The 144,179-nt window shown below is 45.9% G+C and overlaps 1 protein-coding gene across 1 annotated transcript; it reads right to left on the reverse strand.

The window, feature by feature from the left end:
* Nucleotides 1-46,623: 46,623 nt before the first annotated feature.
* Nucleotides 46,624-118,585, reverse strand: LOC146830448 (nmrA-like family domain-containing protein 1). Its single transcript, XM_085604686.1, has 5 exons — nt 118,420-118,585; nt 95,113-95,351; nt 88,056-88,305; nt 85,180-85,370; nt 46,624-46,867 (listed from the first exon to the last, which is right to left on the reverse strand). The coding sequence occupies exons 1-5, from the start codon at nt 118,460-118,462 to the stop codon at nt 46,691-46,693; spliced, it is 900 nt and encodes a 299-aa protein (XP_085460812.1). The 5' UTR covers nt 118,463-118,585; the 3' UTR covers nt 46,624-46,690.
* Nucleotides 118,586-144,179: the final 25,594 nt, after the last annotated feature.

The following is a 144,179-nucleotide window of genomic DNA, read 5'->3' on the forward strand; positions in this document are numbered from 1 at the left end:
TTAATTAAATTTCATTGTTCATTTCATGGTTGAAATGGTCAGAAAAGGGAGGTTGGACGTTTTTATATGTTTTATTTGAGTCAGTTCTTTAAAAAAATGAAAATGTTCTGGAATCCATTTTTTTAAATTTTTTTAATTTCTGTGAGAAAAACGATGATGAACTTATATTATATAGTTTTTTTCCTGTACATAACTGTCTCTTTGTAAGTTCGTCTGTATTTTAAAAAAAATGATTATATGATTGTAAATTTAAAGTTTCTTTACTATAAATAGTTTTCAAAAGAAGTGTTGTTTAATTTAAATAAATGTTTTTTTTTAGTTTCAATCTTGCGTTGTTTTGAACGTAGTGGTAGATTCGGGTTATATGGGAATTCATTAATTTTCATGGTTTAGTAAGTCGTTGTACAATATGTAGTGGTTTAATTTTGGTCATTGTTCAGCCTTCGTGGTTTAGGCACTCATTTTTTAAATGGTAGTTGTTTAATCATACATCCCTTTTATATAGCTGGAACGCGACCCAAAGGTATTGGAGACCTACACGTGAGCATCAGATACATTACACAAGATTAAATTAAAAAGAATTTAGGCACAAGGAAGATACAGGGGCATATTTAACAAAAAGTAACACAGCGCAGCATGCCACCTTGCTGCGCTGCGTGACAGGGAAAGAGCAGGAATGCAACGTATTTAACATAATACAGCACATTCCTTTCTTTTCCCAGCGCTGGCGCACAATTTGTTGCCTAGTGCAAACTCAAGCACCAGGGTGCAAGGGCTCCTGTGTTGTAGGCAGGCTTATTTTTGTGCAGGAAGGGACATCTTCCCACACAAAAACAATCCCCTGAGGCATTTTCCTCTTTCTAATATGTGCTGCAGAAGCACACAAAGAAAGAGGAAGTAACAAGGAGAAATAAAGATATTTCAGCTCAAGGGGGCCCCCTCAGCACAGTACCCTGGCCTGATAGCTCCTGAGTGAGACTGGATGGGGCCCCTCCGTGTACAAGTTTCATTATGCCACTGCACCTCCCTGGGAAAGCGTAGCATTCGAACACATTCCCAGGTCTACCTGTATTGGTAAATCTGGGAATGCTTCAGAATCCATGGGTTGATGCGTGGGAACACCCGTGCTCCACCCATAGCACGCCTCCCTGCCGCTGAGTAATGCAACACATCGATTTGCACTGCTTTGCTTTACTCTGCATTTATCAAACCACTTAGGGTGCAAGGTGGCCTTGCGTGGCTTGATAAATCAAGCTTACGGGGGGTTGCATCGCTTTTGCACCCCATTGCGTGGTACAACTGCAACGCAACCCTTTGATAAATATGCCCCTAAGTGATATGCTCAGAATCACAGGGTGTTGATCTGATACCAAGTCTTGAAACTGTTTCCCCAGTTCCAAAGTCAACATCTCTAGCCATAATGCCACATCCTCTCCCTGAGATAAAATACAACAAAATGCAACTTGAGTAACAGGTAGCTCTCCTAACTGGATTTATGGTCAGAAGAATACATTTAGCTCTCCTGACTGCACACTGATAATCCAAATGTATTGTGCCAAAGTGCTTTGAAGTGGCGAAAAGGCTTGTTGGATACTAAACAAAAAATGTATTAAATATGGCTCAAAGCAGAGAGGCAACAGAGGTAGAGAGAGGCCCCTCAAAAAATGTGTCTGAGCCTTACCTGGGGCTGGGAGCATTGCATCAGATGTATCTTCTCCTCTCTAGGGCCTTTTTTTTTATCACAGACTGGGGCAATCAGAGAAGGCAGCACCTCATGTTGCTCACAAGTCTGCTACAAATGGAGTTGGGCATCATAAAGTAGAGCAGTCAAGAAAGGAGGGGCAGAGTTTCATGCCACTATGGTGTGTGTTGGAATACAGTAAGTTTGTTTGGGCCCATCTGCTTGTTTCTTTCAAAGGTTGCTGAAAAAGAGTAGGGCTAGCCCGGGGCATGTGTAGATAGAAAACCCATGAGCCTTGCTGGGGCTGCTGAACTGCACTGGGAGGCCCAGGGAAGGTGTAGGGTACAAAGTGTCTGGTTTTCTCTGGTTCTACCAAAATAGGTGAGGGGGCAAGCCCTTTGTAGTCACATCTCTGATCCTACCTCCACATTGTACTCAGATCACTGTTCCCATTGTTTTTCTATGCATAAAATTGCACCACTGTCCAATTAGGGGTGGCCTTCGTGACAGCAGCCTCATTGTGTGACCCTCAAGGTAGTCATAAGTACTGGAAGCTGGGTCAGACTGGAACAGAAAACAGGCACCTGCACCAAAATAAAAGTGGCCCCAGTAGCGAATCAAGTAACTAAAAAAGTGGCCAACATTTGCAAATCGGGCAGGAATGCACATATGAAGAAACACTGCATAGGTGTTTTGCATGGTATGGCCAGGGCCACTAGACTTATGTGGCAGGAAAGGACCAAATTATGTGTCAAGAAAAAGAAAATTATACAGCGTAAAATAGCATACATGTTTTTCCGGGGTATAATAAAGTGCAAGTGCTGAGGGGGTGTGGACGGTGGAGTTTAAAATAGATGAACGAGGCGATTCTATATAGTGAAGTTCAGTTCATCAGTCGTTCTTGTCTAATTCTTTTGCTGCTAAGTTCCAAAATGTTATTGCCTTGCAAGACAATTGGACATACGAGCCTCCAAGACATGTTATAACAGCCGCTCTGGCGGTCCTTATTTGTTCTCTCCTCAGTGCTTCCCGAAGGAGAGTTTTCCGAGTGTTTAGTAGTTCTAGACAGATGCATAATAGGTGGAGTGATGACTCAACTCCGTGACCACAAAGGCAGCATTCCTTTGTCAACCAAGTCCGTTTCCATGCGAGGGGAAGGATTCCAGTCTCAATAGCGTCAAGTTCTGCTTATATTGTTTTGAGAAGTGTCCTGACAAATACGGTTGAGGTTTCAGCGATTTATAGGATGACATCACCCCCCATGTGTGTGTTTTGTGGGCCAATGCGGCTTTGTCTGTTAACAGCGATTGTTGCTTGATGGCTATATGTTTAAACGCAGAGTAGGTCGTTATTGTGAGCCAGGCCACATCTAGCTTTAGTGTGGAAAGGGATTCTTTTAAAACTGGGAATACTGACTTATTTAGCCTGGATTATTTTTCGACCTCCTGCCAACAGTAGTGGGCTAGAATATTTTCCTCTGCTACCCTCATTCTCCAATAATATTTGACCAGTGCTCCTTGTCTTGCTGGTATCTGTTTTTTTAATCCGTATTCCAGTCTTATCTGTGCTCGTGGAATTGAGAACAATTTCTTGAAGAGACTAGATTGTGCTGTATTTAAAACTGTCGAGTCCTTTGTGTTTATCATTTCCAATCTATACAAAATGGATGGAAGGAATTTTGCTGCTATGGCCTTTAGTAGATGGTTTGTTGAACATCTGCTGAGTTTTTTCTGCAGGATTTTAAATGCGAATAGCAGTTATTTGGCTTTTACTTGCCCTAGGTCCAGATGTAGCTTGTAGTTGAGCTGGCGATCTAGATGTATCCCTAAATATTTGTATGCATCCACCTGGGACAAAGGGTTGTTGCTTAACATCCAGGTGAATTTAGGGCGTTTTTTTGTGGGTGCTGGAAAAGCACACGACCTTTGATTTTTGTAGGTAGATTACTAATTGAGCTGAGGTGGTATATTCTGCTAATTGGATAATCAACCGCTGCAAGCCTCGAGGCATTTGAGAAAGTAGGACAATGTCGTCCGCGTATTGAAGACTTACTATTGAGACATTACCCAATTTTGGAGGGTCGCCTTGTGATGAACGAAGGTTGTTCTCTAAGTCAGCAGTATAGATGTTAAATAAACAGGGAACCAGCGCACACCCCTGTTTTAAGCCATTGATGGTTGAGATTTTATTAGTTAGACTTCGCCCGTCGCCTTTTTAGGTCTCGCCTGGCATTGGAGCGCGCATGCGGTCCTCACCTGCAAGAGCTATAGTAAAGAAGTCAGTTTCGAGAAGGGGCCTCTAGCCCGCCCCTCATTTCCATTGGGTAGCGTCAGCGTTTATGGTAAACGCTGGCTTCCCATTGGAAAGGAGGGTTTTTAGTTGCTCCCTTTGGCTTTTTGCCGGACTGGCTCGCCTGATTCGCATCTGTCGTGAAGACTTTTCTGATCTGCTTGTTTATTTAACAAGCAGATAAGAAAAGTCTTCACAACGGCTCTCTGTCACGCTGCCTGCACGCGCCAGTCTGGCTCTGTGATTGGGCATGTATTACAAATCACGTATTCTTTGTTTCGTTTTTCCTTACTGTTTTACTGTGTTGGACTCAGTAGAATTCACTGTTTATCCTCATTTAATTTCTCTAGTGGATAGCTGCATGTGTATTGTTTAAAAACTTTCCGTTTGACCGGCATGCCAGAGAGTGTGCTTCCATACCGAATACTTTTATTTCGGTGCCTTTAAGAGACCTTAAGCGCCACTGCCCATATTTTCCTAGGGACATTATATTTTGCGATATTCCTATTTGTTTTAGAGAGCGATTGTTCATTGTCCCATCTCTGCACAAACCCAGTCCATCTAGCTCTTTATTTACTCCTAGTCTGCTAATTTTGTCTTAGTGTGTACGATAGAGGCTCTGTTTAAGATGGCGGAAACGCAAGAAAGGACAGCCCCGCCCAGCAACGTATCTAGCCGGATGTGGTGAGCCTCACGTCCGGTCGGTCTTTTGAATCACAGCGCCGAAACTTAGACCGTGGACGTTCTATCCCAGACGCAGCTTCGACCTCAGGAGACATTCTGTATGGGTAAGCCTAACTTCGAGAGACTATTTTGGTTTGACAGGGTCTCATCACTTAAATTCCTCAGTTGTCGATGTAGCGCTGCCGCAAACAAGACATTTTTTGAGATCATGGATGCCCTGGGCAAGACCCGTTCGTCCTATATTGTTTGTAGGGGATTAAGTTCTTGTTTTGGCCTGCCTAGGAACCTTGTTAGCTCGATGCACTAAATATTTATTGTTTTTAATGGGTCAATGTGCAGCACAGATGGTCTACTTGCGGACGAGCGCCCTTGCTCTTTACTCTACTCCCTGGGTTTCTCCAAGGGATGCTTCTTACAATAATGATTTTTGTTGTGGGAGTACAATCTCTCTGATGAACTTCTCCCGTAGGTTTTGGACCTAGCACTCTGGTGAGTCCAGCCTGTAGTGTCCCAAATGGATTATTTCATGAATTTCCGTCTCTGCGGCATTGGAATCCCCAGGCAGCAGGCAAACAGGCAAGTGGCGGCAATCTGGGCGTTGTTCAAATCTGCCCAGAGACACTACTGGTTTTTTCACTGACACCGAGCACTTCCCACATAGCTTGGCACTCGAGTCACCGTTGCGTGACAGCTGCTTTGTTTTGGGCCTCAGTTTTACGGTTGTTTAGTTTATTAATTGTGCATAGCATCTGCTTTCTGCCTATTGAGTTTAATTTGATGCTGTACATCCGTTGGGTGCACCCTACTCCCATCCCCCGTCCCCACTGCATACCTCACATTCCCGCCCCTCATTCCCCGAGCTGCTACCGGTGCCCACCGGTTGTGCAACGGGGGGCGCTATGTAAAGGATCCCGGTGCACCATGTGCTGAGGACAAGTCGAGACTTGCAGCCCAGCTCGTGTTTTGGGCTGGGCTCCAGGGATCGCAGGCGGGACAGAGGGGTCATCACACCTCCTCATACCCTGTAGGGCTGTGCACGGGCCCAGACACTGACATCTCTCATAGCCCCCTGCTCCTGAACCACAACCCCTCCCCCTCACCACCGTGCCAGCCCTGTGCCGAGTAACACCACTCTCAGTGAGGGCAGAGGGTTCTTCCAGATGCCCTCACCGCACACAATGAGACTGCAAGGACCGGCCGACAGGTAGAGTGATGCTTTCATTTTTAAATTACAGTATTGCAGGGAAATATTACAAATCTTGATGCATATTTCTTTTAGATTCCGTAAAGTAAAAGCTGGCCATTTTTTTCCTTTCTACAGTTGATTTTTTTTAAATTACCGTGTCTCAATTGCATGCGAATGTTTTCGCCCCTTTTGGTGCCCTGCGTTTCATGGAGACACGTTTCCGTTTCTAAACTATCCGTTTCTGGAGGGGATTTTTCCGGCGAGAGCGACTCGCGTGTCATTTAAAGAGGGTGTGAGAAGGGTTTAAAATTTCAGACCACTTGCAGTAACTTTTCTGAGGACTGCAGAGAGGCCTGGTCTTTACCCAATGACACACACAATGTCCAGGCTGATCCGGGAGACACTCTAGGGTTCACCAACTAGCTCCTGATGTCGTTGAATGTACTGGCACAGAACAAAATACATTTTCCCCTTGTGAATTGGCACTTTGAACCAATATTTGCCCCTTCCGAGCAGTACCTATATAAAACATGTTTCGATCGGTAGGTTGAAATGCTGGATTTCCAGCGATAATCGCACAGTTGGCAGCTTGCACGTTGAATTTTATCGCTTTGGAGATAAGCATTGCTGATAGCACGCTATCTCCGCGAAAAATTCAGCGTTGGCCAGCGATAATTATCCTCGCGCTGAGCGATAATTATCGCCTGCCTTGATGTTATGCTCCGAAGGTAGGAATCCCATCACGTACCAAAGCAAGATGTGGTGGACTATGTTCTAGGCCTTCGTTCCAGGATGGCAGAGTACATGCAGAAAGCACCCAAACACCTTGAGGCCAGAAGCTCTAGTGTGACCAAACAGCTGCATTGGTAGAATTTCAACCAGGGCAACAGGTGTGGGTTTTGGAGCCAGTGGCACCAAGGGCCGTCCAGGACAAATAGAGTGGCCCTTACCCTATCCTGGAGAAAAAGAGTAAGGTTACCTACGTGGTGCTGAGTTAATACCAGACACCGATGCGGTCACAGAATATTAAAACAGACAAGTACTGGTGCAGGGTGGAGTGATTGACCCACGCCCTGAAGAAACTGCCGTGAGTTCTTCCCTTGGCAATGAAACATGTCGACTTTTAATGAGCAGACACACAGCACTGAATAAAATTGATAGCAAGTGTGATCTAGCTCGATTTTACATTGGGACTGGTGGAGCTATAGTTTAGACTCCCCTGTTTCAATTGTGGGGTAGATTTTGCCGCACCATCCGGTGTACAGGCAATATTTGACAACACACCCTAGCACCTTGTCTACACATTTTTCTTTCTATTCTGTCACAGTTCTTGTTTTGGATTGGTGGTAGCTGATGATGAGAACCTGAGGCAGCAGGCGAGTACCTTCCTGCTTACTCCCTTGGTGTTACTACCGTGAGGCACCACCAATCTTTTCTCACATTTTTTTCACATTTTTGTTTTGGCTTAACTAGCCATAGCTCATCATATGTAGGATGGGTTTTATGTCGGCAGACATGGGTTAGAATTAACACAACAGCCAGATTTTAACTTCTTAAAAATTTGGTGATCCGAATCCCACCAGTATAGATGGTATATGTTTAACCTCTGGTCTAATAGATTGTTTAATGTATGACAACGAATTAGTAGAGATTTGAGTATTATTATCACTGTGTGAACAGGTCCTTTGTTGTGTATTACTATTTGAGTGGGGGATGACCTGTTTTCTGCCCCTATAGCTCCTTATTGTATATGGTACCTACGTGGTAGACCTGGGAATTAGCAGATCCCCCAAAAGGGTGATACATGTGAACCACCTCAATCTATTGTGACAGGGCTGATGTAACCATGCTCATGGTTACTGACGAGAATCAGGAAACAGAGAGTCAACCTCTCCCTGACCTCCTCGCCTACAGCCCCCAACATGGGTCAGTAGATGGAGCTGTCTACTCAAACACCCTCTCTGCCCAAAAGCTGGCTGATTGCAGACAAGCTCTGCAACAGTATGCTCAGCTCTTTTCCTTGACCCCTGGTCAGACACCCTAGTGAACCCATGATGTAGACACTGGAGACAACTTGCCTGTCAAAACAAAAATCTATTGCCAGTCTGACCAACTCAAGGAAAGCATCAAAGCTGAAGCTAGCAAGATGCTGGAGTTGGGGGTCATTGAGCCTTCTGGGAGTCCCTGGGCGAGCCCAGTTGTCCTAGTCCCCAAACCCCATCCACAAGGTGATTAGAGAGAAATGTGGTTTTGTGTGGACTACAGAGGCCTCAATGCTGTCACCAAGACAGAAGCACACCCCATCCCCAGGGCTGATGATTTGATAGATAAGTTGGGGACTGCCAAATACTTACGTACATTCAACTTAACTGCGGGGTACTGGCAGATTGGCATGGCCCCTGGAGCAAAAGAAAAAACAGCATTCTCCACACCTGATGGGCACTTCCAGTTTACTGTGATGCTCTATGGTCTAAAGAATGTCCCTGCCACCTTCCCACGGTTGGTGACTCAAGTCCTTGCTTAGTTGGCAGGCTTTAGTGCAGCTTATCTTGATGATATTGCTTTGTTTAGCTCTTTCAGGCAAGATCATCTGCTCCACCTGGGGAAGGTTTTACAGGCGCTGCAAGCTGCAGGCCTAGCTATCAAGGCATCCAACTGCCAGATAGGGCAGGAAAGGGTTGTGTACTTGGGCCACCTTGTAGGTGGAAGCCAAGTCAACCCCTTCAACCAAAAATCCAGACAATTCTGGATTGGGAAGCTCCAACAACCCAGACCCAAGTCAGGGCATTCCTTGGCTTGAGTGGGTACTATAAGAGGTTTGTGAAGGGATACAGGTCCATTGTGACTTCCCTCACAGAATTCACCTCCAACAAGATTCCCAAGTAAGTGAACTGAACAGTTGGCTGCCAAAATACTTTTGACACCCTAAAAGAAGCAATGTGCTCAGCACCTATTATCAAGGCTCCAGATAACTCCAAGCAGTTCATAGTGCAGACTGATGCATCTGAGCTGGGGGTAGGAGTGGTCCTATCCCAGACCAATGATGATGGACAAGACCAACCTGTTGCTTTCATAAGCAGAAGGCTACTCCAGAGGGAGCAGTGTTGGAGTGCTGTTGAGAGGGAAGCCTTTGCTGTGGTTTGGTCCCTGAAGAAGCTAAGACCATACCCGTTTGGTACTCACTTCCTAGTTCAAACTGACCACAGTCCTCTCAGATGGCTAATGCAGATGAAGGAGAAAACCCAAAACTTTTGAGGTGGTCCATATCCCTACAGGGAATGGACTCTACAGTGGATCATAGACCTGGGACTGCCCATGACAATGCAGATGTCCTTTCCAGGGTTTTCAACGTAGACAATGAAGACTCTCTTGCAAAAGGTTAGCCTCATCCTCTTTTGTGGGGGGGGGGGTGGAGTGCCCCTTTTGCATGGTGTCCCCCAGCCTTGTGACTGACATCTGATGCAGCCTGACTTGATCTGCCCTGGGTCCCTGCCAATCAGGTTCCCAGGGCCAGTGTTTCCCAAAACTGTACCTTTGTACCCACAATTGGGACATTCCTGGCCACAGGTAAGCCCCTCTGTAAAAGGTACCATGGGTACTAAGGGCACCATGACCAGGGAAGGCCTCTAAGGGCTGCAGCACCTATTGTGCCACCCTCACAGGCCCTGTACCTTAACACACACACACTGCCATTGCAGGCTGCATGTTTTGGTGCAGAGAAAAGTGAAGAATCGACGTGGCACACATCCCTGTGTGCCATGCCTGCAACCCATTGCCTGAGGCCTAGCTAAGTCACCCCTCTAGCAGGGTGCACTAGCCCTAAGGTGAGGGTACAGTGGCATGAGCCCTGTACCCCTACAGTGTCTAATCCCATTCTTAGACATTGTAAGTGTAGTAAAGCCATAAGAGTATATGGTCTGGGAGTTGGTCATTACAAACTCCACAGCTCTATAATGGCTTTACTTAAAAATGGGAAGTTTGGTAGCAAGCTTCTCAGCACATTAAACCCACACTGATGCCAGTGTGGGATTTAACATAAAATGCACTCAAAGGGCATCTTAGAGATGCCCCCTGAAAATCAACTAGCCCTGGTGTGGTTCCTGAATGGCTGTCCGCCGTTTGCCACCACCAGGAAGGCTTTCGGACCCATGGTTAGAGAGCCTACGCTCTCTGGGTCCAAAAACAAGGCCCATCCTGGGCAGAGGTGTCATACCTCCTCCACCAGGGTGGGCTGGGTCCACGACAGGGGAAGCTTCAAAGGCCTGCCACCTTTGGAAGCTGTCCCAGCCTTTTGTTGCTCCCAGCAACTGCTGCCCACTGGTTCTGGCCCCCACTTTGGGAGGGGGAATCGACGGGAAAACCAAGCGAGGAAGAGAGGTGTGCCCACCTTTGCCAAACCCACCCCTCAGGTGGGTGAGGCGAGGTAAAGCACACACCTTAGTCTCCTCCATCTGGAAGATGGGATGACTCAGTCAATTAGGGAGATGCTCATGCCCTCTCCCACTGGAGGGTGGCATAATAGGGGGTTTACCTGTGGTAAATAAAATAAATATTACCGGACTGAATTTCATGCGGAATCTTAAAATAAAGTAAAATAGCTCAAAATAACAAGAGGCAGAATCCGTGGTATAAGAGGTTTTCTAATGGGCTTTATTCCATTCAAAATGGCCGACTCGAGTCGCGGCCCTCAGGTTCCGTCACCACGAAGGTTCAGGAAGTGAAGTACAATAATTTATTAACAGACATGTATTTTTATAATAAGTACATTACAATGAAACGAATGTAGAAGGCGTAACATTTGATAAGAAAAATGACGTGACAGTGACATAATCGAAACTAGGCGTAATAAGGAATAAAAGAAACATGATTGGTTAGAATTATCAGACATAGGTGGATCTATAAGATAATACTTGGCATAGATGCGCGCGCGGCAGCATGACGTGTAATTGACGTGCAACTAGGGGGTGAAGGGGACTTGACATTTAGCTCTACATGTGGAGACGAGAAGTCTGGGGTCAAGTCATCCTAATCCCAAATCATATCTAACATCCTATGTTTAAAGAACTATGTTATCCACAAGGAAGAGACTCTCGGACAGAATCTATTCTATACTGACTGTGTGCGTGTACAAGCGTCTAAGTGTCTATATGAGATGCGAGGGGCAGAAAACTTTCCATGGCAACAGGGCTATGAATCACTTGCAGGAGGACGGAAAGGCTGAGTCCTTTGCTTGTGAGCTAAAGGAAATGTTTACCTAAATCACTGGACAGGAATGCATCGGCTGGAGAGCAAAATAGATAATTCGAAGGTGAAATACAACTTCTTGGCAGACAGGCGAAAACTGGCCGAGGCAGGCACCGTTAGCTGCACAGGGAGTAGGACAAAGTTCATGGATACAGATGCGAGCTCAAGCTGAAGCTGTCAGAGACAGAGAGCAGGGAAAGGCTTTGAGGACAGAATCGGGCCTACTTGCCTGAACTGTAAAAATGAAGTAACTTAGCCATATAAAGTCGGTGGCCTTTCATACTTAGGAATCGAATATCCAGCCCATTGATGGCGGATCTGACAGAGAACATGTTGACGGTAGACACACATATGTTTGCGTCTTAGAAACTGGAACTGGAGGGAACATACATGTACTTGTAACATGCATATAGAACCGTTGGGGTCCAAGATAGGGGACATAACTGATCAGGAAAATCCACATTTCCACATTCCCTCCTTGTCCCCTTCTTGCCCTTCACGAGACATCAATCTTCATCATTCCATTGATTTGCTCATGGAGCATCATTTCTTCTTCCTTCCGGCATTTTGAACGAGAACTGTGATATGGAATGCATGATGTGGCACACAGACCACAAATCGCTGGTCCACATTGTAGGCATAAACAACAACTGAAGAGCATAAGAAGGCCAATACCTAGGAAGGATAGAACTCTCCATCCCCAGGCTGATATCACACTCCAAAACCACCCGGACCACGTCCAAGTGCCTGGATTCTCGTGTATCTGGCTTACAATCTTATGAAGGCGTGTTATAGCTTTATATACAGATGGCGAATTTTCTGGTATGAATATACAGCAGCTGGATCCGATGACCCTGCAAGCTCCGCCCCTATCGGCCAGGATGACGTCAAGGACAAGACGATTCTGGAGAACAACAATTCTCATCACTGATTGTTCCTCTGTCAGATTGCCTAGGGCGGCTATAGTCTCGTTTACTACAGCTTCAAGAGTCTTGGTGAGTCTGCGTATCAGCTTACTATTTGATATTGTACCTATATAGGGAAAGATACCTTTATTGAAATCTACATACTTGTCCCATGCTGTCTCAGTATAATCGACAACTGGGAGATCTCTTTGCTCTCTATTGTGTACTAAATGAACATTTCGATAATAATCAGGGGGAGCTAGGAAAACAGGTGGCAAAAGGAATGCTATGTAACAGGTACCATCCCAATCTAGAGGCAGACGCATATATGCCGTCTGACCACATATGAAGTAAGAATGGCGAGAAGCTCTAAATGAAGATTTACCTTGATCACTATATTCTACTATAGTAACGCATTTACTATGGCCCATATGTATGGAACCAACTTTTCTTACACATAATTCACCCTTAACTGGAAATACAGACATAGTGGGCAAAATTAGTTCAACTTCGGATTTGACATTCAGAATCATAAGATTAGGCGTAAAATTACCTAATTTATACACTTCATTTTCTAAATCAGTTCCTGTTCTACTGGTGTGACCCTCCTTATCAGGGTGACAGACTTTGAATAAAACTATATTCAGATTTCCCCATATCCAATGTTGTTGATAAACTGCTGTGTCTGGGTCTATGGAATTTAATAAACTAAACCATGCTCCACAGGAGCCATTGTGTGTGAATGGATGTGGAAAGAAAGGCAGAACTCCTTTGGTATTCTGATAGGGAGGAAGTCGGCCACACACCCAACAATTGGTCGCATTACTAGTCTGATGGGAATGATGTAACATACTAATGAAGGTGTTATTGCGCAGCGCAAGTCTATAAGATAATTCATGTGGCGGTAGGTCACTAAAAGAATGTTCATCAGTTATATTGAAAACACGTTTAGAAACAGGATAATACATATGCAACAATATACTTGCAGTAACTATTAAAAAACTCAAGAAAAACAAAATTAATAAAGTCACAATACAGTGGCTACGCAGTGATTTACAATACGCCTGTCGTTTCAACATTTCTCGGGTATTTTCTCTACTCAGGTCCAAGGGATACATGTCGGAGACAATTCAACCGCTTCACCTTGGAGAGGACTTAAACAATCAAATTGCTCGACTGTTTGGGCCTAAGCTTTAATTTATAGCACTGAGAGTCATTCTTTTCAACAAAAGGAAGTTTTAAATCAGTCTGTGAGGGAGTGCAGGGCACAGTGTCTATATCTGAAGGTAGTCCATAAAATTTTTTGACGTGACTTGAATGAATCCACCCTTTACGTCCCTCGATCTTCACGGCTGTTCTTGTGGTCAACAGGACCAACTTCGGTGCTTTCCACCTGGGCTCCAATTGACTTTTCCTGTCGAAGTTTCTCACAAAGACAAGATTACCCGGAACAACGTCATGGGGTTTCGCCTCAGTGTTGTCGGGAAAGGCTGCAGCTACCTGTGAACGAGAAGATTGTAGTGCAGACATCAAGGAAGCCAGGTAATCTGTCAGCATATTACAGTCAACATCAGTTATTTTACGTGGTATAGGCGTCCCCCACATATTCGGTGGTCTACCAAAGATCACCTCATACGGGGATAGCCCTGTTCTAGAGTGTGCTACCATTCTCATGTAAAAGAGTGCAACTGGTAATGCTACTATCCAGTCGACACCTTTCTCTCTACATATTTTGGACAGTCTGACTTTCAGTGTCTGGTTATGTCTTTCTACGAGACCTGCTGCCTCGGGGTGTCGGACACAGTGGAATTTCCACTGATATCCCAACAGGAGTGAGACATGTTTCATTAATTCGGATGAGAAAGGCTGACCGTTATCTGAATATACAACACGTGGTAAACCGTACCGTGGGAAGAATTCTCGAACTAGCTGCTTGGCAGTAGTCGGGGCAGTGTAATCTGATACGGGATACGCCTCTGTCCAACGGGAGAGAGCGCAGACAACTACAAGAACATATTTGAATCCTCGACAACGTTCCATCTGAATATAATCCATCTGGAGGACTTCAAAAGGATGGTCAGGAGGCTGAAATCCACCCTGCTCTACGGAAACACTTTTTCCTGGATTAAACTGACAACATATCATACAGGTACGAACTTTTTGTTTAGCTGCTGCTCGTAAATGTTTGTTGAACCAAATGTGCTGAATGCTGTCTAGCATAGCCTTCTCTCCTAAATGTGCTGGACTGTGAACTGTAGCTATAATGGCTTGAACCATGGAATCAGGGAGAAACCATACAGATTTCTCCTTCGTCATCCATCCTTGATCTGTCTGGATCCCTCCTAGTTCAGTCCACTTCTTTATTTCTTCTGCTGTGGCATGTGTCTGTATGTCAATTACGTCAAGTGCGGGATCCTTAATTGCCATACACTGTGTTGGGGTCTGAACTATTGGCTTTGTCATGTCTAATGTGCGATTCTGAGCAGTCTGTTTAGCTGTTCTGTCAGCTAAATCATTGCCTTGAGAAATGGTATCAGTAACCTTCGTGTGTGCTTTACATTTCATAATCGATATAGCAGTGGGTAGATGTATTGCGTCTAACAAAGCATGAATGAGGGGCCCGTGCTGAATGTGGGCACCATGGGACGTTAGATAACCTCTCTCTCGCCATAGCACGCCGAAGTCGTGTACAACTCCGAATGCATAACGTGAGTCAGTGTATACATTAACTTTCTTATTTGTGGCTTGAATACAGGCTTGCGTTAGAGCAATAAGTTCTGCTGCTTGGGCTGACAGAGTATCTATACAATGTGTTTCAATAACTTCAGTGTCTGTTGTGACTGCATACGCGGCCACTAAATCTCCTGTACTTGCTCTCATGCATGATCCGTCTACATACAACGTCAGGTCTGGATCTAACAATGGAACGTCTGTCAAGTCTTGTCTAGGTTTCGTCTTTATTTCAATGATTTCAACACAATCCTGAGCTAGTGGGTCTGTTCCAATTACAGGTAATAGTGTAGCAGGATTCAATGTATTACACCGTCGGATCTCTATGTGTGGTTGAAACAATGTCAGTTCATAACCGGTAAGTCTTGCTATGGTCAAGTGTTGTGTTTGTGTTCGGTTCACAAGAACCTCTACTGCATGTGGTACTTGTACTGTCAATGGGTGTCCTAATACTATGGCATCGCTTTGTCTGATTGCTAAAGCTGTCGCTGCCACTGATTTCAGACATGCAGGCAAAGCCTGAGCTACGGGATCTAATGTACTGGAAAAATAAGCACATGGCTTGCGTGATCCTGCTTGATCCTGAGTGAGTACTGACAAGGCAGTACCTTCGCGTTCTGTAACAAAGAGTGTAAAAGGTTTGCTATAACATGGTGTTGCTAAAACAGGTGCTTGACATAAAGCTTCCTTTAAGCTTTCAAAAGCTTGTGTATGTTCCTGAGTCCAAGGGAGAACAGTCGATGTGGCTGCCTCCTGTGTGGTTAACTGAATGAGTGGTTTTGCTAGAAATGCGTACTGAGGGATCCACTGCCTACAATATGAAGTGAGGCCTATGAAAGCCCGCACTTCCTTTTGTGTCTGGGGTATTGACATGTTAGCAATTAACTGGATGCGATCGGGTGTAAGCTGCCTTCCCTCCTTGGACAGCGAGTGACCAAGATAAATAACTCGCTGAACACAGAATTGCAGCTTAGAAGGGGACACCTTGTGCCCCTTGTCGGCTAGAAAATGTAAAACTGTCAGAGAAGCTTTTTCACATTCTGGCTCGCTTCTTGCGGTGATCAACAGATCATCGACATATTGAAGCAGTGCAGTATTGACTGGCATGTGGATACTGTCAAGTTCTCGTTTCAATGCTTGGCTGTAGATGCTGGGGCTTTCTGTAAATCCTTGGGGAGCGCGTGAGAATTTAAAACTGCGCCCATTTAAACTGAATCCGAACAAGTATTGGCTTTCCGGATCTATTGGGACGCTGAAAAAGGCATTCTTGAGATCAATTACAGTAAAAAATGTTGCTTCGGAATCAATTGCTGTCAACAATGATGATATATCAGGGACCACAGGGAATTGTGGTACAATACACTTGTTTAGTTCACGCAAATCAATAACCAATCGGTACACTGGTGGAGCAGTAGGATCAGTTCGTTTAAGAATCGGAATTATCGGTGAATTACATACATTGGAGTCTGTTTCTACAACTACTCCCTGGGCAATTAGCTCATCAATGATTTTCAACAAAGCCACTACAGCATCATGCGGTAACTTGTATTGTCGCATTCGTGGTAAGACCACTCCTGCTTTCAATGTAACTCGATAGGGTGTAATGTTCATGCAGCCAACATCCGTAGGGCCTTGTGCCCATAGATGTACTGGTAAAATCTGTAGTCGGGGATCCATGTCTCTAGACACATAGTGACCTTTAAAATCACGCAAAAACAACCTTACTCCTTCCGGAGAACAACATATTATGGCTCCTAGTGCTTTCAGAGTCTTAATTCCTAACAAATTTTCTGGGCATGATTTAGTAAGCAATAAATCTGTAGTTCGTGTCAAAGGTCCTAACGTAAGTGGTAGAGGCTGTGATACTTCATTAACAATAGGTTTTCCTGAAAAACCAAGGGAAACATTTTGAGAGCCTGAGAGGGGTGCCCCTGGAACTTCACTACGTTTTATGGTTGTTCGACTTGCCCCTGTATCGAGTAAGAATTTTCTATCTTGACCTAATAATTCACTATGTACATAAGGTCCTTCTTGATCTACCGGAATCTCGATAAGCGGTAAGTCAACTTCCCTCTCTAGGCTGGTTCATGCGTAACGCTGATACTCAGGGTATTCATACTGTGCTGTCTGATACATTTGTTGTGTTGTGGTTTGTGTGGCAGTAGCAGGCAACGGTGGTGCAGCTGGCACAAACTGTATGGGTTGCTGTGAGGCTGGCATAGACTGTTGCTGAACTGGCATGGACTGTCCATGCTGCATAGCTCCTTGTTCATTCTGATCTTGTCTAACTAATCGTGGTCTCTCTTTTGCAATACCTGTAGCTATATTACGTTTCAGGACTTGACAATCATGTACATAATGGCCTAGTTGTTTACAGTAATTGCAGGTTCCTTTTACAGGAACTGCAGAATCACCAGAATGTGTCACACCCTTTTTGTGACCATCTGCTGGTACTGTCTGAGAAACTAGCATTTTCATTTTTGTATCCTTCATGCGTTTATGCTCGTGTTCTTGTTCATCCATGGAATCGAGGAGGTGGTAACCTCTTCGTTCTCGTAGTATTTTATCTGCGGCTTGAAACGAATGTTCAGGAGACTTCAGATTTATTACAGGCGTCGGATACGTTCTGCTATTATTTGGACATACAGAGTGTATTGGATCAGAAAAACATCTAGTATTTTCACAAGATCTTCCTCTGCCTACATAGGCTATGGTCTCTGACTGTCTTGCAGAGTTCCCTGATTCGGACACTTCATCTTGCTCAAACTCGTCTGTTCCCAATCTCTCTTCATGAATACGCTCTATTTCTTTACGTATTTTTCGGCACATGGCTATTATACAATTTTGCTTATCGTGTCTCCCTTCTGATATATTCTGACTCCATCTTGTAAGAATAAGCATTGCATTCGGGTCTACCCCCGGACGATCTTGACTTCTGATCACACAGTTTATGAGGAAACGTAACAGTTCCCCTTGTATCTCTACTTTCTGGAATTCCATAGCTCTGTTAATACATCCTGAATCTCGTCCTGTTTGAACAAAATGATATATGTTATCTAGATGCGTAGTCATCCCTGGTAACCTTGCTAAATACTCTGCGGCTCGCCTGATACGTAATGATGCCAGGACCATTTCGTCCTCTTTACCAACCACTGGGTCATATCTACAATTTACAAGGAGTTCCTTAAGCGTACGTTCATTTACGAATTTAGGTGTACGTGCATGCGCTGACTCTTGAAAAACAAGTTTATTTATTCTAGGTGGTGTGAAAGTACTGCTAGCACCTCCCGTGGCCCCATCTGGGGCGTCGGGTGTGAATGGATTCGTTGAACGTGACACAGCAACTATGGGTGTCGATACCTCTGTAGAGTTGACTGCGGAGACAGATGCGGAAACAGATGTGCTTGCCGATGCTTGTGTCGGAACTTGCTGTTGCACGGGGACAGATACCTGATCCTGACGTTGAACCCCTCCGCCAGACGGTCTATGTGGTGTGGCGTTAGCATACTCGGGAGCTGCATCGTCTAGATATGAGGAAAGAAAAACATCTTCTGCGGTTCTGGGATGCCCCTTTGGATGTACCTTAATTGGAAATAATGGGGGTGGCAAGTCTTTTGGTATCTCTGGAGCAGCCTTAGGTAGTCCTTCGGCTAGAAGGGGATACATACCATTCATAAGAGCATTTCTTTGTCTATTCACTTGTTCTGATTTCACTCGGATACCTTCCTCAATTAATAGATTTTCTTGAACTTTATTTGAACTTTCTTTACTCCTCTCTTCTTGTCTACGTGCTTTTTCTGTTCGTCTATGAGATTCTTTACGCCATAACTCAACAGCGTCTTTCTGTGACTGTCTGACCTTTCTTTTCCATAACTCTTCCTCCACTTTCATGATGCACTCTGCATCCCAGGTTCCCGCTATGGGCCACCTTTGACTTTCCGGTAATCCTTTGGTATAATCTACCCATAGATCAAGAAACAATATGGCATCTAAGCCATGTTTATGGTACATGAAATGTCCTGGAGTGTCTCTAGGAGGAATAGGAACTGCTTCTTCAAGCACCCCTTTTCTGGTGGTAATCTGTCTTAACTTCGAGAAGAGCGGCATATTGACAACTGATCTGATACTTACTCTTGAACTTGCTTAATACGAGAAACACAATAATGAACAGTGAACAATGAACAGTCATTCATACCACAATATGCAAGACATTTTCTGAATACTTTAAACATTAAACATTAAACATTATAACAATGATCGACAATGATGACAGTCTGCTTAACTAATCACCACGCTGAATTCTTGACAATAACTGAATACTTCGGAATACTTGATATACTGCTAAACAGTACATATACACTGCTAAACAGTGCAGACCGGATTTGTGTACCCAAATCCGTCTTGACCGGCACAACCTATGTGCGCGTCAACACGCCTCCCCGGCGATGGTACTCACCGAGTAGCTCCTTGAAACGGAAGGCCTCAGAGAATGGACAGGACTCGATAACTGCGGACATCGGACCCTCTGCACGTCGGGATTTCGGAAAACCTGGTGGGCCTCTGTATACCTCGGATCTTGCTCTCTCAGCTAGGCTCTGGTCGGGATACTTCGCACTTCTCACCGCCTCGTCTGGGTTGATCGCAGCCTCAGTCGCCCCCGCTTGACCGGAGGGAGCTTACAGGAAATCCTGCTGGTACGCGTTTATGGTCCGTCCAGCTGTGGCAGGAGACCGGGCCTGCAACGCACCGCCGGCGCGTGAGATGAGAAAGTGTCCCTGTTCGGGCGCCATTATGTGGTAAATAAAATAAATATTACCGGACTGAATTTCATGCGGAATCTTAAAATAAAGTAAAATAGCTCAAAATAACAAGAGGCAGAATCCGTGGTATAAGAGGTTTTCTAATGGGCTTTATTCCATTCAAAATGGCCGACTCGAGTCGCGGCCCTCAGGTTCCGTCACCACGAAGGTTCAGGAAGTGAAGTACAATAATTTATTAACAGACATGTATTTTTATAATAAGTACATTACAATGAAACGAATGTAGAAGGCGTAACATTTGATAAGAAAAATGACGTGACAGTGACATAATCGAAACTAGGCGTAATAAGGAATAAAAGAAACATGATTGGTTAGAATTATCAGACATAGGTGGATCTATAAGATAATACTTGGCATAGATGCGCGCGCGGCAGCATGACGTGTAATTGACGTGCAACTAGGGGGTGAAGGGGACTTGACATTTAGCTCTACATGTGGAGACGAGAAGTCTGGGGTCAAGTCATCCTAATCCCAAATCATATCTAACATCCTATGTTTAAAGAACTATGTTATCCACAAGGAAGAGACTCTCGGACAGAATCTATTCTATACTGACTGTGTGCGTGTACAAGCGTCTAAGTGTCTATATGAGATGCGAGGGGCAGAAAACTTTCCATGGCAACAGGGCTATGAATCACTTGCAGGAGGACGGAAAGGCTGAGTCCTTTGCTTGTGAGCTAAAGGAAATGTTTACCTAAATCACTGGACAGGAATGCATCGGCTGGAGAGCAAAATAGATAATTCGAAGGTGAAATACAACTTCTTGGCAGACAGGCGAAAACTGGCCGAGGCAGGCACCGTTAGCTGCACAGGGAGTAGGACAAAGTTCATGGATACAGATGCGAGCTCAAGCTGAAGCTGTCAGAGACAGAGAGCAGGGAAAGGCTTTGAGGACAGAATCGGGCCTACTTGCCTGAACTGTAAAAATGAAGTAACTTAGCCATATAAAGTCGGTGGCCTTTCATACTTAGGAATCGAATATCCAGCCCATTGATGGCGGATCTGACAGAGAACATGTTGACGGTAGACACACATATGTTTGCGTCTTAGAAACTGGAACTGGAGGGAACATACATGTACTTGTAACATGCATATAGAACCGTTGGGGTCCAAGATAGGGGACATAACTGATCAGGAAAATCCACATTTCCACATACCCACCCCAAGGAAGGGACCCATTGGTCCCCACCTGCCCACCCCTTTAACGCCCCTAAATGTAATATTTAGGGGCAACCCTGAACCTTGCTTCCTCAGATTCAAGTTAGAAAAAAGAAGGATTGACGAGCCGTGCTGACACAGGAAGAAGAGGAAACCTAATGGTTTGGCCCCAGCCCTACAGGCTGTCCCGCCTCTGTCCTGCCAACAGCAAAGAAATCAGCAAGTCCAACAGCCAGCAGACCCCCAGTGCCCGGAAGAACTGCCCTGCACTCACTTTACAGCCTCAGTCTCCCGTGAGCACCGGATTTGCTCAAGAAAGACTCCAAGACTAGAATTCGGATTTAGGTGATTCCGCAGTTCTGCACCACTTTGCACCCGATGCCCATGGCCCAAGTTCGAGTGCCTCAACACCACGAGGTCTCCCCAGTGATCCTGACCTGGGATCTGGTGATCCCTGACCTCCCTCGAGCTTCAAGACGATGCCTGCCACTTCAACCGAAGGGTCCCCCAGACCGCAACAGGAGCTGGTATGAAAACCCGACGTCAGAAGACACCCCTGCACCCGACGCCCCACGGCCTTGGGTGGCCCAACCGATGGTGTCCAGGCATCCCCCAAGATCCCAACTTACATCTCCAGCCAGTGATCGCCTTCAGGAGGTGTCCCTACCCGAACCTCCAGCAACTTCACCAAACCGAATGTCTCCATTTAAAAGCGCAGGGTCCCGATTACTTCCTGGCACCCTGCACCCGAGTGGCCTGCTCTTCAGCAGTCCCTAACTGAAGGCCCCCATAGCCCCATTGGCTAACATTTGTACCCTGCACTCTGCACCCGGCCACCCAGTGCCGCTGGTGGTGCAACTCAAGTGCCCACCTAGACCTTGGGGACCCTTGGTCCTAACCCCCAAAATTCCCACTCGGAAGTCGTGTAGCAGGTTGGCACATGCAAAAAGCCACGATTTCCCTGTTCTCAAATTACACGATCTCAGTGCAACACAGGTGCGCAACTTTTCTGGAAGTTAAGACCAGTAGCGCATGGCAGTTTCGACATATTTGCTGCTCTTCCCAGCTAAATTAAAGGTACTCCCTGACCCGTGCCCCCTCTTTTTCGATACACCGTAAGAGGCATGGACCTGGCTGGAACAGCTATTCCCGGATTCCCAATGACTGCAACCACCAGGGCGTGATCCACCGAAAGCACGGGTTCCGAAATCTCACCGTCGAATTGCCAAATGAAGAGTTGACTCACAATCGTCCCAGTCACAGCAGCAGGCCTTGGAGGGCCAACACGCTGTGCTCCATTCGGCGCACTCCTGCGACACTCCACAGAATTTATCAACTCCAGCTCCTCTCATGGCAGTGCCTCCGATTCATACTCTGCCAGCAGCATGGTATGTTCCCTATGATAACGCCTCAGATGACGTATGATTTGGTCAGATAAGGGTTCTAAGTACAATTTAGGGTGACAATGTCTGCAGGCATACCCCATACTCCATTAACTCAGCCCTTTCTCCCATTGCTCTGTGTTGCCTAATCGATATCCATACATTCCACTTTATATTGGGCAGGACTGTGGGTGAAAGAGATACTGTTTCCATATTCTCCAGTGCATAGAAGCGTGGGGTCCTGGGTCCGGTTGCTTGGTCTAACAAGGTCTCCCTTCCATCCAAGCCGAATAAGCATTGATGGCCAATTGCCACGCATCCCCAGCAGGCGAAGGCAACTGTTGTATGATGTGTGTATTGTATTTAATGTTTATGAATGTTTGGTCCATTGCTTGTTTCCGGTTGGACCCTGAAGTTACACAGGGAGTTCCTTGATTTCTAATGTCACCCACTGTTTTGCTTGAAGGGGGAAGATGAGAGGTGGGAGTTGGATGAGGGAGCCACTCAATGGGCATTCAGAGCAGGATGACAGTCACTCTGGACACGTATAATATTTTTACATGGAATGTATGGAGACTGGGGTTAGTACATAAAAGGTACGGATGCCAGAACAGTTGACAAGGCGTCGAGCGGACATGGCATTCCAGCAGGAAATGCACCTTACTACTCACAAGGCCTTGAAAATGCGTAAAAGGTGGAGTTTCATACCTCATACTCATTTACACGAAGTACCACCATCTGGCTTCGTGCCGGTGTCCCATTCAAATTACTAGAATCCAGGATTGATACAAAGGGTCGTTATGTGTTCCTACAGGGGACCCTGGATGAGGCACCAATTGTGCTGTGTTGTATCTATGCACCTAATGCTGATCAAGATGCTTCTCTAGTATGATTAATACCAAAATGATGAGAGGCAATACAAGGCAATGTGCCACCCACAGAAGCAGCTGGGAAAGTGTATCTCAGGCCTGCCATTGCAGAGCCTGTGTGCAGTCTGTGACTGCCATGTCAACTTGGCAAGAGCACCCACTTGCCAGTCCCTAAACATTCCTTTTTCTACATATTAGTCACCCCTAAGGTAAGCCTAGGGGCAGGGTGCATTGTATGTAAAAGGTAGGACATGCCCTGATGTGTGTGACATGTCCTGATAGTGAATTACAGCCAATTTCGTTTTTCACTATAGAAAGGCTACCTGTTCCCATAGGCCAGAATGGGCAGTTTGATTATAACATCTTATAATCCTAACTGACTCAGGGAACTAGGTAGAAATTTGAGTTTAGTATGCCTGAACTCAAACTGATAAAATACATATTTTAGTGAAGTTGGTTTTAACATTCTGTGTTTGAAAATACCACTTTTAGAAATAGGTATGTTGTGTATTCCATGTCTGGTTTGTGAGTGACAGGGGCTGGGGTGGCTCCAGGAGACAGGGTGAGTCAGCACAAGGCTGAATAGACCTATCTTTATGAGGAGTGGTGGGAGGAGTAGCACCTGGGCTTGAATAGGGCTGTGCCTGCCTTCCACAATGCTGGCTCCACCTCCTGTGGTGCGTCTGATGACCCTGGCCCACACTGTCAAAGGAAAGAAGGAGTCCTGTAAACAAAGTGCTCCAGGACTGCACAGAACTGGTTTGGATTAGGTACCGACACTCTCTGCCTTCAGAGACAAAGGATTTTGGTGTATAAAAGGGGGGACCCTGACCCCAGAACTTTAGATCACTTCTGTAAATCAAGACGACCCTTTGCCAAGGAGAAGAACCAAGGATTGGCCTGCAGTGGTTACTTTATTTCCAAGGAAAGGAGAAAAGGAACTTTGTGTGTACTTTTGCAATCTTGAAGAAGAATCTCCAAGGGCTTGAACTGAGCTTGCCTCCTGCCTGAAGTCTCAGGGATACAAGACTTCACCGCCAGCCCCCCTGAATTCCCTTGCTGTGGAATTCTGCCTGCAGAGAGGTGCCTACTGGTGTTTGGGCCCTCTGAGAAGACTGCCAGTCTCTGGGAGCTGAAAGCGTGACGCATCGTCGAAGTAGCGTGCTGCCGTTGCAGCTGTTCAACATCGCATCATCGACGAAGCGTGTCCCATCACCGGAGAAGTGTGTCGCCGCCGCAGAGGTCGCCATCGCATCACATGAGAAGCGTGTCGCAGGGCCTGTCGCGGCACAGAAGTTACCGAGTTTGCCACACGGCCGTCGGGCGTGCACGCATCGCATCCAACATTGTCGCATCGCATCAAGACGCCATTTTCTCGCATCGCACCAGATCATCGCATCACATCAAGGTGCCATCTTGTCGCATCGCACTGGATCACAGTAAGAAACCGACACATCACCTCCTCTCCGGTAAGGAACTGACGATGCACCTCCCCTGTGCTGCAGTAAGGAACCGACGCATCACCTCCCCCGAAGCAAGGAACCGACGCATCACCTTCCCTGCGACCCTTTTGTTTGTATTGCGTGACGCATCCAAGGTACTTTGAGAGTAAAGTGTCGCATTTACCATCTACATTGTACTAAGTTATTTTCTACCATTTTAGAGACTATCTTTGATTACAGTATTGTGGATTTTTGTTGTTTGGTTTTGTGTAAAGTCTAGTAAAGATTACGTATTTTTCTATACTGATGTGGTGTCCATTTGTAGTGTTTTCACTGTATTACTATGTGTTCACAAATGCTTTACACACTGCACCTGAGATAAGCCTGTCTGCTCGTGCCAAGCTACGAAGGGGGTGAGCAGGGGTTATTTTAGGAGTGTACCCCCTTACCCTAACTAGAAGCAAGGGTCCCTATTTGGTCAAAGGTACCTACCTCTGACAACTAGAGACCCCCAGTTCTAACAGGGATCAAGCTGCTGTAGGATCAGTCTTGCCAGATTGCAGCTTCCTTCGATTGCTGGAGGCTTGGGTGCCCCAGTTTTCAAGACTTTATTTCTGGTAGGGCAACTGCAATGGCTGGCCTATTGGTCAGCCGGGCACAATTTGACAGAAATAGGGTTTACGGCAGTACACAATACTCAGGGCCAACTGCACAAATGAATATTCCCTGGAGCGGCAATGCTACCAACAACTTCACTTTTACTACCTGACCCTCGCTTATTGGAAACTTGCAGTGCGATATACAGCTCCTGTTCTACGATATGCACCGAACATCCCACTCTTTGGTATTACAATGCCCTCCGGTACCCTGACAACACGATAGTTGAACACTTGGGAACAGAATGGGGAGAGGATGGTGGGCTTGCTGTTCCAAGATCGAAGGATTATGTCACATGGCATTCCTGCAACTTTGTTTCCTACCTATGCCAGTTTACCTCGCTATATCCATAGCATTGGTCCCCTGATAGAGAGGAACAGACCACACATGAAATGTTACAAGCATTATATACCATGGGACATAAGAGACATCTTGCACGCTGGCTCTATCGTGGCACAGGGGTGCAACTCAAAATCTCCGTTACACCCCTTAAGCCTAAATGTGAAACTAACCTGAATTGTGAATTCTCAGACAAGGAATGGACCCACATATTAGAATACCCAAAATAGGTCTCCCGCAATGCAAAGTTTGAGCTCATACAACTCTCAGTCTTACAAAGGTCATATTTAACACCCCATAGAATCATATTACTTTTCCAACCACGTCTTCCAAATGTCCTAGATGTAAAGCTTTGGTTGCTGATCTTCTCCACCTACTGCGGTCATGTCCTGTAATTTATACATATTGGGTGGGTGTAGTCTCTGACCTGACAGCTGGCTCCGGTCTTGATCATTGGAACACACCTGCACAATGTCTACTACGTTTACATCCTGGGCTCAAAGGTTCTCCGACCACACTCAGGTTTGCCAATTTGGCCTTATTGTTGGCTAAACAGGTTATGACACAAAAATGGAAGTCCTCAAGAGCCCCTAACGTGAAAGTGAGGCTATCTGTAGGGAAGAACTCCGCGGAGTACACAAAAAACCCATCTTGCTTGAATGGGATATCATGTGGATGGATTTAAATCACTAGAAATAGCCTCACCTGATGAGCAATAATACACCGACCCTAGTTACATGTGTCCGCTGGACGTCTCTGTTGCTCCATCCACTCACTACACATTGTATACACACTAACATAATCGCCACGTCCACTGCCGCCTCCATTGCACACCTAGCAACATGTGACATACTTGTTTTGTAGGGGGGAGGGTTGGGGAGAATGGGGTTATTAATACGTAATACATTAAAAGGTACATTGTATATTAGGTTTCCCTCCATCTACTTTGTTTATGCCAATGCTCAGATGCATGCTTAATACTGTATGAATGCAGCATTAATTTACATATACACTGTGCCGTTGTCCTGAAAATGCATTAAAGTTTGTGTAGGAGAAAGAAAATAAGATGATGTAGGCATTCACACCAGCCACCTGGAGTGGCATCAGTGGAATTTCTGCTGGAGATAAAAGGGCCCAAATTGATGGAATGCTTTGTGAACCATGCAAAGAGATTTAAACAGAGTCCTTTTAGGCCCAAGTAGCCACTGTAGTAGCTCCAAGGTCCCACAAAGGAGCAGTGATGTGGAAGAAAAGACAGCGCAAGTGTAGCTGCAGCAGTTTGGATGCCATATAGGCATTTATGTAGAACATCTGGAACACACAAAAATAAAACGTTGCCATAATCCCGGCTGCTCCTAATTGAAGCCTGTATCTCTGTGGGGCGAGTGTGACTGGGAAGAAATGATAGAATTTCATGTAAGATCTTCTTCAGCAAAAGAATAAAGGTTGAAGAAAGTTTAGTGACCCGACTAGACAGCGAGAGATCCTCACAGTGGAATATTCTCCTGGCTTCACTGTATCCTCAGCATACGGATACAGTGAAGCCAGGAGAAGGATACGTAGCAGGGTATCCAACGATGGCCACGATGATGCCCTGTGGAAATCCCTAATCTGCCAGAGTACTGAGCTGGAATAAGGATATTGAACTTTCTTTGGACACTCTACTTATTGACATAGATGATGAAGCCCTGATAAAGTACGTACTGTTTATGGAAGGAAACGCGTTGGCTGGACAGTATATGTATATAAGGAATAAAAAGCGATGAAAAAAGTGAAAATAAAGGTTTTGATAAAATAAACATGACTGGACTTCCCTACCTGGCGCACCTCTATTTGCTTTATTGACTAAGGATCTGGAACACAGAAGCACTGAACAACAGCAGGTGCTGGAGTAATTGTGCGCAGGACTCTCAAATTTACGAAACAAAGCGTGAGGTGCAGATTGGAAGGTCCGCCATTGGGTTCTTTGAATTTGACAATTGAGAGTGTTGAACTGTTTAGGAGGCACAGGTGGAATTCACTAAATATGTTAGTTGAGTCTTTTAGCCAATTATTTAGTATTGGAATAGATGAAAAGTTTATTGTAAGATTTCAAAGCTACCCTAAGTTTAGACTTATGATCCAGAGTGTAATTTGCCCACCAGAGCTTTTCACAACTCTTGCATTCATGCTTTGTGGAGGGTATGTTATGTTGCATATAGGTACCCCAATATAGGCTCAGGTAGTAACCCAACCTTTCACCTATATTTCTCCTGCCATTCCTCTACATAACGGTTCTTGGTACTGACCTTTTACCTTGTTACGGTAGTGCTTAAAGGACGTGGGGTTTTCCCTGAAAACTAGCCTCATTCATTATGAATGAGGATTCTTGGAATCTCAGCAGGACTACCATCTCCTGCATAACTATGTAAAAGGGTCATTCCTTACATCATCCTAAGTCTGACATGACACAGCAAGGTAGATCCCCTGAGGGTACCACTTTGGGTATATAAACACTGAGGCAGGGAGAGGAGAAAAAGGACTTCCATGCTGCCACACTGCCGCGAGACGCTGAGGTTTCTGCATGCAGACCCTCCAGCTCGCAGTGGTCTGACATCCATCGCGGGGTGTCCATCTCGAGACCAAGACGGGGTCCCACAGTTTCTCACTTCAGGTAATGGGGTTGACTTTATCCTAGAGGGAATCTTGGCTCTACACCTACATACATGCTAGGTACACTTAGGTACATCTAGTTAGGGTTGCATCGTAGGAGTATGCATTATTACTGTCATGTATTTTTTGTAGCTGCCTGTATTCATTGTTTTAGCACTATATTAGAAACCTACCATCCTTTTACTCTGTTGGTGCTTATAATCATTTATATCTGTTTCTGTCTTATGTTTGTTTCAGCACACCTATTTTACACTAGAATGACGCTGGTTCAATAAATGCTTATTGAAAACGTCCCCACCGTGTCCCCACCGTTTATTCTGTGTATCTCTCTGAGACAAAAGTGAGCACGAGAGACTAAGCATAAAGTACTGTACTGTTTCCACGATCCCTGATGGGACAGAGTTGTCATGTTCGATAGTTGCCAAGAGCTATTCTCTCCTTGGTAAGAGGGAATTCTAGTAGCACTGTGAGCTAGCTGGTATACAGGCAAACATACCCGGTGTGGGTGTCTAGAATCAGTCTGGACAGCATTCCTATAGTCTATGTTTTCTAAACGTGCAGGTACTATATAGGTTTATAGGAGCTACACGACATGGCGCCACCAACGTTGGTTTAGTACTTATTTAATGGTCAAATCTGAGTAGTTCAGTCATTCTCAGAGACCCCTATTCACATCTTTCCTGGAGACATCTGGAGTGGTAAAGGAACAATCCGCCACAGCTGAGTAGGCATATCCTATCTATTGGCTGTTGGTTTATCAAGCTTGAAGGACAAGTAGTTCATATTGTGCATATCTCAGTTTCCTTGAAACTTCTTCTTTTTTCACAATAATGGCTGAAGAAGACGCCGCTGCGCCAGCACAATGTGCTGCAGCTAGGGAGGAAGAACAGGAAGTTGAAATAAACATTTCAGAAAATGTTAGAACTGCCCTTACTCTAAAACTAGCAGACTAAGAGTCAGAGCTAGGGGTGGGACAGTCACATTCGTGATTAAGGCATGAGGAACAGAGGTATCCTATTCATGGGTTAAATTCACATACATTTCATTCTTATACTGAGGATGAAACACCAGAGGAATACTGTCCGTATGACAACATTTAAGTTCCACTCACCTACCAGGATCACAGGTGCCCTTCCACACTCAAAAGATAAAGGGAGACTCGGTCCGCTCAGAAGAGATGGAGCAACTTTGCCAGTTCTAGCGGCCTACACACCACATCCAGATATTGACACAATGCCAGTAGCAGACTTACATCCACTTCATAAAGAAATAATAAAATTTTACAGAAACCTGACAGTTCATGATGAGAACACTCACACTTCAGCCAGCAAGGGCTACACAAGCAGGACAAATTCAGGGACCTACAACTAAAATAACACTACAAACGCTACACGCAGTTATGGGTAAAATGCCCACTAAATGTGAGCAAATGCCATTCTGGATAGCTCAAAAAATAACAAAGCTAGAGGCAATATTTCCACACACAAGCCCTCAAGAAAAACACAGTATGCTAACAATCTGTTTGCCAATGGGGATTGCTCCCCAGATAGAGGATTGTACCTCTCGGCGTACAGTTTTCGCTGCCAAATATACCAGAACTCATGTATCCCTTCATTAGCAGTAATACTAGATTTATTAAGGCAAATACAGAATGAGTATGGAGCAGAACCTGCTCTGAACTTAGGGATGAAATTATTAGGTAATTTTTCCCAGGTATCAGCTATTATATTAGCAAACATAAAAGGGGAGGTAGCAGCAGTGGTAATATGCCAACGTCTGAGGGATTTCACTCCTTTATAACAGGAACGTTAATTACCTAAAATTATCGAGAACACCTATGCTGAATTAGGTAGAGATAATTTGGGAGTTAGACCAACAAAACCTCAAATCATCGGTGGTCCTGAAAAGGATAACACCAAGCAAGCACCTGATTCTTCCAAGAATACATGGGACAATAAAAAACAAAAGAATAGAGAGAATAGATTACAATCCAGGGGTGGGTCTCCTCAACAGGAACTCTCCGAAAGGAGGTACAACCTTACGAATTGTGATAACATTAAAAAACCTGACAGGTATCAGAATACTGATACACGTTCCTCTCGTTCCTTTCAGGTTTCATCAAAAACTTCGAGAGGGAAGGACGGTCAGAACACATACAAGAAGAGCGTACAAGGTCCAGAGACACGCAATGCGCTTCAGATTATGCTTACAAAAAAGAAGAGAAACCAAAATCAAAACCTCAATTTAAAAAGAAGGAAGTAGAAGGTCTTAAAGTTAGACATGCCCAGAATTCTGAGGACTCAACTCCTGAACGGGGAATGGGCTCTGATGATGCTAGACAGTGCAGCAGAAATAACAATAGCTCACTAGAACCGGAAGGAATTTCTGGTGATAGCGGAGTTGAATGAACATATCTCGGTGGAGACACCTGATGCAAGGGTAAGTGTCCCACATAAGTTACATGAAATAACACTCCAGATGGAGGGGGACTAACCCAGAAAAATTAAAGGTGTTCTTTGGGAGAACCTGACTCATGGATATGATATCCTTTTGGCTGGAAATGATTGGCCACCTGCAATTTTTATGGATTGCCCAAATGGAGAAACTGTAATCTTACCAGCTTTTTCCGACCTCGTTCCAATATACTGAAAACATACATACATACGCGCAGGAGTGGGCGATAGCACTTGCTCCAGCACTATATCACAACCATGTTGGGTGGGATGCTGAGTCACATCACCATGTAATCCCAGTGAAAACGACTCCAACTCCACAGAGACAGTACCCAATAAACCAAGAAGCGAAAAAACAGGTCCGGGAGATCTTAGATCAACATGAATACCAGGGTGTAATTGAAACTTGCACCTCTTCAATTAATAATTCCTGTAATGAAACCCGATAATTCATACCATCTAGTTTTAGACTACAGACATCTGAACACATGCACTAAAACATTTGCAGTACAGAATGCACACAGTGCCGCATTAATGAATATCATTGTGAGAAAAAAATACAAAACAACATTAGATATCTCTAATGGATTTTTCTGCCAAAATATAGCACCTGAAAGCAAATATTTGACCGCATTCTCATCGCTCGGTTCACAGGGTCAATTTTGTCAACTCCCCCAAGGGTATAGAATAGCCCTGGGTTGTTCTCAGGTAGGGTGACCGAGTTACTTCAGAGTTTGGATGAAGAGGCATTGTCCTATGTAGATGATATTTATCTGACGGATGATGATTTAAAGGATCACTTGACCAGGGTGAGCAACATCATTTTGGGGTTCGCCTCTGAGGGCTACAAATTCAAATTAAAAAAAATCAAAAATAGCCCACTTCAATGTCTTATTATGGGATATGAGCTTTCAAGTGAAGGGAAAAGCCTGGTAGCTAACTTTTTAGAAATGTGTGCGCTGCTCCAACCTCCTAAATCATTGAGCAAATTACAATCCATATTAGGATTCCTAAATTTTGGCAGAATGTATATTTTAGATTAGGCAGAAAAAGTAAAACCTTTCTACGACCTAATAAGTCCTGATTTTTCAGTTAGGCATTGGACACAGGACACACAGATATCCTTTGTTCCTTACAAGCTGACATGATAGCTTCAAAACACCTACACACACATGTAAACACCACAAATCTGGTGATCCGTGTTATAGCAGGTCAATCTGGGTATACTTACATTACCTTCAATGAAGGTAAAACATTACCCATAGCATACAAATCACACTTGTACACAAATGCTGAAATACGTTTTGCTTTTACAGAACAAATTCTGACAGCAGTACAGACCGCTGTAGTGAGAGAAAGTGAACTGACTCAGGGAAAAGAATAATTGTCGTAACTCCAGTACCAGCCTTAGAGGCTGTTACAAAGGCAAGTGTTCCAAATGCTATAGCCTTACATCCAAGATGGATACAATTTGCTAAATCTTCCACTGCAACAGATGTAGATTACAAATTTGACTCTACATTTAAGACACAAATGTTTCAACAATATGAACTAGAATATCCTCCCCTGAATGAAATAATGCCTCTAGATCAGTATGAATACATTATTTACACTGACGGTTCTGCTCAGCCTGCCATAGATAGTAAACATCAATACAGCGCTGCATGTGCAATTGTGAAGAGTCGTATGCAGGAAGACAAGTTCCATCCTAGCAGTATGAAGACACAGTCTCTAGGAGACTGCACGGCACAGCTGGCAGAACTAAAACCTTGTTACTGGCACTAAAAAATACGGTTTGAGAATTCCCCACACTGTTTGTGAGATATTCATTTTACTGTATCCAGTCATACAATGAATATCTACACTACTGGTGTCAGAATGGGTTTAAAGACTCAAAAGGTTGCACAATTAAGCATAAATTGCTATGGGAACAGATAGCGGAGTTGAAAAAACGAATTACTGAGAGCTCACGTGATACACATGCTGAGTCATCAACGTGATGGCGTTCACGTTTAAGGGAATTCATTGGCTGATGAAGCCGCAAAAGGGGCAGTACGAACTGCTGCCGTAGCTGCAATCACTCGTTTAAAAACGAGAATAGATGGAAGTATAATGATAGCTGTCAATGCTTCACGCAAAAACAGAACAGCCTTGCCGAAAGGTTTTCCACTCAAGTACTCCTACAAGTTAGATGCAAATAACATTCCGTATGCTCAATTTTCCAGGAGTGGGGGATAGAGTAATACCAAACATAGATCGCAGATCAGGCTTAATACTAGCTGCACACAAGGGTCTAGGTTATGCACACGCAGGGATTACCGCGACGGTTTCTTTATTGAAATAACACTATTGGTGGGCAGGACTAACTAAACAGATGAAGAATTTTGTCCTAAAGTGCAACATCTGTCAGCAGATGAAGGGTTCCACTGTGGCGCGTCCAGCGCAGACACCATTACTAATATCAGACAGACCACTCGCTTGTGTCTATTTGGACCATTGCTGCCCACGACAATCAGATGGGGATTACAAGTATATCTTGGTGGCAGTGTATTCATACTCTATATTCCTGTGAGTTTGCTTCAGCACTCGACTGACGCTCGAGCTGTTATAAAAGATTTGCGAGTCTTCATAGAGACATACGCAGTTGGCACATTACATTCTGACCGCGGCCATAGGAAGTCTGGGTGTTGCATTGCGGTACTCCTCTACGTACCGTCCAGAGGGAAATTCGGTCATGGAGAGAAAAAACCGAGACTTAAAGCAATCTTTAACAGCAAGGGTTTTAGATTCGGAGGTAGTTGGGTCAATCACCTATATGGGGTCCAGAGAGCCCTTAACAATATGCCAAGAAGTTCCCCAGGAGATGTCACTCCTTACGAAGTCCAATTAGGGATGAGAATGAGGATACCTGATCTCTACTATGAAAGCACAGTGGTGGATGTAAAAGAATTTGACATCAATAAAGTTTGGCTGTTTTACAGGATCTCAATGAATTACGGGCACTACAAAGCAATGTGCAAGTAAAACGCACCGCCACTGGGGAAGTCAAATCAATCACAGCAAGACCTGCCTGGATCCCAAAAGTCAGGGATCTGGTCAGAGAAAAGATCGCGGACAAGAAATAATTTGGCCATTGTACAGAAAGCCTGTACCTGTCCTAGCTATCAAAGGAACAAGAACAGTACTTCTTCCGCCTCTTGCCAGCAAAAAAGAAAAGAGAATTGTCTCCATTGAGCTGATCAAACCACACTATGTGGCCGATACTGAATAGTAGCCTTGTCGGCTCCTGGGTAGCCGACGCTCTTCTCCCGCTATCATACAGGAAGTTCAGACAAAAGACTCATAACATTTGAGGAGTCACCAATACAAAATAATGGGCTTTCCAATAATTAAATGGAACTCGTTCCTGTTGAAACAGAACATCAAAGCACAAATGAAAGACAAATATCGATTCGGCCTAACACCGACATCTACATCAATATGACTCTACAAAAGATGTCTGCCAGGTGAAAAAAACTGCTGAGCTACCAAAAATAGATCGCACTGCATCCAGCTACTTCATCGATTTTGATACCTTCTCTCTAGGTTCCAGTGAACCTGAAACAACGCCAGCTCCAGTTTACCATAAACAACAAATTCATGTCTTCTAAATTTTTCTGAAAAAGACTTACCTAGTATCACCATGGCTACAGCTCTGGATAATAACTGGAATATTGTTTTTTCTATTCTGGATTCGCCTAGTGTTAGAAGGTGGTTCTGACCATCTGAGCCACCTGGATGTTTTGCTTTTTGAACACCTATTTGTTGAGCTTTTACTGTGGGAGAGCCTCATAACTTGGGACTCACCCACAGTGAACTCATGAGGAAAGGGACTGCATGTGTATTTTACCGGTGTCCCCCTGGCGCAAGTAGGCCACTATACTGCAGCCAGAGTAAGGGGCACTGGGCTGGTTACATGCAGCCACATGTGTAAATGCGTGTGCACAAGTGTAAGGGCTGTGCAGGGGAGATTCCTGGCGTGCGCAGCCCAGGAGCAGCTTCAAAGTGAATGGTGTGGCAGGACTTACGCAGAGCAGGGTGGTGACATGGAATAGGCTTTCTACAATGGGAAGAAACATTTGAGGGAAAGTCAGTGTGCTTTACTGTTTTCACTCCATTACTCTCCTATGAGGATGGGGAGCACATGGGCTAGTTTCACTTTCCTAGGGCCTAGAAATTCCAGACACACACTAAAGTCCACTGTAACTTATGTGAGAAGAAGTATTCTGCAGAGTCCAAAGTCATATTTGTACTACTTGTGGGTCATCCAGAAATGTAATATTTCTCTGAGTCAGCTCATAACCAGGGCCTGGCTGGGGCTGACCCTGCCAGGCTTAATTAATGACCTTCCTCCCCAAGCTGTAGCATCAGAGGCCTAGCCCTGCACGACAATCATTCCAAGGGCAAAGGCCTCCTCTACAAGAAGAAAGGATGGGTGGAGCTACAGATTAATCTATCAGCAGCTGTAACCTGGTGCCAGGCACCACGTTCCCCTGGAGGGAAGGCAGCGAGGGGGGAAGGGGCTCTCAGAGACCATGTGGCATGAGACTCCTGGACGACGCCATTTTGAACAAACCCAGAGGCCTGGGCAGGAAGGAGGGAGCAGGGGCGGAGAAGTGATGTGTCGCTGTTTGATAGGGCAATCAGAAACTTCCTGCCAGCCCCCTCCCCATTCTTTAAAAAGAGTTTGCACAGGAAGAGGAGCTCTCTCTGGGGTGTGGTCTGCTGAGGACAACTGGTGCTGGAGCCTGGCACCATGGGCAGCTGGAAGGAAGAACCTCCAGACTGGCCAAGGACCCTGACTTGTGCCACAAAGGGAGACCAGGACAAGTGACCAGGAGCCTGGGCCTCTGCACAATGAGAAGAAACCCAGAAAAGGCTGGCACAGGGAGCCAGTGAAGACTACTCCCTGCTACATTCACCCTCCTGGAGATCAAGAGGATGAATGAAAGGGCTCCCAGTGGCTGGGAGCGCCACCAGGACCAAGAAGAGGCCAAAATCAGGAAGATCGGTCCCCTGGGGGCTGAAATATGCCCCCCAGAAGGTAGGCAACCTTTGACCTTTGGCTGACAGACGACGAAGCGCGTGGGGCACTACCGCCGGTCCAGAAAATGCCCCTGGGGTGGGTCAGGTCCCGGGGGCTGCCCCCACGAAAAGTTAAGTTGGGGAGCGCCATCTAGCTCCCTGTGAAAAATGCCCCAGTGGGGTGCCAGAAGCCCACCCTGGCCCCCGACAAAGAGAAAAGCTGAAGATCTGAGGGGCCTGGGATCCCAACTCCGGGCCCGATGGTGCCAGTGCAGTGGCGGGGGGCGTGTCGTGGCGCGTCCCTCGCCATATTAAGAACAGCCGGGGAGCGCCGTTGCACTCCCCGTGAAGTTCTAAGGTGCCTGGGACCCCATCTCGGGGCCCCGATGGTGCCAGTTCAGTGGCATGGGGCGTGTCCTGGTGCATCCCCCACCGTACGAAGAGAAGTCGGGGAGCGTCGTCGCGCTCCCCGTGAAGATATCCAGGCTTCTTGGACCCCATCTCAGGGCCCCGAAGTGACGACGCAGGTGGGGGGAGTGCCGCTGCACTCCCCCGCGGCAGCGGGAAGGCGGGGGGTGTGACGTTACACTCCCCCTAAGACCCGCCAGGCTGGAGAAAGCCTCGTGTCCACCCGCCGGCAAACCAGAAGAGCAGCGCTGGCTCCCGCAGCCGCACACGAGGGTGAGGGCCGGACTGGGAGCCTTCCGGAGCAGCCGGGGGTGGGCTCCCCGGGCTGCCCTCACCTCCCCCTTTCAAAGGAACCAAAGTACAGGGTGCTCGGGTGGGACTACCCGAGCTGCTAGCAACTCACCTGGTTATACGGGGTCCGGGTGGGACCGGGCCCCTAACACAAGGTCGGAATGCGGCGCAGGGCCGCCATCACGGGCAGCACAGCTCTCCCCAGAGCAACGGGAGAGCCGCTCTTCTAAAATGCAGCGATGGGGAAGAGCACCCCATAATGCTTTGCAGGCCCCAGCCAGCCTGCAGGAAAATGCCTGTGTTGTTTTCCACGTATGGTGGCCCCAGGAGAATGGGGTCACCAGCAAGTGAGTTCCAAGGTGCAGGGGGAGCTGCAGGAGCAATGCAGTCTCCCCCAGCACGACGGAAGAAAGTCCCTCCCTAAGTCTCTGAGGACTTGCAAAGAATAACCCCTCAAGGGCTCAGCACAGGCATCAACAGCATTCTGTGGCTGGAACTTTTGTTCTTCAGCTGGGGGTGTATGAAGAATTGCGCCTAGGAGTGAAATGTGAAGGGCTGAGTTTGGGGATGTCTGGAAGAGGGCATCCCCTGGAGGTGAAGAGGTGTACTTGCACCAGTAGTGCATTTACTAATGTTATTCCTTTTAGAGGGATTGAAAGTTGCATGTGTTATGTGAAGTACCTGTGTAAGGTGGAGTAATAAGCCAAGTGGGGTTATGTTGCCAGACATTCCTGCTAGGGTGTCTTGCTGTAAATGCGTAATCCGGTGATTTTACCTGTGATGCCTTTTAGAGGCTGTGATTGCAATGCATTACAACTGTTATCAGCTATGACAAGTACCTCATTTAAAGTGATGCCCAAACATGTATTTTTGCTACTGCGTTAAGGGAGGAACAACCCAGACTGTTAGCCATAAGATGTAGAGGTACATACTGTATTGTGTTGAAGGCATTGCTTCTAGGTTTGGGGGTTGGTTTGTAACTTTCACATCAGCAACAAGTAATATTTACGTATTGTGATTTTTCAGAGAATGATCTTCAATGCAATTATGTATATATCATTTCTTGTAAGAGATTATTTTGCTAAATGTGTAAATATCTGCTCAGTCAGGGTTATTAGTCCCCATGGCAGGTGTACCTATTTTTAATGCTTGTTGAGATGATGGGGTGGGTCGCCACTGGGATGGTGCCAGTGGGCAAGGCCCTCGCTCCAGGTTGTGTCAACCCACTGCATTAGGAGGCAAGATGATGTGCATACATGAGAGTGGTGGTACTAGACCCCACCCCCCCCTACGGGAGGGGTGGAGATGTTAAGCATTGTCACAAAATAATTCCAACAGCTTATGTATATTTGTAAATTTGTGCATAGTATTAAGTTGTGTGTGTGTTTAATAAATGTACTCTTACCTTTATAAAGCAAAGTACAGGCTGAACAATCAATTATTGAGTGTTATGTCTGCGCACCTGTAATGGCGATTACTAGCCCACACCAGCCTTAGACTACTCTGCAACGCTTACCTCTGAGAGTCAAGTGCTGCACTAGGGTGTTTGGTTCCCAGTGAACGACAAATGTGACATGTTATTTGTGCAGGCCTCACAGATACTCCCTCGTTTTCCAACACCTAGTGACTGTCCTTTGCTTACTCATGAATGGAAACTATCTCCCACAATGCTCTGCAGTATCAAATGTGAACTTGGTCCTGAAACCTCATACATCATCTCATCGTGACCAGAGAGACCGGTCCTTCTTGAACATTACAGCTGTTACAATTCCTGGTGGTATAGTTTGGGACAGGGTTTCATATGATGTTTTTGGTCCCACTGAACTTTTGAAAACTCTTCATGTATTTAAAATTTCTTTAAATGATATCATTACCTCCAGTACATTTTATAGACATAAAATCAGTCTCGGGTTAAAAGGAATGGCAGGTTCAGGGAAGAGAAGCACTAATTTGAGCGTGCCTCATTCCACAGCAGATGATATTTCTGAATGACACTGTGCAACAGACTTCCAGTCTTGGAATAGCCAAGAACAAGGATTTGAACATGCCTTGGATTCCCTCACCATCACAGTTTAAGGGGTGGCAAAACTTTACATCACGTGGAGGGGATACAGTAGATGACATCGTACATTACAATTCATCAGACCCCAAGTGGAAGGGATGGTTAGTTTGGCCCACAGACATAACAGATGTCGAACAAGATTCAGGGGTACCACCGAAGGGTTTAGTATCCATAGGCCGGACCAACGTTATGTACAAAGAGAACATCCGGGGGTGTTGACATCATACAGTGTTGGGAAGTTATGTCTCGATTGGCTAAAAACCTCAACACTGTCCCAGGTGAAACAACACTTATCCTTACTATCAGAAAAGATGGATCTAAGAGATTTTTTATCAGGTCTCCGAAAGCCACATCAGAAATGTTTCTTATACGCTGTCTATAATGAAATCTGGCAAATCTCTCAACAGGAAGCTGCGGAGAGACTTTGTGAAATAGATAGAATTAATCTAGAGACGGCGTTAGCTGTAGTTGACAATGGTATGACTACATTAACATCCAGGATTTATTCACTGGGCAACATTGTATCTTCTGCTGTAGATGTACTGGAACAGGATTTGTCCATACTACAGCATGGACAATCTCAGCTATGTTCTATTATGTTGTTAAGCTGGACGCTACAATCATTGCGTTCAGGTTATGTGCCTTGGCGATTTATCAACAGTATGTCCTTGTTCTCTGCACAAAATCTAACTAAAAAACAGATAACAATGGCACAAAGGGGAGCAAAATATACAATGCTGCGTATTGAAAAACTGGACCAATTACCTTTCACATATGCCAGGATATCATGCCTCATGGGGCCTGTAATGGTTCAGTTGCAAACTTATCCTGTCATTAGAAAGGGTCACCGGCTGCCGTGATTAATCCAGGATTCGAGTTGCTCTTGAATGGGAGTTACTTGATGCTGAATGATCAAGGTTGTTGTGGGATGCTTCCGGGCATCACATATCTTGTCACTGTAAGCTCCATGGTTACTTGTTGTATGCAAGTATTGTTTTTACTGACCCACAGAGTCAGGGAGGCGCCGTTATGGCCTTTATTGAATGTTTCCTTTATATGGTTTGATTCTCTGACCCGTATGAAAGCCATGCTTATACAGAAAATCGCGCCCTTAACCTCCGCCCGAGAGACTTATAATCTTCAGGTCGCAAGGTCTTCAGCTGAGATACAGGCACTAGTATGAATGAACTGCCCTTTCCATTTCACAGAAATGGTACAACATATCTTTAACATATATGATACTACGGGTATAGTATACCTATTTACGATTATAGGTTCTGGACTGTTAAGCACCTATCAGACAGTCTTCAGAGTAATTCCAAACCTCATGCACTTCGGGCCGGCAGCCATCTTGGGGGTTAGCGCTCCAGTCTTCCTCTCACTCTCAGCCAATAAATGACTGGGAGGGACAGGACACGCAGCGGACGCGCCGCTGGTGCGCCAAAGACAAGCCTGTCTGTGCCCGTCGGTGCCTGGACGGCGCCAGGACCCCTGCTCCGATGGCTAGATAAACGTATCTTTAACATGTATGATACTACGGGTATAGTATACCTATTTAAGATTATAGGTTCTGGACTGTTAAGCACCTATCAGACAGTCTTCAGAGTAATTCCAAACCTCATACACTCCAGGCCGGCCGCCATCTGGGGGGTTAGCGCTCCAGTCTTCCTCTCACTGTCAGCCAATAAATGACTGGGAGGGACAGGACACGCAGCGGACACGCCGCTGGTGCACCAAAGACAAGCCTGTCTGTGCCCGTCGGTGCCTGGACGGTGCCAGGACCCCTGCTCCGATGGCTAGATAAACGTATCTTTAACATGTATGATACTACGGGTATAGTATACCTATTTAAGACTATAGGTTCTGGACTGTTAAGCACCTATCAGACAGTTTTCGGAGTAGTTCCAAACCTCATACACTCCAGGCCGGCCGCCATCTGGGGGGTTAGTGATCCAGTCTTCCTCTCACTCTCAGCCAATAAATGACTGGGAAGGACCGGGCGCGCAGCGGACGTGCCGCTGGTGCGCCAAAGGCAAGCTCGTCTGTGACCGTTGGAGCCAGGACCCCTGCTCCGTTGGCTTGATAAATGAGGAGAGAACTCTTGACCTTACGCCAGAATGGTATAAGTAGCCATTGTCTCCCTTATGATTGGTGCGTCAGCACAGACAAATACAGGTGTCAAGTGTGTAATTTCACCCACATTTTAGTCGCTTAGTCGCCTCTCTAATCTCCACCATAGAGGCAACTAATAGGCTAACGGCCACGAAGGTGCACTCCTGTATGCTGCTCAACTCGCTATCGCTTATCAAAAACAAATATGAATTTGCAGACCTTATGTTCCAATATAACCCTGACATTACTTTCCTTACTGAGACCTGGGCAGATAGCACATCTGATCCCGACATTAAAATCGCTATCCCGAACAGCTTTAACATTGAAAGGCTTGATAGAACAGGCAACTCGCTTGAGGCCAGTTTTACACCATTATTTCATCTAGATTGTGAAGCACTTAGCTTCAGTATAAGAATGAACAAATCATACACATTTCAAGGAATACTAATCTATCGTCCTCCAGGCCCAAGAGCCAGTTTTGTTCACAAAATTCAGTCCTTTATGGAATCCTGCATAACGTATGCGAGATTCACGATTGTAGGGGATATCAATTTTCATCTTGAGCTGTCTTCCAATGTGGATACAGGTAGCCTGGGGGATACACTGAAGTGTTTTAACTTACACCAACTAATTGAATTACCCACTCATGTGGCCAATCATACGTTGGATGGAGTGTCACACAAAGAATGCAGAGTTAGAAATAGATAAAATCCTGCCCCTTCCATGGTCAGATCACAAAGCAGTCTTTTGTCAGTCACGACTCCCTGTAATAGTGCAGCACTAAATAGTACAATCAGAACTATCAAATACAGGCCATGGAAAAACCTTGAGATCGACGCTCTGCAGGATACTCTCTCTAAATCAGCTACCGCACCCGACAATAATAACTATAATGCAGCAAATAACTACACTTGCTGGTTAGACGCGGCATGTCAAAGTGGTACCGGAGAAAACATTGAAAATCCATTAGCCCCATGGTTCTCGCAGTTTCTACAAGCTGCACAGCTTAAGTGCAGACATCAGGAGCGCAAATGGAGGAAAGATAATTTTCCAGATGAAAAAAATCAAATATACAAAATTACTTTTTGAGTATAAAGAGCTAATCAAAGCAGAAAAGACAAAATATTTCTCAGCGAAAATCAGACTAGCTGCAAACACCACTAGGGAACTTTTTAAAACAGTCAAAGATCTGTCTACATGGAACAACAACAAAATCTTTATTCCCGATTAATCTTTCTGCAATAAGCTGGCTGATTATTTCCAATTCAAGTACAACTCTATTTTTCAAGTTTTCTCTTTGAATACACCAAGTATTGACCTTTTTTAGGTCTCGCCTGAGACAGCGCTTTAGCGCTGCTCTGGCGAGAATTATAGTAAGCGAGTTTTGGCAGTGCAAACAGTGGCTTTTCAGGCCTCCAAATACAGTGCATGTGCGTTGGCCGGGCGCGCGCACCATTTGGAGGCCTGAAAGCACTCGTTTGCTTTCACTTTCGCGGCCGCACGGCCGCTTTGATGTGTGATCGCGATCGTGATCACTTTCAAACAGGCGCGCGCAGCATTTGGCAGCCTGCGTGACTGGCCCATTGTGCCCCTACCTCCCTGAAACACCGCCCCTCCATTTGCACTGCCCCCCATCGTGCGCTCTTCACACCCACTCCTCGTCACTCCCTGCGCAGCACAACTCTCAGTCTCACTCTGCCACAGCTGCACAATGAGTGTACCCTCCCTCTGCACCCCACCCTGCCCCCTGATCCTGGCGTCTTTTTTCCATACACACTCCACCCACCCTTCCGCTGCACATTGTGTGTCCTCCTTTTACATGCAAGTTCACCACCTCAGTCTTCATACACTGTACGTGCCTTTTAAAATGGTACCCATACATTTCTCTACACCCCAACATTTCCTCGATCCTTCACTGCACCCCGTTACCTACTCTCCTTCACTGCACCCAGTAACCTACTCTTCCCTCTGCATAATCAATCCATATTTCCTTGTTATCCACTACACCTGGTTGTTTCCTTTCTCGGTACACTGCTTCCAACTTTTCTTCTGATTCAGCATTTCCGTTCTACCGCCTGATGATGTTTCCGCCTCCTTTCTTTTCTTGTTTTTGCACATGATCATCAGTTATGTTACACAAGGACACATTCATTCTTTGGTAGAAAGGGGGAGATTAAGTAATTTGCTTGGAATCACAGGATGTTGAGCAGAGGACGCCCAGACTCGAATCTGGTTCCCCAGCGCCACAGTCGGCAGTCCTGGCCGTTACGTCACCTTCCTTTTCGGGCCTCTTGTACCTCTTGCTGTGACCGCTGCCTCTACTATGCCCTGTATGCCTCTCTGAGCATCTGCTTCCCCCGCCGACGCCTCCCCTTCCTTACTAGTGCCTTTATATCCGCCTCTTCCCCCTGCCAGCATGTTCTCTCCCCACCCTCTCTCTCTCTCCAGGCCTCTCTTGTCTCCAGACCTCACCTAAATCCTTAATGACTTTCGTCCGTCCCCTATGGATACTGTCATCTCTCTCCCACTCCCAGTCTGCTCGCCCTCTCTGCCAGGCTCCTTCCCTCTGCCCCTCCACCCTCCCGTGTCCTCAGTGCTTTTCCCGCTTGGCTGAGCCCTCTGACTCCCGCAGCGAGCGTTAGTTTTTGACACAGCTGTACATATTGAGTGCATCAGTGGCTGCCTTTAAACACTGCAAATCCCCAGGTTTCACCACCACTTTCCTTTTCACCATTTATTTATTTTATTTTTATTTTAAAAGTTTTATATAGCGCTAGCTTGACCCGAAAGTATCAGAGCGCTTTATATACACACTGTAAACAAGCATTTGCAATGCAATAGGTCTCGTATTTACTCGAGTTTAAGCTATTGGCATTATAAATGACAATGTGTTTTATTTATGTTCCAAAACCAAAACATAAATAAAAGGCATTGTCATTTACAATGCCAACAGCTCAAACTCACATAAATGCGAGACCTGTTGCATTGCAAATGCTTGTTCATATCAGGAAGAGGCTCTGAACCCCAGATCAGCCCTGGGACCCTGTGAATCTCCAATTTTCAAGACGTTCTCACCTCTCACGTGGGAAGAAAACATTTAGTCTCATAAGGTCCATCATATCCGGAGCCCCCTCGGACCCCTGTCCTCCACTGGTCATCAATTTGGCAGCCAGCCAGGTGGGCGGTCCACTCAAGGATCTATTAAATGAGGCACTTAGTTCTGGGCATTACCCAAATATTTGGGAAAAAACATTTCCATTCTGCCCTTGGTGAAAAAACCTTCCCTGAATCCTAAGCAAGTGGGAAGCTACAGAAACATCTTTCGTCTTCCATCACCTGCCAAGATTTCAGAGAAGGCAATGAATGAGGAAATACTAACTTTTCTGAACACCAATCAGTTGCTGGACTCCTCTCAATACGGTTTTAGAGCAAACCATTATACAGAGTCAGCACTGATGGCTGCATCTGAGGAAATAAAAGATATTGTGGACAAAGGTGGCAGAGCTGCATTAATCCTATTGGATCTCTCTGCCGCCTTTGACATGGTTCACCACGCACATTTCTTATTAAACGTCTTCACTCTCTTGGCTTTAGGAACACTGCATTAACATTGTTGAGCTCGTTTCTTGATGGTAGACAACAGTGGGTAGAGGTGGGAGATGCTAAGTCCAGACCATTCTCTCAATGAGTATCTCACCCCCTTGGTAAAACTTATTCATAGTTTTGGCCTGGCCGTATTATCCTACACAGATGGCACACAGATAGTGGTATCTATTTCATCACAGATGGAAAATGATGCAAACAATTTCTGCAGATGCATGGCCACAGTCGCAGGTTGGATGCAGAGAAACTCTCTCAAGCTAAACTCGGACAAAATGGAGGTTCTGCTTTTTGGGAAAGAGACCTCCTTTTGGGATGCATCCTAGTGGCCCTCGGAGCTGGGCGAGTTACCTAAGCTTGTGCAGAAGGCAAGAAACTTGGGAGTCATCTTTGACACCAAACTATGTTTCTCTGCTCAAATTAATGTGGTGACCTCAGCTGTTTTTTTTTATGAAGAGGGTTCTAAAAACAATTCTCCTGTTCATTCTGTTTGAATAACAGAAAACGGTGATGATGGCTCTCATCGCCTTGAAAATGGACTATTGTAATGCCCTCTATTTAGGCACCTCCAAATACTGGATAAAAAACCTGCAGTCCTTACAGAAGGCTTGTTAGATTTGAGGTCTCTAGTTGGCAGTGGTAGGTACCTTTGACCAAATAGGGACCCTTGCGTCTAGTCAGGGTAAGAGGGTACACTCCTAAAATAACCCCTGCTCATCCCCTTGGTAGCTTGGCACGAGCAGGCAGGCTTATCTCGGAGGCAGTGTGTAAAGCATTTGTGAACACATACAGTAATCCAGTGACAGCACTACAGATGGACACCACATAGGTTGTATATACAAAAATAAGTATTTTTCTAAAGACTTAACACAAGACCACAAATGACAAAAATCCACAATACTGCACTTTAAAAATGGTAGAAATAGCTTAGTTCTCTTTAGATGGTAGATGCGACACTTTAAGTTCAATGTACCTTTGGATGCGTAACGCTATACAATTAAAGAGTTGCAGGGAAGGTGATGCACCGGTTCCTTACACGCAAGAAAGGTGATGCGTCGGTTCCCTACTGCTGTGTAGGGGACGATGATGTGTCGGTTCTTCTCGGCGTGGGGAGGTGATGCGTTGGTTTCTTACTGCGCTTCCGTGACTATGCGACCAGCCCTGTGAGTGACCTGCAGTGTTTTTGGAGCAGTTATTTAATCACGTGATTCACCATCATGATGACATGAGGCACTCGTCGAGAGTTCGGAAACTTTTGGTGAAGTGGAGCAGGAGATATATATATATATATATATGTAGAGAGAGGGAGAGAGAGAGATTTTCTTTTTTATGTACCTTTATCTTAAATTATGTCACCTTAATATGTAAATATTACTGAATCTGCAATACCTACACTGTAGTTATGGTTATTACAGAGGTCTAACTAATTAATGCCCTTTTGCTGCTGTCAGTTGTGGGAGGATTATTTGCCAGCAGTTTTCTTTGGATCTAAACATGTAACATTCTTGGAAATTGTTGAGGGTTGCTGATAGAAATGGCAGTCAGCTAGAAAGGGTGAAGTACGGAGACAAGTTTTTTTTCAAAAGGATAGCTCTGAATGTTTATCTTTGTTCTCAATAGGTCTCACCATATGCATGTATCTCATTTAAAAAGGCCCTAGTATATTGGGTAGACATGGGCAAGTGTAGATGCTCACTGTTGAAAATGGCATTGCTGATGAAATTAAGATGACTATAGAGTTGCCTTATTCAGGCAGTAGAAATAAAAATCAGCCTTTTACTAGGAGTAAAGTAAAAATGAGATAAACCAACCAATTTGAGACTGTGATCATTAGTTTAAGAACACGAGGTAATGGAATGGGCGTAAGAAAACATACCACGCCACATCACATTCCAGGACCAGGAATTAAGAGAATATCATACTCCGTATCACCATAGGTAAAAGTATAGAATAAGCATCGAATGCCAAACACCATTCACTTTGACATTAGAGGAATGGAAAGAGCACAGAATGCCATTTATGAAGCAAGAGAGTCCATTAAAGACTCTGGAAGACAGAGGAATGGAATGATCTAAGAACATCACATACCATGAATTAGGAAGTCAGAGGAATGTAAGAGCATCACACAGCATGCACCAGGAAGGGAAAGGAAAGGAATGAGCTACGGTCTTCGCACATCATGCCCTAGTAGATAAAGGAACTGAAAATGTTTAGGACATCTCACACCATGCCCTGTGAAGACTGAAGGATAGAATATCCTAAGTACATTGCATACCATGCCCTAGAAAGGCAAAATAATTATGGTACATGGAATGAGCTAAAGTCAGTACACTCCATGTCCCATCTGAACAAGTGTAGTTCTTCACTCAACATACCCCAGAAAAGCAGAATTTTACGAAAATTAAATATCACAGTCCACAACCCTGCAATTGATTTGGAATAATGGGGAATACAATATGCGTAGGACAACTAGGACATCTAGGAAGATGAAAGAATGGGGTGAGAACCAGGATGGCAGAGGATGGACTGAACAAAAGACAAGATGGAAAATAAAATAATGAGATGACAAAATATACTTTCTTGCAAAACAAGTAATCAGCTACAAAAATCTTTATTACTACCTGACCTCAATCCAAAATTACAAAAACAACATTCCCTCCAATTAACATTTCAAGGCCTCTTTGTTGTCGGAGAGGAACTGGTCAAAGCTCTTGACATTTGGGTTGAGCTGGTGTGTTAGTTCGATGTTGCGGTCTATCTTTGTTTGGTAGAAACGGAACATGTCAGCAAATTCCTTGGCCCCAGGGAATCCCAGCTTCTCATAACTTTCAGGAGAAATCTAGTAAAAGATAGCAGATGGCAAAAACATACAATTAGTCAAATATTTAGTTGCAATAGCCAGTTACATCTTTCAGGGCAGTTTCTTAAAAGGCATTTATATCATCAAAATAATACCATAGCAAAAGACTGCAAGAGGTCATCTGGTGTAATTCTCTGCAATGGCTCATGACGTGTATGTGTGTAAGGAGACTAACTGCACGGTCTCTCAAAGTGGCAATTTAGAAGGTAAGGCAACTGGACTATATTTGTATTACAAGATAGGAGCCTCTATTATGCAGTCTATCTTCTTGCTGTATTTTGTACAGCACTAGAACACTACAACTCCCACAATCCTGCTCCCCTGGGCAGGAAGTTGTTATTGGTACTAATGTTCTGAACTTGAGATAAGTCTCATATTTTTATTTTGGACGACAGAGGTACGCCCAAGTGAGGTGGGCTCCGCTGTTTAATGATGAATACATTAGGATAAAACGTTTGATAGACAGGAGTGTTGGATCTAAAATGAGGGCAGAGCGCCGAAGACCAATAATATCTGAGAAAGCGCCCATAACTCTGGGATTGGAAGCTAAAAGAGTAACATTATGAAGCAAAGGTGGAAAGGACCCTACAAAAGGTGCGGATAGGTCATGGTCCTCGTACCCAGATAAATTATGTGTGCCCTAGGTTCCTGTTTCACAAATTTGTGTGTTGCTGAAGAGGGAAAGAAATTAGAGGTCAATTGGACCCGGAAACAATTTCTCGTTGTGCCCAAAGGGCACGGATGGATGTTTCCCAGGACTGGTGGATATGAGGGATGTTTCACCATCCAGGGAACTTTCTACATACACTTCTACCACCCACATTATGGAAACTCACGCTCAACATTCTTCCCACAAAGAAAAGGGGAGGAGACGGAGTCGTCAGAAGAGGTCAAGCAAAGGGAGGGGAAACTCAAGGTAAGTGTAGTGTCCTGTCCTCTTGTGACAGTGGGAGGCAGGATGGCCATTTGTGTTTAACAGTGGGTTCAATATCAAAAGATCCGTGGGTATTACAGACAGTGAAATTATTTCAAACCGAATTCTATGCAACCCCAATACAGACCAGGTGGCCTTTGCCAATACATTTTTCTCAGGAAGTTTGGGATCTGGTCAATGTAGAGGTTCAAGAGTTGTTGCAGAAGAGGGTTTTATCACCATGTCGCTTACACCCCCAGGGTTTTCTCAGCAGCATGTTTCTACTGCAGAAGAACAAAAAAATATTGTCCCATAATAAATTTGAGGGGGCCCAACCAATTCGTTCTGCACCGTCATTTCAAAAGGGAGAAAATCATATGCCAGAGAAGCATCCTCCTGTGTCTGGATTTAAAAGATACCTATCTGACAGTACCAATCTAAGAGCATAGACAGTACCCGCAGTTTCTGTGGCAAAGACATGCTCAGATTGAAGCCCCTTCCAATTGGTCTATCCTTCTGCTCCTTGGTGCTTCACTAAAGCGATGAGGCCTCTGGGGGAAACCCCCCTCAAAGCATAGGAACTGAGGATGTGGACTACCTGGGACATGAGAGGGAGGTCGGTGAATTAAGACCAGGGGGCCTCAGTTGATTCAGATATAGGGTTTCATTATCAGTGTGGAAAAAATTCAGCTGGTGCCCGCAAGAAGGGTGGAATTCTTTGAGATTTTAGAGGATTCCAAAAAGATTCTTCAGTTGTCACAAGCAAAGTTAAAAGTGATAAAGAAGGAGTTGAGGGTGATGTACCAACATCAGACCTCCCTCTGTCAATTGGCAAGGCTGGTGGACCAGCTCTAGTCCTCAATTCAGGCGATTTTTCCAGGACCCCTTTATTCCAGGGCTCACCATGGAATGAAGATAAGACACCTTCAGATAGGTCTAGAACATTCAAGTCAAGTCAAGTCAGATAATTTATATAGCGCTCTACATACCCAGAGGGTCTCAAGGCGCTTGGAAAAGGGTGGGGAAATTACTTGTCGAATATCCAGGTTTTAAGTTGCTTTCTGAATGCTAGGTGGTTCTGAGTGAGGCGAAGGTGAGTGGGAAGTGTGTTCCAGGTTTTAGCCGCTAGGTAGGAGAAGGATCTTCCCCCCATGGTGGTTTTGTTGATGCGAGGTACAGCAGCAAGGGCTTGGTTGGAAGAGCGAAGTTGGCGGGAGGGGGTGTAGAAGGAGAGTCGTGTGTTGAGGCATTCTGGTCCAAGTTCGTAAAGTGCTTTGTGTGCGTGGGTAAGGAGGCGGAATGTTATCCTCTTATTGACGGGGAGCCAGTGGAGGTCTTTCAGGTGACCAGAAATGTGGTCTTTACGCGGGATGTCTAGTATGAGTCTGGCTGATGCGTTCTGGATGCGTTGGAGTTTTTTCTGAAGTTTTGCGGTGGTACCGGCGTATAGGGTGTTTCCATAGTCCAGGCGGCTTGTAACCAGTGCGTGGGTGACCGTTTTTCTAGTTTCAGTGGGGATCCAGCTAAATGTTTTTTTGAGCATGTGAAGAATGTTGAAGCAAGATGATGAAACGGCGTTGACTTGTCTGGTCATCGAGAGTGAGGAGTCCAGGATGACGCCCAAGTTCCGTGCGTGGTCCGTCGGGATGGGTGCTTTTCCAAGGGACTCTGGCCACCAAGAGTCGTCCCAGGCAGAGGGGGAGGTACCTAAGATAAGGACTTCTGTTTTGTCTGAATTCAGTTTCAGACGGCTGTGCTTCATCCACTCGGCTATTTCTTTCATTCCTTCATGTAGATTGGTTTTGGCGGTGTTAGGGTCTTTGGTGAGTGAGAGGATCAGTTGGGTGTCATCAGCGTAGGAGATGATGTTGAGGTTGTGTTGGCGAGCGATGGCCGCAAGGGGGCTCATGTATACGTTGAAGAGGGTGGGGCTGAGTGAAGATCCTTGTGGCACACCACAAATGACTTCAGTGGCATCTGACTTGAATGGTGGGAGGCGGACTCTCTGAGTTCTTCCTGTAAGGAACGAGGTGATCCATTCCAGAGCTTTTCCTTGGATACCGATGTTTCTGAGGCGTTGTAATAGGGTGCTATGACAGACTGTGTCGAAGGCTGCCGAGAGGTCGAGGAGGATGAGGGCGACTGTGTCTCCATTGTCCAGTAGAGTTCGAATGTCGTCTGTTGCAGCGATGAGTGCGGTCTCAGTGCTGTGTTTGGCTCGGAAGCCGGACTGTGAGGAGTCGAGGGATCTGTTGGTTTCGAGGCAGGCGGCGAGCTGGTTGTTGACAGCTTTCTCGATGACTTTGGCCGGGAATGGTAGGAGCGAGATGGAGCGGTAGTTTTTGAGTTCGGTGGGGTCTGCTGTGGGTTTTTTCAGAAGGGCGCCGAGTTCGGCGTGTTTCCAGCTTTCCGGGAAGGTGGCGGAGTTGAGGGAGCAGTTGATGACGTCTCGGAGGTGTGGTGCTATGATGGAATCTGCTTTGTTGAAGATGTGGTGAGGGCATGGGTCTGTGGGGGATCCTGAATGGATGGAATTCATCAGGCGGATGGTGTCCTCAGTGGAGATTGGGTTCCAGTCGTTAAGGATGTTCAGGGGGGGTGGAGGTATGGCAGAAGGTTGGGTGGGTTGGTCTCCGGATTGGTTGTCAAAGCTGTTGTGGATGTCAGCGATTTTGTCGTGGAAGAACGAAGCTAGGGAGTCGCAAAGTGTTTGAGAGGGAGTGATGTCGTTGGAGTTGGCAGTGGGGTTGGTAAACTCTTTGATGATGTTGAATAATTCCTTGCTGTTGTGGGCGTTGTTGTCTAGTCGGTCTTTAAATGAGGCTTTCTTGGCGGTCCGGATCAGTTGGTGGTGTATGCGGGTGGCGTTTTTGAAGGCGTCCCTGGTGCTGGTGTTTGGGTCTTTTTTCCAGGCCTTCTCAAGGGATCGACAGAGTTTCTTGGATTTCTTAAGATCATCGTTGAACCAGGGGGCGTTTTTGCTGCCTAGTTTGATTTGACGTTTTTTCAAAGGTGCTAGGTTGTCGGCGCTGTTGGTTAGCCATTGAGTGAGGTTGATGGCTGCTTGGTTGGCGTTCGAAGAGTGGGCAGGGGGGTTTTGAAGAAGCGATGAGGAGATCTGGTCGATGGTGATTTTGTTCCAGTTTCTTCGCAAAGTGGGTTGAGGATGGTTGTGAGTTGGGGTCTTTTTGTAGGTAAAGTGAACGCAGCTGTGGTCCGTCCAATGGAGAACTGTGGTGTGACTGAAGGAGATGTGTTTGCTGGAGGTGAGGATAGGGTCGAGTGTGTGACCTGCGTAGTGGGTGGGGGTATTAACAAGTTGCTTGAGTCCGAGGTTGGCGAGATTCTCCAGGAGGGTGGTGGCGTTGCTGTCGTTGCTATTATCTAGGTGAAAATTGAGGTCTCCCAGTAGAATGTAGTCCTCGGAGGGGAGGGCGTGTGGGGTGATGAAGTCAGTGATGTCTTCAATGAATTGTGCACGGGGTCCTGGTGGTCTGTAGAGTAGGGTGCCTCTTAGTGTGGTCTTGGGGTCGGTGTGAATCTGGAAGTGAAGGTGCTCGGCGCTAGCGAGGTTGACGTCTGAGCTGGTTGAGATGCGGATGGAATTTTTATGGGCGATGGCGATGCCTCCTCCAGTTTGCTTGGTGCGGTCCTTACGGATGATCTTGTAGCCTTCCGGGATGGCAATGGTGATGTCTGGGGCTGAGGAGGCGTTCATCCATGTTTCTGTTAGGAAGGCGACATCCGGAGAGATGGTGTCTAGTAGATTCCAAAGGTCGATGGCGTGTCTGTGGACCGAGCGGGTGTTGAGCAAGATGCATTTAAGGTGGTTGGTGTCGGATCTCTGTTTGGTGTTAGTGGATGAGGAGTTGGTCTTGGTGCCATCATACTTGCAGGAGTTGCATGTGAACGGTCCATGGGTGTGTCCAGGAGCGGCTTGGGCGCAGTTGGGGAGTCGGCCGGGGTTTAAGGCTAAGAGGGTGGAGGCGTCGTATGTAGTGTGGTAAATATTCTTTTTACCGAAACTGAATTTCATACGGAATCTTTAAAAATAAAGTAAAATAGCTCAGAATAACAAGAGGCAGAATCCGTGGTATAAGAGGTTTCTAAATGGGCTTTATTCCATCCAAAATGGCCGACTCGAGTCGCGGCCTTCAGGTTCCGTCACCACGAGGGTTCAGGAAGTGAAGTACAATACTTTATTGACAAGAAGTAACTTTTATAGGTCATACATTTACAATGAAACAAGTGCAAAAAGGCGTAACAATTGATAAGATAAATTAACATAGTGATACGTAATTGAAACTAGGCGTAATAAGGAGCAAAAAGAAACATGATTGGCTCTCATTATCTTACATAGGTGGATCTATACGATAATACTTAACATGGATGCGTGCGCAGCAGCATGACGTGTGATTGACGTGCAACTAGGGGGTGAAGGGGACTTGACATTTAGCTCTACATGTGGAGACGAGAAGTCTAGGGGGTCATGTCAACCTAATCCCAAATCATATCTAACATCCTATGTTTAGAGAACTATGTTATCCACAAGGAAGGACTCTCGGACAGAATCTATTCTATACTAACTGTATGTGCGTGTACAAGCGTCTAAGTGTCTATATGAGAAGCGAGGGGCAGAAAACTTTCCATGGCAACAGGGCTATGAATCACTTGCAGGAGGACGGAAAGGCTGAGTCCTTTGCTTGTGAGCTAAAGGAAATGTTTACCTAAATCACTAGACAGGAATGCATCGGCTGAAGAGCAAAATAGATAATTCGAAGGTGAAATACAGCTTCTTGGCAGGCAGGCGAAAACTGGCCGAGGCAGGCACCGTTAGCTGCACAGGGAGTAGGACAAAGTTCATGGATACAGATGCGAGCTCAAGCCGAAACTGTCAGAGACAGAGAGCAGGGAAAGGCTTTGAGGAAAGAATCGGGCCTACTTGCCTGAACTGTAAAAATGGAGTACCTTAGCCATATAAAGTCGGTGGCTTTTCATACTTAGGAATTGAATATCCAGCCCATTGATGGCGGATCTGACAGAGAACATGTCGACGGTAGACACACATATGTTTGCGTCTTGGAAACTGGAACTGGAGGGAACACACATGTACTTGTGACATGCACATAGAATCGTTGGGGTCCAAGATAGGGGACATAACTGATCAGGAAAATCCACATTTCCACATTCCCTCCTTGTCCCCTACTTGCCCTTCAAGAGATATCAATCTTCATTATTCCATCGATTTGCTCATGGAGCATCATTTCTTCTTCCTTCTTTTTCCGGCATTTTGAACGAGAACTTTGATATGGAATGCATGATGTGGCACACAGACCACAAATCGCTGGTCCACATTGCAGGCATAAACAACAACTGAAGAGCATAAGAAGGCCAATACCTAGGAAGGATAGAACTCTCCATCCCCAGGCTGATATCACACTCCAAAACCACCCGGACCACGTCCAAGTGCCTGGATTCTCGTGTATCTGGCTTACAATCTTATGAAGGCGTGTTATAGCTTTATATACAGATGGCGAATTTTCTGGTATGAATATGCAACAGCTGGATCCGATGACCCTGCAAGCTCCGCCCCTATCGGCCAGGATGACGTCAAGGACAAGACGATTCTGGAGAACAACAATTCTCATCACTGATTGTTCCTCTGTCAGATTGCCTAGGGCGGCTATAGTCTCGTTTACTACAGCTTCAAGAGTCTTGGTGAGTCTGCGTATCAGCTTACTATTTGATATTGTACCTATATAGGGAAAGATACCTTTATTGAAATCTACATACTTCTCCCATGCCGTCTCAGTATAATCGACAACTGGGAGATCTCTACGCTCTCTTTTGTGTACTAAATGAACATTTCGATAATAATCAGGGGGAGCTAGGAAAACAGGTGGCAAAAGGAATGCTATGTAACAGGTACCATCCCAATCTAGAGGCAGACGCATATATGCCGTCTGACCACATATAAAGTAAGAATGGCGAGAAGCTCTAAATGAAGATTTCCCTTGATCACTATATTCTACTGTAGTAACGCATTTGCTATGGCCCATGTGTATGGAACCAACTTTTCTCACACATAATTCACCCTTAACTGGAAATACTGACATAGTGGGCAGAATTAATTCAGCTTCGGATTTGACGTTCAAAATCATGAGGTTAGGCGTAAAATTACCTAATTTATACACTTCATTTTCTAAATCAGTTCCTGTTCTACTGGGGTGACCCTCCTTATTAGGGTGACAGACTTTGAATAAAACTAGATTCAGATTTCCCCATATCCAATGTTGTTGATAAACTGCTGTGTCTGGGTCTATGGAATTTAGTAAACTAAACCATGCTCCACAGGAGCCATTGTGTGTGAACGGATGTGGAAAGAAAGGCAGAACTCCTTTGTTATTCTGATAGGGAGGGAGTCGGCCACACACCCAACAATTGGTGGCATTACTAGTCTGATGGGAATGATGTAACATACTAATGAAGGTGTTATTGCGCAGCGCAAGTCTATAAGATAATTCATGTGGCGGTAGGTCACTAAAAGAATGTTCAGCAGTAATATTATAAACATGTCTAGAAATAGGATGATATATGTGCAAAATCACACTCGTAATGATTATTAAAACACTCAATAAAAACAGAATTAATAACGTCCTCACACAGTAGCTACGCAGTGATTTACAATACGCCTGTCGTTTCAACATTTCTCTGGTATTTTCTCTACTCAGGTCCAAGGGATACATGTCAGAGACAATTCAACCGCTTCACCTTGGAGAGGACTTAAACAATCAAATTGCTCGACTGTTTGGGCCTAAGTTTTAATTTATAGTTCTGAGAGTCATTCCTTTCAACAAAGGGAAGTTTTGAATCAGTCTGTGAGGGAGTGCAGGGCACAGTGTCTATATCCGAGGATAGTCCATGAAATTTCTTAACGTGACTGGAATGTATCCATCCTTTGCGGCCCTCCACTTTCACGGCTGTTCTTGTGGTCAGCAGGACTAGCTTCGGTGTTTTCCACCTGGGCTCCAATTGGGTTTTCCGATCGAAATTCCTCACAAACACCAGATCCCCCGGAGCAACGTCATGGGGTTTCACCTCAGTGTTGTCAGGAAAAGCTGCAGCTACCTGTGAACGACAAGATTGTAGTGCAGACATCAAGGAAGCCAGGTAATCTGTCAGCATATTACAATTAACATCAGTTATTTTACGTGGTACAGGCGTCCCCCACATATTTGGTGGCCTTCCGAAGATCACCTCATACGGGGATAGCCCTGTTCGAGAGTGTGCTACCATTCTTATGTAAAATAGTGCAACTGGTAAGGCTACTATCCAGTCAACACCTTTCTCCTTACATATTTTAGACAATCTGATTTTCAAAATTTGATTATGTCGTTCCACGAGACCTGCTGCCTCGGGGTGTCGGACACAGTGGAACTTCCACTGATATCCCAACAAAAGTGAGACATGTTTCATTAATTCGGATGAGAAAGGCTGGCCGTTATCTGAATATACAACACGTGGTAGCCCGTACCGTGGGAAGAATTCTCGAACTAACTGTTTGGCAGTAGTCGGGGCCGTGTAATCTGATACTGGGTACGCCTCAGTCCATCGGGAGAGAGCGCAGACAACTACAAGAACATATTTGAATCCTCGACATCGTTCCATCTGGATATAATCCATTTGGAGCACTTCAAAAGGATGATCAGGAGTCTGGAATCCACCCTGTTCTACGGGAACACTTTTTCCCGGGTTGAACTGACAACATATCATACAGGTACGGACCTTTTGTTTAGCTGCTGCTCGTAAATGTTTATTGAACCAAATGTGTTGAATGCTATCTAGCATAGCTTTTTCTCCTAAATGCGCCGGGCTGTGAATTGTAGCTATAATGGCTTGGACCATAGAGTCAGGAAGAAACCATACAGATTTCTCCTTCGTCATCCATCCCTGATCTGTCTGGATCCCTCCTAGTTCAGTCCATTTCTTTAATTCTTCTGCAGTAGCATGTGTCTGTATGTCAATTACGTCAAGTGCGGGATCCTTAATTGTCATACACTGTGTTGGTGTCTGAACTATTGGCTTTGTCATGTCTAATGTGCGATTCTGAGCAGTCTGTTTAGCTGTTCTGTCAGCTAAATCATTGCCTTGAGAAATGATATCAGTAACCTTCGTGTGTGCTTTACATTTCATAATCGATATAGCAGTAGGTAGATGTATTGCGTCTAACAAGGCATGAATGAGGGGTCCGTGCTGAATGTGGGCACCATGGGAGGTTAAATAACCTCTCTCTCGCCACAGTACGCCGAAGTCGTGTACAACTCCGAATGCATAACGTGAGTCAGTGTATACATTAACTTTCTTATTTGTGGCTTGAATACAGGCTTGTGTTAGAGCAATAAGTTCTGCTGCTTGGGCTGACAAAGTATCTATACAATTTGTCTCAATAACTTCAGTGTCTGTTGTGACTGCATACGCGGCCACTAAATCTCCTGTACTTGTTCTCATGCACGATCCGTCTACATACAACGTCAGGTCTGGATCTAACAATGGAACGTCTGTCAAGTCCTGTCTAGGTTTCGTCTTTATTTCAATGATTTCAACACAATCATGAGCTAGTGGGTCTGTTCCAATTACAGGTAATAGTGTAGCAGGATTCAATGTATTACACCGTCGGATCTCTATGTGTGGTTGAAACAATGTCAGTTCATAACCGGTAAGTCTTGCTATGGTCAAGTGTTGTGTTTGTGTTCGGTTCACAAGAACCTCTACTGCATGTGGTACTTGTACTGTCAATGGATGTCCTAATACTATGGCATCGCTTTGTCTGATTGCTAAAGCTGTCGCCGCCACTGATTTCAGGCATGCAGGCAAAGCCTGAGCTACGGGATCTAATGTACTGGAAAAATAAGCACATGGCTTGCGTGATCCTGCTTGATCCTGAGTGAGTACTGACAAGGCAGTACCTTCACGTTCTGTAACAAAGAGTGTAAAATGTTTGCTATAACATGGTGTTGCTAAAACAGGTGCTTGACATAAAGCTTCCTTTAGGCTTTCAAAAGCTTGTGTATGTTCCTGAGTCCAAGGGAGAACAGTCGATGTGGCTGCCTCCTGTGTGGTTAACTGAATGAGTGGTTTTGCTAGAAATGCGTACTGAGGGATCCACTGCCTACAATATGAAGTGAGGCCTATAAAAGCCCGCACTTCCTTTTGTGTCTGGGGTATTGACATGTTAGCAATTAACTGGATGCGATCTGGTGTAAGCTGCCTTCCCTCCTTGGACAGCGAGTGACCAAGATAAATAACTCGCTGGACACAGAATTGCAGCTTAGAAGGAGACACCTTGTGCCTCTTGTCGGCTAGAAAATGTAAAACTGTCAGAGAAGCCTTTTCACATTCAGGTTCGCTTCTCGCGGTGATCAGCAGATCATCGACATATTGAAGCAGTGCAGTATTGACTGGCATGTGGATACTGTCAAGTTCTCGTTTCAGTGCTTGGCTGTAGATGCTGGGGCTTTCTGTGAATCCTTGGGGAGCGCGTGAGAATTTAAAGCTGCGCCCATTTAAACTGAATCCGAACAAATATTGGCTTTCCGGATCTATTGGGACGCTGAAAAAGGCATTCTTGAGATCAATTACAGTAAAGAATGTTGCTTCGGAATCAATTGCTGTCAATAATGATGATATATCAGGGACCACAGGAAATTGTGGTACAATGCACTTGTTTAGTTCACGCAAATCAATAACCAATCGGTATACTGGTGGGGCAGTAGGATCAGTTCGTTTAAGAATCGGAATTATCGGTGAATTACATACATTGGAGTCTGTTTCTACAACTACTCCCTGGGCAATTAGCTCATCAATGATTTTCAGCAAAGCCACTACAGCATCATGTGGTAACTTGTATTGTCGCATTCGTGGTAGTACCACTCCTGCTTTCAATGTGACTCGGTATGGTGTAATGTTCATGCAGCCAACATCCGTAGGGCCTTGTGCCCATAGATGTACTGGTAAAGTCTGTAGTCGGGGATCCATGTCCCTAGACACATAGTGACCTTTAAAATCACGTAGAAACAACCTTACTCCTTCCGGAGAACAACATATTATGGCTCCTAGTGCTTTCAGAGTTTTAATTCCTAACAGATTTTCTGGGCATGATTTAGTAAGCAATAAATCTGTAGTTCGTGTCAAAGGTCCTATCGTAAGTGGGAGAGGCTGTGATACTTCATTAACAATAGGTTTTCCTGAAAAACCAAGGGAAACATTTTGAGAGCCTGAGAGGGGTGCCCCTGGAACTTCACTACGTTTTATAGTTGTTCGACTTGCCCCTGTATCGAGTAAGAATTTTCTATCTTGACCTAACAATTCACTATGTACATACGGTCCTTCTTGATCTACAGGAATCTCGATGAGCGGTAAGTCAACTTCCCTCTCTAGGCTTGTTCATGCGTAATGCTGATACTCAGGATATTCATATTGTGCAGTCTGATACATTTGTCGTGTTGTGGTTTGTGTGGCAGTAGCAGGCAACGGTGGTGCAGCTGGCACAAACTGTATGGGCTGCTGTGAGGCTGGCATGGACTGTTGCTGAACTGGCATGGACTGTTGCTGAACTGGCATGGACTGTCCATGCTGCATAGCTCCTTGTTCATTCTGATCTTGTCTAACTAATCGTGGTCTCTCTTTTGCAATACCTGTAGCTATATTACGTTTCAGGACTGGACAATCGTGTACATAATGGCCTAGTTGTTTACAGTAATTGCAGGTTCCTCTTACAGGAGCTGTAGAATCACCAGAATGTGTCACACCCTTTTTGTGACCCTCTGCTGGTACTGTCTGAGAAACTAGCATTTTCATTTTTGTATCCTTCATGCGTCTATGCTCGTGTTCTTGTTCATCCCTAATTCTATTGTGATGATACTGTAACATTTGTAGCATTTGTGACGGAGTGTTACTTTGCCAGGTACTCTCGAATTTCAATATTCTATTCTTCACTGGAGGCAATGCATTTTCCACTAATTTTGTCACAAATAAATGTGGATATGAGTCACTACTTGCTTTTATACCACTGTTTATACCAAAACATTTTTCAAATCGAGCATAATAATCGCTTGTGTCTTCATCTTGCTTTTGTTTGCAGGCTGTGATTGCACCCCAATCTTCCTTTTTTGTAGTTAATAGACGTGGCAGTACCTGTACTAGTAAACCTGGTAACAGTTTAACTTTATCCCCGAGCCCTGAACCTGCAGTTCGGGCCCTTTCTTCCTCTGCTAATGCTGTCCAGTCTATCTTTTGGTCTCCCACTTCCCACTCTTTTTCTTTCAGTTTTTCATAGATGCCAGCAGGCAAAAGCACCTTTAATATCGTCATAATATCAGGAAAGGTGTACTCTCCCATTAGTAACATGTCTTTAATTTCTCGGTGGAAACCCGCTGGGTCTTTGTCATGACTAGGTACTACTTTCTTCATTTCTAATAATTCCATTTTTGATATGGGTGTGTAAACAAATACACGGTGAAACTCATTGTCTTCGCCTTTTATTGGGTGCACTTCTCGTAAAGGATTTTGTCTATCCATATAGTACGGCGTTCTTTCTCTGTGGGGCAGCGAGAGAGAATCCGGATTTACAAAAAGGACATACTGTTTACGTGACACTAATATCTCTTTAATTAGCTTGTTACTAGAACCTCTCCATCTGTTCGTGAGTAGTTCCGTTAATATATCAGGTAAAGGACCAGGGTCAGCATGTTGGCTCTTATATAATATAAGGAGTTGCTGAATCATATAGATTCCAGCTAAACGTTGTTCATCTGCACTGAGATTAAAAAACGTGTGTGCTACGGTCTCATCACCGTATATTTCAGGACTGTCAATCCAGTGAACAGCTGATCTGGCTAATTCTTGCTCATCCATGGAATCGAGGAGGTGGTAACCCCTTCGTTCTCGTAGTATTTTATCTGCGGCTTGAAACAAATGTTCAGGAGACTTCAGATTTATTACAGGCGTCGGATACGTTCTGCTATTATTTGGGCATACAGAGTGTATGGGATCAGAAAAACATCTAGCATTATCACAGGATCTTCCTCTGCCTACATAGGCTATGGTCTCTGACTGTCTTGCGGAATTCCCTGATTCGGACACTTCATCTTGCTCGAACTCGTCTGTTCCCAATCTTTCTTCATGAATACGCTCTATTTCTCTACGGATTTTTCGGCACATGGCTATTATACAATTTTGCTTATCGTGTCTCCCTTCTGATATATTCTGGCTCCATCTTGTAAGAATAAGCATTGCATTCGGGTCTACCCCCGGACGGTCTTGATTTCTGATCACACAGTTTATGAGGAAACGTAACAGTTCCCCCTGTATCTCTACTTTCTGGAATTCCATAGCTCTGTTAATACATCCTGGATCTCGTCCTGTTTGAACAAAATGGTATATGTTATCTAGATGCGTAGTCATTCCTGGTAACCTTGCTAAATACTCTGCGGCTCGCCTGATGCGTAATGATGCCAGGACCATTTCGTCCTCTTTACCAACCACCGGGTCATATCTACAATTTACAAGGAGTTCCTTAAGCGTACGTTCACTTACGAATTTAGGTGTACGTGAATGCGCTGATTCTTGAAAGACAAGTTTATTTATTCTGGGTGGTGTAAAGGTATTGCTAGCACCTCCCGTGGCCCCATCTGGGGCATCGGGTGTGAATGGGTTCGTTGAACGTGACACAGCAACTATGGGTGTCGATACCACTGTAGAATCGACTGCGGGGACAGATGTGCTTGCCGAAGCTTGTATCGGGACTTGCTGTTGCACGGGGTCGGATACCTGATCCTGACGTTGAACCCCTCCGCCAGACGGTCTATGTAGTGTGGCGTTAGTATACTCGGGAGCTGTGTCGTCTAGATATGAGGAAAGAAAAACATCTTCTGCGGTTCTGGGATGCCCTTTTTGATGTACCTTAATTGGAAATAACGGGGGTGGCAAGTCTTTTGGCATCCCTGGAACAGCCTTTGGTAGTCCTTCGGTTAGAAGGGGATACATACCATTCATAAGAGCATTTCTTTGTCTATTTACTTGTTCTGACTTCACTCGGATACCTTCCTCAATTAATACATTTTCTTGAACTTTATTTGAACTTTCTTTACTCCTCTCTTCTTGTCTACGTGCTTTTTCTGTACGTCTATGAGATTCTTTACGCCATAACTCAACAGCGTCTTTCTGTGACTGTCTGACCTTTCTTTTCCATAACTCTTCCTCCACTTTCATGATGCACTCTGCATCCCAGGTTCCCGCTGCGGGCCACCTTTGACTTTCCGGCAATCCCTTGGTATAATCTACCCATAGATCAAGAAACAATATGGCATCTAAGCCATGCTTGTGGTACATAAAATGCCCTGGAGTGTCCCTAGGAGGAATAGGAACTGCTTCTTCAAGCACCCCTTTTCTGGTAGTAATCTGTCTTAACTTCGAGAAGAGCGGCATATTGACAACTGATCTGATACTTACTCTTGAATTCATTTAATACGAAAAACACAATAATGAACAGTGAACAAAGAACAATCATTCATACCACAATATGCAAGACATTTGAACACTTTAAACATTGAACATTAAACATTTTAACAATAACCGACAATGATGACAGTCTGCCTAACTAATCACCACGCTGAATTCTTGACAATAACTAAATACTTCGGAATACTTGATATACTGCTAAACAGTACATATACACTGCTAAACAGTGCAGACCGGATTTGTGTACCCAAATCCGTCTTGACCGGCACAACCTATGTGCGCGTCAACACGCCTCCTCGGCGATGGTACTCACCGAGTAGCTCCTTGAAACGGAAGGCCTCAGAGAATGGACAGGACTCGATGACTGCGGATAGCGGACCCTCTGGACATCGGGATTTCGAAAAACCTGGTGGGCTTCTGTATACCTCGGATCTTGCTCTCTCAGCTAGGCTCTGGTCGGGATACTTCGCACTTCTCACCGCCTCGTCTGGGTTGATCGCAGCCTCAGTCGCCCCCGCTTGACCGGAGGGAGCTTACAGGAAATCCTGCTGGTACGCGTTTATGGTCCGTCCAGCTGTGGCAGGAGACCGGGCCTGCAACGCACCGCCGGCGCGTGAGATGAGAAAGTGTCCCTATTCGGGCGCCATTATGTGGTAAATATTCTTTTTACCGAAACTGAATTTCATACGGAATCTTTAAAAATAAAGTAAAATAGCTCAGAATAACAAGAGGCAGAATCCGTGGTATAAGAGGTTTCTAAATGGGCTTTATTCCATCCAAAATGGCCGACTCGAGTCGCGGCCTTCAGGTTCCGTCACCACGAGGGTTCAGGAAGTGAAGTACAATACTTTATTGACAAGAAGTAACTTTTATAGGTCATACATTTACAATGAAACAAGTGCAAAAAGGCGTAACAATTGATAAGATAAATTAACATAGTGATACGTAATTGAAACTAGGCGTAATAAGGAGCAAAAAGAAACATGATTGGCTCTCATTATCTTACATAGGTGGATCTATACGATAATACTTAACATGGATGCGTGCGCAGCAGCATGACGTGTGATTGACGTGCAACTAGGGGGTGAAGGGGACTTGACATTTAGCTCTACATGTGGAGACGAGAAGTCTAGGGGGTCATGTCAACCTAATCCCAAATCATATCTAACATCCTATGTTTAGAGAACTATGTTATCCACAAGGAAGGACTCTCGGACAGAATCTATTCTATACTAACTGTATGTGCGTGTACAAGCGTCTAAGTGTCTATATGAGAAGCGAGGGGCAGAAAACTTTCCATGGCAACAGGGCTATGAATCACTTGCAGGAGGACGGAAAGGCTGAGTCCTTTGCTTGTGAGCTAAAGGAAATGTTTACCTAAATCACTAGACAGGAATGCATCGGCTGAAGAGCAAAATAGATAATTCGAAGGTGAAATACAGCTTCTTGGCAGGCAGGCGAAAACTGGCCGAGGCAGGCACCGTTAGCTGCACAGGGAGTAGGACAAAGTTCATGGATACAGATGCGAGCTCAAGCCGAAACTGTCAGAGACAGAGAGCAGGGAAAGGCTTTGAGGAAAGAATCGGGCCTACTTGCCTGAACTGTAAAAATGGAGTACCTTAGCCATATAAAGTCGGTGGCTTTTCATACTTAGGAATTGAATATCCAGCCCATTGATGGCGGATCTGACAGAGAACATGTCGACGGTAGACACACATATGTTTGCGTCTTGGAAACTGGAACTGGAGGGAACACACATGTACTTGTGACATGCACATAGAATCGTTGGGGTCCAAGATAGGGGACATAACTGATCAGGAAAATCCACATTTCCACAGTAGTGCGGGTGGGGTGGGTGGTATGGGGGCCAGGGGGTCTGGCGCTGGGCGCGGGCTTGGCGCGGACGGGCGTAGATGGGCTTACCTTTGGCGCACCTTCGGCGCAACTGGGGCACGACCGCTGCGCGTGAACACTGCGCGCGAATGCATCTGTCATAAGTGGATGGGGAGGGGCGCGGGAGGGTCAGCAGGGAGGCGGAGCGGGGAGGAGCCACGGGCTGGGAGTGGAAGCAACAACAACAACAAAAATGGCCTCTTAATGAGAAAACGAAACGGGGCACAGCCGAGGGTCGGCAAGCACAATTAAATAGTTATCAATAGCAGTCTCATGCACAGAGCAGCGCAAACGGCACCAAAAGCGAGCACCTTCTTCACTAATGAATCAATATCCAGCTGTCGAGCAAAGAGAAGTGAAAGTTAATTTAGCGCAGGTAGGGCACTGAAAAGCGCTTAGCGGAAACGATACCAGGCGGGGTCCAGCAGGGTATCAGGCAGCAATGAGGTAGGCAAGCTGGCAGCAGGCGTGGGAGCGTGGGTGAGCGACCGCTTCGGGACAAGCCCAGGTGGTCACAGCGCTAGGAGGGGAGGAGGGACGCTCTTACTCTGTCTGTGGGTGGGAGGGTCAGCAGGGAGGCGGGAGCGGGGAGGAGCCACGGGCTGGGAGTGGAAGCAACAACAACAACAAAAATGGCCTCTTAATGAGAAAAAGAAACGGGGCACAGCCGAGGGTCGGCAAGCACAATTAAATAGTTATCAATAGCAGTCTCATGCACAGAGCAGCGCAAACGGCACCAAAAGCGAGCACCTTCTTCACTAATGAATCAATATCCAGCTGTCGAGCAAAGAGAAGTGAAAGTTAATTTAGCGCAGGTAGGGCACTGAAAAGCGCTTAGCGGAAACGATACCAGGCGGGGTCCAGCAGGGTATCAGGCAGCAATGAGGTAGGCAAGCTGGCAGCAGGCGTGGGAGCGTGGGTGAGCGACCGCTTAAAAGAGGAGATAAGTTGGTGGCTAAGCCATTTAGATGTATGGTATGGACAAGCCATCGTCTCTATGTCCGCAGATGATGTCTTAAAATCAGATGCAAGTTTTGGGGACTGAGGTGCAAAATGTGGCTGTTACTCGACTGTAGGAGGATGGTCCAGGAAGCATGCCTTAATGCACAAAAACATGTAAGAACTTCTTATAGCTTCTTTGCAGTCCAGAGCTTGGCAAAAATCATAATCAAATGTGTGATCCTCCTTTGCATGGACAACATTACAGCTGTCAGATGCATAGACTAGGAAGAACAAGGTTAAAGCTTCTGGCAGGTATAGGTAGGGTCCTTTGGTAATTTTGTCTACAGAGGAAAATATTCCTGGTGGCAGCATACATTCCGGGACCGACAACGCTGTAGCGGATAAGTATTCAAGGACCACATATGAAAGCAGCGAGTGGTGTTGTGATCTTCAAGGATTGCAGGCTCTCAACAAGACACGGGATCCGTTCAGAGTAGACCTCTGTGTCCTGCTTGACAGCTCTACTAGGAAGATTTTACAACCGGAGACTGGATCCCAAAGCTCTAGCAACAGATACGTTTCTTCATGATTGGTCCAGTGGAAATCTTTATGCTTTTCCAAGATGTGTTCCCAAGATCTGCAGACAGTTTCCGAAGGTCACTTTGGCAACTCCTTTGTTGAGGGTGCAGCATCGGTTCTCCTCAGAAGTGGCAGTATATTGTCAATTTCTTACTCCAACCTGTCCGCAGTCGTTATGGGACCCTCCTAGGTACTTTCACAACATGCTTTTAGAGGGCAGCCTCCCACTGGTGGCATGGAGCCTTTCAGAGTGCTCACAGGCATGCCACGCCATTTGGAATCAGCTACTACTTATATCAGAGCATCCTGGGTTAAAGGTACAAAAATGGTCTTAAAGTCAGAATAGAACACAAGGAGTTGCTGGTGTGTGGAAAAAGGTATTGATCCCATTTTCTCTCAAGTCACAAGTGTTCTAACTTTCCTGGCACACTTAGAAGTGGGACAGAAGGCTAATAGATCTATGAATGCGTATAGACCAGCTATATCAGCAGGACATCAGAAAGTTGAAGGTAAACCGGTTGGGAAGCACCGGATGGTGTGTAAATTATTGAAAGGTATCAGGTATACGCATAAACCGAAGCATAGGTATTCCACTTTATTGGATGTAGAGATGGTTCTACAAATTATACTATCATAGGAGGACAATAACAGGTTGTACTCTTGTCATTAAAATTGGTAATGTTGTTAAATTTGGTCTCTTTTTGAAAGCTAGAATATGTTAGAAAAGGGGTGTGTGAAAATCGAATTATTTGCTTTTGCGCAATAAAGCAAAATAACGTGCAAATCCGTCATTCCATACTATTTTTAAGCACAAAATGCATACTCATGTCAATGTTTGGCATGAGGATGTGTTTAAACATGGGAACTGGGAACATCGGCTCGCATTTTGTTATTCCTGTGTGTATGCGGTAATTTTGTTACTGCAAATTACAGCAAATTGCGCTATTCATGGTAAATCTTTAACGTGAATGGTGCATTATTACATGAAGTGGCATAATGGCTTAATGGCTTAATTGCAAGAATTTCACTTAACAAATGTAATGCGAAATTCCAAAAATTAGGTAAATTACACCAGCGTAATTTAAAATTCTCACAGGCTTAATGTTTGAGTGCTAGGCATTTTTGCCATCTATTTTTCCCCTGTGGGGGCTCATTATACAATATCAAGACCTACCAAAAATGCCTCTACTTCCATTGAGTTATCTGCCTTTCCACTGTAATCTAAATGGAGTGTGGTCAACTGTCTAAAGCAGTAGGTGCACTTAAGGAGAATTTGAGGACATCTGATCCACACCTTATGATAGCTCTGCACAAGCCTATTAAGCCTGTGTCCTCTACTACTCTTAGTCGGTGGGTTAAAAGTATAATGGCCATTGCAGGGGTAGGCAGGGATTGTTTTGGGGGCACAATGGCTTCAAAGGCTCGAGGAGCCAGGGCCAAGTCAGAGGATTTTTTTTAGGACTGTAGATTGGTCAAGGGTATCCACATTTAAGGTTTTAGAAACCCGTAGAGCATGCGGCTTCAGCAGTACTGCCAAGGCTTGGAACCTGCATATTACAGCCTCCGGTTTGTAATAAAAGTGCAGATTCTTCTAGATAATATTGAAGGAGAAAGGAGGTGAATATAATCCCACCTCTGAGACTTGTTAGCCGTTACTATGGCAATATATCTGTATGATTACTACTAGTACCAAGATTGAGAAGCCAAGCAACGGGTTCAAGCATCTAACCATAATCTGGCTGGACAGTGGCAAGCGATGAAAGTTGAAGATTGGTCCTGGGAGGAAGATGAGAAAAGGAAAACAGTTCTTTGGCTGCTTCTTAGTTTTCTGCTACCATTTGTGATCGTTCATTTTTTTCATGGACTATAGACTCAAGAAAAGAGGAAATGGTGTGCAGGCTATTGAGGTTTATAGGTGGGGATGCTCATTGTGTGTTTTAATAACTTCTTGCCCAGGTGAGCAGGATTATGGGAGCTGTAGTGTTTTTTTAAGAGCTGCACAAAATTAATCGAGAAAAGAGACTGCATAATATTCCCATTATTTGCCATTAATAAAATCAGTGCTTCCCTTCAATATTATCTATGAGAATCTGCAATTCGTCATACATGCAATGAGTATCAAGTTATTATTTACACAAACTATCATGCAAAAATATTTCTTCAAAACAAGAGTTACAAGACATCACAATAAAATCAGTTGCCTTTTTCTACTGGAATTTAGGGCTTGATGTGCAGAGCATATTTAGAGGTCACAAACCCTGAGATTTGCAAAATCACAAGGTTTGCGAGTGCAGAAATGATTTATGGTATGTACTAAGCCCATTTTGCAAGCCAGAGAAGCAATTTTGACTTCCAAAAGGTGTTAATCGATCCCCATCAAATTGATATTAGAAAGGAACATGAAAGGGGCTTACTCTCCTAACTGCGATTGAGAATGGTATGCGGCAATGCTACGAGACCACAATCGCTGGTGCAAACCATAGAACAGTTACTTACGCCTTAAATAAGGTGATAGCAGGTTTGCGCAGAGGAACCAGTCCCCATTGGACAGCATGAGGAACATGTCAGGCGTCCCTGGGGAGTGGGTGGAAAGTGACTGGGTGGCAACAGGTAGTGATCTAGGAGACAGCTGCCTACTCCAACCCAAAGTGCTCCCAAAAAGATAAGCTTTTATTTTTTAAAGCAACATGGGTACGATTAAGGAACATTGGGAAATGCAAACACAGGCTGTTGGTTTACTGTTCCTTGCAGGCCACTGTCCCTGTGTTTGTAGATGGGGGTCACTAATAGTGACCTGCTTGATTCATAATCATAAGTCAGGCTGTTTTGCAACCCCCTGTGGCTCGAGATTTTGTAGTGCGACCTATTGTACATTGATTGTATCATAAAATTAACGTCTAGTCACACATAGTCTGTGCAATTGACAACCACTTTATGCAACTAGTCTTTCTTTAAATCTGGCCACTGACTACTGAATGTTTACATATTCACAAGCATTATTGGTGAACATTACTATGAACAGTTATCTGCCCTGTGCTTTCTACTTCATGCCTACAACTAGAAGGGTGTGTGTGTGTGTGTGAACTTACACACTGACCTCTTTTTTCATCATCCTTAAAGATACTTTTTGCTAAATCATCTAATGTTACAGTGAAGAATGCTTTTGGGTCACTCTCGTCTTAAACCAGTATTCTCGTTACTGATGATAGGTGCACCCCATACCAGAGGGTCCCCCGGTGACAACCTGTAAAAACTTAGAAACAGCCCACCCGATATTGAAGAACACCCTTTGCTGTTGACTGAAAGGTAATGATCTGTCCCCCTGCAACCCTTGGCACCCTTAACTGGAACACCAGACAGTAAACTGCCCTCTCCCTTATCAGGAAGTCAAAAGCAGGGCACCCACCCTTCCAGTGACACCATGTCAACTTCCTCTCCAAGAACCCAGCCATCCCTCCTACCATTTGTAGATTCTGTCTTTGCCCTTTAGCCTGTAAAGCGCTTTGATGCCTTTCTGCTAGCTTCACGCTATACAAATACCAAATACATACATGGCACTTCATAGTATTTTAGGTCATATCATTTCTTTTGCCACTGAAGTAGCCACTGCAGATTTATCTGAAGCAATTGAGTTATTTTTTACACTGGGCTTCAGTTGCCATGGAAACGAACAGAATGTCATAAGGGTTCTGATGCATGTTTGCAATCCCTCTCTTGTCCTTGGATTTATTGGCTGAAATTTTACTTCCAAATACCCAAATGGATCCAAGATTACCACCCGGCGCAGCAAAGAATGAAGCATATGAATTAATAAGTATCTGATTCGAGGTTCTTGGTCACCTTTGAGTCCACCTTATGGCTTCCACTGCTTCTTTAAACTTCTGGCATGTTCCGTTTCTTTTCCATTCGGTTGCCCTACCTGTCTATTGTCTACAAAAATGTATTTTACTTGTTAACGCGTGAGGCTGATGTTTTCCCCACCAGTTCTGACATTTGGAATATGTTGTATGTAATGCTACATTTCCATAATCATCATTGGATATTTTCTATTGATCTATCAGTATCCCATCTCAAATTGCCAGCACTTGTATGCAATGCATGCTCTGTAGGAGTCAATCAGGGGCCACCACCTAATAGAAGATTAAAAGTGTCAGAAACCCTTCTCAGTTCTGGTAAGAAAGTCAGATCAGGGGAGAGTAAGTGGTCACAGACTGTGCAGTCAGGCTGGTTGCCCGCAACTAGGAAACAATGTTGTGTTGGGCTTCTACGTGTCTCCGATTCCCACCATTTTCTTTGGCTGTGGTTTTCGTCTTTTATTTTAATAGTGGGTGTCATTACCCCACCTGATTTGAAGCTTTATAGATAGTTTTAAATAGGCTGGTGGTATGCCTCCATTCATGTCTGCCCCAATCGTTATGCTTGTTGCCTACAGGGCGTCGGGTGAGGAGCCTGTGCTGTGTGCACAGCGGTGAAAAAATGCTGAACCTCTAGTAGAATCTGCAGGGGAACACCTGTGCATGAAAGAGGACCTCTGAAAACAGAATTTTAGAAGTCGCTCTAGCATCAACTGCAATTGAAAGGTATTCATCAGAATAAATAAGGCAGCGAGGATGGAAGATGCGAGTACGGGGGGTTAGAAGAACGAATGTTCCCTTGGAAATGTTGACATAGCCCTCTTATAGTTAGGAACAAATCAAACCCATGGGTGATCCTAGAGCCAACCTCTCCTCAGTGGCCCAAGCTGATAACCCTATGGCAATAATATCTGGCATATAAAAGTAACAGCAGACGTGGAATGGACTTGGGGAACTCTGGTCCTCCCGCCCAGCTGCTTCTGACCCAGATTACTAATACTGGATAGTTTATGAGATACCCAACCCAACCAGCGTTGAGCTTACCTCTGAGAGAGACAGGACTGGTTACGTGTGGGTTTTTAATAAGGCAACTACCTCACACAAACAAAGTCTGGTTTGCCATGTTGCCCGACTTTGGTCAGTCACAACATAACAGCACCTTAATAGATGTGTGCCTCGAAACACTTCCAGACAACTTCTCTTTGTTGAAGTAGTTGTGGATAAGCAGCTGAAGTCAACTAAAAACCCATCATCTAGCAGATCGTTCTCCAAAGTAGGTCATGGAGGGCTGGATCCATGTCAGATTTTAATCTTATAAATCTGGCATGCATCCAGCTCTCCAGGGTGGCTTTGGAGAACCTTGATATACCACAATGCCAGAGGTCACACTAGAAACAATTTTGAGCAGCTGTCATCCATAAAGCTTCCTGGCACTCAGTTGAGTAAAACACTGTGAAAACTGCTAATAAAAAGTGTTGGAAACCGGGCAACCGGGTTAGCAGTCACCAGGTTCCCAGCACCGTGGTAGCTTGGCTCGAGCGGTAAAGAAGACAGGCACCGTGTTAAGCGTACGTCACACCCTCACAATAACCATGCGTTCATCCGTTCCAAAAACGACACTACACCGTAAAAATTATGAAAGAAAGTAGTTTGTCTTTATCTTATTTTCTCTTAGTTGCAGGTTTCAAAACATACATACAATACCATAAGACTTTTCTTGAAAGTAGCAGGTCAAATAAATAATACCACAGTGGGGTTTCAATAAATAGGATCAGGTCATAAATAAACACGGAATAAATAGGGGTGCAATAAATACAGAGGGCAAATAAATACTGTCAGACAATAAATACAATGCAGGAATAAATACAGTCAGACAATAAATAAAACGCCTTCAATAAATAATATAAGCAATCAATAACAATTGCAAATCAGATCACATTTATGAGGTAGTTTGGTTCTACTATGCCCAAGTACAGCTTGTGGTCACTGGGGTGGCCTGGGGATATCCCACCTAGAGTGGTCAAGGCTGGGGCCTAAGCTGAGGTAGAATGAGGGTAACCTAAGGTTCTGGCTCTCCCAACTACACAGTCCCTCACACAGGTCCCTGCACCAGTCTCAGTTCACCCCCTAGCACTCCCAGGCTGGTCCTAACACCCCTCTAGCCCCTAGAATGGTCTTTTAGGGCTCCACAGGGCCTCAGATGCCCTTTCTACCACTTACTGTCCCTTCTGCGAATATCGGCTCCGCTGGCGCCGAGTCGACGCCGTGAGACGGTTCCGGTTCGATGTCGCGTCGATCTGTTCCACTTGACGCCGTGTCGATGCCGTCTGGCGGTTCCGGTTCGATGTCGCTGGGCGGCCTCGGTTCGATGTCGCGTCGATCTGCTTTACCTGACGCCGGATCGGTGCCGTGAGGCGGCTCTGGATCGATGTCGCTGGGCGGCCTTGGCTCGATGTCGTGTTCCGGCGTCACAGGGTCATCACGGTCTCCCCGCTTCCGGGTGTCTCCGGAGTGCGACCTCCACTCCCGACCTCCGTCGGCTCCACCTCGGGTTCCGGCGACTCCGGAGTACGATCTCCACTCCCGACCTCCTGCGCGCTTCACCTCGACCTCAGGCGACTCAAGAGTGCGATCTCCACTCCCGACCTCCTGCGCGCTTCACCTTGGTTTCCGGCGACTCCGGAGGGCGGACTTCACTCCCCCGTCGACGCCTCACCTCGACCTCAGTTGACTTCCTACTCGACCTCCGGTGACTCTCCACGACCTCCGTCGGCACCCTCTCTCGACCTCTGGCGGCTCCGGGTACGACGTCTGCTTTCTGTCAGCGCCGCTTCTCCACCTCGGCTCCAGGTCTCCAGGCCTCTCGACGTCAGGACTCCAGGAGGACACTGCTGTACAGGTCAGGAACTTGCTGTTCTTCATTTGTAAGGCCTGTTCCAAATGTTCAGGTCCTTAAGATGGTTTTTCTGGTCTTGGTCCCACACAGGGCTCTAGGCTGGGCTTGGTCAGTAGGGACTAGCATCAAGGGTGGGTTTCTGGACCCCACTCCAAGCACTGGTTTCCACCCCTGCTGCCTCACTCCTTCCTCCTTCTGTATCTCTGTCCTCTCTCCTCTCCAGTCAGGTGCCAACTGCCAACTGCCTCCCTGAGATGGCTTCCCAACATTCTAAACTGCCTCCCTCTGTCCCAGGGTTCTAGAATGTTGAAGAAGGTTCTAGAAACCTCTAGTGTGTTCTGGCTATTTCTCAGGTGACAATGGGTGGCCACCATTTTGTGTCTCAGGCCCTCAGACAGAAGTTCCAGGGGTAGGGAAAATGGCTCCCTCACCCTGCATCAACACTAAAAAGTCTGGTGGTTCCCAAAAAGGAAAAATTGTAATAGGGTTTGAGGCAGAAGTGGGACAAAATAAATAATGATGAGGAGGGACCACCCAAAGGGCTGACAGGTCTAACAAAAAGGTTTCTATTAGAAATGATTTAGCCACGGTGAAACTCGCTTGCGGCTGAAAAAAGACTGGCTTCAGTGGCACAGAAACTGCCAGAATCATCTGATTGGGAGCAGGTCTATTGCAGCAGACACAAAAAACGGACTGAGATTAGTGACAGAAACCGAAATCAGATCCAGGGACTGCTACAAGAGACCGGGGCCAGGTCAAATGATGGGATTTTTTTGGAGACCGTAACAGGCACATCAAAGGATAGTGGCTACAAAACATGGTCCCATTTCCTTTGAAAACTACTATCTCACACGAGTTCTCACCTGCTGCAACCAATCTAAAGTGGAAGAAATATTTACTCTTTAGGCCACAAACTGTGAAAGTGAGACATCCGCTTTAGCTTACTTGATCGACCACAATGCTGATAACGACTGATGAGAAGAGCACAGAATATGAGGACCCTTATTCTCTTGAAAAAGGCACTAGACTTGCTCACTTTATCAACAATGGACACTTTGCATCAAGAAAAACACTACCAACCCCACAGACCATCAAGACATGACAGGTGTTTGCTGTCCTGGCTTTCCCCTAAATAGCCAGTCTAAAGTATTCTTGGTCGACTGGCCATATCAAGATGTTTTTGGGTCTGTCTTGATCCTGTTTTTGTTCATTTTCTATTCCCACTATTGTGCTACACAACTTAGCTGGACATAGTTAGTTAATGTCTTCAGCAATGCAAAAGCCTTCTCTATCCTTTCAATAATATTAGTGTCATAACAAACTTTATTAGAAGTATTGTCAAAGCCAATAGGTCTCACCTATGTGAAATCTATTGGCTGTGTTGGAATGGAGTGGAGCGCCATTGTGCTCCCGCATCCCAGCTGTCCCGCCCTCCCCCAACCCCTACTTAATGGCGGCTGCTGCGCGCAAGACCTCTGACCTCCGGGTCAGGAAATTGCTCTCCCCTCGTGCAGCTCCATCATGAGTGCCTCTGCCCACAGCGCTACAACCGACCGGTGTTCGAGGACCCTGTGCCTCGCCTCGCTCCTGACCTTGCCGTTTTCCTTCTCTGCCTCTTTATTTTTTCTTCATCTTCCATCTGTCTTTTCCCTTCTTGCAATTTTTGCCTTCTGTCTCTTCCTTTTTTTAGCCTTATTGCCTTTTTTGCCTTTTGCCTTTCCGTTTTCTCATCCTTTTTTCCCCTGCTGCCTCTTGCCGTTTTCCCACTGCTGCTGCCCCCACGGCCCCTCTGCCCCTCGCGTGCTCCTGCCTCCAGCTGTCCCGCCCTCACCCAGCCAGACCCCTACTTAATGAAGGCCGCAGCAGGATAGGGTGAGCAAGACCTCTGACCTCCGGTTCAGGAAACTGCTCTCCCCTCGCGCAGCTTCGTCGTGAGTGTCTCTGCCCTAGCGCTGCCACTGACCAGTGCTCGCGGCCCCAGTGCCTCCCCTCGCTCCTGATCTTGCAGTTTTGCCTTCTCTGCCTTTTCTTGCCTTTTTATTTTTTCTTCATCTTCCTTTTGTCTTTTGCCTTTTGTCTCTTCCTTTCTTTTAGCCTTATTGCTTTTTTGCCTTTTCATTTTCTCAACCTCTTTCTCTTCCTTTTTTCCCTGCTCCCTCTTACCTATTTTCCTGCAGCGGCTGCCCCCGCGGCCCTCCGCGGCTGAAGGCTCGCCAAACAAAGCCCATCTGCGACCCAACTGCGACCAGCGCAAGGGACCCTGGTCCTCCGACCTGCCAGCACTACAGCTCCTCGGCTCTCTACGCACTCAACACCGACAAGGACAACAACTGCAAGCTTTCTTGACCTATCGACACCCACAGACCCTTCACCTAGCACCACTGTCACCTCTCCTTCTCCTTCGCCAAGACCCAGGACTCACCTCAACCCCCCCACCACAAATCCACCGCACCCCAGGCCCTGCCATGCATCCTCCTCAAAGTCTGCTCCCTCCACAGACACGCCATAGAAATCTGGGACCTCCTTGACAGCACCACCCCAATGTCGCCTTCTACACAGAAATCTAGACAAACGGCGCCTCGGGACCAGACATTGCGATCGCCATCCCCGAAGGCTATAAGATCACCTGGAAAGACCACCCCAACTGCCCCGGAGGAGGCATCGCTATCATCCATAAATCCAACCCCCGACTGAGCACCCACACTGACGGGCCCCCAGACCTGATGGAGCACCTTCACTTCAAGATACAGACCAAACCGACCACCACCCTCCAAGGCACCCTCATCTACAGACCCCCGGGACCCCACCCACCTTTCTCCGACTCCGTCACCAACATCATCACCCTGCAAGCCATCACCTCCACTGACTACACCCTGCTGGGAGACCTCAACTTCCACCTCGACAACCTCCAAGACCCCAACTCCACCTCCCTCCTGGACAACCTTCTCAACATCGGACTTAAACAGATCGTACCAGAACACACACACTCAGCAGGACACATACTCAACCCCATCTTCACAGCAGGAAACACCATCACATTCAGCCACACCTTCGAACTCCCATGGACGGACCACCACTGCATCCACTTCACCTTAAAACCATCCATCACCCGCAAACGTCCACACCAGCTCCGAGAATCCAGACGATCCTGCAGATGCCTTGAAAAAATATGGAGGAACTTCAAAACCACAGCAGACCTTGACATCTTCAAAGCAGCCGCCACCGCTCACCACAAGCTCACCAGATACACAAGGAAGAAAGCACTCCAGGACAGAATCTCCACGCGCACACACACACACAACAGCAAGACTCTTTTCAGCACCATCAAAGAGTTCGCCCAACCCAACAGTGAGACAACCGACATCCCCCCTCCCACGACCTCTGCCACCAACTCAGTGCCTTCTTCCATTACAAAACCAAGACCATCTATGACAACTTTGACGACGGCAACTTACAAGTGGAACCCACACCCACCATTCCCTATGACAGCTTCGACAACCTACACACGGAACCCACACCCACCATTCCCTACACTACACAGCCTACACTGGACAGCTGGACCACCCTCTCCATCAAAGACACCCTGAAGACCATGAAGTCAACCCACGCCGGGGCTCCTACGGACCCCTACCCCCACCACATCTACCACAGAGCCACGGACATCATCGCCCCGAGCTTCAACAAATCAACAGCTCCTTCGAGATCACCTCCTTCCCTGTCGACTGGAAACATGCACAGATCAACCCTCTCCTGTAAAAACCCTCAGCGGACCCCACCTCAAAAAGTTCAGACTGATCTCCTTTCTCCAGTACCCAGAGAAGTCATTGAAAAAGCAGTCAACAGCCAGCTCGCCTCCTTCATAGAAGAGAACAATATCCTCAACACCTCCCAATCCGGCTTTAAGAAAAGCCACAGCACCGAAACCGCCCATCCCGCAGCGGCAGACGACATCTGCTACCTACTCAACAGAGGAAAGATTGTGGCCCTCATCCTCCTGGACCTTTCTGCAGTCTTTGACACAGTCCTTCACCGCACCCTAGCCCGCAGACTCCACAATGCAGGAATCCGAAACAAGGTCCTCGACTGGATCCGCTCATTCCTATCTGGTCGAACGCAGCGGGTCAGGCTTCCACCCTTCCTCTCGGATCCCACACCAAACATCTGCGGAGTTCCCCAAGGATCCTCAATCAGCCCCACCCTGTTCAGCGTCTACATGGCCCCACTCCTACCCATCGTCAGATCTCACGGACTCAACGTTGTATCCTATGCAGATGACACCCAACTCATCCTCTCCTTATCCAATGAACCCAACATCTCTAAGCACAACTTCCAAGATGGAATGGAAGCAGTCTCCAGTTGGATGAAGAACAGCTGCATCCAACTAAACTCGGAATAGACCGAATTACTCATCATGGACCCATACCCGAACACCTGAAATGACACCTGGTGGCACCACACCCTCGGCAACCCGCCCACCCCCACGGACCACACACGCAATCACGAAATCATCCTGGACTCCAAACTCAAAATGGACCTCCAAATCAACGCTCTCTTCCTCCCGTTCCCACACCCTCTGACTCCTACGAAAGATCTTTATCTGTATTCCCCTCGGCCACAGGAAAACCATCACCACGCCCTCATTAGCAGCAGACCGGACTATGGCAACGTACTCTACGCTGGAATCAACAAGAACCTTATCCGCAAACTCCAAAATGTCCAAAACGCCTCAGCCAGACTAGTCCTCAACCTAACATGCCACTGCCACATCACCCAACAACTGCGTAAACTACATTGTCTCCCTGTCAAGTAGAGAATCACCTTTAAGCTTCTCACCCACGTCCACAAAGCCCTCCACAACACTGGACCGGGCTACTTGAACCACTGCCTCTCATTCCATGCACCCCAAAGATCCCTCCGCTCAGCCCAGCTCTCCCTTGCCTCGGTGCCACGCATCAAGATGACCAGAACAGGAGGTTGCTCCTTCTCCTTCCTTGTGGCCAAGGCATGGAACACCCTCCCTCTCCTCTTTCAACGGACGACAACACTTTCTAAGTTCATGAAGGAACTCAAAACATGGCTCTACGATGGGTCGCTGTGAACTTCCTGAAGCTGCACATCCCCTCCTCCCCCACCGCCTTGATACCCTCTTGGGTGAGTAGCTGCGCTAAACAAACCCATGATTGATTGATTGATTGTGGTGTGGTTTACTTACTTATGCCTACTATCCCTTATGGGGTATAGGTCATCATCCAGGACTCTCCAACCATCTCTGTCCTGGGCTTTTCTTTCTATCTGACTTCAGGTGTAACCCATCTTCTTGTAGTCAGCATTGAGGCCTCTGCACCAGGTGTTTCTTGGCCTTTCACTTTTTCTTTTCCCTTGAAGGTTGCAGGTCAGGGCTTGCGTGGTGGTATTTGATGTGGGCTTGTAAAGGGTGTGACCTATCCATCCCTAGCGTCTTTTCAGGATTTCTTTATGAGCAGGGAGTTGGAAAGTCTGCTGCCATAGATTGTTGTTGCTGGTGGTGTTTTGCCAAAGGATTTGGAGTATTTTCCTCAGACAGGTGATGACGAAGGCCTGGAGGTGTTGGTGGTCACTGTTGTCTTTTATGTTTCTGCTCCTTACAGAAGGAATGATTTTACATTGGGGTTAAAAAGCCTGATCTTGGTTAGCGGCGTTCGGTCATTGGACCTCCAGATCTTCTTTAGCTGAATGAAGGCTGCTCTTGCTATGCCGACTTTTGCCTTGATGTTGGCGTCTGTGCCACCCTGCTTGTCTATGACACAGCCCAGGTAGTTGAAGGCCTCAACCTCAACCTCTTCCAGTGCATTGTGTACAAGAGTGACTGCAGTTGTGCTAGTAGTGTTAGCCTTTAGGATCTTGGCTTTCCCCCTATGGATGCTGAGGCCATGTTGTTGCTGCCACATTGTCGGTCTTCTCTTGCATCTACAGATGGGTATGGGAACACGGAGCAAGGTCATTTGTAAAGTTCAGGTCGTTGAGCTGCTTCCAAGGTGTCCACTGGATCTCATTTCTTCTCCTTAGTGTGGATGTCTTCAGTCTATGGCTAGCAGTCTGATACGTGCAGTTTATAAATTATCACTGCAGGTGCTCTGTCCTTAATCCTGGCACCAGGAACGAGTCAATAAAGTTACTCCTGTCGCTCTTGGTAGCTAGTTTTAATATCACTTCCCTCACAGTTTGTTTCTTTTTTGCACTGTGCGCTCGACCAAACCAGTCATCTTTCTTCTCATTTGCAGGATTTAGTATATCCTAACAAATAGGAATAAAACATCCCTGAGCTCCTCCCTCTCAGAGAGGGAGTCGTAGCCCTTGGCAGGCCTAGGTTTTCCCGTCAAGAGAAGAATCCCAGATGATGTAGTATGCCACCTATGGTGGGTGAGGGATCTCGTCCTATCAAAGGGATTCCCCCACAAGCACCTAGAGACAATCTTTAGTGTCTCTTTCTTGTTTAGTTTGGCATTCTAGACCCGAGGATTTTTTGTGTTTACTATCAAAGAAGAGTGACAATGATGCTAACAAATGGGAAGCAATAGGCAGGTTCCAAGCGCCCTTTATAGTACATAATACCCCTTGCATCAACAGTGCATGTGCGGTCTGCAGGTGAGACCTAAAAATAAAAAAAATCGTACTACCCTTGGTTCCAAGTGCCCTAATATAGCTCTGCTCTACTCCAAAAATCTCAACTTTCCCATAAGCAAAAATGAAAAGTTGAAATGTAACTGCGCAATGAGAGGAAACTAAGTAACAGACATGAGGCACACCACACACATTCAACTCAAGAGGCCCACATGCAGGGAGGAGTGGCTATATTGATCAAGAAATTCATTCCTGTAGCATATCTTCAAGACTTGGCTAGACAGTGATGGGGGGTTTGTGTTCATTAAGGTAAAGGTGCAGGGCGTGACATTGCTGGTCAGCTCAGTACATGGTCCCTACTGGTGACAAGGGAGATTTGCCAGCTGCAGTGTCCAGAATTGTACTTGAGGGGGGAACACTAAGTTTGTGATGGGCAGAAATATTTAATGACAGACCATTGCATGGTTGACCCATGGAGACAGCTCCACCGATCTGACAGAGATTACACTTTAACCTCATGCCTACACTGGTTCTGCTCCAGTATTGATTACTTTCTCATTCCTGCTCTATACTCAGTTGAGCATTGGGCGCTTCCATTATACCAAACAGGGTGTCTGACCAGATATCCAGATGTAGTTGGAGGCAGGTTTTTTGGTTTCCCCCCTCTGGAATCTGGTTAAGGAACGTCCACCATTATGGAATGCCTACTTACAAGACTTAATTTCAATTTTACTTGACTAAATACTTGGGGGATAATGACAGCTCTGTAACATTGGCCCAGCTTTTGTTCGTAGCCAGGAAAGCGTGTGTAAGGAGATTCTCAAAGAGCCATGCAGCACTAGCCAAACGATGGCTAGGAATCACAGAGTCGAATATAAAGAGAAATTGCTGATCTAATATTTCAATATAATACATGTCAATACTTTGTATTTCGATATAATACATATCCCCAATACTTTGTATTGTAATGACTGATATAGGCGAAATAGGATCTCAACTCTCATGAATATGCAGCAAGGAAAAACATTAAGAGAGGGGAGAGATGGCAGACAGTTTATTAGCTCTGCAACTCAGCAGAAGGACTCAAGTACACAAAGCCAGTGATTAGTGAAGAGAATGGTTCTTTGCTGACCGGTCCAGTCGAGCGAGGTCACTTTGGCAAAAGGTACAAAGAGTTACAATGAACACCGCGCCCGGATTCAACTATGTTTTGCGATGGTTCCACTTGAGCCCCACTGGACCTTATGAGCTCCCTGGAAAGGAAAATTAAGGTATTTGTTTCGGGAGAGTCATGGTCTAGATTGAAAGCCTCAGGCTTCACGCCTCAGCAGAATCTAGAGCCTTATGCCTGTTGCACATAGAACACTGCAGGCTGTCACATCAATTATCACAGGTTATGTACATGCTGATCAGATGCACGAAAAGTTAGGCCTGGGTACTCATGGCAGTGTTTTATTCAGGAGACGACTTTTCACTCTGTATATCAAGGCATGATGAGATGGAGAAAGCCAAAACCTTATTCTATAGTCCTTGCTTTATGCTTGGTGCAGAGTACATAACAAGTTGAGAGTCCGATGTAGTTTACACGCGAGACACCATAGTGGTTAAATGGGGAAATACTGATTGACAGGTGTTTCATAACCTGCACCAGTTGGAAAGTGGATTGCATCCAGACCTGCTGCAGATAGGCATTTTAAACCATTCACTGACCCCCAACCTGACCATACCAGGTGGGTACTTACAACTAACCCATTGCCTTTTTGGCCTGCTGGGCCAGACACCTATAGAACTAGCCCAGTGACCCTCCCTGAAATATATACACCCACTTGTGGTCCTACATAGGAGCAGTGTCAGGTCTTTACGGAGTCATCACTGATCATCGTAGCTCACATTTGACAGTTCGGAACCTCAGACGTGGGAATGGCAAATTTCGATTCAGTACTGGAAGGATGACTGAGATGCCTAATTCAGGGGACAATGGAAGACTCCAAGGGCCCCAAACTGTGATACTTGGCTGAAAGGCATGTTTGAGATGGCTTCTAACGAGAAAGCGATATACAAGTTGAATGACCAGTTACCCAGATTTGAAGAGACATGGGGTAGCTTTTCGATTTCCTTACCTGAGTTGAAGGCAAAGAAAAGGGACACGGAATGTGGAGCTCTCTATAGAGGAAGTATAACAATGGAGTGGTGATGCAAGAGGGAGGGCTCCTGGGATCTTGGAGATTGGGTGTTGCTGTATCATTTTACTTTAGGTCTCCTTTCTCTTTGGCATTAGAGCTTGTTGGAACTTAGTGTTTGGGCCTTGTATCTGTGACGGAAGTCTTTTCAGAATGCTTGAAATGGTCAACACACCATAATAGTTATCCACTCTTATATTTCAATCGTTTATCAGAAAACAAGACTGCCCTCAGCCACTGTGTTGATGCCAGTCATTCCATCCTTGTTTTTGACCTTGTTCCTCTGTCAGTCCTGTATGATGCTTTATTGCTCTCCACCCGGGTTTGCCATTGAAATACCAATATACACATTACATTATACAATTTAGGAGAAATAAACAGATTTTCACAACTCAAAAAGTGATGGATTCTGAATTGTCCTACCTTCATAATGAAACCCCCAAAAAATCTACTTACAATCAATCAATCAATCATGGGTTTAAGTGCAACTACTCACCCGTAAGGGTCTCCTGTCCACCAAGGAGGAGGTCTATCGAAGAGCCATGTTTTGAGGTCCCTTGTGAAGTTGGGGAGTGATGTCGTCTGAGGTGGAGTGGGAGGGAGTTCCAGGCTCTGGCCACGAGGAAGGAGAAGAAGCAGCTTCCCGATCTGGACTTCCTGGTGCGAGGGTCCATGGCGTAGGAGAGCTGGGCTGATCATAGGGTCCTTTGGGGAGCTTGGAATGTTAGTCGGCTATTCAGGTATGCTGGTCCAGTGTTGTGGAGGGCTTTGTGTGCGTGGGTGAGAATCTTGAAGGTGACTCTTGCCTCAATGGGGAGCCAGTGGAGTGTGCACAGGTGCTGGGTGATGTGGCAGTGTCGTGGCAGGTTGAGGATTAGTCTGGTGGCGGGGTTCTGCATGTTTTGAAGTTTGTGGGTGAGGTTTCTGTTGATTCCGGTGTAGAGTGCGATCCCGTAGTCAAGTCTGCTAGTGAAAAGGGCTTTCTGTCTTTGAGGGTGATCCATTTGAAGGTCTTGCGTAGGAGGCGGAGGGTGTGGAAGCAGGAGGATGCGACAGAGTTGATCTGGCGGTCCATTTTGAGTTTGGAGTCCAGGATGATTCCGAGGTTGCGTACGTTGCCCGTGGGGGTGGGCGAGCTTCTGAGGGTGGGCGGCCACCAGGTGTCGTTCCAGGCATTGTGGTGTAGGCCCATGATGAGTACTTCTGTTTTGTCTGTATTCAGTTGTAGACAGCTGCTCTTCATCAATTTGGCGACTGCTTCCATGCCTTCTTGAAAGTTTAGCTTGGCTGCGTTGGGTTCATTGGATAGGGAGAGGATGAGTTGGGTGTTGTCTGCGTATGAAACAATGTTGAGTCTGTGGGTTCTGGCGATGGGGCCGTGTGGAGCCATGTAGATATTGAACAATGTGGGGCTGAGGGAGGATCCTTGGGGGACCACAGGTGGTCGTTGTGGGGTCCGAGAGGAAGGGAGGGAGTCTGACCCGCTGCGTTCTGCCGGAGAGGAATGAGCAGATCCAGTTGAAGGCCTTGTCCCGGATCCCTGCGTCGTGAAGTCTGCTTGTTAGGGTGCGGTGAGAGACTGTGTCGAAGGCCGCTGAAAGGTCGAGGAGGATGAGGGCTACTATCTCACCTCTGTCCAGGAGGGAGAGGATGTCGTCTGTTGCGGCGAGGAGGCGGTTTCCGTGCTGTGGTTCTTTCTGAAGCAGGATTAGGAGGAGTAAAGAATGTTGTGCTCTTCGATGAAGGTGGCGAGATGGCTGTTGATGGCTTTCTCAATTACTTTCGCTGGGAACAGGAGCAGGGAGATGGGTCTGTAGTTTTTGAGGTCGGCAGGGTCCGCTGAGGGTTTCTTCAGGAGGGGGTTGATCTCAGCATGCTTCCAGTCGTAGGGGAAGGAGGCATTTGCGAGGGAGAGGTTGATGGTGTGGCGAAGCATGGGGGCGATGGTTTCGGCGGCCCTGTTGAAGATGTGATGGGGGCAGGGGTCCTTGGGGGCCCTGGAGTGGATTGACCTAATCGTCTTCAGTGTGTCTTTGGTGGTGAGGGTTGTCCAGCCGTCATTCGTTGGCTTCAAGATGTCGGGGGGGGTTGGTGAGGGTTCTGTGTGTTGGCTGTCTTCGTCGAAATTGTCGTAAATGTTCTTGATTTTGTGGTGGAAGAAGGTGCTGAGTTTGCCGCAGAGGTCTTATGAGGGAGGGATGTATGTCGACTCGCTGATGGGTTGGGCGAACTCCTTGATGATGTTGAAGAGTTCGTTGCTTTTGTGCGAGTGCGTGGAGATTCTGTCTTTGATCGCTTTCTTTCTTGTATTTCTGATGAGTTGATGGTGAGCGTAGGTGGCGGTTCCGAAGTTGCTGTGGGCTTCTGTAGATTTAGAGTTCCTCCAGGCCTTTTCGAGGCGGCGGCATGTGCTTCTGAACACTCGGAGTTCGGTGGTGAACCAGCTGGCTTTCCTGGCGTGTGTGTTGTTGTTCTTCTTGAGGGGGGCTATGGTGTTGGCGCAGTCGGAGATCCAGCTGTGCAAGGTTCGGGCTGCGGTGTTGGGGTCGTCGTTGTCTGCGTTGGTTGGGGTGGAGTTGCAGAGTGAGGTGGTTAGCTGGTCATCGGTGATTTTAGTCCAATTTTGGCGTGGGAGCAGGTGCTGTGGATGGTGGGTGTTCTGAAGGTGAAATTGATGCAGCGATGGTCTGTCCACGGGAGCTCGGTGGTGTGGCTGAAAGTGATGGAGTTTCCTGCGGTGAATATGGGGTCGAGGGTGCGTCCTGCTGAGTGCGTGGGCTTGGTCACAATTTGGTGGAGTTCTATGTTGTGGAGGTAGTCCAGGAGGGATGTGGTGTTGAGGTCTTGTTGGTTGTCGAGGGGGAGTTGAGGTCTCCCAGCGAGGTGTAGTTGGTGGACGTGATGGCCTGCAGGGCGATGTTGTGTATGTGATGGAGTTGGTGAATGGTCCGCGGGGGTCAGTAGATGAGGGTTCCCCAGAGGGTGGTGGTAGGGCTGGCCTGTATCTTTAAATGTAGGTGTTCCATCAGGTCTGTGGGCTCGTCGGGGAGTGTGCTCAGCCTGAGGGCGGATTTGTGAATGATGGCGATTCTCCCCCAAGGGCGGGTGCGGCGGTCATTCCGGGAGATCTGTATTCTTGGGGAATGGCGATGACGATGTCAGGTCCGGAGTTGGTGTTGGTCCAGGTTTCAGTGAAGAATGCGGCGTCCAGGGTGGTGCTGTTGAGGAGGTCCCAGATTTCTGTGGCGTGTTCGTGGAGGGAATTGGATGTTGAGGAGGATGCATTGCAGGGTCGTTGGTGCTTTGTTGCGGGCGGGTTCTGCTGGATCTGTGGTCTCGACGGTGCTGCAGGAGTAGCAGCAGTGGTGACAGCTGAAGGGTCCGCGGGTGTCGGATGGTGAAGCTAGCTCGCAGTTGTTGTTACGACCTGGATTGAGTGCGTAGAGTGCAGCTGGGTTGTAGCGTTGGCGGTTCGGAGGTCCAGGGTTCCTGTCCGCTGGTCGCGGGCTGGTCGCGGACGGGCACAGATATGCTTGCCTTTGGCACGCCAGCAGTGCGCCCACTGCACGAGGCCGCTGTGCAGCCGCAGTGCAGCCACCATTAATTAGGGGTGGGGGAGGGCTGCACAGCTGGGAGACGGGAGGGGAAAGTGGCTTGGGCTGGTCGCGTTGGGGGGAGGGGCTGCGGGAGCAGCAGTGGCGGGAAAAGAAATGGGAGAGAGGTGCGCAGAAAGAACTGAAAAGTGAAAGGAGGATGGAAAGTCATAGAAAGAGGGTGACAGTAAAAGGGTGAAAAAACGAAGGTGAAAGGAAAAGGAAAAAGCAAGCAGAAACATGGAGCAAGAGAGAGAGTGAGAGGTCCACTGGACCACCAGGGATGAGGCGCAGGTATAGCCTTCGGGTGGAGGAGGGCCTTGAACACCACCACTGAGAGTGCAGGGGCTCAGGAGGGCCTCACTTGATGGTGGAGCTGCGAGGGTGGGAGAGCCATTTTACTGACAATAAGTCAGTGGTCTTGCTACACCAACATTCAAATTAAAAAAGGGACTGGATACATTCCATTCCCGCCATGGGACAACTACAGAAGTTCTTATTTTGGCGGGTGCCTAATGCTTTGAAAAAACAAACCGTGAGGCCTTGCTGCTCTGAACACTTCGTTACTCAAGAAAAGAGAGCCCAGTCTGGATTCATTCACTTGGAGTAAACAGAGTGGTCAGATAATGGTCTCAGATGGTAGAGTAGAAGTGAGGCAGCCACCAATGTCATCCTGTTGAAATAGAGCGTAAGCTCCAAGAAATTACCAAAATAGAGCTTTTCATATACATTTTCTCTAGGATCTAGGACCAGACTAATCAGTACCAATCTATAACCTTTTAAGACTGATGAGTTAGTTTGGCCATGAGAGGCTATTCCCCTTTCATGGGCAAAACTAGTAATAGGTGATAATTGTCACATCCAATAAATTCCAAACACCTTGTTGCCTAAATCTCTGCATCTAAAACCGGTCCATTCATAACAAGGGCCTAAGTCTTTTCATTGAATTGTTAATTTACAAAAGTAACTGCTCGTTTAGGAGGTCATTTAGAGCAGGGTGGTAGGGGTAGTATGGGCAGAAATGGTATCTGTCCCTGTTTCGGCATCACTGCATGTAAGGAGCTCAAAGCAAATTGTGCTTGCTTTAGTATTGCTTGGCCACTACCAACTGGTGCACCAAACGCAATACATAGGGAATTCATATGCACACAACTGACACTGTTAGTATGCATTACTCTATTTTAATTCTAGAGAGGAATTAATCCCATACCCGAGTAGATGATTTTTGCACTGGGTTGGTTTTGCACCTGCAGTTAGCACATGGCTAGAAAACATCCTCTTATTTTTCTCTTACATTTTATTTGAGCGCAGAATGCTTCTCACCTTGGAATCCAGCACTGTCTTCCCCATGTGCTTGGACAGTATCTCTGCGTACTGCTGGGCTGTCAGGCGTTCAGCGCTCAGTCCAATGGCCTTGCCCAGGTAACCTTCAGGGGATTGGAAGATGCTTGCCACGACAGGTCCAATGTCCGCCACGGATATCCCATCCATGGGAATGTCCGCCATGGGCAGCACTAATGTAGAAAAGAGAAGAGAGGTGAAGTGTTAGCATAGACGAAGTGAGCAAGGTGAGTTAGGAGAAATAAAACTCTCCTGTTTAGAAGGAGACACCTATTTAGGTTATTGGTTTTGCAATTATAGCCTAACCTCCTTCCACTCCATAGGTCTCATCACAAATGCATGAAAATGGCATCTTCTTCTATACTCACCAGAAAACTCGCAAATGTTATAGACCCAGAGGATCATCTGAACTCATTAAGTTCTTCCCAAGTGCCTCAGTTGTCTTCTTGAAGGCACAGACAGGTAGCGTCATCTCTACCAGCGTATTGCAAAGATGGCTGGTCCTTCGCACCTCACCTCCCAGTATTAAAACGCCGACTTACAAGTGAGACTTGCCGAACACTCGTGCCACCAAGACAAGGGAGGCCATCAAAAGAGGTCATGTGCTTAAAAGGCACACATGTTAGTATCACCCAATTACAGATGGCCAGAAGTGCATCGCTTAGGGAGGACACAAGCGACTGTCAGATTTGATCTTCCATTTGGTACTTGGCGAGCCTGCTGCTTTCTTAGGTTATTCAAAAAAATACATCCTCTGGAGGTGTATTTTATAGTTTCAAGATAGCCAGATTTGATTTTCAATAATTTCGGAAAGCACTAGCAAACAGGCCTTCTCTTGATATGGTACCTGGGCTACAGGAATCATCTTGCAAGCACCTGAGGGTTGCTCCCTCCTTATAGTGCTTCATGGAGAGTGTCATCTTCACTATCTTTCATCCCTTGAACTAATCACCCTTTTGCCTTCGCACCCCTCATATCCCTCTCACCTTCTTCAAAGTAATTCATGTGCCTCTTTTCTGTAAAGGTACAAATATGCTTCTGAATTCTGCATGTGTGACAGACCTTTCTTTTGCTATGGGCAGTCCTATTCTACCTAAGTAAAACTTGGAGTCTGATAAATGACACCAATAAAATAGAAAAATAATAAAAATGCATTTGCTGCTGTTAATAAGATTTTTAGGATATAATTTAATTTTTCGAAAAAACGTCATCAGTATATTAAAGATTGATAAATACAAGACTGTCTCTTGAACTTTATTAGATTCCTTGCCGATGCTTCAAGTTAGCCCTGCTCCCCTACCATAGACGGCTTTAATGGCCATTAACGGACTGCTGCAGCATTATATATTACAATGGAGCGGACCTTTAATGGCTGGTATAGCCCACTTTAAAAGGCTACAAGAACATTCCACCCCATGAGTTCATATCCACTCGGTCATAGCAGCATACCCCTTCTGTTCAGAACTTTCATTGGCCTGCTTCCTTTTCTGTTCTAGAACTCTGAAGGGGCCAAGGTGACATAGCGGTTCAATGTTAGGGAATGAACATGAGAAAGTCTGATTCACAGTTATAATGGGGGACATTTATTTATTCTGAACTTTTTTTTATAAAGTGCTTTATCTTGTTGCCTCCCTTATGCATTTCCTCCTGCATGAGTTACCTTAAAGTTACTGCTCTGTGGCCACCACAGCCCTTCTTGTATGGCATCTATGCTAAATATCTGAAATAAATGAATTATTAATCCTTACCTGATGAGTGTCAGCTCACCTCGAACAGAGCTAGATACTGTTAATACCTGGCAAAGGCGTTTCATACAGTTACAACCAGACTGGACTTTTGTACACTTGGCTGTGGTAACAGCTCTCTTCTGCAGTGTACTGGCCGTGAGATAGCTCAGCGAGCTAAGGTTTTACTTAGGGATAAATCAAAGCAGCTATTCATTCTTCTAGTGTGATATAAGATAGACACTAATTGATATAATAAAGTGCAATGTGAGTGTCGGATTTACACCAACAACACTGTGATTAAGGGGGCTGGAGCCAGCTTATGTTACTGCGCATTTGTCTGGCTCGGAGAGTACCACAATACCACCTCCCAGGCAGAATCCAGATGTATTCTTCATCTGAGACGATGGGAACCGCAGCTGCAGGCATCCTAAAGACTGCTCACAATCTGCCCGATGTTATATATACTGGTTAGGTAGATACTTCAGGGTTTCAAGCACCCAGTGGCGGATGGTAGGGAATGGGGGTGGCAGGGCAGGGGCGGTGGGGGTTTGAAAATATTTTTGTAAAACCCACTTACCTTTTCCGCTGCCTCGCCTTCCTCTACGCTTCTCTTCCTGACTTCAGTCCGGAAGAAGCTGCAGATAGCACACACGCACACAGGCTCCCCTGAGCCCTTCACAACACTGCAATGCAGCGTTGTGATTGGTCGGCGCTCAGATGGAGACAGGGTGCCTGTACAAATTCCCCAGACTGTGCATTACAGCCTGGTGGGGAACATGCAAAGTGCGCATGATTGTTTGGCCGGGTCAAGACGGCCGGCCAAGCAGTCGTGCACCCTTAAGTGTGCACAAACCACTCCCCCTCCCTATGCCACAAGCCTTGCCCTAACACAGCGACACAGTAACAAAAAATAAAATGATAATAGCGTTGTTATTATCATTTTATTTTTCCTGTTTTCACTGCTCTATGAGCAGTGAGGCGACACTCCTCCGCCTTAGCGGAGAAGCTGCTACTGCATGCACCCACAGCTGAGAGCTGCGGGTAAAGTGAATGTGAATGCTCAACCTTCCCTTGACCTCAGAAGGTGCTGCCCACATAAGCCCTACAACCTGGACCATGTGTGTGACTTACCTAGGTTGTAATGGTCACCGTCCTTTGCCTTCATTGGCTTCATGACAGTGATGAAGTTCTCAAAGTAGAAGCTGACGCGGACACTTGTCATGGGCACCCCTAAGTCCCAAAAGTACTGCTCCACCTCGCCCTTGCTGTCAAAATGCGGCACTTCCAGCTTCCCGCCTGTGAGCGCCTTCACGTTCTCCAGCCCACTAAAGACCACGTGCTTCGTGCCCAGTCGCTTCGCTACATCAGCCACCATTTTGCCCTGTGGTAGAAAGAAGACGTTGCTTCTGTCAGAGAACATAATATGCAATGTCTCCAGCATGCAAATGTATAGAAAAGCGTTTCTTAAGTTATGAAAAGTAATTGCAAATGTTTAACTTCTTCTAGGAGAAGTATGTTAACTTTAGAGATTTGTCAACCACTTGGAACTCTTGGCCCGTCTACAAAGAAGACTCACAGATATGCAATGTTGAGCATCAACTATGCATCATCTCTGCATCCATACCTCTCCCCTATAGAAAAACAGAAGAAAAGAAAGCAACTTTCACAGAATCAGCACTTCATGCATCGCCTCCGCAAGCACATCTCCTCAAACAAAAAACACAAGACGAGGCAGCAGCTCACACAGTGTCAGCACTGCAAGCAGTGCCTTTGATGGGCAGGTACCGCCCGTCCCAGGTGCAATCAGGTACTCTTAATAGTGAGTAGCTGCACTGCCATATTTTCATTTAATGCACAGACTGCCAGCATCAGCTCTGCAAGCACACTTTCCCCTATGCAAACACTGAAGAGCAAGCAGACCTCTTGCAGTACCAGCACTGAATGCATCACCTCCGCAAACACCTCTCCATATACCAAGAGTCTCCATCCTTTTCTATAGGGAGAGCTACTTCTGATCAGTGAAAATCATTGTGAGCTACTGAAGGCTAAACTGCTCCCCCATTGTTACCAGATGCCCTCATCTTCATTGAGATTAAGGCTAATGTCCATAGAGCCAGATACTATTCTTTAGAGAAAAAAAAAACTTTGACTAGGGGTACTATGACGGGGCTGCCCTGTGTGTCAGTGAGTGCGAGGTCTTTGGGGCTGTATGAACTTGCAACTGTAAGCCTGTGTCATATGTACTTGTGGCAAAGAACATTTCTTTCACCATATGTGGCACAGTTACATGTATAACACAAACATAGAACCACTTATAAAAAATGGGAGAAATTTAAAGTGTAGAAAGATGTTCTGCAAAAGTGTTCAAAGACCATTTTTTTGCACTTTAAATTTCTTCCATTTAAAAAATTACTATTTTTCAGTTCTACATATGGCACAGTGCCTACTAGCCATTAGCAGCAAGAAGCCTGCCGTTTGTAAATGCGACACCTCAGAATAGAAGAACATTAAATTGAAGAGTTAACTTAATCATTAAGTTAAGTTTAATTTACTCCCATTTAAAAGCATTCAGAAACATCATTTTGCTCTCACCTCCAATATTGAGTTGACAAGGACTTTAATTTAAGAGTAAAATACCTCAGTGCTTCAGTTCTTCTCCTCCATGCCCCAGCATTGGTCATCAATCTGACTGAGCACTGCTCATTATGACAGCCTTCCCTTAACTCTAAAAGGAAAATGTGCCCCTTTGCTTATTTAAAAATGAACTCAAGGCTGTGAGCTACTCTGAAGGTGTCTGGGAGCTTACAATCAACTGCTTGGAGACACATGCCATTTACAAACACATAAGACAAGGCATCAATTCTTGCAGTCCAGCACTGCATGCATCATTTCTGCAGCCATACCTCTCCCCTATAAAAACACAGAAGGCGAGACAGCAACTCTCGCAGTTCCATCACTGCACGCATCATCTACGCAAACGCACCTCCCCCTATACAAACACAGCAGACAAATCTGACACTCTTGCAGTATCAGCAGAGCGTGAATCATCTCTGGAGACACATCTCTTCCCTATCAAAACAGAAGACAAGGCAACAAGGCTTTTGACTACAGTACCACATGCATCATCATAATCTCCAAATGCGCTGGGGACCAAAACAAAATCCACTGCACCTCGCCTTATACAAAAGCAGCAAACTACAAAGTGTAGCATCCTCTCTGCATGCATTGAATTTGCTGACACATCTCTTCCCGATGCAGAGGCATAGGAAGGAAACACCCGCACCCCTGCGCCCTCGAATCAGACACAAATGCGAGCGTGTAGGCCAGTGCTTAACTTGAGCCAGTGGTTTCCAGTGCTAGGCACTAGCACTTAATGGTCAGCACCGGTGTTTGTGACAGTCTGCCACAAAGTGGCGCTGTTTGACCAATTTAGAGAGGAGTACAACAACAGTTAATTTATAATTCTATATTCATAAAAAATAACTTTTACCTGCCGCCCAAGCCATTCTGATAGCATTGGGGTTCTGGAATAGTCTGAATTGTTACATTTGTAGGAGTGTGATGGTTAGTAGTTGTGTTGGTACGATCACTGGCAGCATAGCAGGGGCAATGTGTGGTGTGAGCTGCAGAGGCCTTCTTATGAGGGCCCTGGCACTTTTTTTTAATACAAATTAAACACTGGTGGAGGCGGGCAGCAAAAACAATGGAAAGTGAGAGAGGACAGCGGAGCCTGTTGGCAAGCCTGTATTTCATCAGAGCATCATCGGTAATGAAGGTGCAGCGAAGCAGTACTGCTTGGAACAATATATTCAAGGGCAAGGGTAGAATAGGCAGAGAAAAATCTGAGAAGATTGGTGTTTTGCAGGACACAAGGAAGCAGAAGACACTGGCTATGGAGAAGACAAGGGCACTGGAGATGAAAGGGACAACAGGCTTCAGCCCAGGCCCTGACTTTAAAGCCAGGTAGAAAGACTGATGTCAGCGCAAAGCTGGAAATGGTATCGAAAGGGGTTAGGGAGAGCTTGAGGTGCCACAGGACAGCTGGGGGTTGAAACTGCACAAGGGTAGGCATGTGTCCGACCAAGGTGGGGGCACAGAAGGCTTTGGGAAGAATATGGCAGATGTTGAGAAACAGAAGGGAATACTTTGACTGAAGATGGAAAAGGAGGTAAGCAGAACAAAAGGAGGGGAAGCAAAAGAAGGAGAGAAAGGAAGGGGCCACGAAAGAAGGAAAGACTGGAGACAAGAGTAAAAAAGAAAGTAAGGAGCTTAAGGTAATGAAACAGCCCTATATTGGGATTACAAATCCCTTGGGCATATTTGATGGCAGTCACGAAGGAGAGGAAATAGACATCTTTAGACTATTGCACTGACAAGTGCGGGCAAAGGAGGGCTCAAAAGAGGAGTAATACAAATTTGCGAGGAGGTCCAGGATAACAATAACAATTGATGATTGGATAGTGGTGTTTAAGATCTACGCTAAGTGGAGTGTAGTGTGGCACTCTTTAAATGCATGGATATTATTAGAAAGGCACACATTACCTTTTGGGTGTAAAGATGAGACGAGGAGTTCAGGGCAAGGCTGCTGGAGGATGCAGAGGGAAAATGTGGGTGGCGGCAGCTCTATCAGCACTGTGAATTTAGACAGGAGTGCTCAAAATGTGGGGCACGCCACCTATTTATACACTGCATAAGTAAGGTAGTATGAGAACAAGGGGTACCAGGGGGTAACGTAGTATGAGAACAAGGGGTACCAGGGGGGTGAATGACAGCGGCTGAACCAGAGGGGTGGTAGAGGGGAGTACATGGGCCCATGGGGAAGAGCTCATACTCCAGTTAAACTGGACAGGTTAGCATACTGGCTGTGATGGTATGACAACAAGGTGGATAGACAATTGTTACTCACAGGTTTTGGATAGCTCAAATTGGGGTATGACAGCCGAGAGGTAAGAGGTGGGCAGGGAATTTGATATCAGCAAAGGTACACCACAAGGTGGTAGGAACTGAATTGTCAAAAGGGACACAGGAAGGCAGAATGGCAGGTCCATTTCAGGACTGGCCAATGGACAGGCTGAATGGGTCCCCGATTGGCGTGCACCTGAAAAAGAGCAGGATCAGACTCTTAAGGGGCTGTTGGAGGATGTAGCGATGCCACTAGTGGAAGAGAAGACGGTGGGACCAGTTACAGTGCTATCTTTTCTAGGAATTGAGATTGTTTCTACTAAGATTGAGTCAGGTTGTTGAGGACAAGAGGAGAGAGATGTTTGAGCTGCTGGAGGTGATGTTGGCCAACACCAGGGTTCAGGTACAGGATGTTTAAGGAACTACACGGTCAGTTGAATTTTGCATGTAGATTGGTATGAGCAGGTAGGACATTTTGGCGATGATTGGGTTTGCCACGGTCTAGTTTGGAGCTTCCCATGCATTGAGTTAGGCAATCGGTGGGTGTATGGGTCAACTTGAAGATGTAGAAGTCACTCATGGAGCAGTTCAATAGCATCGTGTTGTTGAGGTGGGCGATGATGCAGAATGGTACATAGTTTCTCAGATGAGGTTGGAGGAGCACGTTTTGGTCTTTTTTAGTAAGGCAGGTTTTGTGTGGAGCAACAGCTAAACTATGGAAAACATGGGGATAGAAGCATAGCCTTTCTGGAGTTTTTTTACACTGGTGGTAGTGTTGGTATTGTGGGATGCGAAACTCAGCATTAAAAAGGTGTTTTTTAACGTAAACAGTCAGTGAAGACCTGAAAGCATTTAAGCCCTTGCAACTTTTTGCGTCGGCCTGTAAGTGATTCAACATTATGTTCAAGGAAAGGGATGTTCCATGAAGTGACAATGAAATTGTGGATGCTTTATGTTGTTCGCACTTGAGGTCTGTGGGCTTGCATTGGAAGTGGATCAAGAGAAACATCGCATGATGCTGGAGTTGCAGGAAATAGCTAGGTGTGTGAGAAGTTTTGAACTGCAGCATAGGCCATTGTGCCATCAACACAAAGGATGATCAAGCGTGGAGTGAATTCTTGGAATCTGGGGCACAGAGAGGAGAGGAAGTAAGGGGAACAGTTGGGGGAGAAGTGAAGTGGTACATTTCATAAGGGGTATGACAGAAAAAGGTTTGTCGCGAGTTACCATTGAGGGTAAGTTGGCTAGTATAGACTTTTTCAGTAAGTGGTTATGGGGTTTTGCCCCCATAGAGGGGGGAGTTGGAAACCAGGTGTTTGGAAGGCTGGTAGAGAGTAGAGAGGCAACAAGGGCAAAATAAGGAGCTTTAGTCAGTGTTACGGAGGGTTGTGGGAACTCTATTGCAGTTATGCACGAAATGGAAAGAGTTCACACTCTTCACTGTTGATGAAGTGGATATTCTTTGTAGAATTACGGGTGTTGGAGTTGTTGTTGGTGCAAAGAAGGGTGGCGGGTGGAAGTGAAGGACATGGGGGTTAAAGTGGGGGCTAGAGATAACTGTGAAGAAGTAGAATTTGGACCAGCGTGCCAGAGAGAGGAGAGTGCTGCTGAGGAGCTACCCGGTAAGGTGCCTTTGCCCAGCATAGTGGTGGCAGCACTACACTGAAGAGGAGATAAGTGGCAGCCGGTGTGTGTTTTTGGCATTGGAATGGGTGTATAATTAAGCCTTTTCAGTTTCTAGGAGTTCTTTGGAAGGCATTGAGGAAATTAGGTCATCTGGGAGACGTCTATGGAACACACTAATTAAGGATAGGGGCAACTATCGAGGTTGATAAGCGAGGTCAATCTGCCAATAGGATTAGGCGCTTGGGGTGGTGGTCATCTGATTGTTACAGGTTATATGTGTCCAGTGAGCAAGAGGCTATCTGACTTAAGATGTTTAATTTTTTTTGCTGGTTGTTTTTCAGTACTGGGCCCCATGAGGGGTGATTCGACCATTTGGATTTGCTGGCATTCCTTTATAAAGTGGTCGGAGACACAGGCGGCAATGAGGAGGCATGGGAAGCAGTTGGGGTTTGATAAGTAGGAAACCTGGAATAGAATACATGGGAAAGGATGGAAAAATGGGAAGAGTTGATACCAGTGACGAACAAGTTGGTTGGCAGGGATGGCTGCCCCAACAAGTTAGTGACTCATCTAGGGGGGAAAATGATTTGATTCAGTTGAAAGATTTGGATTTGATTAAAGTGATGAAGAGAAACCTTAAGGAGATCAAGGTACGCTGGTCTAGTACATGTGTTATGGACAGACATAGTACCCAGGCAGGAGTGGAGAGGGGCTGGCAAACCAATGGCAGTGAAACCAGTGAGAAGGAAGTTGAATGGGGAAGTTGACTAGGGAATTGACAACATTTTGTAGGGAGATCGGTATTGGCAGGGTGCAACATGCGAAGATAGGGTATGAAGAAAGCCAGAAGCTTGGAGGAGAGGTTGAGGGGGATGCCTAGTGAAGTTGACATTTCAGTGAGCAGGAAGTGGTATGAAGTTATATAAATTCAGGATGATTACAAGTTTGGCAGTCTTGGAGCAGGCCGCCATGCCAGCACTCGCTTCAAGACTGCCAAACCTGTAGTCAGCCCACCCACTATATTCCGACTGGAATACAGGTTGGATGGTCCCACGGCTAAGGTTCATAGGAGATCCATAGAAAGGCACTGGTGTGGGAGAGCCACAGCCCGTTCCTGCACGGACAGAAATACACAATGTTGTGCATTTCGTTCTGTGCAGGAAGGGTACATGCAGACATGGGGGGCACACCATGTGCCCCCTGCATGCACCCTCATGCACTGAGGCAACAATGGGCAATGTTGGGCCCCCTTAGTTTCCTCACCACCACCCTTTTCATGGCAGGATCACAGCCATGAAAGGGGTTACAGTGAGGAAACTCGTAATATGCCTGGCGGTGCCGCAGAGGCATGCCAGCATATTGCGGCCTCACAAAGCGGCAACACCACTGAGGGATCACGGATACAGGCAGTTGCAGTGGTCCTGTGGCAGTCCGACTGCCAAACTCATAATACAGCGGTCGAACCGCTGGTGCGGCAGCCGCACCGCCACCATGGGTAAACTCGTAATCAGGCCCTAAGTATTTTACACATTTCAGGCTGCAACAGGTCTACACGTTCCCATTGATGGGAAATTTAAATAAACACGGGAAAAAGCCCTTCATAGGCAGGGCAATATCTGGCATGTTGCACGTTGATCAAAGGAAGACTTTCTGGTCTTACCTGCTGCACTTCCTGCTCCTTGTTGGAACTGTCAAAGAATTTGGTCACCAAAAATGTGCCATGAGCCCCATTCATGGCGTCCTCCACACTCTTCTGGTTGTCAAGGTCTCCTTTCACCACCGTGGCTCCCAAGTCACGAAGGGCCTGCGATACCGGCCGGTTGACATCGCGAGTAACAGCTCTCACTGCAAAATCAGGTCTCTGCAAGAGGGCTCGCACAACTGTCCCGCCCTGAGCACCTAGGTGTACAGAACAGACATGGTGTAGAGATTTAAACTGTGTTTACACATTAAAAAATGTATGGGCTGCACCTAAGAGTACGTTATTGCACAAACAGCATGTATTTTGGCAGACAATAACAGGGGTAGGTGCATGGGCAGGCTGTGGTACCGCAGAAGCAGTATGGGAAGACATCACAGTGGTAAACTGAGGCTTGATAGCAGAATACTGTAAGAAAGTGCCCTCTTTTTGCATAGTTGTCCCCACTTTTTGCTGATGTGCTTTGACTGAGTATGCCCTGGGCTTCTGCCAAACAAGTACCCAGGGCCTATGTTCTTTCCCATAAACTGTATTGAAAACAAAACCCGATTGGTACTATTTGGCCACAGGTCAGTCCCTTGTAAATGATACCACAGGTACCAAGGGCACTGTGGCCAGGGAAGGGCTCTAAGGGCTGCAGCACTTATTGTGCCACCCTTAGAGGCCCTGCACCTCTACACACACAAATTGCCTTTGCAGGCTGCGTGTTTTGGTGCAGAACAAAGTGAAGAGTCGACATGGCATGCACCCCTGTGTGCCATGCCTACAACCCACTACCCTGGCATAGGTCCACCACCCCTCTAGCTGGGTGCACTATACCAGTGGTGAGGGTACAGGTTCATGAGCCCTGTACCCAGTGCTTAATTTGTAAAATATTAGGTGTAGGTGCTCACATTTTATAGGAGGCCACTCCCACCTCCCAGCTCCCCCTACTTCCTCCACTGGCTCCACCCACCTCCTTTAATGGCTCCACCCACATCCACAAGCCTCAACACATTAGATCCACCTCCTCACTTCTTGAGTTCTTCAAACAGCTGAAGACCTGGCTCTTCATAAAAGCACCTCTGGGACCACACACCTACACACCTGCCCAAGCGCCTGGATACCCTTTCGGGTGATTAGTTCACTATTTAAATCAATATAACATAACATAATATAACCTATGGACAACAACTCAAAAGTGAACTCAAGTTAGAGAATGTGTGTACGTCTCAAAATGCAGCTTTTGGAAAGGTCATATGAGGACCTGAGGCAAGTTTGCAAACTAAGGAAAATGTGCTTGTACTGTGCTGTTTAAAAGAAAGGAAGTATTGAAGGAAGGAAGGAATATATTAAAGAAGGCAGAAACAAATGAAAACAAGAAGGGGAGTACTGGAGTGAGGAAATTGTTATGGATTAAAAAAGGAGAAACTAAGAAAAGAATGTGTAATGAAGAAATGAAGGGATAGAGGGAGAAAGGAAGTGAATGATGTGTGATGGATGAATTGAAAGGAGGAAGAAAATCAGAAGGAGGGGTTGAGGATATGAAATGAAGAAATTAAAGAAGTGATTAAGGAAGGAGCAGGAAAAGAGAAAGTAAGGAACGAATGAAGGAAGAAGGAAATAATGCACCAAGGGAGGAAGAAAGGGGAAAGAATGAGGATGTAAGAAAGCAAGAATGGAAAGAAGAATGGAGGCATGGCTGTAGGTGCTGAGGAAGAGAAAAAGGAAAGGAAAAAGATGATACAAAGGAAAGAAAGGAGGACAAGGGAATGGATACGGGTATGAAAGGTACTAGGTCAAAGAGGGACAGAGGGAATAATGACAGTTTAATATTGCAAAGACTTTGATAAACAAAAATTAAAATACATTTCTATGTCATTACCACACTATGTATGTTGTAAAGCACATATTCAACAGAGAGGGTCTTGACACTACATTACAAATGTTGCTATCCAACTCAATGGCACTAATCTTAGCGACCTCAGAAAGATGAAAGACTGGGTGGCCACACCGAGATTTAGATTTATGACCCTGAGCTCAAAGTAAGTTACAAAGGCCCATCATGAGCTCACATGGTAAGCACTCTAACACCTGTCTTTTAAACGTACTGCTCTCCAACCCTCCTTTATCCTACGTTGCTCTTTGACCTCATATCCGACCTGTGCTGGTCTCCCACCCCTTAGAACCCTTCAGTGGTCTTGTCCCTCCACTGTCTTAGGCCAGGCACTGTCCGCTATCTCCCTTTAGACCCTGTGCTGCTCTCCCACCCCTCTGGACAATGCAGTATTCTCTCCCCTCCACCACCCTAGACCTGGCAGTGTTCTCTATCCCCTTTAGACCCTGTGCTTATCTTTGCAGCATGCTAGTGTCTGCCCTCTGGTCTCTCTTGCCACCCTGCAGCTCTCTGTCTCTCTCTACTCCTCGCTGCCTTCTTAGCTTCTCTCTGCTGCTCTCTGCTCCTGTTTACTTCTCTCTGCCCCTCTGCTCCTCTCTGTCACTCTCTGCTCTGCGCATCACTTCTCTCTGCCCTCTGTGCAACCCTCTCTGCTCTTCTCTACCGCTCTCTGCCCTCTCTGCTCCTCTCCTGTGCTGCATGTTTGAGCCTGAGCTGCTTCGCCTTTCATCTCCTTTGTACCCTGCACATGTCTGTCCTCCTCACACCCTGAACTGCTCCCGAGTCGACCCCACTCCAGACCCCAGTCCACACACTGAATGTGCCAGTGAATTAGCCTGTGTATAGTGATGATATATTTACTAGGCTTCACAAACTGATAATTCGGCCATTCAATGGGCAGCATCAGTGGTGCTGGATTATATGAAGAACAAAAGCATCTATTACTAACACCCACGTGCTGCTATCTGTTATAAGCTGGCAATATAAAAAAGCCTACACTATTGGCAACACAATGTGAATTAATATAGTACTTTTGAGGCTAGCTGGTTTCTAAGACTACAATCTTTGTTAGATATTAGATCAGAGATACAGTGACACAGCTGGCCAGGGCAGGAAAACAGAATTTAATAAAGTTGGATGAAGAGCCAGCATTAGTTCCCAGGATCGTAAATTTCAAAGCTGCGAATGGGCTAAAACAAACCAATCATAATACAAATATTCATAGGTGAGTCACACACTGGCACTACTTTTTCTTTTACATAGCAATCAGTACTACAGTTGAGTGGCAGTGTAAATGATAGTTTTTTTTAGTTATTATCCAACTGCCAAAATCACATGTATCGATCCTAGAAGCCTGAAAGGCTGTGCTACCACAACGAGATTCAAACTTGCGACCTTTCGGCTGTCCTCTTCAAGCAGTACAATGTGGTACATAAATAAATCTGTAGATGACTAGCTCAAAGGGTTAAAGTGCCCATTGCAGCAACTGGTTTGTATGAAGCAGGTATTTGCTCTTCTGGTAAGATAGCTAGGGTGGCTAATGCCCTTGCTGCAGATGAGCAGTGTGTAAGAAAATGCCATACGCCATCATCCAAGTATCATAGTTTAGCAAGTTCATGTGCTTGCTGCTGTGATTTATGCATAGCTTTCATAACACAAGACATGTTATGTTATGTTATGTTAAAATATTTTTATAACGCGCAGTAGTTACTCCGAAGAGTGTCCCAGCGCGAACCCAAGGGGGGGGGGGAGACCCAAGGCAAGAGCAAGAAAAGACTTATGGAAACAGATAAGTTTTAAGGAGACGCTTAAAACAGCCTGGGTCCTGGGTATTTCGCAGGAAAAATGGGAGAGAATTCCATGCAGCGGCAGCTTTGACAGCAAGCGAGCTGCCCCAATCCTAGACCGGAAGAAGCGCGGAACCCTCGCAAGTAAAAGAGCTGATGAGCGAAGGGTTACGCCGACCGCTGGGGGTTGCGTAACTAGTTAGCATGGAGGAGTTAGCATGCAGTTTAATCTTTGAGGTGCTACGTCATGCTTTCATTGATTTCAATGTGAGTACTAGTGAGCTTGAAACCAAATACCACCAAAAGTGGAAACAATAGTGTGGCCTGAACATCTACTTCTCCAGATGCAGAAATGTGTTCTACTGATCCCGACTAGTAACTAACGTAAACAAAGACAGAAAGCCCAAGTTAGAATTAGTAGAGACCTTTTTGTATTAAGTTTTTCGTAAGAATCCTGTCCAGGCCCTTGCAGAATGTTAAAACATGAAGAGATGATCAGTACTTTTCTCTGATAAGGTTGGTAAGGTAGAGTCAAGAAACATGAAATTAAAAAAATGAGGCCAGCAGGACGGAGTTGTCGCTACTTTGATTTACCTGATTTAAAAGCAGGAAGCAGAACACAGGCTCTTGCGGCATCTCTGAGTGTACTGCCGATGGAAAGAGCGACTGAAGGTCAGGCCATATGCTTTACAAGCACAGCACAGCTGGTCAGTTTGGAGTGGAGACTGGTACACAGAGCTGTACGTGAAGCTAAGTTGTAGCTTCAGTTCATCTACACACTAGGGAGGCCAGGCCACATCCACTCCTGGAAAAAAAAGCTCGGGCCTCCTGCCTCACGAAATAGATGCCTTTCAGTTCCTGAAAAAACAGGATCCAGCCCGGCAGCAGCGGATACAAATTGTATCATTTTGCCATGCACAATACAGGCTGAGAGGGGCTAGCTGACCTGCTCCCCTCCCCGCAATGTGGGGCCCAGGGCCGGCTTTAGCGCTGGTGGCGCCCAGTGCGACAATGCTTGTTGGCGCCCCCAGTGACCACCTCCACTACGGATTCCTTCATAACTATCCTTTCACAGTGCCCCTCAAGCCTCCAAAGCCACTCTCTCTCAGATGCATTTAATTTGTTTTATAGTGCCACTCCCAGGGCTGGACTGGCCATAGCGGGCACCGGGCGTTTCCCCGGTGGGCCGCAAGGGTGGGGGCCAGTATTGGGCCGCTGGGGACCATTTTGTTACCAGGGGTCGGCCCCCTGTGACAAAATCGGCCGAAACCTGCTCGGCTGCACTCTCCCTCCTAGCTAGCAACAATATTGTCTCTTGACAAAATAGTAACCCACTGACCTATTTACATTCCATTATATGCACTTTGTGATATGCACATTCTTTGCAGCAGGCATATTACCCCTCTGCGCTATCTTAGGATGAGTAGAAACTTCCATTACACAAACCTCCGATCTCGCTCTCTCTCCAGGAACTACATTAATCACTGGAGTCATTTTGACATTTTTATTGTTGGCTGAGAATTGCTGGAGGTCAGGAAAGCAGCAGCAGGTGCTTTTAAAACCATAAATATTGGCGCCCCCACACAATGTCAGCACCCGGTGCGGTGGCTCCGGTCGCACCGCCCTAGAGCCGGCACTAGTGGGGCCTTATGTTGCAATGCTCTCTTCTCTCCCTCGTCAGTGAGCTCGGCCCAAATATGCACACTGTGACCTGGGCAGCAGAACTTCTCTTTCCCTCTCAATCTCACTGAAAGTAACCACCCATGTTCTGCTTTCCTTCCGAGAACAATACTGAGGAATGCAAGAGATTGAAAATGGACCACGAAACATACAGTGTACCTAAGCAGCCATCAAGCATTGGAAGTCACAACATATCCTTAGATTCAATAGACCCGGCCCTCTGAAATAAGTGCCGGTGCTGAGCAACGGAAAGCACCGGCACAAATTAAGTACTGCCTGTACCCCTACAGTGTCTAAGTCAATTCTTAGACATTGTAAGTGCAGTGCTGTCATTAGGAGTATATCGTGCTGGGAGTTTGTCATTACAAATTCCACAATACCATAATGGCTTTACTGAAAACTGGGAAGTTTGGTATCATACTTCTCAGCACATTAAACCCACATTGATTCTAGTGTGGGATTTAATGAAAAATGTACACAGAGGGCATCTTAGAGATACCCCTTCAAAAACGACCTAGCACTAGTGTCCAGGCTGAGTGGCTGCACACCAGCTGCCACCACCAGACATGTTTCTGGACCCCTGGGTTGAGAGCCTGCTGATCTCAGGGGTATGAAACAATGCACATCCTGGGACGAAGTGCCAAGCCTCCTCCCCCAGGATGGGCAGGGTCCATGAAGAGGAAGCTTCAAAGGCTTGCCGCCTTTGTGAGCTTCCCCAGGCCCTTTGCAGTGCCCAGCAACTGGCCCCCACCGGTTCTGACCCCCCTTTGGGCAGGAGAATCGGAGGGAAAACCAAGTGAGGAAGGGAGGTGTGCCCACCTTCTCCAACCCCACCCCTCAGGTGGGGGAGGCGAGGTGAAGCACAACTATCAGTCACCGCCATCTTGCAGATGGAGGACTCAGCCATCCAGACTGAGACATATGCCCCCCTTCCACTGGAGGGTGGCATAATAGGGGGTGTACCAACCCCAAGGAAGGGACCCATTGGTCCCAAACTTTACTTACCTGTAACACCCCTAAATCTAGTATTTAGGGCCTACCCCAAACCTTGCCTTCCTCAGACAAGAAACAACCAAGAAGAAAAGAAGAAGGACCAAACAGCCGTGCTGAAGCTAAGAAGAGGAGGGTGCCCACTGACTTGGCCCCATCCCTACCGACCTGTCCCCACCTCTAACCTGCAGAAGCGAAACTACGGTGTGTCCTGCAGCCAGCAACCTCAAGAACCCCGAGGACCTGCCCTGCCTTCCAAAGAAAAGACTTTGTCTCCTGTGAAGACCGGATGTACTCTGGCTCCGGACAAATCCATGAGTCTGCACCACTCTGCACCCGTCGGGCAAGGCCAGAGTTCGAGTGGCCCAACACCACAAGGAGGTCTCCCCGCTGATCCTGATCTGAGATCTGGTGATCTCTGACTTGCCTCAAATCTGCCAGCAAAGCCTGCAGCTTCTTTCTGGAGACTCCCCCCTAACCGCGAACGGAGCTGGTAAGAGAACCCCGACGCCTAAAGACACCCCTGCACCCGAAGCCCCATGGCCTTGGGTGGCCCAACCGACGGTGTCCCCACATCCTCAGGCAACCTAACATACCTTTCCAACCGATGGTCACATCCAGAAGAACTTCGAGCCCGAGTCTCTGTTGAAACCGGAGAATCCCCATTGAAATTAACAGGGCACCCAACGCCAAAACAGCACCTTGCACCCAGCTGCCCCTGTTCAAAACTGATTTTACTTACCTTTTCTCTAGGAAATGTCCCAGTGGGATATCTAGTAGAAAAAGTAATCTAAAAAGTAATCTGTACAGTGCTTCAATACCTTGACTTACCTGTATTTCAAACAACTACATTTTGAACTTGCATTCACTTGTAAACACGGCATAAAAGTTTGCAAAATATTTATTTCACTTACGTGTACCAGGCTTGGCTCTAGAAATAAAACAACTTAATACTATTTTTGATACAAACAAACTTAGTCTGAGTTCAGTCTTTGAGTGTGTGACATCATTTGCTGATTGAGTGTGTACAACAAATGCTTAACACTACCCTCTGATAAAGCCTTACTGCTCGCCCACACTACCATGACTAAGGTGCTATCTACTTTTACCTCTGCCTACCTCTGGGGTTCCACTGGACTCTGTGCACCCTATACCTCATTTTGCTATAGTATATACAGAGCCAGCTTCCTACAAATACAAGCAGTTTAGAGAGGTGAGTATGGGTGAGCGGCACCACTGTAGTCGTTTGCACATAAAGAGAGGAGAGACATAGCTAGAACCAGTTAATGGGGGAGGGGTGTAGGTGAGGGGGTTACGTGGTCGGATAAGCCTACAGAGGGTCCGTGGGTCCGTAGGAACCCTCTGGACTTTTATGATACCAAAGAGCCTAAAAATGTAGAGTTTGATGGCTCCTCATATGACTGGGAACATGGAAACATTTGGGGAAAAAGATTGTGTGACTTTGCCCCAGCATGACTTCAAGCAATTATTCTTAGCCACATAGTTTTGAGAATTCTTTTTTTCCACCCGTAAAACCACCTTCAACCACCCTCAGAAAACTAAAATATAGGGTAATGTGCAAGTGCCACATTTATAATATATACTTTATACCACAGGTAAAATCAGCATGAGTAAAGTGATATATTAGAGGCATATTGGGAGAGTCATCTTGGGAGCAACCATTGTGAAGCCACTGATTTATTTTATAGCACCTTTCAAAGGATGAAAATCTAAAAATGTGACTCAGAGACACAGAACATATGCAGAGTCAACACAGAGACTCGTTCAACGACACAAAATCTATCCAAACATGTTCACATTATTTATTTCAAAGCAGTATAAGATACTGGAGAGAAACTGCGAATGATGAAAGGAAATAAAACAGGAAAATATACTCCACGGATCTTGTACAGTTTAAAAGATGAATTCAAGATCATGAAATAAAAGTTCACAGCTTAAGTTAAAATGAGGTCTAAGAGAACGGAAGAAAATGCTTTACGCACATGATGAGAAAAAGGAAGGGCACAGAAGTATGCAAGCAGTTTGAAATAAAACATTAGAATGAAAAAGTCGAGAACACAGAAAAAGTAAATCCAAATAATAAAAAAAGCTACATATTGGGCTGAAAAAGGTACAGTGTACAAACATGTTGAAAAACTAGTGTAAAAACTGAATGTGGGTATGCAATGAGGTTAAAGAGAAGTGTAGACATGTTTTGTTTAAGTTAAGTTTAGGGGTTAGGGTTCGTGTAAGGCAATGTATATGGGTTAGGAGGGGGTAAGGTATAGGTTAATTTTAGGGGTTAGGTTAGAAGAATGAGTAAGAAATAGTCTAAAGTAAGATCTTATAGTTTGGGTCGGAGTAAGAGTTACCAATAGGAATGGGGTTAAACTTGTGGTAAGAGAGGGCTAGGATAACAAATTAGGTGTGGGGGCTAATCGAAGAGGAATGTGATAGTGTAAGAGTTAGTATAAGAAGATGTGGGAAGAACGGGGGCCAGGAATGAGGACAGGGATATTCCCCCATAAAATGGCAGGGCACCATAGTGTAAGGGAAAAATGTACTGGTAAAGATATTACCTTTTTACTCTTCATTTATTTTTCATATACATAACTTACGCCCGCTATTATACATTTAACTTTTTTTTTACCTCTTCATCTGTTATTTTAAAATATAATTTTTAGAAGCAATCGGGAAAACATTCCAAAAAGCGCGCTCGAGAATATGAAAACACACTAGCATGAAGTCAAATGAACATAGAGAATTTTAAAAAGTTACAATCAGTGAATGCAAAAATACAACAAAGTATTGATAGCAATGAAAAACATTAATAGAAACAAACCTTGAGTTTACCCGTGTAGGCCGACTCACTAGCAATCCTTCCAGAAGCTTGCAGACAGGGGGGATTGGCATGTACCATAGGAGGCAGACCTAGAAGCTTAGTGGAGGGCATGCGTAAAGTGACCATTCTCTGAATCAGTCCAGATTGAGTGGGATACAGATGCAAGTCCTTCTCCCTGAGTTACTGCAATCCCCTCCTCACAGATCCCATCCTCATGATGATGTTATGGAAAACTGGGATAAGGCCATTGGAAAGGTCGGCCCCACTCTGTAGCATAGTGTGGGATATCTATTGGTACATGTTTTGGAACTATATGGGGCAGAATATGAGGATTTGAGGGGTCTGTTATCTCCCTAAACTTTTCTTTGAATTTAGGGAATGAGTCCATTTGAGCATTTTCCTCCACTATAGATTCAATTTGCCTCTCCTTCTATGTGAGACATGCGGCAGACGCATGCCACAGGGAAACTGAAGCTCCGCTCAGAGCAGGAAGGAGCATTTTTCATGCCCGCTTTCGGCCCCTCTAGGTCTAGGAGTATTGGTTAGTTTAAATGCGGGACGGATGTAAAGGTTGGTCATCCAAATTCTTTCTCCGTGAGAAGTCCAATAACGGAGAATTGCAAACTACGATCTAGTTAAGATGGTTCTGCAAGCCAGGCACAGTGAAATGATTTGGCTCTGCATGTTTCCTCAAGATCTTTAATGATCTGGGAAAAAAATGGCTCCATGGTAGGATTAAATCCTGAAAATGGATCTGCAAACCAGCCACTGCAAGTTGACTAATTGTAGAACTGTTTATTGATGTCAAACCCATTCATCACATACGCTTTAAGTTTGGGCCAAACATCTGTGCAGCTCCTCTTTAAATAATAAAAACTGACATGATTCATCTGTTGTTACTGCTGCATGTTTGAGTGTCTTCCATTGGTACAAACATACCATTCTAACTCAAATTTAAATATTGAAACAGACAGTGTAAATGTGTTAATGTGTCCATAGCAGCCAATGCTGCAGAACAGAGTTTTCACTCGGGGTAATAGGTCGAGACTCATTTGCATATGGCGGAGTCCAATCTGAGGTGGCATGGTGTGCAAAATAACGATAGACTGGGATGCGGCCTGAGTACTTACCAGTGCCTAAGATTAATTCAAACATTACATCCATCACTTTTTTGTATACTTTAGTGGGACACCTATGTCCAGACATGGATCCCATGCATGCTGGTTTACGGGAACCAAGCTATATTTAGCTTATGAGCCCCAACTAGAGTGAAACCGCTCCTGTGTTGCTTGTGTTCCGGTACAGGAAGGACCTGACCTGGCAGTTCAGGCTGGACTGTTCATATTGAAGCAGGGTTGAAACTGATTTGCATATGGCTGGTTGCAATCTGAGGTGGCATGGTGTGCAAAATAAAGGTGCACTGGGTTGCGTACAAAGTAATTACCACAGACTGACATTAATTTAATCATTCTATCCATCACTTTTTTTGCATACTTTAAGGCATAAATGTGGCACCTCCAAACACCCACTTCAGAACACTCCTGGACCTGAAGAAGATCAGGAGAGGACTGAACCAGCTGTCTGCGTCCTCAGTACAGTGCTGAAGTACTGGTCCAGCTCTCTTTTGTACCCTGGACAAAGAAGTGGACTCCTGGGGTCATAAGGCTGATCAGGCTTCAATGATACAACAGGCTATAACAGGCACTTCCAGCAGCTGCCTGGCTAATCAGTGGCAACTGGACCTGGACTGGACCCTACTTTTGACCTCTGCCCGACACCCTGTAAGTCTTCAAGTGCCTCTCCTGAGGTCCTGGCGAGATTTAGTGTTTCTGTGCTGAATTGGGCCTTAAAGGACTAATGTCAGAAGGCAAACACCAGGACGAACCCGGGTGGTGTATCTGACCTGCGCTTCACCGTGGTTATCATCAAATTGGCATAGGTCGCGGTCTATCGCGACCATTGACTATCATTGCACTTTGCGTTTCTTGGGCTATTCCTACTAACACATTTCAAAATTCATATCTCCGGTTCCCAAAATTAGATTTGTCAGTTGTGTGTCATTTTGTTTATTTAAATTTTACTCTACTTGTCTAATTCAGTTTGGGATTTTTATTGATTTGCATTTCAACTTTATTGCTGTTTGAGCACTTCATAAATACTTTACACATTGCCCTAAGATAAGTCGGTCTGCTCTGTGCTATAGCTACCAGGGGGTTAATTTAGTGGCTTTGAGGGTTCACCCTAGCGAGGGCTGTGATTATTCCTTGGTTGGTAGTCACCCACCTGAAACAATAATCCAATTTCTTACACACACACACACACACAAAATACAATTAAACAATGTTGAAAATGCATTAACTTAAATATGTTAACAGTAACTTAAAAGCAAAAATTATCTAACATAATCAAAAAGTATACGTAATCTAGTTTAAATATTACAATATAAATATTGAATACAGTCAAATAAATAAAATGTATTTATTTTAAAATATATAAAAATTTAAAAAAGACACTAATATCAACAATTATCATGAAATTAAAATTAAACATTAACACTAACCTTACATCACAATTCACTAGTAAATTTAAAAAAATATATATTTCTTTACCAACCATATAAACATTAAAAAAGTACAAAATATTTTACAAATTAACAACAATCAAAAATAAACATCACTAGAAAAACTGTTTGACTTCAATGGAGTAAGATTAACTAAACTAACTCCAATTTAAGCAAAATTAGAAAAAGTATTATACTTCGGAGGAGTTACATTTACTATTCCCACTCCAATGTAAGCAAAATCAGGAAAAGCGTTAGACTTCCGAATGGTTAGATTTGATATTCCTAATCAAATCAAACAGTAAGGAAAGTGATGGACTTAGGGGTTACATTTAATATTCCTACTCCAAAGTAAGAAAAATCATGGACTATGTGGACTTTGGGGGTGATAGATTTACTATTCCCACTCCAAACAGTAGGGAAAGTATCGAATTTTGGCAGGGCTCTATGTACTATTCTCACAAAAATCAAATAACTGTAGGGAAAGTGTTGGCCATAGGAAGGGTTACATTTACTATTCCCACTTCAACTTAAGTGAAAAAATGGAAATATTTAGACTCAGGAAGGGTTACATGTACCATTCCAAACCATAATCATTTTCAAGCTAACATTCAAATACCTAACATAAAATTATTAAAACATTTTCAAACTAAAAAATATAAAGTATGTAAACAAATACAATAAAAAATACACCTCCCTCCCTACTGCTCAAAACAAACAGCCCCCAAAACAAATACATCTTAAATACCAGATGTTAATTAAATAAAACAAATAACATTAAACCCAATCATAAATATAACATACATATTATTAAATACAGATATTAATCATAATTAGGGCTCCCGGTTTTATGGTATTTATATTTTTGTCATTTCCGTCTGTATTTATCCATATTTATTTTTTGCTAATTTTACCTGTATTTATCCATATTTATTTTAGGGTTTGTGAAAAAATGAAGCTGAAATGTGTATATTTCTGTATTTATTTAACCAGTTAAAGTGCTCTCGTGCCGGAATGCCTGACAGGTTTCAATTATATATACACACTCAGATGGTAAAATATGAACTTGTAAGAAAATATGTAAATTTTAGTATCAAGGTTGTGCAAATCTACTGTTGTGTAAGGCTCTTTACTAAAATCCCTATATTTTTTTAATCCACTTGCCTGTCAATCTGCACAGCTATGACTCCTAACTTTACTACTACTAAACAGAGAAAAATCCTAATTTTAAGGCTTTCGATATTCACAGAAGGCATTTAGGAGTCCTAACTTTACTACTACTAAATTGAAAAAAATCCTAATTTTAAGACTTTCGATATTCACAGAAGGCATTTAGGAGTCCAAAAGTCAGGAGTCCAAACTTTACTACTACTAAACTGAGAAAAGTCCTAATTTTAAGACTTTCGGTATTTACAGAAGGCATTTAGGAGTCCTAAAGTTAGGACTCCTAACTTCTGTGAATACCAAAATGAGTAAGTGCCTTCTGTGAATACCAAAATGGTAGTAAGTTTAGGATTTTGTCTTAAGTTAGTTCTGTGAATCGGGACCACAGAGTAATGCCCTAAGTGCCAGACACCACTGTGGCAATGTGTGCTTTATGAGACCAAAAAATACTTTTGCTTTTATCCAATTGTTTTTATATCTGTTGGGGCCGGGCGGAGTGGGGGATGGGGCTGTTGCCCCTCAGCAACAATACAGTTGTACAAAAACCATGACAAAAGAAATTAAGCATTATCGAATGCATAAAGTTGGCTGTAGATGTCAGAGCCTCTGGCGTTGCCAGTGCTTGTTTACAAAGGATGCCTGTAGGAGAATATCTCACGATGGAGTGGAGAGGGGCAGGGTGAGGGGTGGGTAATCTTCCGGAGGTCACTTGGGGTTGGGGTCTATGTTCTAAAAACATGAACTTTCTCTGCTTCTACACAGAGCAGGGACTTGTAACACTTCTCACACGGGCTGCTGAACAATTGGGCCTAAAGTAGAAACAGTGTGGCTTAAACAGCTGCCTCGCTTGCTTTCTTCAACCCTCGGTTCTCCAAAATAAATCCTGTTTCTACCAGTTGAAAAGTACGTTGTAAACTAAAGTAGAAAGACTGCTGTGGTCAGTCTGGAAAGGTTCTTAGTGGGACTCACCTTAACTCTGGCGCATTAAAGTTCAGCAGCGCCTGTACTTAGAGCTTACAACTCGTTAGACGTCGTCAGTGCGCAATTGTTCCATTCTTGTGTGGTTTTTTTAAATGCAGATCATTGTTATCGGACCCATTAGTGCTCTTAGTTTAGTCCAATTACTCCATTGTCAGCAAACCAATACAATAAGTCCCAGAATGCATCAGTTTGTGAAGGAAAAGCCCGGGCTGGAGCAAGGAGTCAGAGACACGCCATGCGATGACATCCCAACTTAAAGGCACCAAGCTATTTTTGTGTAAGGGGGGTCTGTATGCTTGTGTGCAGGAAGTGAGGCCCACCTGCAGATGAGGGCAGAGGGTCTTGTGAAAGCGGCCATAAGGGCCTTGTGAAAGCAGCCTTGAGGGCCCCGTGAATGCAGCCTTGAGGGGCCCGTGAAAGCCGCCTCACGGGCCTGGTTAAAGCAGCCTTGAGGGCCCTGTGAAAGCAGCTTTGAGGGCCTGTGAAAGCTGCATTTTTCCCTCAGCCCAGACCGCGGCAAGCAGGAGAGAGGCCCTTGAATCCCGGCCCGGCTGACCAGAATGCCGGGCCTGCATCTTTTCCCCTTGCGGGAGCAAGCAGGAACCATCTGTTAATTACAAACAGATGGTTTCAAAACTCGCTTCCGCAAGGGAATCGCCAAACGTACACGCGTTGCCATTGAAAGCAATGCAACGCGTACACGTTTTTTGGGCCAAAAACGAAATCGATTACTAAAGGTCTCCTCCTATGCAACGCATGTGCGCTGCGTAGGCAAGACCTAAAAACAGAAAACAGGGAGCCTTAGTTATAAGCTATAGGTTTAACAGTAACAAATTGACAGGAGTAGTCTTCCTGTACGTAGCCAAAGTCTTTGACAAGTATGACACACAGGACTGATCTACAAGCTCATTTAGATCAGCTTCCAAGCTACCTGACAAACCTGCTGACTGCACCTTTCACATAAGCGTACAATAGTACGACATATTCTAGCTGTGGTGCCTCAGGGATCTATTCGTGGACCACTTCTCTTCAGTCTTTTCACAAATGATATTCTCATAGACTTAAGACAGACTTTACACTTTATGCGGGTGATGTAGCAAAATTACAGCCAGGTAAAGCACAGGTGTTCAAGAAAAGAAGCAATTTTTGGTGCTGCATAAAAATGTCAACGTATGTGTGTGAATGTATAGTAGTGTACAAAGCAGGGACACAAGCAGTCTGTTTCTTAAAGAGTATCTCTTCTCTTTATTGGAAGAAAAAATAAAGCAGTCAAAAGAAACAACAGTAAACAAAATCCCAAGAGGTCTCGCGGCTGTACAGGTGACTCTCCCTTCTTCTTCAGGAAGTTACAGTCCTCGAATGTTGTTGTCCAACACCCAACAAAGGGGAAAGAAAAGAACTCAAAACAAGTAATTAAAAATTAGTCCACTCGTAAAGGACTGTTTCACATACGTGCTACCATCACCAGGCAGGGCAGGTCGTTTACGGGTAGGGATACGTGGTAGTGCTTGAGCAGTGTCTTGGCCTTTCATGCAATAACCCTGTATATCACCCGTCACCAGAGGGCTCCCTATTCCGTGGCGCCCCACCAACCCCACCAAAAGTACCATTTGGGTTGCAGTACTTTCCTTGGACCGTCTCCTGGGTCGTGGTGATTGGTACTACGGTGTCGGCATCACTTCCTGGTTCACCGATACCGCAGTTAATGCCGTAGCTCAACTCTTCCCTGGAATCTTCTACTCCGGTCTTCCCCAGGAGTTGGGCCGTCCCCTGTTGTAAATGTGTATTTCTCTCAACATGGTTCCCCATCTATAGCCCTTCCTTTGAATGATTATTTCTGTTAAGGCTTCATATTAAGTTTCTTCCTTTTGGTGTTTTGTTTTCATTCCAAAGAGAGAAGATGTGTTGTAAACGTGTATTTCTCTCAACAATGTATTCGTGTCACAAAATCATCGATGGATACCTCGTTACGTTGCTTGTGTGTATAAAACTTGTACCTGTTCATTACCAAATTCTCCTCTTTGGCAAACCTCACTTAAAGTCTAGAGACAGCTTCTTTGTACTCGTCGGGCATAGACTGCCCATTGGCTTGCAACGCTTGAGGAAGATACTTGAAGATATGTTGACCTTCCTTGCCTAGAGCACTCAACAATAATGCTTTCTTACGCTTGGCAGAAAAGTCTTGGCCATCAAGGGTGTCAAGATAATTGTCAAACATGACTATCCAATCATCCCATGAAATTGACGATGTACCTGGTTCGCTCAGAAATTGTGGGGGTAGTGCTACTGCAACTTGTTGTGCCATAGCTATGCAAATATTGCAAGCCAACCACAGTGACTGAATTAACAATAGGTTTCTACAGTATCTTGCCAAATAAAGAGAAAGTGAGGGTGTAAATCAGTAACACGCAGGCAAGAAGTGAGGAAGGAATGTCATCGTATAGCTTGAAAACACTGTCCAATTAAGTAAGAGACATCTAACCGGACAAGTGGTAAGGTGCGGACTTCATCAAGTTACTTGCAATGTGACTGCAGCCGTAGCATGGTCTGCGCATCACCGTATGACAAGCATGTGAGATATAGCCACCGAACTACGAAGGTATGTCACAAACATGAAGATATTAGATACAAATGACGACAAGTTTGATGAGCATATCAACGTGTAGAGATTACGCTCATTGCTCGTGGTAACCTTGGCAACACAGCTGATTACAAAACGCATCAATCCCGCAATAAAATAGCCGCTTTTACATTGCGTGACAGCGTCAGCATGTCACTGTGTAACTCCAGAGATAGAGCTGTGAAGGGAAATCCAATATGGCAGCCTCACGTTGCGGGATGACGCAAGTATGTTGCGTTGATGAGTGGAGGTGCAGGAAAGCCCGACAAAGAAAAGGAGATGGAATGCACTGTGACGCGTTGTCACTAAGGGATTTCGCTGCTCAGCAATGCATGGCGTGTGTACTGAAGCGCACATGCATGCGACACTACTCACGGTTAAGAAGATGACGTTGGGGCCACACTGGGACTTCCAGATTACTTTGTAGTCTCAGCAAAAATTGCGGTTGATCGTCTCTGGAGGTCCACGGTCGCACTGCACGCTGTGAGTTGCTGACGGAGAGGTGTTGCTAACCAGTAGACGCTTGAAGGCTGCTCTGCTAAAGGCTCGATGCTTGTAGTCCGGTCAGCTTTCCAAATCGTCGCCATATTGAAAAAGCTTTAATGATGAATGACGCAGAAGCCTCTTCACGGTAAGCAGTAGCTGTATTGGCAGAGCATAGGTTAAGCGTACACCTCGCCAGCTGACCAGACCACCAACTGACAAGTCAGGAATGCAGCTTGGCTAAGAATAATGCACATAGAACATCACAGGTATTCTGGAAGGATGGGGAGGAGAGGACACAAAGGAAGGGCTATAGATGTGGAACCATGTTGAGAGAAATACACATTTACAACATCCCCTCAGCTGTGCCTTCCGTTCGGGGTGGAACTCCAGGCTCCTCCTCTGTTCTCATCACCTCCTTCTCTTCTTCGCCTCCGTCTTTTCTCACTGCACCCTCTTCCTGTCTTGCACGCTTTTGGTCATCAAAAAGGGGGTGTAGCCACACACACGCCACGTTCTCCAGAGAAGCTAGAACGCTTTCTCTGTTCCCGATGTGGGCTACAATGTCGGCCATATCCGAGTCCTGTTCATTCTCACAGGGTGCCAGTGTTTTAAATGGAAATAAACAAGTGCAGGTACTCACTATTAGAGTGTCTGTTTGCTAATGAGAAGTTTTGGCACTCATTAAAAGTATTGCACCATATCTGAGTAGTGAGCATATGTTCCCTCTACATAGTCAGATTTAAACATTTTAAACAAACAACGCTAATTTGCAGTAAAAGATAATTGAACAAATTAATGTGAGTGGCAAGGTACAGTGTCTGCTTTTTAGGTCGAGCCTAGGCAGCACATGTGCGGTCTCTTTGAGACATGAAGTACCCACTCAGTGGGAGTACAGCCCGCCCATAGCCTTTTTATTCGTCCCTTCATTTGTCGTTCAAAAATGCACACTTGCTAGTAGTTAATCCTTACTGTTTGCCCCTCCTTTTTAGGGTCGAGCCTACGATAGCATGCACTAGCGAATGCATATCACTTGTGGGACGTTGTTAATAACAAGCATTGGAAATGCAGAAGGTCTCGCATTTGTTGGAGTTGGAGTTATTGGCATTGTAAATGGCAATGTTTTGTTACTATATGCGCACACAGAACTTGTTTGAAACTTCATTTGACACTGCTAATATAAAATAAATGATTCAAAAGCGATGAATGGGTCCAGTTTTCTTTATCTTTAATGATTTGCTATGTTGATGACTGATTGTGCAATAATGCTAACATAATTGATTATTCCACTGTGAACCTCTGCTCTTTATATGCCAATGGTAGTAAGAGCAAGCCCTGTGCCCAACTGTGGGCTAAACCTGGCATCTGCATGCACAGGCCTGGGAAGCGGCTCCAGTCCTGGCGTGCTGGTGCATAGGGGAGCTGTGGGAGGTTGAGTCCTCAATCTACGCATAGTTGTTGCTGCAAAGCCTCTGGAGGCAGACACAAACTGCCGCCTGTGCCGTTCTGCTGGCCTGCACGGGTGTGTTGTGCACAAGAGATTAAGCAGACCCACATGAGTCATGACAGTGGACCTGACTGTTTGATCTGGTGTGGAAAGAATAATGTTAGCCTTCAGGCAATGAAGTCAGCCTGTAAGTTTTGTATCCTGAGCTCTGGGGCCCTACTCCGAGGAAAGAATCTCGAAATCAATGCACTGACGCCTAGAGGGTGGCTGTGAACCTACAACAAGATAGGGGGTATTTGCCACCATACAATCTTTCAGACGGACATCACTGTGCCACTGTGAATGACCGGTGACGCAGGAATTGCTTCACTGAGTCTATAGGATAGTGAGTACAGGTTCTACTGTTGTGCACTAGAGAGTCCCTCCATTACTAAGTGGGCAGAGCCCCCCAAACACACAAATAGATCCAGAAAACCAGGAGCAACAGGGAAGGGCAAAATGGAAGCATTCATTAATGCCCCCGCCCCCCCAAGACTAATTTGACATAGCCAAGATCTTGTCTACATTGATTGAAGAGTGAGTAGACAATCATCGGCACCCAGACCAAGCTGGGGGCACCTCCAAGGCCGATAGCGGATTACAGGAGCCCTACTGTGGCATGGCGCGTGGCACAAGGAACAAGAGACCTCGAGGACCCGGGATTCTCTGTATCTCTTGTCCCACATTTCACACTGAATGTAAAGTCTGTGGTCATTTCCTTTTCCATGGAATATCCTACATGATTAAAAGAAACAATGGACCATAAAGTACACATTTTCACTTTGTATCTGCTGCTTCATTACAGAGTCTGCACGAGTAAGCAGCAGAAGGCATGGACAAGAACAGCTGACGTCAGAGTGCATCTGACTGGCAGTGATTATAGGAATGCCAGATGTTTTTTCCAAATATTTACTAACTTACCGTTCCTATGCAAGTGAAATCTAGCCTAGAGCTCGATGTGCCTCACGTATGACCTATTTGATAACAAGCCAGGAGTCTTGTCATGGCACATAAATGGTAATGTAATAGCACCAGGGGTCACGTGCTGGCTCGTCTGTCCTCGCAGGGCCACTCTGAAGCCCACACTCCTTAGTCGGCTGTGCTAGCATCCAGCTATCTAAGTGTTTTTAAGCCTAAATAACCACAGAGCCGCTGTGCGCGTGCGCATCCTTAGCTATCCAGACATGCTGGATGGATGGATAGATGCAGGTAGGTCTATCCAAATAACATACCTTTGCCCACCACAGCCGGTGGGGTGGAGTACGTCACTCCTAGCCACACCTCCAGTCTTTACTGTAGAATGACATGCTTATGCCACAAGTAATTGTTTGCGCTGGGAGAGGAAAACTTTGCTTCAAGCTGGGAAAGGTGACGGGGGAGCGTTTATCAAGACAGGTCACTGTTTTACATCGGTGCCTGTTTTGTTCAGGAAAGGCGCAGGATGTAATTCGTTTAAAGTATCACTGCAAGCGTTTTTAATGTGATGAGTGAGTGGGAAACCAAGAGAGAGTTGACTAGCAGGCAGCCCATGGCATGTGGCAGACAGAACATGGAAATAAATAAATAACTAATAAAATACTTTGACAGAAAATAAGAATGGAGAGGCTGGGATGAGAGACAGGTGTGGTTTGTTTTTTGTGTCTGCCTTTCAAAAGCTCCCGCGGTCAAATGCGTGTTCAGGTCTATTAACCTTCCGGTGACGACCCCTAGAGGTGGAACGGGAGTGCCATGAAGCCATCCGATAGGCCTCACTGGGACCCCATGTAGTGGGCGGCGGCGACGGAGGCGGGGTCAGAGAGAGGCGCGCGGCGATGCAGCGTGTAACCGGCCGGAGCATCACTTCCTGGTACCGCGAGGCACTCAGTGCTTACTGGAATGTTACTTTTTGGTAAATCCCAGATGTGTTTTCTTCATAGAAAGGGGCTGGTCAGCTTACTGATGACTCAGTGTCAACGTTTTTAAACAAAGTTATATATAAAAATTCCAGATTTTACTGTGCAAATAGAAGCAACTTGGTGCTACGATTTAATACTTTAGGTTTGTTTCCTGCTGGTGTGATAAACCAAAATCAAAGCACAAACGTGTCACACCCCCACATCTTTTAGGCATGATAAGGGCAATGGTGGGCACTCCCTTCTTCCCCCCCCCCCCCCCTCCCCCCGCCTGTGCCATTCTCAAGGCTAAGGAGCCGAGGGTGTTGTCTGGGGTGGTCGGACCTCGAGTGTATCTGGCCTTTGCCACAATGCTGGGGCACAACAATCAAGGTGATGCAACGAGTCTTCAGTGTGCCTTAAAAGGCACACATCCAAGCTGTTCGTTGGCCCCGGATAAAGAGGACGAACCCCCTCTGTTAAAAAAGAAGGGGTACTACATACGCCCGCGTCCACCTCCTGGTCCCCCAGCCTGCCTTCACATCTCCCAAAGTCCCCATGCCGCCCCCCCTTAAACACACACACACACACGTGGACTTCACTGGCCCATTTTACAAGTTTTTCGCCAGTTCCACGCGAAGGGCCGACATTCTCCTGTGGCATCTACAGGCTGCACCGCAAAGACCAGGGTCTTGAAAAGCCGGTTTGTCCTGTAAAGAAAAGTATGTTGCCAAACAACGTAGCAACCCGGCTGCAAAGAGTGTTCAGAACAGGAAACGTCAGCTCACCTTGTCTGGTAGGGTGGCTTCGAGGATCACCACAACCGTGTATGCGTGAGAAGCAATCAATATTTTTTTTTGGTGGGGGGGGGGGGTCGGGGGGGGGGGGGGGAGTCTCAGGCGCGCAACAATGTGCCCAGCAGGACAAACAAAATTGCACAGTTTTATTATCTATAGTTAACTTTTAATTTGCCAATTCTTCTTTTCTCACTTTGCACTCACGTTTGGTTTATTTTTGTTTTTGCTCATGGGCACTGTTCTCAAAAGACGACAAGTATCTTGTTTTATACATTGCAAAGTGACTGGTTTCTTTCGTATGTGTAATTTTTTTAATTATGCAGTGCAGTACACCCCAATCCACCCCACTGCAATCCACCCCAGTCCAACGTGCCCCACCTCACCCCACACCATCCACCCCATCCAAACCACCCCACTCAATCAAATACGACCCAGACTAGTCCACCCACTCACCCCAATTCACTCCAATCCTTCCAACCCACACCACTCAATCTGCTCCCATCCCCAAAAAATTCCCCCACTCCCATCCAAAAAAGTCTGCCCCAATTCGATTGAAAAACAATCTGCCCCACACCAAGCAATCTGCCCCACTCCAACCAATCTACCCCACTCCAATCAATCTACCCCACTCCAATCAATCTGCCCCTCTCCAAACAATCTGCCCCACTCCAAACAATCTGCCTCACTCCAAACAATCTCTCTACTCCTGTCCAAATCAACCTGCCCCACTCCAATCAACCTGCCCCACTCCAGTCAAAAACAATCTGACCCACTCCAGTCAATCTGCCCCACTCCCGTCCAAAACAATCTGCCCCACTCCCATCCAAAACAATCTGCTCCACTCCAATCAATCTGCCCCACTCCCATCCAAACATCTGCCCCACTCCAATCAATCTGCCCCACTCCAATTAATCAGCCCCACTCCTATCCAGCAGTGAACATCAATCTGCCCACTCCAATCAATCTGCCCCACTCTATTCCAGCAGTCAAAATCAATCTGCCCCACTTCAATCCAGCAATCAAAATCAATCTGCCTCACTCCAATCCAGCAGTCAAAATCAATCTGCCCCACTCCAAAACAATCAGCCCAACTCCAATCTGTCCTACTCAATCCAAAACAATTTGCCCCGCTCCAATCCAAAACAATCTGCCCCACTCCAATCAGTCCCATCCCATTTCAGTCTAGTCTACTCAAATTCAGTCCACTCTACCCCACTTAGTCCAATCCACCTCACTCCACTTCATCCTATCCAAATCACTCAATCCAATTTCCCCCACTCCAACCAATCCACAACACTTCAATCCAGTTCACTCCACTCCAATCCACCCCACTCAAATCCAGTACAATCCACCCACTGCAACCCACTCCAAAGAAATTTACCCCACTCAAAAGCCACCCCATTCCAACCCTCCCCAATCCACTCTAATCCAATCCACCCCAGTCCCCCCACCTCAATACAATCCACCCCACCTCAATCCAACCCACCTCACTTCAGTCCACCCCTATCCAATCCACCCCTATTCTAATCCAGTCAACCCCACTCCAATCCACCCCACCTCGCCCCAATCCAACCCACCCCACTCCAATCCAACCCATTCCAGAACATCCCAATCCTATCCACCTCACGCCAATTCAATCCAGTCAACCCCACTCCAATCCACCCCACTCTACTCCAATCCAAACCAGCCCACCCCAGTTCACACGACACCACCCCAATACATTCAGCCCATTCCACTACAATCCACCCCATTCCACTACAATTCACCTTACTCGAATCCACCACACTTCAATCCACTCAACCCAATCCACCCCACCCTAGAGTACAACATCACAAAAACACATTGCCAAACATTGCATTTACCAATGCTTGTTGCGTTTTCTTTCCTCCCACGAGGCCTATTGGCTTTGCCAGTGCTTGTTTTTGCATTGTGTTGGTCCTTCCACATTCAACGGCTGAGGTGGTGGGGCCCAAGAGCTGGGCACTGGCTCCATCGGGCCCCCTCCCCTCTAGGGATTAGCGACGCCAGTGTTTCTCTCCCCAGCCCACCCTCGTTCATCGTGTACTCGTCAATGCAGCTTAAAGATATCACTAGCTCACGCCCACTTTTCCCTCGTGCCGGTTCGTCTTACCTGTCGCCCCAAACACTGTGATCACCTTCTTGGCCGTCGCCATTTCACTTGTTCTTCAAAGTTCGTGCACGTTGGAAACCTGGAGGACTGCCACGGAGAGGCGAGAGAGTAGGGCTGCTGCCAGGCCTGGGAGTCTCTGCAGCTTTATAGAGATGCGCTTCCTCAAGACATCCCTCCCGCCCCTCCCTGACGGGGCATTCTGCACAGACTCGAGTGTCACCTTTCTCACCATGACCAGGCATATCTCGGGCCCTCCCCACGCTGTCAGCATTCGTACACAGAGAAGAGTGCCTATTGAAGCGGGGCCGCCCCCGCCGGGGGCTTTCTTGCTTCTAACGGTAAGCACAGTGCTCGTGAGTGAGCGCTGCTCGTGCGCCTATAGTACCACGCAGGCCGGATATATAAGAGCGTGACGCTGCAGTTTTAAAACCAAGGTAACCGGGCCCGATTCCAGGTTTTCTGGTTTCACACACTGCAACTCAACCACTACATGGATGTCTCTTCCTTGCTCTATTTTTTCACGTGAAAGGTCACTGCTTTTTTGCATTCATTCTTAGCGCCTGGGTGGCAAGCAGGAGTCACACCAAAGCTCAGTTTCAGATTGATGGTTCAAAAGGACTTCAGTCTGACGCAGAGCCAGACATGTGGCGGAAGCCTGTCCAACTTTCAGTCTCTCGCCATCCTCTAAACAAGCATTTGCAATGCAACAGGTCTCGCATTTCTGAAAGTTTGAGCTATTGGCTCCAATAGCTGTTTCAAAGAAACACCCAATTTTAGTCACTCCGTGAAGCCAGGGCAGGGGTACCAGAGACAAGCTGCAAATGTGTACTGGTGCCACAGGGCTGTTATACGCTAGGTTGCTGCCACCGCTCTGGGCATACCTGTAACATGACTGCACACCATTGTGCTGTGCATTATTCCTCTGTACGGCTGCGCATCATTGCGCTGTGCACTGTACAGTATGCCTGTGTGCACTGTACACTATGCCTTTATGTGACTGCACACCACTGTACTGTGCACTATGCCTATGTATGAGTGGCACCATTACGCTGTGCAATGTACAGAATGCCTGTGTGCACTGTACACTATGCCTATACGTGACTGCACACCACTGTGCTGTGCATTATGCCTCTATACGACAGCACACCATTGCGCTGTGCAACCTACAGGATGCCTGTGAGAGTTATGTGTATGTGTCAGATTGTTAAGTGTGTCTGTCCGAAAATTACGTGTGTCTGGAGGATGTGTTGTTGTATTTTTCCCGACATGACAGTAAGCGCTGCCGCACCGTCTGTCTTTATAGATGCAAAGCTGCCAATTGTAACCGTAACATTTGTACAAAGGTACTGTAGGCTTCCTTGAACCTATGCCGTAATTAGAAGACTGCACCCTGTTATCAACAGAGGAAACTAGGCGCTGGTGTGACCTGTTGAGGCGGCTGTGTATTCTACAGCCGTGCGGGCGACTGCGGGTTCCAGCACTTACAAAGTTCAGGTGGTACATTTGTGCCATGGTGGAGCAGGGAGATCCCCAGGAGCAGAAGGAGGTGGTCGAATAGAGTAGCAAATGTTGCGGGAGGAGGAGTGAGTATTGAAGAGGCGTTGCCGCCTCACTAAGGGGAAGGTTGTGTTTGTGCTGATTGGGGGGAGGGGTCTTAGTGCGAAGCAGGAGGGGGGAAGCAATAAGAGCTTCAAGGAGCACACCACAGCATGCAAAACAAAAGAAAGGTTGTGCCACTTCATGCCCAGGTGATACCACCGCGCTTATGCAATCCACACCCAAGAGCCATCATTCACACCCACGTAAACAGGAGGTCATAGGCTTCTTTTCCATATGGAGAGAGGCACCAGAGGAACCCTCAACAGCAGACAAGTCCTGGGGCCATGGAGGGGCTCATGTGACCCTGAGAATCTAATGGCAAATTAAATTGTGCCCGGAAAAAGTTGTGCCTGTCATTGTTGCTAATTAGGAGCAGTGTGCCTCGGTGCTTTATAAAATAGTAAGCATGGCGTCCGTGTTGTTGTTAATATTAAAGCGGGCGTCGTGCTGAAACATTAAGCATGGCACACAAGCGATGAGGAGCAGACAGTCAGCAGAGAGTTAAAAAGCGGTCCACGGCAGAAAAGCATGTCGTGCGTTCAATAGGAGAAAGTCATTTAAAAAAATAGTGCTCACAGACTTTGATTAAAACACACAGAGAAACAACACACGTAAAAGGGCCAGTCCTCATGGGAGGTTTCAAAAGGAGAAACGGAGGGACTACAAAGCCTATTCATGAATCAAAATCAGCCATTTAGAAAGGACAGTAACAGGAGCCAATTGAAAAGATAGGTGGAGCTACACGTCCATACCTGAATACAGCATGTGTCGAAGAGACAGCGCGAGCGCTGCCTAGGCGAGACCAAACAGAAGCCCTTTCTTTTCAGCCAGATGCACCTGACGGTCACAGTGCTGCCAAATTTTCCAGTGTTGTGTTGCTCCTGACCATGTTTTTTCTTTGAATTGTGGGACCTGTAGTCTTGTTTATTCCTTTATAAAACAGGACTAGAAGTCCCAGAATTCAATTTAAAAGCCTCGACTGAAGCAGCAGGTCACGCATGGACCTAGAAAACGTGGCAGCGATGAGCTATGAAGTTTCCTAGGTCCATGCATGATGTGGTGCTTCTTCTTTTAATCACAATTCTTTATTACATTTTTTAAAATTACATAAACATTGAATAACTTTCAATCAGTCCAGAAACAGAAAAATATTTTGTTCATGAATGAAATATGCTGTAATAAAAAGCAAAAAAAAATCAGTACCATAATCACTGTATCAAACATTGATAAAGTGAATAATACAACAAAATAAAAACAGTGTATTTACAGAAAATAGAGAAATATATACATTCAGGATTAAAATCCCTAGTGAAAACCCAAGGTCATCAAAAGTATAAAACCTACTCAAAATCAGCGTTAGTTTATAAAAGGACCACATTTATGGTTGAAATGAACCAAATTATCATTCAATTTATAAATAATTTCTTCCAAATTAACCACATCAAACATATCTTCGAGCCAAGAATGAACAATTGGAATAACATTGGACCCCCAAAAACATACAATGTTCATTTTTGCTAAACTAAAAGCAGAAGAGAGCCTCTTAAAGACATGAGCGGGCATGGGTGGCAATTCTGAAATATCATGTAACGGTGAAAAACGGTTTGAAAGAGAAACATCCATAAAATAATGTGTTTTCAAATAGTTTTCAATATGAAGCCAAAATGTACGAATATCGGAGCATTCTCACAATATGTGAACAATATCACAGTCTGAAGTCCCACATGGCCAACAAAGAGAGTCAGGACTTAGTTTAGCTGAATGTAGCTTAGACGGGGACCAGTGCCAACAATGCAGTATTTTGAAATAGTCAAATTTAAGGCAAGAGTTCCTTAGCCCATTATTACAGCTGTCTAGGATAGCATCCTAATCCTCCTCTTCAGAATCTATATTCAAACGTGTGGACCACCATGACTTTAAATTATGGGAAGTTTCAGTGGAAAAGGAAGAATCAATTACAATGGCATATGGAGCGAAGACTGCACTCTTAGATGCTTCCAAGTCTGAATATAACCTGCAAATGGAGAGTGAGATATTATGTCAGGACTTTTTGTCATACGTAAAGCAAGGGCAAATCACATTTCTGTAGTAAACTGGAAAATTACTTGATAGAGTGAGATGGCAAAAATACAATTGAAATCCTATGTATATTATGTTTAATCCAGAGAGGCCAATTGAGTTCAGATCCCTTATACAGAACGTCAGCATTATCCCATAATGGAGCTTCATAATGGAGGCGAGGGTGAGTATTCGTAAGTTTATGTGCTTTCTGCCAGGCTAGTTGCGAAGAATGAATAATAGGATTAGTGGAGTTCGTAAATGTCAATCTTTTGGTGTTATAGATTGCTAAATCCAAATCAGATCGAAGTATGGATCGTTCCATCGTAACCCATAACAGAACATTCCCGTGAGTGGGTAGCATGTAAATAGAATGAGCCAAATGTGCAATCCAGTAAAATTCCAAATGAGGAAGATGCAGGCCCACCTTCGCTGAAGAAGAATGTAATTTGGAACCACTTAAACGAGGCCTGACATCACCCCATACAAAACGGGAAATCATAGATGTCACTGATTTGAAGATATTTCTAGGAATGAAGAGTGGCATCATTCCAAAAACATAGTTAAATTTGGGAGTCGTATTCATTTCTATAATCCGTATCCTTCCCCATAAGGATAAGTTTAAAAGTGTCCAACACTGAAAATGTCTTTCAGTTTGATCAATTATGGGATTTAAATTATCCAGAATCATATTTTTGAGTCAGCTATTAAGGAAAATCCCCATATATTTTCATTTTGAATGTAGCCACTTAAATGGGAGTGCGACAATAGAGGCTATAGCAGTAACATGAGTTAGTAGTATGGCTTCGCACTTAGTCCAATTAATTTTATAACCATAAAATGTTGAAAATATGTTTAATTGTGAAATTAGAGCATTTGCCGATGATTTTAGGTATGAGAGGGTCAAAAGTATATAATCCGCGTAGTAAAAGGCTTTTATTTCTCCAACGGTAGTATTGATACCCTTGATATCAGCATTAGATCTTATAGCTATAGCTAAAGGTTCCAAAGCCAATAAAAACAATAATGGCGAAAGAGGACAGCCTTGTCTAGTGACGCAGTGAAAGTATGATGATGTGACTCCACCACATGATACAGACTTGGTGGGTAAATGATACATGCCTCTTGTGGATGTGAGAAAGTCTTTGCCATAGCCCATCCTTTCCATCATATGAAATAAATATCCCCATTCTACTCTGTCAAAGGCTTTTTCGGCATCTAATGAAATAAGAACATTTGCTTCTTTGCTGTTCCGCAATTGCCACAATGAATGCGAAATAGTGCAAAGATAATTGGTAGAGGATCAGTCTGGGAAAAATCAAACGTGAGAAGGATGTATCAAGGAGGTGATTACTGAACCAAGGCGATGTGCCAGTACTTTAGCTAGAATTTTAACATCTGAATTACTCAATGAAATTAGTCTCTAACTTGAGCATTCTATGGGGTCTTTACCTGGTTAAGGAATTACTGTAATTCAAGATGTTAAAAATCAGATAGTAAATGTCCCAGATGCAAATCTTCATTAAATACAAATTACCAATAGTGGGACAGTGTGTGTTTTAGTCATTTTATAAAATTCAATCGGAAGTCCGTCCGTGATGTGGTGCTTCAGTCCAGGTTTTTTCTCTTTGATATCATTAAACGAGACTACAAGCTCCAGAATTCAAAGAAAAAAACCTGGGCTTGATCAGCACTTCACGCATAGACTTAGGAGACTAGGCAGCTATCGGTCAGCATTATACATTATGGAACTATTGTTTTTTTAACAAAAAGAATGGAAACTGTTATTGTAAAGCTAAAAAGGGTTGGGAACATCATTTACAAACCACCAAAAGCCATTTACAGGTAGAGGGCACTTTATTTGTTTTTTCATTTCTTTTTGTGATTCATGGTGTTGAGTTTTCTCTGCCAAATCATCAGAGTTGTAAGGTGCCCATAAAAGGCAAAGGCCCCGATTGGAAATTACGCTTAGAGGAATTCCTGAATGGAATTTCATTCCATGTAATTGTAAAAGGTCCAGTATACCCGCACCCAGATTTACTTGGTGCGAGAACAGCAAGCCTGATTTGACCGGCCGGAAAATCCATCTGGTAAAATCACTGTGGGAAACTGCTATATTGTTGCCTGGACCCAGTGGCGGCTGCTAGCAGGGCAAAGTGGTTGGGCAGCACAGGGGGACAAAAATAAGAAAAAGAAAAGAAAACTTACCTGTCACCTCTGTGCCCAGCTCCCGTTGCATAGGCTCCCAGACTCCCCTGCACTAATCCGGCATGAGAGAAGAGCCGGGATTGGGCAGAGCAGGCTGGTTTTATGCTTCAACAAGCACTGGGAGCCTGTGCCTGCTGCTCTCCATCCTAAGACAGCCGGCCAAACCGTCATGTGCGCATGCAGTGCCCTGTGCCCACCACTCCTCCTGCTGCTGTCAGAGGATGGCTCCTCCATCAAGTCTCGGCTCCAGCTCCGTATTGTAAAATAAAATGATAATAAAGCAGTTTCATGAATTGCTTTATCATCTTTTAATTTACATGCTTTCATGCAGTGGGGCGACGCTCCTCCGCCATAATGTAGGAGCCGCTGCTGCTCTGACCCCCTCCCACAAACCCTACTCGAACCTCAGACAAGGCACGGGGAAGTATTACATGCTCCACCTTACCAGTGAAGACTCTCCAGACCTTCTACCACCCTCCTAGCTCCTCTGCTCACCCTTGCCTTACAACACCCCTCTACACACTCTTACCCGGCCCCCTGCACACTTCTTACCACCTGCTTAGAGCGGGTGGTAAATGTGTGTGTTAAACTTCAAGGGAAAAGGAATACCATATGGAATCCTGTCTGGTAAAATCCGGGTCCACAGGTAATTCCCAATTCCTTGGGCTTTAACTCAAAATTGCACAGTACCGTACAGTACCATCTTATTACTGGTGCAGAGTTTGCACCCTTCCGTTACTGTACAACGTGTAAACGGGCCATGATGGGCTACTTAAAGTGCCTGGAAATCGATCAGCAGGAATGAAATGACCACTTGTCAGATGCCATTACATTTACAAATACATAGCAGGGTTACTTCAGTACACTAAACTCAACAAAACACGGAATGCAGATATAAAGTCAGGTTGTAACAGAAAGAAGAAGTGATAGTGTATTGTATTGTCATTTGTATACCACTTTCCTCACCCTTGAGGAACCCAAATCGATACGTTGCTTTTTTATTTTCTTAGTGCTTTGGGCACATTCATAAAATCAGGCACTATTTAATAGAAATTGAACAAAAAATGTATATATTGTGCCATCAGGTTTTATCACTGATTCTAATTAACACCTCAGTCCTCCAAAGCCAATCTGCTTTCCTTATCACAGGTGTTGCCTTAAACAAAGTGTACTGTGGGTTCTGTAGGCCCCATTGTTCTGCACAGCCCATATTGATTTTCCTTCCACAGAGGCTGTTTGGGGGACGGCTGAATGCAATTTCAAGCCTCATAACCTGAAGCCCTAAAGTTGCACCACCCAAGGGTAGCTCCCTTCACCTTTGTGCACTTTCTCAGCCCTGCATTCTATGTGGTGCAAACTGTATATGTATAGACCACTAAGGCGGATTTCTCCTTGGAAGCATTAGACAAGGCACTCTACTCAGCATCGTGACGCTCGCATTGCTGCCAGCGCTATCTTTTTAATAACGACCCTGTTTTGTATCTGTTTAGTTATTTTCTTCCTTTTTCCTGTTTTTTAAATCGTGCTTGGGTGCTAGTGGGCTGCCAAATTCCCCCCCCCCCCCTCTCACCGCATATAATTTTGTTGTGTCACTGCCGCTTTGGTGGGTCCGGGTCACGGGGATTCCCGGGGTGGACGCCATCTTGGATTGGGCAGTCGATCTCTGTGGCGGGCGCCATTTTGAGCGATACAGCGCTCGGGTTTGCATCGCCGGAAGCCTATTTAAAGCCGCTTCCTCCCGCGCAGCGGTTCCGCGCAGTGGGACGCCGTCGCTTAGCCGGAGTCGTGCCTGAGTCCTGCCCTTCTGCGCTCGTCCGCGCAAAGGCCGCGCGGGACGTGACGGGCTCAGGCTCGGGTCCGTGAAAGTTGAACAACGTGTCTGTGGCCATGCTGACATATTCTAGGGAGAGTTTGTTGTCCATCAACCAGGTGAGTCGTTGCTGTGCACGCCCGCCTGTCCATCCTCTCTGTGGTCCGTACCGTTGTCAATGCAATGGCCTGATGCTTGACCCCCCAATGCCTCTCCCGCGGAAACCTCCCTCTGTTTCCCATCATAGCAGGGTTTCCTCTTCCTCTTTGCGTATAATGAACCTGAATGTGAGGTCGATTGTGAAACATCAGCAAAATCTGTACAATCTCATTGAGGATGAAGTCCCGGACATTCTGGCTTTAACTGAAACATGGCTTCAGGAAGCTGACACTGCCATTCTCAATCTGGCATGCCCCTCTGGCTATTCGATGTACACCTTGAATAGAGCATCTCGAGGGGGGGGGAATAGCGCTGATAGTCAGGTCTTGTTTTCCCTGTGTGTGGAATAGCCTTAAGATCGCTGGCTGTGAAAGCGCCTCTTTCAAAGTCTCTGTCAATCCTGAGTTCACACTATCTGGGATGGTGGTATATCGTCCGCCAGGCAGTGATGTGTTGTTTAGAAATGCTTTTTCGGATATTGTCGGCACTCTGACCTCTGACTGCGCCAATTTTTCTATACTGGGCGATTTAAATCTGCATTTCGACACACTGTCCAGTTTGACAGCTCGTGCCATCGCTTTGGACCTAGAGGCTTTTCAATTGTTCCAGCTGGTTTCACAGCCTACGCACATCGGTGGACATATTTTGGACCCTTTCTTCACCAACTTGACTGAGGCCAAAGTCACTGCAGTGACCCCAGTAGAATGGTCTGACCATTTCCTGGTGTCCATTCAGTGTCCCGTATCAGTGACTCTTCCCATTTCTTCAGCTAGACGGGTACTCAGGAGATCTTGGAACAAACTCAGGTTGGAAGACTTTCACCCTCTTTTGTTGGTGGAGCCCTTGGGCCCATTGAACAATGTGGATGAAGGGTACGATCTCTTCTGTTCCTGGTTGACTAGGGCTCTGGATGCTTTGATACCTATTGTATCAACTAAGATCAACCCTCGCGAGTCTAGTCCTTGGTATGACGGGGCCTTACGCGCCTTGAAGGGAGCCTGTAGACGGGCGGAGAGGGCCTGGCGGAAGACATATGGGGCTGATTTAAAAGCCGCATATGCTGCTTCGGTAAAGCTCTATCACCGGGCCATATGTCGTGCACGTGCGGCCTTCTATGCCGAAGAATTCCGGAACAGCACCAACCCGTCGAAGGCCATCTTCAAGGCGGTTAAAGATCTTATGGCCAAACGGACTATCTCTTTAGCCGAGAGCTCTGTTTCCCATTGTGAATCCCTGGCTTCCTATTTTTTGGGAAAGGTCCAAGCCATTTATCGGGCTTTCCCTAGCATTGGGGTTCCGCTGGGAAGTTCCAATGAGGCACTACGTCAGGTCGACCTGCCCTCATTTCCCCCTCTTACCTCGGACGGGTTTGACAAACTTGCTTTGCAAGTTAAATCAGGATCTCCATCTGATCCGGTAAAGCCTTCTCTCTTTCGAGACCAGACTTTCATGGGGCGCCCTGTAGTGCGCTCCCTTGTCAACCTCTCTCTAGAGTCGGGGGTAGTTCCAACTAAATGGAAGCAGGCGGTAGTGTCTCCGATCATTAAAAAACCCTCCTTAAACCCGTCTAAGCCTGAAACCTTCCGCCCCATCTCGCTGTTGCCTTGGCCGGCAAAGTTGGCAGAGGCCCATGTCAACCTGGCCCTGTCGGAACACCTAGCCCGGACCAACGCTCTGGACCCCACACAGAACGGTTTTCGTGCTGGTCACAGCACGGAGACCGCCCTCCTCGCAATGGTGGAATATCTGCGTGCTAGGTTGGATGCGGGTCAGACGGCGGCGCTGATATTGTTAGATCTCAGCGCCGCCTTCGACACTGTATCTCATGGCATCCTCCTGCATAGGCTTGAGGAGATCGGTGTCAGTGGTCTGGCGCTGCAGTGGTTCCGCTCCTTCCTGGACAATCGTTCCTTCTGTGTGGCCATCCCTCCCTTTTCGTCCAGTTTCCAGCCTCTGGCCATGGGGGTTCCGCAAGGGTCTTCGCTAAGTCCCATGTTGTTCAATCTTTACGTGAGACCGCTGGCTGATGTCGCGAGGCAGTGGGGCCTTACTTTGGTCTCATATGCCGATGACACTCAGCTGGCGGTTACCCTTAGCGGTGATGTCCATCTAGATGCCCCCAGGTTTCAGTCCGGACTGAAGGCGGTGGCTTGCTGGTTGACAGAAAACTGTCTCCAGCTTAATGCCACTAAAACAGAGGTGATGGTTGTTGGGAAGGGAGTGGAGCTCTGGGGCGATCAGTGGTGGCCTTCTGAGCTGGGCCCCACTCCGACCCCAGTGTCGGAGGTGAAAAATCTTGGGGTCTGGTTGGACGCTGGCCTTACCTTCATAGGACATACTAAAAAAACGGCAGCCTGTGGTTTTGGTCTATTAAGAGGCCTTAGACCAGTCCTTAAATATTTTGATGCCCCCACCAGACAGCTTGTAGTCCAGGCTACTATCATCTCTCGCCTGGACTACGCTAGCTCTCTTCTGGCTGGGGCTAATCAGGCTGAGTTAACTCGCCTACAGCGGGTTCAAAATGCTGCGGCCAGAGCCATTGTTGGCCTCCCCAGATTTTGCCCGGTGGCGAATGTCCTTCGCTCTCTGCATTGGCTCCCTGTAAGGAAGCGTATTCTTTTCAAGGTCCTTTGCTTGACTTTTAAGATTTTAAGAGGTATAGGCCCTGAAATCCTGTCCAATCTTATTTCTTTCTATGTCCCCACTCGTAGCCTCCGATCTCAGGGCCAGGCCCTTGCTGTGGTCCCTAGATTTAGACTCTGTCGGATGGGGGGTCGTTCCTTCAGCGTGAAAGCTGCATTAATTTGGAACACCCTCCCAGTTGAAATCCGTCAGTTAGAGGATCTGCTTTCCTTCCGGAGAGCTATTAAGACCTTTCTGTTTTAGTTGTCCATCTTAGGCGTTCCCGTTTCTGTTGTGTTGTGTTTCTCCTTGTCTTTGCGCCGGGACGCTCCTTGGCTGGAGTAGCTGTGCGCATAATAAATCAATTTAACATAACATAACATAACTCCATAGATGGCAAGTATTGGCTCGTGCAACCGCATCTATCCTCACACCCATGAGTTAGCACAGCTACATACTTGTTTATGACACAGTTTCAGCAGTTTTAACACTATCCACACACACCAACACACTTCAAACATAGGCCAGAGAGCTCTCACACGCTTCTGTCCTTCAATTAGGATCTAATGGTTAAGCATCTTATCTCTCACTCATTTTCTCTTTAAATTCAAGCAGAGGCACAGCAACGAAACATGACTCTGGTGTTGACGCATGGCATGACATAACTCCCTATATAAGCTACACAATAACCACATGCTGATCCATCTATGGTACTCTATGGATTATGTTTGTAGCGGGCAAAGCACAATGGCTCAATGTGCTACACACTAACCCCTCGCACTGGTTATGAACTGCATGACACAAAGCTGAATCAGAGAGACTCAACACAGCGTACAACTTTCCGAGGGCGATAACTTGAGTACCATTAACATTAACAGCTCTAGATTTGCCACAAACAAAAAGCTCAGGGGTGAACTATGCAATCCACAACCCAACTTGTTTTTTTTTTCATTTTAATATTCGCAAATTGTTTTCTCCTCAAATTTGGCTCCACGCATAAGGTGGTTTTCCACGGCACACCCTAGTCAGCCTCTACAGATATGCTCCCCGGCTATATTGTGGCAGAAATTTAGACTTCGGGTGTTTCCACCAAGAAGTGCCCACATTTTAGCTGCAAAGAACCCCTGGAGACACTCAGACTAGTCTAGGGTCACTTTAAACAACTTTGGGCCAGTTGTTCGGAAGCATTTACTAGTCGCAAACCCTGCAATTTTGTAAATCAGAGGGTTTACAAACAGTAAATGTGGGCACCTCACATCCATATGCCATTAATGCACTAGCCTATAAGGCAAGAATAACCTCCAGGGTGCCAGAGCAGCAACAAACCTGCGAGCATAACACACATACAGCCACACACTAACACACATACATTCTCTCACAGACACTCATTCTCTCACACTCAGTTTTACACACTTTCCCATTCATTCACACTATATCGCTTTCGCTCTTTCGTATATTTCTACCCTGTCACACTCACACACATTGCTACTCACACTCCCATCAGCCAATCAGCTTGTATTGTGTTAGACAAACTTGGGGTGCTGCTGCCCCTACTATACCTGTCTTGCCTTCAGTGAAGTTCGAAGAAATCTTTCTCTCTATACAATATTCAAAAATCATTGTCAATGCTTGTTACAAGTATGATGTGAATAAAAAAGTGAACTTCCTTAAAATAGTTGTACAGGGCTTAAATTTGGTTTCACGTGTGACTCAAGCAGTTACAGTTATGGAAAAGAACTCATCTCTTTTCTAACATGCATCCAGTTGATCTTATAAAATACTTGACTCCTTTGGCAACCTTGAATTTTTACCCAGTAACACTCTTTCAGACCTACTTACAATGCAAAAAAATATAACTACACGTCCCAGAATGAAGCATTGTGGTGAAGGTGAAGGGAAAGCCAGGACTGGCTGAAGGTGTCACAACAGACAATGGGCAACTACATAAATGCCAAACAACTGTACCTCTCTACATGCCTGTCCTAGCCCACTTTTGTTTCACCTCTAATTTTCCTGCCCTTTCTTCCCTACATCTCTCTCACCGTCAAAATATAAGAAGCAAGGGGTAGCTACATATACATCATTGTACGAACGCTTTCTACCATTCGTGGTTAACCCTGCAACAGTAATTGTGATTGTGTACTGTATAAAAAAATAATTAAAAAAAGAAAAAAAGTTTAAAAACAAGTTTCAGTTTGTGATTTTCAACCTATGTTTTTGAGAAACAATCAAAGACTAATCAGTGAAGAGGTGAAAGTACGAAGATTAGGAAGATGAAGAAAGACTTCAATGCTGGTCCTTGTGTTGTGATGCAGAGCCCAGGCGTTTGTGTGCTTTCACAAGCCCCAGCCTCTAAGCTGAAACATTGCTGGGGCTCAAGCCCAGTTGTCCTACAGACGCTGGTGCCCATGCCCACAGCCTCAGACAGTGCCCCACTGGGGTAGCTCCTGTGCAGACCACTAACATCATGCAGGCCAGCGGGTCCCAAATGCTGATCTATGTTGTGGCTTCGGCAGCAGTGAAAACAACAAGCCCCTATGCCGGCCAACGGGGCCTAAGTGTAGAGTTAAAAAGTGCCTCTGGAGCCAGTGCTGCTTCCCCACCCACAATGCACCATTAGCCTGAGGTCCCCATTCGATTCCCTCATCATCCTGCAGCTCCTGTTGTATTGCTTTGTACTTAGCCTGCTGGGCCTTCTTCCCCTTCTGCAGCCTTTGCTTGCTTTCTTCTCCTGTACAGCACTACCACTCACTCCCAGCTCATCCCCACAGCCTCAGACCTATCCTCAGTCCAGCACTATCACCCAAAGCCTAAGCTCTGATCTCCCTCCTTGCACCATCCCACACCCTCAGTCCACTCTCTCCTCTTTCACCGGCCTGTAGTTGAAAATGGAACTGACTTGACAATTAGTCCTACAGATATTCTGTGGGAACCTTTGTAAAAATATATGTATATTCACAAGAGATGAGTAATTTTTATGTGATCAGCATAAAAGGTGTGCTCGTGTAAGTGCAGGGTTATGGTGAATAGTATGAGTGAGTGCAGCGTGAATGGTACAAGGGTAGGGTGAAAGGTGTACTGATGTGAGTGGCGGGAGAGTTTCATGAGTGGATGGTAAGAAGAAAGCCCATGTGAGTGCTGGGGAAGAGATGTGCGTTCAGAGTGAGAGGAGTGAGTGCAAGGTTAGTGGTGTGAGCGCAGGGTGAGTGGTGTGTGCGCAGGGTGAGTGGTGTGAGTTGTGTAAATGCAGGGTGACCACTGTGCCTGTGTGAGTGCAGGGTGAGTGGTGAGAGTGAAGGGCGAGCTGTGGGATTGACTGGTGAACTCATGGCGAGAGGAGTTAGTGCGGGGTGAGTGGAGTGTACCTGTGAGTTCATGCAGACCATAGTGCCTGTGTGCAGGATAGGTGAGGTGCATGACTGACAGGTAAACAAAGTGCCTGTGTGAGTGTAGGCTGGGCAGTGTGTCCTTCTGAGTGCAGGGTGACAGGAGGGAGTGCAGTGTGAGTGGTGTGATTCCAGGGTGAATGATATGCCTGTTTGACTGGTGTGAGCGCAGGATGACTATTGTACACATGTGAGTGAAGGGTGAGAGGAGTGAAGGCAAGGTGGGTGATATGTTTGCTTGAGATTGAGTGCAGGGTGAGACTGCAGGTAGAACGGTGAGAGTGAGTGGTTTCAGATATAATTTAAACTATTGCTATTATTGCATCAATCAGGGATGGAGGGTGGAGGAAATACATGATTTGCTGATCCTGCAACACACTCTCAGCCTCTTGATGTGTGTTATGTTACTTTTCAAGAAATACATTTTCCCACTGCGGAAAAAGTGCAAAAGTAATTTAGAAATGGAAGGAATAGGCAAAGTGAGGATGCAGGGGGTACGGAACTGGTGAAAGAAAAACAAAGCAAACCTTCGTTAACAAGTAAACGGTCATTTAAACACTTGTGAAATACTCAGATGAGGCTGTGATAAGGCGCCAGCCACTGCCCAGCCGAGCACACAGCAGCTCAAGAACTGCGGATGTCCATGGTGCACGCAGTGTGCGCTCTTAAGAGGGCGGCCACCTTAGTTCCGCATTTTTAGCACACCCCCAGCCTCCACTCACTGGGACCGCCTATGGGAGTCCCCCACGTTCGGCGCCTTTGCCGGGTCATTTCTGGCGCTACAGGGGCGGGGTTCAGGTATTTATGCCTGCCCCACCCACTGGCCGACCTCTTGGTTCCCCCGCTGGACACGCAGTTGTGTAGTGGTGTGTGCTAGGAGACGGCATCTGTGATTTTTCGGTGGTGAGTCTGCCCCCACCCCTTTTTTGGCTGCTTCTATTGCCTCCTGGCGATGCCCTTTAGGGTCGACTGCTCCCGTCTCCTGGCAGTTCAGGGCGCAATATGGCAAGGATTAGTGTGCAGGGGGGCTGTTGTGCTTGGTCGTGCACTATTCTGAGCCCCTGTTGGGCATTGCGATGCGTACGTTTCGCCCTCTGGCTCGGCCCGTACTGAGTGCATTGGTTTCTGGTGCTCCAGCATGGGTGATTCCCTTGGCCGATTGAGGCGGTGAGTTCTGATGAAACTAGTGCTCTCTGCCCCCCTCTTACTTAAATAATGATATTGGGGGGAGGGAGAGCTAAGAAGAAATTTCCCCTGTTCATCGTAACCTTGTCGGCAAGCCAGGATGGGAAACCAGCAGACTTCTCAGCAGTGATAAGGCTCTGCAGCTGCACCGTCACTACTGAAGCGCCTAGGGGGAAACGAGGTCCAGTCATGTGCTACAACTGCAAACGCTTGGGGTACACCTCTGCATTCTGCCACCAGAAGCCAAGGTGGGTACGTGTGGAGGCGAGCACACCTCCAGCCGATGCACCAGGAACAGAGAAACAGAACCAGAGATATGTGCAAATTACACAGGAAACCACCCAGCAAGCTATTGCGGCTGTCTCTACCTGCAGAAGGCAAAGAAGGACGAATGACGCAAGCAACTCCCCCAACCAAAAAAGGCTTCTCGACACTCACCAGCAACAGATCAGGGTCAAAAGAAAACATACATCCACAAACCCGGATTGCCACACAGGATCCCAACCCGCAATTCAATGAGCAGCCTTAGCGAAGCGCGTGTGGATGGAAGGACATATGCAGATGTTACTACACCCAAACAAGACAGCCCACCAATGAGTACTGCCCCAGCCTCATCCTGTGAAATAGGCACAGCCATCAACTGGCAGGACCTCATTGTGAAGATTGCAAAAGTAGTCACAGACATGAACATTCCCCCTCTGGTGACAACAGTGGCGAATCTCATCGCCAAACCTTTCCACGGTGAAGAGAACAACCACCATGGCAGCCAAATCTAAAGGATACTCCCTCTTCTTGATGTGGAATGCCCACATCATTCAGAAGAAAACTGCAGAACTCCTGCACCTGATGGAAATCATGGATGTGAGTATAGCGCTTATCTCCAAGACCCATCCCCAACGAAGCCAGAAGCTCAAATTAGCAAACCACATGGCGTATTGCACAGATCGCACCCCTGGAGCCAAGGGCGGAAGAACAGTGGTGATCGTCAGCACAAAAGTGAAGCACCTCAAGATTGCATTACCACCAGTAGGGAGCAATGAAGCAACTCGTATACAGATCCAGACATCTGCAGGCCCTCTACGGTTGATTGCCGCCTACTCACCTCCAACCAAGCAATGCCCAAAGGACCTGGATGCTTTACTGGACCCCAGCATCCCGACATTAACTGGAGGCGACCTTAATGCCAAGCACCAGTGCTGGAAATCTCGCACTGCAAACAGGAAAGGACACGCTCTACTTGCCCATTCAAAGGAGAAGAGTTTTGTAGTGGCTGTCCCGACTCACCCAACACACTATCCAGGCTCTGCACTGCATAAACCGGACCTTCTGGACATAGTCGTCATGAAGAATCTCTCCCAGCCTGTGGAGCTGGAAACCTTAAGAGCTGATGTCCGACCACAACCCAGTGTTGATCACAGTTGGAGACGTGCTTGAAAACCAGCACCAGGGCACCAGGCACAATTTCAAGAAGGCAGACTGGAGCCTATACAAGGGAAGTCTGGAGGAAACACTGATCCCTGGTCCCTTACGCTGCATTGAAGACATTGACCAGGCAGTTCAGCACTTCACAGCTGCAGTCCACACTGCTATTGAACACATCGTTCCCCAGCAGAACCTCCAACGCTGCTCCATCTACGACCTCCTGAACGGCATCAAGCAGTCGATATCTGACAAAAACAGAGCCCGGAGACAGTGGCAAAAGTATTGCACCCTTGACCTGCTGAAGAAGTACAATGAGCTGACAAGACAGCTGAAAATGCAAATAAGCCAGCACAGAGGTGAAAAATGGGAAGCAGCTACAGCTAACTTGAAGGACTCGGACAGCTGTCTCTGGAGAATTACCCAACGCTTGACTGAGAAGAAGGAACCATACCCACCGATACAAGGAAAGACTCACCTGTCATGCAGCAACAGGGACAAGGCTGAGGTCTTCGCTGACACACTGGAGGCATCCTTCAGGCCTTACCAGGCAAGCAAACTGGCAGCAGAAATTGAGCAAGAGGTCACTAAGCACCACCTGGAGCACCCACCAAAAACAGAAGCTGCAATCATTGAGGAATGCTCAACTGATGAAGTACTGGCCCTGAAAAAAACACTGAAAAACGGCAAAGCTCCAGGAAAGGACAAAATAACCAACCAAGCCATCAAGATGCTCCCAGATGCTGCAGTGGATCGTCTTGCTGAGATCTTCAATGCATGTAAGCAACACCAGTTCTTCCCTAACGCCTGGAAGGAGACAAGAGTCATTGTTTTCCCTAAGGCTGGGAAACGACGATGAGATCCTGCAAACTACCGCCCCATAAGTCTGCTATCTGGCCTATCAAAGCCTGTCTCATGGACTTTGCGTCAAGTGAAAACCTCCTCGCCAAAGAACAGCTTGGGTTCCGGAAAGACCACTCAACAAATCACCAACTTCTCAGAGTTGTGAACATCATTAGCCATAGATTGAACATTAACAAGTCTACTGGAGTAGTCTTTCTGGATGTAGCCAAAGCATTCGACTGAGTATGGCACAAGGGACTGCTTTACAAGCTTATCAAGCTCAGGTTTCCAAGCTACCTGGTCAAGCTGCTGTCTAGCTACTTGTTAGAATGGACCTTTCACGTGGCGGTACGAGAAGAATGGCCAACATCATGCCCTATTCTTGCTGGAGTGCCTCAGGGATCAATTCTTGGACCATTCATCTTTAATATATTCACAAACGATATCCCCACGGACTTAAAGAAGACTCATCTTGCTCTTTACGCTGATGATGTTGCAGTCATCTCCCAATCCTTCAGCGACAAGGAAGTGGCTAAGAACCTCGTGACAACGCTCAGCAGACACTCTGAATGGTACAGCAACTGGCAGATAACCCTGAACACAAGCAAAATGACAGCCACATCATTCACCAGAAAGCTGAACAGGAGGCATCCACAGATCCTCCTCAATGGAGAGGAGATCAAATGGAAAAACAACAGCTCCTACCTCAGGGTGACTCTGGACTCCAAACTCAGCTGGAGAATAGAGAAGACTTTCTAGAAAGCAACAACCAAACTGGCCGAGTTGTACCCACTCCTGAAGACCAAGTCAATGCCTATGCAATGCAAGGTGCGAGCAATCAACACAATAATTCGACCAACAATAATGTACGCTGCACCGGTTTGGAGTGGCTGCCACCCGCAGTATCGGAAGGACCTACAGAGACTACAGAGCAAGGCCTTACAGATTGCAGCAGGTGCTCCTTGCTTCGTAAGAACAGCAGGCCTCCACAGAGACCTAGGCGTTGAGATGTTGGATGACCATCTCCGCAAACTCAACGAGACATTCTACAAAGGATTGGATCAAAAAGAAAGCCCACAGATCAGGAAACTTGCTGACATTTCCACAAACCCATTTGACCGCTACCCGCGACCTTGCCCTGATGGACAACGGGGAAACAGCGGCCCTCATCCTCCTAGACCTCTCCGCGGCTTTCGACACGGTCTGCCACCGCACCCTAGTACAGCGCCTCAGCAACGTCGGAATCCAGGAGAAGGCGCTGGAATGGATCGTCTCCTTTCTTGACGGAAGAACACAAAGAGTCCGCCTACCACCGTACAAGTCAGAGGCCACCGAAGTCATCTGCGGCGTCCCTCAGGGATCCTCACTGAGCCCGACTCTCTTCAACGTCTACATGAGCCCTCTCGCGGCCATCGCACGCCAACACAACCTCAACATAATCTCCTACGCCGACGACACCCAGCTGATCCTCTCCCTGACCAACGACGACCCCGCCGCCGCCAGAGCCAACCTGCACGAAGGGATGAGAGAGGTGGCCGAGTGGATGACGACGAGCCGCCTGAAGCTGAACTCAGATAAGACGGAGGTCCTCATCCTGGGCTCCTCGCCCTCCGCCTGGGACGACTCCTGGTGGCCCCCCGCCCTGGGCACCGCACCCAAACCGACAGACCACGCACGCAACCTGGGTTTCATCCTGGACTCCTCCCTCTCCATGACCAGGCAAGTCAACGCCGTCTCCTCATCGTGCTTCAACATCCTGCGCATGCTTCGGAAGATCTTCTGGTGGATCCCCACGGAGACCAGGAAGACCGTCACCCAGGCCCTCGTCACCAGCCGACTGGACTACGGCAACGCACTCTACGCCGGAACCACCGCCAAGATCCAGAAGAGACTCCAGCGCATCCAGAACGCCTCAGCCAGACTCATCCTCGACATCCCACGTCACAGCCACATCTCCGGACACCTAAGAGACCTGCACTGGCTCCCGGTCGACAAGAGAATCACCTTCCGCCTCCTTACCCACGCACACAAAGCTCTCCACGACCAAGGCCCGAGCTACCTCAACAACCGCATCAACTTCTACGCTCCCAAACGCCACCTCCGATCCGCAAGCCACGCCCTCGCCACCGTCCCACGCATCCGCAGAACCACTGCTGGAGGAAGGTCCTTCTCCTACCTGGCCGCCAAGACCTGGAACTCCCTCCCGGCCGACCTGCGCCTGACCCAAGACCACCTCTCCTTCAGGAAGAAGCTCAAGACCTGGCTGTTCGAGCAGTAGCGGCACCCCCCCTCCCCCCAAGCGCCTCGAGACCCTATGGGTAGGTAGTGCGCTCTATAAATTTCTTTGATTGATTGATTGATTGATTGTGAAACCGAAACAGGGACTAAAAAGCTCAATATGAATGTAGAGCAGTGAGGCTACTGCCTCGGCATCCACAACTCATCACTGCCAGAAGACTACCGCCTCAGCATCCAAAACAAATCACTGTCAGAAGGCATCTGACAGACAAAGACAAGACTCGATAAAACTTGCTGACATTTCTGCAAAGCCATTTGACCACTACCCGCGGCCCATCACAGCGTTAACCTTGTGAAGCAACTTCAAATGTGACAAAGTGTCACGTATCAATAAGAAAACCGAAACCGACTAAAAAGCTCAAAATCAGTGTGGAGTAATGAGGCTACCGCCTCGGTATCCAAAAACTTATCACTGTCTGTAGGAATCTGACAGACGAAGACAAAACTCTCTTGTGAGGAGGAGCTAAGCAGAATGGTCTATGCAGCATTTACCACGTCAGGCCTCTGTTGGCAGCACGTTTTCTGCCAGGGGCGTTGGCTCTGCGGAACGGTTTTTATTCATTAGTGAAATGGTGTCGCTCTCGCAGAGTGGCGTGTTGCCAGGACAATATTTCTGGATATTTAAAGGAAACCAACGTGTGTACAATGTTGGTTAACATGGTGCTTAATAGCAATCTATCCTCATTCATTGGGGTTGGATATTATTGACCATGCGCAGTGCCTAGGGGCTGGTGTGCCATTGGCTGCATGGTGTTAGTTGCGGATTATGGACCTTGCGATCAGGAGGAGGGTACAAACCCCATGACCTCCGGCAGCGCCCAGGACAGAGGCTGGGCAGCACATGGCCCAAGCGGCGCTTGGCGAGGCTATGCCGGCAGGCCTACCGGGGTCGGTAATTGGAGCGCTGTGGGTTCGGCACTGCGTCTGGCACAGTGCAACCACATTACACGTGCTTTGCCTTTATGTTCTCAAACGGGGGTTATTACACCCACTCGGATCACGGGGGTTTGTAAGCATGTAATTTGGGAGTGGGGAACATAGTTAACTATGGTTGGCAGGTTGCACTTACTCCCTACTGGCATTTCTTCACCAGTGCGGTGTAGTACTTGAAATTTTCATTCTCAGGGTAATATAACAGAGGACTTGGCAAAGAAGCTGAAATATGAAAAGACATCCTTATTAAAACTCAAGTGAGTGAGACTACGTCACACAGAAGCCTTAGCAACTGAATGAGGCAGTCTCCAGAATGGTCTTAGCTCAGACCTTTCATACCATTTATTATGCCCTAGGCATGCAAGGGAGTTGTACCAGTCACATTCCTAAACAAATGAAAAAGCTAGAGAGGCAACAGGTGAGTAGCCTTTGGGGTTTTAGCAGGATATGAGTAAAACATTATAATTACAGGGTTTCATAAAGGTTACAGTTGACAAAGGTAAAAAGACCGGACAAAACCAACATTCTTCTTTAGATAAGCTGGACAAACCCATAATAAAAATGGTCACCTCCCCATCATAAATAGACCATAAAAGCAGGAACAGAAACAGATAGGAATAGGATAAGGCATGTTTGTGTGTAATAAATATCTACAATGTCCTGTGCTCTGATCCTTAATCTTGATCAGCTAAAGGGCAGGAACTGGCTTGGCAAGGTCGGCCTCAGGCAATAGAGTCAGCTTTCGCCAGGTCATGCAGGAGTCAGCACAAACCCAAGCTAAGGTGTATGTGTCCTAAATACTTGTTCAGCCACAGTCAGGGCCTATGTAAAGGGCAACCACAAAATGGCTGCCATGCACAAAATGGAACCCAAGGGTTCAGAACAAAACCTTCAAATACACAGTGAATCCATTGGTGAACATGACGCAAACACTCGTATTTGCTGAACTCACTGTTTACGGTTTGCTGTTACCAAACTCATAACAGAATCATGACATTTAAAACACAGGTTCAGAATTCACGGAACCACAGACCCTCCTTTTGCCCTTACATAGGCAATCACTCAGTCTATATTTGCAACTGTGCCCAAAGTCCGTTATAAGCCTCTTTGGAAGGCTTCTATTGTCCATCAAATCTGCTTCCGTTGTCTTCTTCCGCGCTGGGCCTCTCAATTCAGGCCTCTTCGTGAGAAAAGTACTGCTTAGTTGGAGTGCCCTCCTGGCAAACACCCACACCTCACTCGAAAGTCTCAATGTCTTAAGGCAATGCACCAGTGTCTCTCCTCTGTGGCAGACACTACAAACAATTTGCTCTTCATTGATCAAGGGCACAAATCATCTCGTGCAGACCCAAGCACTATTAATTGGGAAATAGCTCAAGCTCAGCAGCCCTTTCAGACTCCAACACTCATTATTTAGTGTCAGAGGACGCTCAAGCTGCTCTTTCATGGGCACCACAATATAGTGCCTTTTTCCAAACTTGGATCCTCAGGTGCACTGCCTTTCCGCTGGAGCAAAGGAAAAGAGGTGTGTGGCCAAAACTCAGGCCAAGGGGCTCAAGGGATTGCACACTGTCAGAGGTTACCAGCACATGACAGGTAGAGAAATGAAACCTCAAACCAGCTCTGCCATCAACAACAGGAATCCTTCTCTTTAGCTCTTTTACACTGAAACTGTTTGGTTTTGTGATGTCCAACGCCGTCTGATGGAGCAAGTACGATACCATGCGCTGGCGACCGCTGTCCAGCTTTGCTACTTTCTGGGTGCTGAGACTGTAGGGCCAAGACGTCCGTCTTTCACCTGTAGCTGTCACTGATGGGAATTAGGCTTAAATCAATGTTCTGCAGGTTATTATGACTTGATACCCGCAGAATCTAGTGACGTAGGAAATGTGACACAGTTGTTAGTTTCCTTCAATTTAGTACAAAAACAGTTCATGGTTTTTAACAAGGGGACTGCAAGCAGGTGGTCTGCAATCTTCAAAGGAGTAGCCATATACCATGGGCATAGAATACAATGACAAAGGCAGAAGGGCAAAACAGGGTCTCTAGCATCTTCAATTGGGTTCTCTCCATTATTCTCTGCCATCTATAGCTACATGAGAATTCTATCTGAATGGATTTCCTCACACAGTGGCATTGTCTAATGGGGTAAACACATATTTTCCTCAATGATTAAGTCTAGGTGTTCCTCCTTATCTTAGAACATCTCAATAGAGAAATCACATGATACAGATTATCAGGGACATGTAGAAACCTTCCTTAAAAAAAACTGTGCATCAGGCACTATGCAATACACAGGCTAATAGTCAAATGTGCAAACAAAAGACAAGAACTAGAGGGTCCTGATATTTGCATGATTAGAACACATCTGATCCCACCAAAAATTAAAGCAGCAGGAACAGAAGGGAACTGAAAACCAAATTAAAATAGACATTGATAATTCGTCATGTTCAAAAAGGTAAACATAAGATATCTCCTATTGAGATGGAAAACTTGTCTTACTATAATATTGAGTCAGTTAACCAGTCTATCACTACCCTGACAGTCAGGCTGGAAAACATTGAAGTAGGCCTAAGGAAAATTCTTGCAAACCAGTCTGGTCATACAAAAGGGAGTTGTACATAACATGGGGGTCCCTGGTACATCACTGCAGTCTGGAAGTGTGAACCTGAACAATACACCTACAATGATAAATGGGCTGACTGTTGAAAGGAATACGGAAAAAGGGAAATGGAACTAGGACACAACTAAAATCCCCAATAACTAAGCATGATGCGGCATTGGTCAGGGGAGAAGTAACAAAAGAAAAAAATCTATAGGAAGAACAAAAAGATTATTTGGGTGATAGTCAGGCATGTGACACAACACCAAGAGTACGGGTGATACACAAAGGCCAAAGTTACACAAATTTTAACTCTACCGGAGGCGACTACACCATATACGGTAATCCTAGCTAATGTTCCAGTTCCTTCTTCAGGGAAAAATGAAAACCTGGTTTTCTTTTAAGGAACAAAATGCCATATGCTACTTTGGAAACTGAACATCATTAACTAATTTAATATAGAAAGTAGGCCAGCTTGAGTCACAGATCTATAATTTCATCCTTAGGTCCAATCAAGGATACATAAATGTAAGGATGCCTGTTCCTTTAAGGGAAGGGGCAGTAACGTGACTAACTGCAGGTGACACACTTTGATCCTGATAGATCTCTTTTGTTTTCTGTAATACCATTATAGTCAATTTAGACATGCACTGGTAAAGTGCTGCCTGTCTTCCTCACAGTATGAAAACCATATCTGTGAAATTTATTATTATACCAAATCCACCCAACTGTTATGTAACGATACATATCGTCATACGCATCCCTTCACAACACAGGGGAACTTGTAATAGTATAAAAGCAACAACATAAAACAAAACATACAAAAAATTAAAAAAAATGCACAAATACAAAAATGCACATGTCAAGCCATCAGATATACTCGCTGTATATCAAGCACAAGAAGCATAGACAAAACAATAGCATATGTGAATAAGCGGTGACACTCAACACTATGTCATGTACTTTATGCACTGTAAACCTGCAGCCCAAAACCCAATATTTGGGCCTGTTTAATTTGTCAGGTTTAAAATCCTTACCCTCCTTTTGACAGTAGATCACCAGGCAATGGAAATCCGGTGTCAAATATAACTTTACTGTCTCTCTTCTAACATCGAGGACCAGCAAGAACAATTCATGATAGGACCAAATACACAAAAATAAATTTCCATTACTTAACTGTTACCCTCTTGTCAGTTACCTTGCAACATCAAGCCACCTTAGTTTTACCTTTCTAAAAGTAAAAATTGTTACACTGACACTCCATATTAATTTGGCACCTACAATTTCCACTGTGAAAAATAATTCTTAATTGGCAAATCGTTCTCACTTAGGCATGTAGCCTTCAAAATTTTAGAAAAGGGCTGCATCTTATTTTCTGTCTAAGACTTAATGCAACACTTCGTTTTCTGTCAAATAAAAGCAACTAGCAGGCATTATTATTTTTTTTTTAGAGTGGAGACACAAATGTATCAGTTCTGCAGAGCATTTAACATGATGTTGGGACTTTCAAAGAAACCCTTTTTTTATATTTTCCCTTTGGAATTAAGTTCTTTAATTGTATTGATGTTCTTATGGAGAAACCAGAAACCCCACCTTTAGAGGCCGTTTAGCAAGGTCATTCTGCATTCCACAGAGACAAGGCCCTAATTTAAAAGGTCACAAATGTCAACATGACAGCCTTCTCCATTGTTTACAGGGAAACAAAAGATAGCATCTCAGCGCGGCTTGAGCCAGCCTCTGCAGCTCTCCTAGCCCCCAGCTTCTGCCACTCTGAATCTGTCAAAGACAGTAGGCCTTCCTAATTCCTCCTAACCTGCAATAATTCACTCTATTTTGAAAAATAATTTCTCCTTTTTAGGCGCTAAAAAAATTATCTCTATTCCCAGATTATTAAATTACATTTACTGTGAATAATTCACAAAACCTACATACCAGTTTTTAGAATAAATGCTTGTTGCAATCCTATGCAATGGTAAACATTTCATCAACCTTAAATGGATCTCCCTGGGCCATTAAAAAAAAAAAAAAACCCAAATGGGAACAATCCTGCACATTTGTATTATACCTAAATGTATGCATTTACTAAAGCCTGAGACACTTTAAAAGCTACTCTGAATGAAAGAAAATGCAGTTTAAACAGTGCTTTTACCCAAATTCGACTTTGATATTTTAGGCATTAAAAAATGAATATCCTACTATTTTCTTGCATAATATGCATTACCAGAATGTCTATTACATAACCCATGAGTCAGGCATTGGAAATAATAACTTATACTTTATAAAAATGAGCTTGTTTGCGCCTGCGCCAAGGGAAAATTGTACACATGAATGCTTGTCATGTTAGTGATGCAACACAACTTAAATCAAATTTTAATGCTAGGAGGTCATAGTATGAGTATTAAGCTTTATAAATATTAAAAAACGATTTTGAAAAGCACTTATTTTTTTAAATAATTTTTCCATGATTAATAATTTTCTTTAAAAAAAACAATTATTCGTTTTTGTGATAATTCCACATATAAAAGCAAGCTGCATCCCTTGCCTATCATTTTTGGACACATTAACTCACAAGCCTAAGCGCATAAGCCTAACTTGAAACGCGTCACATTTTTGCGCCACTTTCATTTAAAAGGACGGT

This window comes from Triturus cristatus, chromosome 5_1 (genome assembly GCF_964204655.1).
Source record: "Triturus cristatus chromosome 5_1, aTriCri1.1, whole genome shotgun sequence".
In the NCBI taxonomy this organism is placed as follows: domain Eukaryota; kingdom Metazoa; phylum Chordata; class Amphibia; order Caudata; family Salamandridae; genus Triturus; species Triturus cristatus.

Coding starts and splice junctions, on each gene's coding strand:
- LOC146830448 (XM_085604686.1), bottom strand. CDS start 118,462: ATGGCGACGGCCAAGAAGGTGATCACAGTGTTTGGGGCGACAG. Junction 85,371..88,055: donor CGGTGACCATTACAACCTAG/GTAAGTCACACA, acceptor TTTCTACATTAG/TGCTGCCCATGGCGGACATT. Junction 46,868..85,179: donor AGACAGTGCTGGATTCCAAG/GTGAGAAGCATT, acceptor ATCTTTTACTAG/ATTTCTCCTGAAAGTTATGA.